The sequence below is a fragment of the Heteronotia binoei genome, chromosome 21 (assembly GCF_032191835.1).
Source record: "Heteronotia binoei isolate CCM8104 ecotype False Entrance Well chromosome 21, APGP_CSIRO_Hbin_v1, whole genome shotgun sequence".
Classification (NCBI taxonomy): Eukaryota; Metazoa; Chordata; class Lepidosauria; order Squamata; family Gekkonidae; genus Heteronotia; species Heteronotia binoei.
The window spans coordinates 50,680,700-50,824,878 of record NC_083243.1 but is presented as its reverse complement, the minus strand read 5'-3'; the positions used below and the strand labels follow the sequence as shown (position 1 = coordinate 50,824,878).

General features: G+C 43.1%; 3 protein-coding genes across 5 annotated transcripts; 1 reads left to right on the top strand and 2 right to left on the bottom strand.

Annotated features, from left to right (window-relative positions):
* Positions 1-37,496: 37,496 nt before the first annotated feature.
* POMT2 (protein O-mannosyltransferase 2) lies at positions 37,497-82,416 on the bottom strand. The gene is made up of 21 exons (XM_060262744.1): positions 82,144-82,416; positions 77,430-77,514; positions 76,519-76,623; positions 75,872-75,980; positions 73,580-73,688; positions 69,951-70,110; positions 66,414-66,520; positions 65,034-65,116; positions 58,664-58,773; positions 57,535-57,601; positions 55,562-55,631; positions 53,853-53,931; positions 53,441-53,592; positions 52,647-52,738; positions 52,190-52,266; positions 51,314-51,385; positions 50,270-50,329; positions 49,987-50,092; positions 48,678-48,818; positions 43,319-43,424; positions 37,497-41,633 (listed from the first exon to the last, which is right to left on the bottom strand). The coding sequence occupies exons 1-21, from the start codon at positions 82,338-82,340 to the stop codon at positions 41,528-41,530; spliced, it is 2,193 nt and encodes a 730-aa protein (XP_060118727.1). The 5' UTR covers positions 82,341-82,416; the 3' UTR covers positions 37,497-41,527.
* Positions 82,417-83,786: 1,370 nt separating this feature from the next.
* On the top strand, positions 83,787-98,047 carry GSTZ1 (glutathione S-transferase zeta 1). 2 transcript variants are annotated; one of them, XM_060262747.1, is made up of 9 exons: positions 83,787-83,937; positions 88,707-88,758; positions 89,898-89,965; positions 91,233-91,313; positions 91,713-91,838; positions 92,793-92,868; positions 93,937-93,989; positions 96,635-96,684; positions 97,369-98,047. In XM_060262747.1, exons 1-9 carry the CDS (start codon positions 83,917-83,919, stop codon positions 97,493-97,495), a joined length of 654 nt encoding a protein of 217 aa, XP_060118730.1. In that variant the 5' UTR covers positions 83,787-83,916; the 3' UTR covers positions 97,496-98,047. The 2 variants fall into 2 exon arrangements, with proteins under 2 accessions (XP_060118730.1, XP_060118731.1); XM_060262748.1 differs by lacking the exon at positions 83,787-83,937 and adding an exon at positions 88,093-88,292.
* Positions 98,048-98,315: 268 nt separating this feature from the next.
* LOC132589944 (uncharacterized) lies at positions 98,316-131,459 on the bottom strand. Of its 2 annotated transcripts, XM_060262745.1 has the most exons (13): positions 131,070-131,459; positions 129,368-129,544; positions 125,765-125,870; positions 124,394-124,504; positions 123,552-123,798; positions 110,212-110,235; positions 107,524-107,646; positions 106,923-107,110; positions 103,403-103,602; positions 100,992-101,083; positions 99,698-99,752; positions 99,179-99,276; positions 98,316-99,083 (listed from the first exon to the last, which is right to left on the bottom strand). In XM_060262745.1, exons 1-13 carry the CDS (start codon positions 131,249-131,251, stop codon positions 98,860-98,862), a joined length of 1,827 nt encoding a protein of 608 aa, XP_060118728.1. In that variant the 5' UTR covers positions 131,252-131,459; the 3' UTR covers positions 98,316-98,859. The 2 variants fall into 2 exon arrangements, with proteins under 2 accessions (XP_060118728.1, XP_060118729.1); XM_060262746.1 differs by lacking the exon at positions 110,212-110,235 and having other exon boundaries at positions 131,070-131,252.
* Between the last annotated feature and the right edge of the window lie 12,720 nt (positions 131,460-144,179).

The following is a 144,179-nucleotide window of genomic DNA, read 5'->3' as shown; positions in this document are numbered from 1 at the left end:
GACTTCAGGTTGTAAAGGTAAGTGAGTATTTGTAATGATAGCTATGTTATTAATTATTTGTTTCCAATAAATTTATATGCAACGCCACTGCAGCTGCAACGCCACTGAGGATGTTCTCCACAGCTGAGAACGAAACGTCTGGAAGGAAAACTTTCTCCAGTAGAACACAGCACTTGAGCCTGAAAGATTCTACAAACCCTAATGATGTTACCAGCCGTGAAAACCTGAAATCTTTGATAAATTTGTATGTGTTTGCACAACCACCAAGAATGAAGATAGTCACTCTTTTCTCCGCATTGTTTTATACAGGTTGTACTTATCTCCCTGTTGATATGGTGAAGCACATTAGAGGGTAAGTACCATCTCATAATCAATTTATAAGACTGTAGTCTAATTGGAAGACATTTAGAAATGTATGACGGGGAAGACCAGCTACCTTCCAGTCTCTGGTAGTAAAGTTTCTGTTGCAGTCCAATTGCCATTGAAGTTGATATTTCAATGGGGGCTTCTGCCCTGAGTTAGTTAAGACATTATATAGTCTAGATATAAGTTTGGAGTCTTTGGTGGTAAATCATGCAGAATTTTTTCAAATTCTGTTAAAGGTCTGAGTGAGACTTTCTGTATTTGGGTTGTTGAAAAAACCTTATTTGAAAGTAGTGAAGCCAAGACATTTTATAACTAATCTTTTGTTCCAGTTTGCCCTTTTCCAATAGTTTCCCTTTATGAAAGAAATCTACTATTCGGTGAGCCCTGTATTGTAACTCAAAGTTAATATCTTTGCAGTATCTTTGGGGGACCAGTCCTGATTCATATATGAGGATAGGAGTGAAAGATTCGGGGCAAAGTTCTCCCTGTATTTATTCCAGATCTTAAGGGTCGTATGCAAATAAATGTGTTTGGTGCTTTTTTTTTGGTATTACAGGCTTTCCTATTCCATAGAAAGTCAAATAAGCTTAAAGGTGCAGTAGTTTGTTGTTCCATCTGAACCCGTGGTAGGTCTGGTAAAATTAGGGCTCTTAATAGAGGCTAGGTTAGCTGCCTCATAGTAAAGAGGGAGATTAGATACACCTAGGCCTCCATCAGATGTTGTTCTGCTGAGAGTTCTATGGTTGATGCGTGGTCTCTTTTTGGCCCATAAGAATTGGGTAAGTTCTTTTTGCCATGCTTCTGTATATTTCCTAGGAATTTCAAGTGGTATGGTTCAAAATAGGTAGAGATATTTTGGGAGAATGAAATGTTTTATGAGCTCTAGCCTATCAGTCCATGTAAGTGCCATGGCATTCCAATTTTTTATAGAGTTCCTGATTTCCTTTTGTAGAGTTAAAAAGTTTACATTAAACAGCTGTGTGAAGTCTGCTGGGATAGTCACTCCTAGGTACTTCCATTTTTTTGATATCCAGTTGTATGGGGAAGATTGTTTGATAGTGCACACTTTTGATTTAGGCAAGTTAATCGGGTAGACATCTGATTTAGTTTGGCTAAAGGATAGTCCCGAGATCATGTTGAACTGTTGTAATACAGATTGTGTCTTAGTTAAGGAATCTGTTGGGTCGGTTAAGCAAATGACAATGTCGTCGGCAAATAACATAATTTTATGTGTAATTTGTTCTATAGTTATTCTATGAATCAACAGGTTTATACAAATAGCCTCAGCCAAAGGCTCAATGGCTAGAGCAAAGAGGAGTGGGGACAAAGGACAGCCCTGTCGCGTCCCTCTCTGTAGTGGTATTGATTCTGATGAATAGGCATTAATCAGTAGTTTGGCCAATGGGTTTTCGTATAAAGCGTGGATTGGTTTTTTAAATTTAGTGCCAAACCCCATATTATTTATTACCATTTTCAAATATGGGACCTCTACACTATCAAATGCCTTAATGGCATCTAAAGAAATAAGTAGGGCCTCCTGATGGTTAATATTGCAATGGGCTATAATGTTTAAAAGCCGCCGTATATTGTCAGCAATATTTATATATTTGGTCTGGCTTTATATAGTCCGGGAGAATGGTTTTTAGCCTGTTAGCCAATATCTTAGTGAAAATTTTGTTATCAACATTCAGCAATGATATCGATCTATAGGAGGCGGGGTTTTGGCAATCTTTATTCTGACCAGGTTTGAGGCATGGAACCAGATTCTAAAATGTGGTTACATAAGGTTGTCAAAGGGCCAGCCAGTTCGGTTTTAAACATTTTATAGTATTCAGGGGGAAGGCTGTCTCGACCAGGTGCAGTGTTAGGTTTTAGCTGTTGTATAGTTTCAAGTACCTTTGAAGTTGTGATAGCCTTCTCCATCAGTTGTTTGTAATAGTCAATCAGCTGGAGCAACAGGTCCTTTTTTTGGAAAATTCCTGCATTTTAAACAAGTCAGGCCCTGTAGTGGTATACAATTTGGTGTAAAAATCAGCCATGCCTTTAACAATTTTTTGCGTTTCTACCTGTTTCGAACCATAAGCATCCCTAAGTGAGTAGATAGGAGATGCTTGCCTCTTTTGTTTCACCCTCCATGCCAAAAATTTTATCACTCTAGGTGATTTTTTCCAATATCTTTGGCTTAACATACAGCAGTTGTTTATGGATTGCTTCAGTCTTCTTATCCTGTAAAATTTTTCATTTTTCATGGGCTGCCAGCTGTTTTGTGTAAGGATTCTAATTTTTTTATTTTCTCCTGTGTTTCGATTATTAATTGTCATCTTTCTTTTTTTGGGTGGATTGTGCAAGAAGAAACAATACCTCTAATTACTGCCTTAGAGGCGTCCCAAATTGTATTTATTGGGAACTCCTGTATGTTGTTTTCTTTAAAGTAATTTTGTATGCCTGAGGCAATTTGGTCTTTTATAGCTTCATCCAATAATTTTTTTTCCTCAAAATTCCATCCCTGTGTTGTGTTTGGTTTTGTGAATGGTTTCAGAGCACACACAATTGGTGTATGGTCCAACCATACTTTTATACCAATTTGTACATCCAGTAAGTATTGCATTAAAGTTTGAGATAAGAGAACATAATCAATACGTGTGTATACATCATGTCTTGCTGAATAAAATGTGCGATCTCTTTCATTTGGGTGTGAGTGACGCCATGCATCGTATAGCCCAAAACTCTCTAATATGGAGGCTAGACCTATGTCTGTATTATTTAATTTTCTACGGTATGGCTGCACATGGGTTCTGTCTAAGAACTTATCAGAAATAAAATTAAAGTCTCCATCCAGAATTACATTATTGGATTGCATGGATTGTAATTGTTGCAAAGATTCAAATTTGGAGCATAGAGTGCTGCCAATGTTAAGGGGAGCCTGTCTAAGCTGCCTTTTACAAACAAAAATCTGCCTTAAGGATCGATTAAAAAGTCTTGGACTTCAAACCTAAGGTGTTTCGCTATTAAGATGGCGACCCCTCTTGATTTTGAATTTCCAGGAGCTATAAATTGCGTTGGGAACCAGGAGGAGTTTAACACAGGGTGATCTTTGGATTTTAGATGAGTCTCCTGGAGAAACAAAATATCTGGTTTGTCCTTTATTATTTGCTTTAATATGCGCTTTTGTTTGATTTTGTTGTTCAAATCGCACACATTGTATGTCATAATTTTAAGGGAGTTCATCATGTAAGCTAAGTGATTCAAGATCTCTGTAGGCTGATCACTTACTTCCAAAGCTAGTTGAATTCACTAAATAAAATACTCTACTTGTAGTTCTATATTAACTTTGTAAACTTCAACTTCCAAATATCTATCTATTTTCTGTTATTTATTCTAATATCCTAATATTCTATTTTACTCTAATCTACAAATATATCTATAGCTAATCCAACAAGCAAAATTAAACATAGAAAAATGCACAATTCCTAATACTATATTGGAGATCTGAAAAGGAGAATGTAACCTCCCCCACCCTGCCCCTGCCCCCTTATACTCATATAACATATTTTCAGGAGATCCGCTTCAGGCGTTGGATCCAGCAATTTTCATCTTCTTCTTTCAGGAGTCTGCATTAGGTGGAAAGGATCAGAGTTTTAAGTCTTTAAGTCTTGTCCAGGACTGGAATCTTGCTCTGATTCTCTGGAGTAAGAGTTTTCATTTTGCAGTTTTCTTCATCGTATCAGTTGGAACTTCAAGGTTCAAAGCTTTGAGTAAAGTCATTCCTGTGACTAAGTCAGAAGCCATGTATTGTTTGCCCATATGTTTTACTTGCAGTTTATACAACGTTGTCCACCTATACTTGATATTGGCTTATTGCAGTTTGATGGTCACCAGTTTAAGTGCCTTCCTTAATGCCAGCACATCTTGAGGGAGGTCAGGGAAGATGGACACTCTGCAGTCTTGATATTGCAAATATCCCCTTTCTCTTGCAGTTTTTAACAGCAATACTTTTATATGAGGGTCAGGCAATGTTATTAAGATATCCCTAGGAAGCTTTCTGTTGGGGTTTCAAATGCGGTAGGCTTTATGAATAACCAAGGGGAAATCATCTGATAAATTTAACACTTGAGCCAACCATGTCAATAGTAGAGCAAATAAATCAGTCAAAGCTTCCACCTCTTCCGCTATACCCCAAAGTTTGGGATTATTTTGCCTTACCCCAGCTTCCAGCTGCAGTATGCGATCGTTTTGTTGTTGATTTTCCTCTTGCAATGCCATGCCAAGATTCAGGAATGTGTCTGCTGTCTGTTCCGTGTGAGAGAGGGATTTTGTAAGATCTTGAAGTTGCACATTGATAGGTTGCAAGAGTAGAGCCATCTGGGTAGACCGTTTGTCAAGCATAGACTCTTCCATTGCCTGCAAGGAAGTTTTAAGAGTAGCCCGGAAGAATTCCTCCATAGAGGCCTCAGAATAGGTGTCCCGCACTTCCTCCTCACCTAGCACATCCACCATGTTTGTTGTTGCCGTTTCCCCCCCTGCTAACGCTCCGCGCTCATTCTCTCCCTGGGGAAACGCTCGTGCCAATCGCTCCAGTTTTTGGTGGGAAGCAGCTTTGCCCCCCTCTGTTTTCTTCATTTTTCGCGGCAGTTTGAGGAGAACAGAGGCTTAAGAGGGCAGGAAACGGCCGCGAGGATTGGAGTTCTCCCTTCACGCGTCCGCCATTAATGCTGGCGATGCTCCACCCCCCTGGCCATCCAGAACACAGGGATTTGACCTTACACAAACAGTTATAATGGCAACTTGGCAAATTTCCACAATCAATTGGGGATATCCTCTTATTTCCTTCCTATAAAGAAAAACTTAAGCATACAAGGTTAAATGCTACCACCTTTTCCACGAATGAAAGAAGAGGGGCCTCCCTTTGACAACTGAAAAGGCTATGCTGGGGATAATAACACCTATATGGGAAAAGGCTAAGGTTGCCAGGTCTGTGTCAGAAAATTCCTGGAGATTTTGGGGGTGGATCCAGGAGAGGGCAGGGTTTGGGGGGGGAGGGGCCTCTGCATGGTTCAATGCCAGAGTGTCCATCCTTCAAAGCAGCCATTTTCTCCAGGGAAGCTGATCTCTGCCAACTGGATATCAGTTGTAAAAATGAGAGATCTCCAGGCCCCATTTAGAATTTGGCAACCCTAGAAGGCATGGGGGACAGGAGCTACAGAGAGAGAAAGAAACAGGTGAGACCAAGTAGGAAAGCTAGAAGGATCCAACCAAGAGTCCCCCCAACATACCAAACCTTATTTCCTCTTTGTCCAAAGATAACCTTCACACAAGTAGGATTGCCAATTCTGGCTTGGGAAATTCCTGGAGATTCAGGGACAGAGGCTGGAGAGGGCAGGGTTTGGTGAGGGAAGGAACCTCAGCAGCATATAATGCCATCAAGTTCATCCTCTAAAGCATACATTTTCTCTAGAGAAAATGATAGCTAAAGTCTGGAAATCAGTTGTAATTCTGTGAGATATCCAGGCCTCACCTGGAAATTGGCAATCCAACAAAGGAACAGCAACCTTGCATCTATCTGATGAAGATGACGTTAAATGATTTCAAAGTCATTATGGTTTTACCTTAGGTAGCTATATTGGTGCATTCAAAACTTCACAAACTAGTAGAATGTCTTTGTGGTAGCTGCTAAAACACCACAAGGCAAGCTTTCAAGGTGATCAGAATGCTTCATCAAGCTGCATGATAAGCAAAACAAATACCAGAGTGTGTGTGGAGGAGTGTTGTTGAGGTAAGGTTGCCAGCTCTGAGTTGGGAAATTTCTGAAGATTTTGCGGTGGAATCTAAAGGGATAGGGTTTGGGGAGGGGTCTCAGCCAGATATAATTCCATAGAGTCTACCCTTCAAAGCAGCCATTTTCTCCAGGAGAATAGGGGGGTTTTTTTGGAAATTAGTTGTAATTCCAAGATATCTCCAGGTCCAACCTGGAGCTGGCAGCCCCAGGAAAAGCACTCATAATGCTTTTGAGGAGGGGAGGGAGCTCAGCAGGGACATGATGCCACACAATCCACCCTCCAAAGCCACAGTTTCCTCCAGGAGAGCTGATCTGCACCATCCAGAGATCAGCTGTCATTCTGGCAGAACTCCAAGTCTCACCTGGAGGCTGCCAACCCTAGCAGAGGAGAGAACCTGTATGCCACCCAGAACTCCTTAGAAAAGGATAAGATAAAGGAAAGATTTAAAAATGCATTTAAGAACTATATTTTCCCTCCCCACAGACCCCATGGAAAATTCCAGGAACTCAAAAGTTTGCTCACTAATTCATGATTTTAAAAAAAAAATGGAAACTGTATGTTCTGCCATTTTACTTACCATAAACAAAGTAAATACATTATAAACAGCCACAGTTTAAAACATCACAAGTCAAACAGGACATTAAAATACTTTAAAACAGACTGGCTAAAAACAGTACAAGGCAGCAATTTGAAAAATGGCATATAAAATGGTGATGTATAAAGAAGCCTTCATGCAAAACTAAAATTTATATCCAGCCTGAGAAGCCCTCCAAAATCAACAATTTGTTCTCAAAATGACAATGGAAGGCCAGGAGGGAGGGGGCTGCTTAATCCTAAGGGAGGCAAAGATTTCCATAGCTGAGGGATCAGAAAAGATTGCTGGACATGCTCTCTCCTGCTTGATTAAAGTAAGGATTTGGGGTAATATGGGCACCTTAAACAGGGCACTAGATGCCAGATTTTGGGCAGCTGTATACAGGTAAACATGACCCAGTGAGCACTCCTGTCCTAAGTCTTTCAGGTCTTTAATTGAGCCTGGAGACAAGCTGGAAGCACAGTATTGGTAAACATTGAACTTCCATGCGTGTTATGACACACAGGCACCACTTGAAATGATAGCTGTTGGGTTTGGAACCAACGGGAATTCCTGGACTGTCTTCAAGGCAGCCTTGAGTAAAAAGTATAATAGTACTAGGCTCTCACTGACACCAGACCGGGGTTCAGGGTTTCCTCCGCCTCCCTGGTATTGAGTTGTATTGTCAGCACATGAATAACAAAGTACTCCAAATTCCCAGATTACCTAACAGAAGGCACTATAGTACTGTTGTTTTTAAAACAATGAGGGAAGGGTTCAGTGCCCAGCATAGTAACGTGTGGGATTCTCTTATTACAAAGTGCCTTTACATGAACAGAAATCTTATACTTCAACATGAAGGCATCTTGCGCAAGAGAAGTCAGCTCAGCTTGTAACGGAACAAAAACTTTATTGTTTGAGGTGAATCAATTAGAAACACAAAAGTACCTTGACAGTCCCGTAGGTCCAAATTTTAATGGCCCCATCACTGTAGAACTTCCTTTTGTTATACCAGTGTCACCAAAAAGAACAAAGTGGTGCGTGGTCTGAGAAATGAGGGTCTAATAGTGCCATTTTAAATCTCTTAGCACAGTCACTGTATGGGTACTCTAAATGCCTAGAAGGTATAAGTGGGAACATTACAACACATTTAATTTAAGGCAAACAGAACCCATTGTACAAGGCAAAGCAAGCATTTAATAAAAGCTTTTAAATGACATCAGATCCATTGAAAGCCCTCTGCTTACATCATTAAGATTAAGTAAAAGCCCTTACTTTAAAATGTTTCATTGCTTCAGGCATCAGAGGCAGCTTTTTAAAAAAGAAGTCATAATCAGACCAAAGCGAAAGGAGGAACCAGGAGACATTCCATAGAAATGTAATCATAATTGTAAAAGCTATTTTAAGCATTGCAAACTCTAGTAAATTACTCCAGAAAGTAAGCTGCTTTTTTGTTGGATCTGTGATTTTACTGGTACAAGTCAGACCAGGGTGGCCAAACTTGCTTAACGTAAGAGCCACTTAGAAAAAATGTCAAATGTTCAAGAGCCGTAAGACATGATCAGATGTTTGAGAGCTGACAGACAGGCAGGCAGGCAAATAGATGGAGGGGAGGAAGGAGGGAGAGAGAGAGAGGTAGAAAGAAAGCAACTTTAAATGCATTCTCCACGCCATTGGCTGGCTTGGCTTGGAGAAGTGATTTAAAGAGAGAAATGCCTTCTCCAAGCCAGCCAATAGGGTGATGGGGCTTCAAGAGCCACATAATCTGTGTGAATGAGCCATAGTTTGGCCACCCCTGAGTTAGACCAATGCACATCCAGTGTGACTAGCAGATTTTAGCAGTTGTATATTTTTAAAAGTAGTGCAAACCAAAAATTCTTTCTGTTTGCCCACATCCAATGGACAGAAGGGACACAATTACAAATGCCAAGAGGGTAGTGCTTGAACAAACCCATTCTCTATTATTTATTTACACTATTATACTGCCTTTCAGTCAGAAGAGTTGCAAATTAAAACTATTACACAGTAAAAACCCAGTACAATTTAGTAAAATCCTAATTAGAATGATCAAAATGCAAATTGCCCTGAACACGCTAGCCAAATGTTATCAGACGCTGGAAGCTAAGCAGGGTTAGCCCAGGTTACTACTCAAATGGGAAGCCATTAAGGAAGTCCAGGGTTGATATGCAGAGGCAAGTAATGGCAAACCACCTCTGTTCATCTCTTGCCTTGAAAATCCTATGGGATTGCCAGAAATTGGCTGCAACCCAATGGCACTTTCCACCACCAAAAGCAAATTATAATCTAAAAAGCTATCCTGTATCAAAGGTCTGGCAGAACAAAAATTTATCTTCACCTGCCTCCAAAAGGAGCAAAGTAAAGGAGACATAGGAGCCTATAAGGCAAGTTACAGTATAGGGTGGGGACTACAGGAAAAAGCCTTGCTACTACCAATTCTTGCCTCCACTGACCCTAAATCTCCAAGAATTTTCCAAGCCGGAGCTGGCAACCCTAGGTACACTTGACTAGGAAAGGAGTTTCATATCTGAGGAGCCACCATAGAAAATACCTCTTTCTGGTAATCACTTGTTAAACTGTAGAAGCTGGGGTTAAATTTAAAAAGGCCTCTAGTAAAGACCATTAACTGACAGACAACAGTCCTAAACCATTTAAAGCTTTTTAGTCAATTATATCTTTTTAATTCTGACTAGACTCTGGGGAAGTGTGTCTAGCTGTTGTATTCTGGACCAGCTGAAGTTTCCAGTTAGTCTCAAAAGATAAGTCCATGTGCAAGTGCAGTGAATTACAATAAACAGGTTTGGGTGTTACCTAAGTATGGATTGCCATGGCTTTATCTTTTTTGTCTAGTATAGACTGCTCTCAGTGGAAGGCACTTCACATAACAGATGCTGCATCTTTGGGATGTTCTGTGAAAAGATCATCCGGTCACAAAGTTGGATGGAATAGTACCCCTAAACCTTATTGTTTAGGAAACCACCATCATATTGGCTCCATATCAAGCCCGAACCATTTTCAATCCATTTTGAGCATTGGGACCAGCAGGGCTGGCTTGTCCACTAGGCAGTTGCCTAGGGCTTCGGGAAGGTGGGGGCGCCAAATTGGGCTCCCGCCTCCCCGTGTCCAAGACAAGTGCTTACTTTGCCTCCCCGCACAACCGCTGTTGCTGCCACCACAACCAGCCCTCTCCCTTCCTGCCGTGCTTCCCCCCTCCCTCACTGCTGCCACCACCACCGCTTGCTCCGTTCCATCCCCCTGTAGCCTGCCCGCCATCCTCTTCCTCCACCCATCTGGCCCTTCTCCTCTTCAGTAGCCCGCCTGGCCACCCCTTCCCCCCTCGCCCACTGTCCTCTTCCTCCACCTGCCTGGCCCTACTCCTCTTCAGTAGCCCACCCATCCCTTCCCCCCCTCACCTGCCGTCTTCTTCCTCCACCCGGCCCTTCCCCTCCTGCTTAGCTCGCCCGCCCCGCCTCCTCCCCATGAGCTTAGCTTCTCACCACCCCACCCTCGGTGCGCTCACAGGAGCAACACAATCCTCCTGCTTCCGCACTTTAAGAGAACAGACACCAAAGCATGATAGCAGAAAGATCATGTCGCTACTGTAAGCGGCGGGGGGGGGGGGACGGGACAGGGTGGGCCCATGCAGAGGGATCTCTGGGGGAATCATGGAGCGGCCTCTGGGCCTTTGTGTGCTGTTTCTATTTGAACTTTGCAAGCAGATGATTTAGGCCAGTGGTCCCCGACCTTTTTGGCATCAGGACCAGTTTTGTGGAAGACAATTTTTCCACAGACTGGGGTGGTGGTGGTTTCAGGATGATACAATTGTGCACTCTATTTCGATGTGGCGGTTAAGTATGCAGATTATTATTATTATTATTATTATTATTATTATTATTATTATTATTATTATTATTATTATTATTATTATCTGTTTATTTATATTCCCCCCATTCCCCATAGGGGCTCAAAGCGGAGCACAACATGAATAATAAAATCACAATAAAATCAACATAGCAATAAAACAGCATAACAGTAAAACCAGTTTCAATATACAGTGCAACAGAATAGTTCAGCAGGACCAGATGGCATAACAATATGATGCAGCAAAACAGCGCAGTAGGATTGTACAGCAGGGGAGGCCAACTGATCTAATGAACAGATGCCTGCTGCCTCACCCCAAAACCTGGCAGAACAGATCCATTTTATAGGCCCTACAAAAGGTTAGCAAGCCAGGTAGGGCCCGGATTTCCATAGGGAGCTGATTCCACCTGGTTGGGGCCAGGACTGAGAAAGACCTGGCTCTGGTAGAGACAAGACAGGCATCTCTTGGGCCAGGGACAGTCAGAAGATCTTGGGAGGTTGAACAAAGTGACCTCCGGGGCATATACGGGAAGAGATGGTCCCGCAGGTATGTTGGTCCCAGGCCACATAAGGCTTTAAAAGTCAGGACTAACACCTTGAAGCAAATCTGGTACTCTATAGGCATGCAGTGCAGGCCACAGAGCACCGGCCACATGCCCAGCCGTACAGGTGATGCAGTCAGCAGGCGAGCAGCTGCATTCTGCACTCACTGTAGTTTCCAGATTAGCTTCAAGGGCAAGCCAGCGTAGAGCGAGTTACAGTAATCTAGTCTGACCATTGCATGGGTCACCATAGCCAGGTCTTGAGGGGAAAGCTATGGTGCTAGCTGCCTGATCTGGTGTAGATGGAAAAAGGCAGATCCGGCAGCCACCATAACCTGGGCTGTCATGAGCCCTGATGAGGGGGAGCTGGAAGGGTTAACAGACCTGGAAGAGTTGCCAACCAGTTCCTCAGCTGAACAAACAGCAGCTGGCCCATCAATCACTCGCCAGGCACCAGTGTCAACTGTTGATGATCAATCTCCTCCAAGCTCTCCTCCTCCCATCTCAAGAGTTCGAAGCAGGCTCCGGAAAGAACTTTCAGAGCGAAGACATGACGCACGACGATGCTTCAGATCTCTCAGCCCTGAGTTCTAGCAGAGTCACTGCTACCTAGGGAGCAGGCTGATTGAGGCTCCTATATAGCTCCCACCCAGGACCTGGTAACTTTGTGGAAGCAACAAGTCTATTCTCTGGCTTGCATCCACACTCCTTCCTGATCGCTGATCCTGACCTGCTTGATTTCCTTAGCACCCTGACCTTTTGGCTTTTGGACATTGACTTCTGATTCTGGTTTGTGATTCTGCATTGGTGACTTGGCTCCTGCTTGACTTCCTGGACTTTGACCTTGGATGGGCTTTGGACTCCTGCCTGCCTGCACCCTGAGAACGTGACATGGGCCTCCATAGAAAGTGAGGCATCCAGGATTACTCCCAGACCATTCACCTGTTGGGTCGGCACTAACACAGCACCGTCCAGGGTTGGGAGCTGGGTGCACAAGCCCACCCCCCCCTTGATTCAGGCACAGGACCTCCGTCTTAGTTGGATTTAACTTCAGTCGGCTCTGCTGCAACCATCCCGCTGCTGCAACCATCCCGCCTCTAATGCCTTGGACAGATGTTCAGAGGCAGAAGACAGTCTGCCATCCATCAACAGATAGAGTTGGGTGTCATCAGCATACTGGTGACAACCTAGTCCAAAACCTCGGGCAATCTGGACAAGGGGGCACATATAGATGTTGAATAATATGGGCGAGAGAATAGCTCCCTGTGGCACTCCACATATAAGTGGGTGTCACAGGGAGGTCTGCTCGCCCAACATCACCCTTTGTCTCTGACCCTGGAGGAAGGAGGAAAACCACTGCAAGGCTCACCCCCATATTACATAGCGACAGCTATGTAAAAATGCAGACCTTACAGAAGATATGATAATTAGCAAAGGTACAAGACAAGGTTGTCCACTTTCCCCATTGTTGTTTATAATGACTCTTGAAATATTACTGATGCAGATCCAAGAAGATAAAGAAATAGAAGCATTAAAAATAAAAAGATTTACTTACAAATATAGAGCATTTGCAGATGATATAATGTTTATAAATGAAAACCCCATACAAGTCACACCTTTGTTGTTAGCCAAAATACAAGAATATGGGGAGTTGGGAGGACTTTGTATTAATAAAGAAAAATCAAAATTTCTATGTAAAAATATGCAAATAAATAAGCAACAAGAATTACAGAGACTAACGGGCTGTGAAGTCACCTCCAAGGTAAAATATTTGGGTGTGGAGATAACAATGAAGAATATTGATCTATTTAAAAATAATTATGAGAAGCTATGGCGTAAATTGGATGAAGATATGTTAAAATGGAACAAACTTAATTTGTCATTGCTGGGTAGAATAGCTGCAATTAAAATGAATATTCTACCAAGAATAATGTATTTGTTTCAAACTATTCCCATTGTGAAAAAAGTGAACAATTTGATAAATGGCGAAGAAAAATTTCAGAATTTGTGTGGGCTGGGAAGAAACCAAGGATCAAAATGAAAATTTTGACAGATGCAAAAGAGAGAGGTGGATTTCAACTACTGAATTTAAAATTATATCAGGAAGCAGTTTGTTTAGTGTGAATAAAAGAATGGATAACACTGTTAAACAAAAAACTTTTAGTGCTGGAAGGTCACGGAAATAAATTTGGCTGGCACGCGTATTTGTATTATGGAAAAAAGAAGATGGACGTTTTTTTCTCTCACCATTATATAAGAAATAATTTGCTAAATACATGGATGAAATATAAGAAATATGGGGATGAGAGAAAACCATTATGGATAGTGCCAGCTGAAGTAATAAAAATAACAGCTGAGATAGGTGAAGAAAAGTGGTTGTCATATAATCAATTATTAAAAATACAAAGTGGCAAAATAGAACTGAAAACTGCTGAAGAGTTGAATAATAAATATGATTGGTTCCAAATGCAACAAATAAAGAGTTTGGTGGATAATGATATCAAAACTAAAGGAATAAGAAAAGAACAAACAGAAATGGAAAAAGTTCTGCTTGGAGATAATGAAAATTTAATTTCAAAAATTTATAAATTACTGTCAAAATGGTCTATGGAGGATGAAGTAGTGAAATCTCAAATGATTAAATGGGCAATTAATGTAAATAAAGAAATACAGATGGAAACTTGGGAACACTTGTGGAAGAATTCTATGAACCTTTCGACGTGTCATAGTATTAAAGAGAACTGTTTCAAAATGATGTATAGATGGTATATGACTCCTAAAAAATTGGCAAAGATGAACAATAAGATGCCAGATAGATGTTGGAAATGTAAAAAACATGAAGGTTCTTTCTACCATATGTGGTAGACTTGTGAAAGGGCAAAAAAGTATTGGCAGATGATTCAGCAAGAAATTTCTAAGATTTTGGGATATGAATTTAAGAAAGTTGCAGAGATTTTTCTGTAGGGATTACAAATGGGAAAATTTCCAAAAGAAGATAGAACTATAATTTGGTACTTGCTTTTAGCTGCTAGGACATTATATGTGCAGTTGTGGAAGCAAGAAAAAATACCAGAGAAATGGGATTGGATTATAAAAGTTATGACATGGAGTGAAATGGACAAATTACCAAGAATATTAAGAGACTATGATTTAGAAGTTTTTAAGACAGAGTGGAAAAAGTTTAGAAGATATGTAGAAAAAGAGTGGAAAATAAAAGGACATTGGACAATTTTTGATAATGATTAAGTTTTTGAAAGAAGAAGAATATAAATTTTTGTTTTAATAGTTAGGGGTACCTTTAAATATTAGCACTTTAAGTAAATAACACCGGCGGGGATCAAGTAACAGGGGGAGGGGTGGGTAGAAAGTAATATATGGGATAGATAAAAGAAGTTATTAAGATGTAAGAAATAGATTTATTACCATATGTTACCAATAAAATTGTTTTAACCGAAGTTAGATAGCTATATGACATGAGGGGGGAACTCCATCTCCTGTAAGGCTATGTAAAAATGCACATACACAGAGTAAAGGCAACAGTGCAGACTTAAGCAAATACCAAATGGTAAGACTTTTTATATAATATAGTGTTTATTTATGGCTGGTATACTTATTTATACAGTTGACTGCTCAGAGCATGTGGCAACAACGGGTCCATTGGAAAGGGGTGGGGAATAGAACTCCCACTGGGCTATATGAAAATGTGCATGTGTAAAACATTACCCACTGTCTTTACCATAGTGTTTGAAAGGTGCCTGATGAGCAGGCTTGAACTGCTCACAAACAGCTGAACTCAACTCCCTGTCCATGACTAGTGAACAGATTGTGAACCAAACTGATGGGTGTTTAAGCATCGCTAGAGTGAATGTGGGAGGAGAGGAAATGAAGACTGCAGAAGAAAGAGTATGCAGAAAGAAATTGAATGCAGCCTGCAGTCTTTTAGTCAGACATCCCTGTTTGAGAACTAGAAGTCATTTATGAACTGCTCTTGTTCCCAAAGGATGGATGGGTAGCTATCAATCCAACTTACTTTGGGGCCTGGCATTCCAACTTAGTCTCTTGAAACTGCCTGTCATCTTAAAACTGACTCTACCTGGTTATCAACTGTAGTTTAAGATTTATTGGATTTATATCCCGCCCTCCTCACCGAAGCAGGCTCAGGGTGGCTCACAACCAGTAAAATCAAAACAATTCACTCACATTACTTACATCATCAATTAAAATTAAATGGTTAAAACAGTCTGGTGCTAATATCATTTGATATTGTTTCATTTCAGATGGCATTCAGTATATATTAGGTGTCATTCCCTACTGTCATATCAGTCATTCCAGTCAGTCATAGTTTAAGGTTAGTTCTTGGAACAATAAAAAATGCAGGAAGTTTTAGTCAATGTCTCCCATTTGACCCACCATGCAAAGCTCACCTAGGTGTCTTCATCTTATACAACTGTACCCTTTGAAACATGAAATTATGCTGAACTGCTGCATCCATCAGGAACTCATTAAATTCCTTTGCCCTGGTCAAACTAAAATTAGTTCTGCTTCGCTTCCATTAAAATCTGCTGATGTGTCCAACCGATTTTTAATAGACCTTAAACAGAAGTAATTGCAGTTGGATCACAAGTCAACATGATAACTAAGTAACTCAGATAAAAAGTACTTGTATCTCCTCATTCCCAGAGTCTTGCCAGACCTATAACAACTGCTTAGGATCAACTATCCTGCAATTTAATGTCAGCTTGCATGTTGGTGAGCCATTTAAGGTTCAAATGAGAAGCTTCAAAGAGTTTCAATACAGTCCAAGAGATGACCAGATTGCCTGTCATTTGGTTATCCAGTGTTAAAAATAGCAGGGTTATCTGTGGCAGGGGAGCATCGCTATTTTGAAGAGAAGCACAATGTCCTAAGTGACTCAAGAAAGGCAGGCAAAGTGGGTGACAGACAAAGGTTGCTCAGACAAAGTTTATCACAGGACAGCTACTTTGGCTGCATTTCTACATTATAGGATACTGCACTGTTATTGCATTAAAGCAACAGTTCACAACTGGATCTTCTGGTATGGGCAAGCCAACTGAGTTACATATAGTGAAACAACGATGTCGTATCCAACAATGTAATATCTACAATAGTAGGCTTGAAACACAACATCAAAAAAACTAAGATCATGGCATCCGGCCCCATCACACCTTGGCAAATAGAAGGGGAAGACGTGGACGTAGTGACAGACGTCACATTTCTGGGATCCAAGATCACTGCAGTTGGTGACTGTAGCCAAGAAATTAAAAGACATTTGCTCCTTGGGAGAACAGCTATGGCAAACCTGGGCAGTATAATAAAAAGTAGAGACATCACCCTGCTAACAAAAATCCATATAGTCAAAGTGATGGTATTCCCAGTAGTAATGTATTGCTGTGAGAGCTGGACCATAAGGAAGGCCGAGTGCAGAATAGATGCTTTTGAGCTGTGGTGCTGGAGAAGAATCTTGAGAGTCCCTTGGACTGCAAGAAGATCAAATCAAAGGGAAATCAAGTCCAAGATCAAGTCCAAAGGGAAATCAACCCAGACTGTTCCCTGGAAGCTCAGATGCTGAAGCTGAAACTCAAATACTTTGGCCACCAAATGAGAAGGGAGCACTCACTGGAGAAGATCCTGATGCTGGGAAAGACAGAAGGCAAAAGAAGAAGGGGACGGCAAAAGATGAGATGGCTGGACAGCATTACTGATGTAAGAAACACGAATTTGAGCAGACTTCGGAGGATGGTGGAAGACAGGAGGGCCTGGTGTGACTTTGTCCATGGGGTCGCAAAGAGTTGGACTCAACTGTGCAACTGAACAACAACAAAATATCCGACAATCTGAATTTTGCATTTCTTCCCCTTGCCTCTAGACATCTGGCCTACTAAGTGACATTCTCTTTTATTCTTCTGTGTTCTGTCTGCACAGCAACCAGACTTTTTATTTCCTCAGCAAGTTATATCCTCTGTCCATCTGCCAATCCAGGGCACAGATCTTCTTGGAATGATATTGGTGCAGGTGCATTGGTTCAACACCACAAACATAAGGAAGTGTTTGGCACAAAGGTGCTGTGCTGAAGGACATGCATGAAGAGCTCCATTTAATACCATCTATTCCCTCCCCCCCCTCCTCTTTGTTGGGAGGGAAGATTCTAAGATGCTGGGCACATGCATGAAAGCCCTTGTGCTAGGCATTATGTGCAGAATTGAGTGGGAAAGGGCAATCTGTTTCTCTGCTGCAGAATGATGAGTCTATTGGCAGAATAATTTACACAGCAAAGGTGCACAACCTAATTAAAGCGTAGATAAAAATGTATTCTTCCCCTCTTCTTGGGGATGTCTGCCATAAAACAAGGCACAATATGATATCACTTCATTGTTTAACCCTGCCAGCCAATCATGTGATAGGGATGCAGAGCACAGCACCAGCGACCTGATGTTAGGAATTGCCAGTAATAAGAGACGAACAACAGCAGCAACAGGCAGGTCTGTTTCTTCTTTAATGTTTTACCGTCACCCCATACTTGAATAAACAGCCCCCCCCCCAAAAAAAAAACTCTGGCTTCTAAATACTCCCAGATAATACTATAGCATTGTAACGGGTTTATTGGATCATGAAAGACCAGCCTTTCCTTGTGATGCGAGACCATAGCTAGTCAGTCACTTTTTAATTTTTTTATTTAGGGAATTTATAAGCCACATCTCTAGAATCCTGCTCAAGGCTTATTTCATGCATCCCCCAAGCAGTGGGAAATTCCAGGGGTAGCTATTCACTTGGGCTGATTCCCTTTGGAGGACAGACCACTGGAGACTTATGGCATGTTCATAATATTGGCTTTATAGTCAGAACAAAGGCAGAGACAAAGATAGAGTAAGATCCTGTTTCTCTCCAGCTTAGGCCAAGCTGTGAAGGTAGACTGAGTCACAGCCAAGCTCAAAACAGTATTAATCTTCATTTCCTTTTCATATTCAAAAGAGAAAGGAGGAAAATAACCTTTCTCCCCTTATGTACAAGTCTGCCAAGCTCCACATTTAAAAACAAACAAAACAGTCAGCCAAAAATAAACCCACACAGCAGGAAGGTCAAGGCTGAGTGCTGATCAGACCTTCAGGGCAGCCCGTAGCACAACCCTCTGGGAGATGACAGATGAGCAATGCTGCCAGGAGCAAGACTCCAGAGAAGGCTGACAGCCCTCACCTCTCTTCTCCTTTGCATACAGAGTAGCCCTGTTCACGGTTACTGGGGTGTCAGAGGAGTTTCCACGGCTGCCAATGCGCTGTCAGAAGGGAGGGTGACCTAAAGGGAATTGTCATAAACAAAACAAACCTCTCCCACATTGTCCCATCTTTTAGTGAGCATTCAAGCAAATGGTTCAGCTTGGAGATATCACGCAGGGGACTAAGAACTCCACAAGGTACACCTCTGAAAGCTTCAAGTGCCTTGATGCCTCCAAATTGCTTGTGCCATTTATTAAATAGCTTTGAAGCTTCATGTGAAAGAGTCTATACAAGCCTTCTCTTTACAGCAGGGGCCTCAACCACCAAACGCTTGAAGATTGGAATGAGCATCTCTGGTTACAGAATAGCAGATACCCAGCCTCAAATGTTTGTGGTGGGACTTGGAACACCATAATTCCATGCTGTAGCTGGGATGGTTTTTCATGGTGCATCCCAACTGACTGGAGATGATTCAATAACGTCACTGAATTACGAGTTGAGGGCTGTAGATAAGGATAAATTTAGGCAGGTAGCAATGCTGGTCTGAAACAGCAGGAAAAAAGTTTGAGTTCAGTGGCATCTTCAAGACCAGCCAAGTTTTAATCTGGGTATAAGCTTTCATGTGCATGCAGACTTCTTCAGATAGTAGGTTCATTTACCAGTGTTCTCCCCCACCCCACCCCATCTAGGACAGACCCATCACCATGGTTTATAGGTGGGTTAGGAGATGTGAACTAGATGTGTTAATCGTTATGAAAAACTCACTCAAGTACTACATGTCATAGAGACCTATAGAATGGAGATATTGGTAGTAATTCTTTTCCACCACCATTGTGTCTGCAGAATCTCATCCAGAGTAATTGTTAAAGGTGGTCTGTCAACTCCAAGGTCTCATTGCCTTATAGAGGATGATTGAGAAGCAGACAAGATGTCAGCAGTGTCAATTTTGTCACAACTTTATGGATAGTTTCAGACTGATCTCCCTAATAAATGTTGATAGGTCTTTCAGTCTTTAAAGGCTACCAAGTGTACATCAGATACTTTCCTTGCTAGTAAAATCATGTGGAGATAACTAAAGCAGGGGTGTTAACTCATTTGTTAGGAGGGCTGGATCTGACATAAATGGGGCTATGTGGGGCCAGGCCATGTGTGTCATAAAATGTAATGCCAGGTAGCAGAGATACAAACTTTATAAAGCATGCAGACAAACACAAAGATTTTTTTTTTTACTTAAAATACAAATATACTTCAAACTCTTGCAATATTTTGTAAAATGGAAAGGTGGGGAACAGTGGAATTGGCAATGCAATTTAAAAAATAAAACATTAAGAAAAAGCATAAAGATCATAGCAGAAACTAAAATATAAACTGCTCTGAGCCTAGGAAAACATGAAATGGCTGGGCATTGCAAGCTTCCCCCCCCCCAGGTCTACTCGGAGTGACAGTGACTGTCCAGGGTAATGTCCCCCTTTGGCTGCGGGCTCCCAGGTTAGACTACTCAGTCAGCCGTCCATTCAGCAGAGACAAGCTGGCTCAAACATCAGTCATTTATTTGCAAGGAAACAGTTTCAGTTAGCATACAATGAAAAGTGAAACTACTTCAGCTCCACTCCATTGAAATACATTGTAGCACTGACAAAGTTGCAAGGGAGATGCAGAATGGATTTTTCATTATGGTCCCAGAACACAGGTTGTGTTGCTAGGAACTGTCCCAGAGTACTCTATCTGAGCACAGAGACCTTAATATAAAATCTATTTCTCATTTTCTTTGCAACTCCAGAAGAGCTTAAAGGAGGCAAAGACAAGGGAACTGGGAACTTTGGCAAACTGGATCTTCAAAGGGTGAGGACAGGTGGGGGAGGGGCAAGAAAAGAGCCTCAGGACGGATTAAAGCCATGATGAGCCAGTTCTGGCCCACAAGCCAAACATTTGACATCCCTGAACTAAAGGATACTTTTGGTCAGAGTTATAAACTAGAAGCTTTATATATGATAAATGACCCTTCTGAGACCAGGACTTCATTACTATCAGCTAAACAGTTACTTCTACAAATTCTTACCATAATTACATCAACATCTCAACTGCTGCAAAACAAATGACCCAAAACTCCATGAGGACATTGATAGCCAAATCCTCTAAGTTAAAAAAAAAAGTTCATGCTGTTGTCTAAACAATAATGTATATTTAATTATGCAATATTTTAAACTGGATCATTGTATGGATCATAGTATGCTCCAGACATGTGTGGATCTCCTTACAGTAACATTTAAATTCCCAACACACATACAATGTGCATATTTTAAAAGCAATGCAAATTGTGGAAAGCAAAATTACAGACAGCACAATCTGGAAAAAGTGAAGCAGTTCAGAGAAAATATATACAAATGTATTCTAATATTTCACTAGTGTGCCTTTTCAAAGTATTTAGCATCTTACATTGTAGGATGCTTACATTCCTTATTTTAGGAGTAGTTTTTGTTTCACATCGTTTTACATCCCCTGAAGTTTATGAGAAAAATAGGTTAATATGCAGCATAATTTAACAAATAGCTCAGATAGATAGTCAATAAAATAAATTATTTTATTGGGCCAAAAGTTATGTAGTCCTTATCAACTTCACAATGCCATACTGCCTTTAAAAATCTAATTATTCTTGAGCACCGCCTCCTGCCCCCAGTACAGCACGTTACAAAGTTTTAATCCCAATTTTTCCTCCTAGGCGCTCAGAGTGACATACATGGTGTTTGGTGTAGTGGTTAAGTGTGAGCAGACTCTTATCTGGGAGATAGGCTTCCCAAACCCCTGCCCCGGGCAAGGGACCCCCTAATTTGGAGCCTCCTCCCCCGCTCGGCAAAAATCCGGAAGCGGGGGGAAAATGGTGGCCCTTCCCTTCCCACCCAGCCCTGATGGCAGCAGCTTCAACTCGCCCCTTCCCTTCTCACCCAGCCCCGATGGCAGCAGCTTCAACTCGCCCCTTCCCTTCCCACCCAGCCCCGATGGCAGCAGCTCCAACTCGCCCCTTCCCTTCTGTCCCAGCTCCCATGGCAGCAGCTTCAACTCGCCCTTCCCTTCCCACCCAGCCCCGATGGCAGCAGCTTCAACTCGCCCCTGCCCTTCCCACCCAGGCTCGATGGCAGCAGCTTCAACTCGCACCTTCCCTTCCGTCCCAGCCCCGATGGCAGCAGCTTCTCCTCGCCCCTTCCCTTCCCACCCAGCCCGATGGCAGCAGCTTCAACTCACCCCTTCCCTTCCCACCCAGCCCCCATGGCAGCAGCTTCAACTTGCCCCTTCCCTTCTCACCCAGCCCCGATGGCAGCAGCTTCAGCTCGCCCCTTCCCTTCCCACCCAGCCCCCATGGCAGCAGCTTCAACTCACCCCTTCCCTTCCCACCCAGCCCCGATGGCAGCAGCTTCAGCTCGCCCCTTCCCTTCCCTTCCCACCCAGCCCTGATGGCAGCAGCTTCAACTCGCCCCTTCTCTTCTCACCCAGCCCCGATGGCAGCAGCTTCAACTCGCCCCTTCCCTTCCCACCCAGCCCCGATGGCAGCAGCTCCAACTCGCCCCTTCCCTTCTGTCCCAGCTCCCATGGCAGCAGCTTCAACTCGCCCCTTCCCTTCCGTCCCAGCCCCGATGGCAGCAGCTTCTCCTCGCCCCTTCCCTTCCCACCCAGCCCGATGGCAGCAGCTTCAACTCACCCCTTCCCTTCCCACCCAGCCCCCATGGCAGCAGCTTCAACTCGCCCCTGCCCTTCCCACCCAGCCCCGATGGCAGCAGCTTCAACTCGCACCTTCCCTTCCGTCCCAGCCCCGATGGCAGCAGCTTCAACTCACCCCTTCCCTTCCCACCCAGCCCCGATGGCAGCAGCTTCTCCTCGCCCCTTCCCTTCCCACCCAGCCCGATGGCAGCAGCTTCAACTCACCCCTTCCCTTCCCACCCAGCCCCGATGGCAGCAGCTTCAACTCACCCCTTCCCTTCCCACCCAGCCCCCAAGGCAGCAGCTTCAACTTGCCCCTTCCCTTCTCACCCAGCCCCGATGGCAGCAGCTTCAGCTCGCCCCTTCCCTTCCCACCCAGCCCCCATGGCAGCAGCTTCAACTCACCCCTTCCCTTCCCACCCAGCCCCCATGGCAGCAGCTTCAACTCACCCCTTCCCTTCCCACCCAGCCCCGATGGCAGCAGCTTCAGCTCGCCCCTTCCCTTCCCTTCCCACCCAGCCCAATGGCAGCAGCTTCAACTCGCCCTTTCCCTTCTGTCCCAGCCCCCATGGCAGCAGCTTCAACTCACCCCTTCCCTTCCCTTCCCACCCAGCCCCGATGGCAGCAGCTTCAACTCGCCCCTTCCCTACCATCCCAGCCCCGATGGCAGCAGCTTCAACTCGCCCCTTCCCTACCATCCCAGCCCCCATGGCAGCAGCTTCAACTCACCTCTTCCCTTCCCTTCCCACCCAGTCCCGATGGCAGCAGCTTCAACTGGCCCCTTCCCTTCCATCCCAGCCCCCAGGGCAGCAGCTTCAACTCGCCCCTTCCCCTCCCACCCAGCCCTGATGGCAGCAGCTTCAACTCACCCCTTCCCTTCCCTTCCCACCCAGCCCCGATGGCAGCAGCTTCAACTCGCCCCTTCCCTTCCTTTCCCACCCAGCCCGATGGCAGCAGCTTCTCCTCGCCCCTTCCCTTCGCCTCCCACTCAGCCCCATCGCAGCAGCTTCTCTTTGCCCCTTCCCCTTAGGCTTCCCAATCCCCAGGTCCCAGCGGGGGATTCCTGGGCTTTACAGACTTTCCCCAGCCAGCTGGCTGGCTAGATCTTGGGCAGGACCTGCAAACAGGTACAGTTTTAAAATGTGTGTGTGCCTTTAATTGGAGCAGGAAGTACTTCATGGGGAAGGGTTCGCAACAGCGTGTGAGAGTGCAGCCCCTCTGTTTGTTTTGCTTTCATTTCGACAAGTGTGTGTGTGTGTGTAAAAAGCAGCGTAGCCCCTGTACTTTCCAGACCTGGTTGTGGAGGCACCAGAGACTCCTGCTTTGTTCTACTGCTTCAGACCAGCACGGCTGCACCAGAGACAGTTAAGCATGTGTGTGAGTGTGAGAGAGAAAATGGAGGGGAGGGGAGGGAACTCTATTATTCCCTATGGAGACTTATTCTCATAGGAAATAATGGAAAATTGATCCGTGGGTATCTGGGGCTCTGGGGGGGGGCTCTTTTTTGAGGTTAAGGCACCAGATTTGTAGCATAGCATCCTGTACCTCTCCCCAAAATACCCTCCAAGTTTCAAAAAGATTGGACCAGGGGGTCCAATTCTATGAGCCCCAAAAGAAGGTGCCCCTATCTTTCATTATTTCCGATGGAGGGAAGGTATTTAAAAGATGTATGGTCCCTTTAAATGTGATGGCCAGAACTCCCTTGAAGTTTCGCCTTTTTTCATCTTAGACGGGCAAGGCAGTTGGCCCCCTTCTTGAAGCGAGGTGACCTGGCAACAGTGATCCATGCAACGGTCACCTCGAGATTAGACTACTGTAATGCCCTCTACATGGGGCTGCCCTTGTACCGAACACGGAAACTACAGCTAGTGCAGAACGCAGCAGCCAGGCTGCTAGTGGGACTACCCCGGTGGGAACACGTGTGGCCTAGGCTGCGGGAACTGCACTGGCTGCCAATTGTATACCGGGTTCGTTACAAGGTGCTGGTTATCACCTATAAAGCCCTATATGGCCAAGGACCTGCCTACCTCACGGACCGCCTCTCTTCATATGTTCCCCAGAGAGCACTGCGTTCCAGTTCACAAAATCTTTTGGAAATCCCTGGGCCTAAGGAGGCCAAACTTAAAACAACTAGGGAGCTGGCCTTCTCTATAAAAGCGCCCCAATGGTGGAATCAGCTGCCAGAAGAGGTGCGGGCCCTGCGGGACCTAAACCAGTTCCGCAGGGCCTGCAAAACTGCCCTCTTCCAAGAAGCCTTCAAGACGTGACCAGACTGAATATTACGCTGCCTGGATAAATAGAGACTGTAGCACCACCGTATTGTTTTTTAGCTTTTTAACATTAATTTATATTTGTATTTGTATTTATACTGCGAATTGATTTTACCTGTATTGTTATATCATGATACCACATCATGTTTTTGTAAGCCGCCCTGAGCCTGCCCCGGCGGGGAGGGCGGGATATAAATAAAAACTTATTATTATTATTATTATTATTATTATTATTATTATTATTATTATTATTATTATTATTATTATTATTATTATTATTATGCTTGTTACACCCTTGCTCCTGGCTCCGTCCCAATGTCTCCTGGCTCCACCCGCAAAGTCTCCTGGCTCCACCCCCAAAGTCCCCAGATATTTCTTGAATTGGACTTGGCAACCCTACTAGGAGAACTGGGTTTGATTCCCCGCTCTTGCAAGAGTTGTCCTTGAAAGGGCAGCTTCTGGGAGAGCTCTCTCAGCCCCTACCTCACAGGGTATCTGTTCTGGGGGAAGAAGATAAAGGAGACTGTATGTAAACTGCTCTGAGACTCTGATTCCGAGAGAAGGGTAGGGTATAAATCTGCGATCTTCTCCAATTTATCTTCACAACTCTGTGAGGTAGGATAGGCTGAAATTTATTTACTTCATTTCCATTCTTCCTTTCTCACTGAAACTCAAGGTGGATTACAAAATGGAATAAAACAGTGTAATACAATAAACAGTGCAATAAATCTGCAGACATTAAAACGAAAACCCCATCTCCTTTATAAATGGGTTAAACTGCCCTAACAATTATTTCCCAAAATCACAGAGAATGTTCTATGGCTGAGGCGGGATTTGACCCTGGTTCTGCTGGATCCTAGTTTAGCTTGCATAAGAGCGTAAGAATTAGAGATGGGCATAAATTGGCTGACAAACTAAAATTTGTCATGAATTTTGGCCTTTGGGGGGTTTGCAAACTGAAGAACTGCAGTGAACTATCATAAATTTTGGCACAGTTTGTGGTGGCTTGTGATGGTTTGTGAAGAGCAGAAAGCAGGGGTATACACCTGCTTTATACTCTTTGTGAGAAACAACTAAGCAGCTGGGAGCTCCCTGGGACTCACCACTCAGCTGTTTGAACCCGTTTTCTGCTCCTCACCATTTTCTCATTTCTTAAATGGCTCAGAAGAAGTTAAGAAGATATTGGATTTATACTCCACCCTACACTCTGAATCTCAAGAGTCTCAGAGCAGTTTATAATCTCCTTTATTTTCCCACCCGCCACAAGAGATACCCTGTGAAGTAGGTGGGGCTGAGAGAGCTCTCCCAGAAGCTGCCCTTTCAAGGACAGCTCTGTGAGAGCTATGGTTGATCCAAGGCCATTCTAGCAGCTGCAAGTTTAGGAGTGGGGAATCAAACCCAGTTCTCCCGGATAAGAGTCCATGCTCTTAACTGCTGCTCCAAACTGGCTCTCATATGAACCAATACGAACAGTTCAGTTCACTGAATGATATATCCATTCATGTAGGTTCATGCTTCGGTTCACAGTTCAGTCACAAACCAAACCTGTCATGCCTATTCCCAGGGCTTTTTTTGAGCAGGAATGCACAGGAACGCAGTTCTGGCTGGCTTGGTGTCAGGGGGTATGGCCTAATATGCAAATGATCTCTTGCTGGGATTTTCCCACAAAACAGCCCTGTGTGAAACAATGGTGATGTCAGGGGTGTGGCCTGATATGCAAATGAGTTCCTGCTGGGCTTTTTCTACAAAAAAAGCCCTGCCTATCCCTAGTAAGAATAGTCCTGCTGCAGCAGACCAGTGGTCCATTTAGTCCAACATCCTATATGACCCAGTGGCCAATCAGCCCAACAACAGTGCATAGAGGCTGAGGCCCTCCTCTGATGTTGCCACCTGGCACTAGGATTCAGAGGTTTACTGCCTCTGAACATGGAGGCTTCCTTTAAACACTATGGCTAGAGCTATCCATCACTCTATATAATCTCCTTTTAAAGCTGCATGTGCCTGTGGACATCGCTACATCCTATGGCACCAAATTCTACATTTTAATCAGTCACGATGCAATAATGTATTTTTGATTATGCATTATTTTAAACTGGATCATAGTTTGCTCTGGACACGTGTGGATTTCCTTACAGTAACATTTAAATTCCCAATACACATACAATGTGCACATTTAAAAAGCAAAGCAAATTGTGGAAAGCAAAATTACAGTCAGTCTGTGCAATTTGGAAAAAGTGAAGCAGCTCAGAGAAAATGTGTACAATTATGCTCTAATCTTTCATTAGTGCATCCTGAATCTACTGTCTACTACATTATACATTATCCTGTGGCAGAGATGGAGAAGGCAAATGTCATATGTGGAAGAAACCACTTAACAAGGTCTTTTCCAGGGCTTTTTTTTTAAGCAGGAAAGCACAGGAATGCAGTTCCAGCTGGCTTAGTGTCAGGGGGTGTGGCCTAATTTGCAAATGAGTTCCTGCTGGGCTTTTCCTACCAAAAAAGCCCTTTCACATGGAGGTTTTCTTGCAATTTGATTGCCATAGTGAACTTCCTCGCAACCTTATTTTCTGTTTGTTTTCTTTCCATTGGTTTCCTCATCATTTATCTGTGTTTTCCCACCCCATCTTTTGTACAATTTGAGAAAGCACAAGGGAGGGGGGGGGAGAGAAACAACCATGAATAAAATAATAAATTGAAAACACTCTTTTAGATATGCTTGGAGGAAAACCCATTGCAGTTCAGCATTCAAACTGTGGGAAAAGCTACTGGTGAAAAGTCCCATATAATGTGGCCTGGCCTTTACAACAGTGGCTAAGTATTGGATCTGGGCCAAGCTTTCAGGTGAGGAAGAAAAGAGACTTCTCTTAGATCTCTAACTAAAGCAACTGGCTCCCTCCCCCCCTCCCCCATCAAGCTTACTGTTCTGTGGCCATTTCTGTTTTCATCTTTCAAACTGCACTTTCTGAGTAATTAAAACAAACCCCCTCCAGACTATTTTCTATTAGAAATTCAATTTCTGCAGGTCTTCATGAATAATGCGGTTATGATCATGCTCTCCCAGGCTTTTTCGCTCACCTCTGAGCCCATTCACAGGCTTGATTCACCCACGTGCTGCCCCCCCCCCCCCCGTCTCTCTCACTCTGCAGTAAGAGCTAGACACCATGACAGCTCTGCCCCCACACCTCAACCCCAGCCTCAAGAGGAAAAGGAAGTTTGTGAAACCTCTCTGCTTCTGCTCATCCCTACAGGCTATGACAAGGTAGCAGGGATGTGCAACAGAACTGTTGCATAAGAAGCAGGATAAATGCCTTGCTGTGGTTAAGACTCTTGTACATAAGTGATAAAGACAACAGCTGCACTATTTTCATCTTGACATCAGGTTAATGTGGGTGGCAGGAGACATGATAAAGACCTTGAAGAAGCCCAGCTATGCAAGAAGGAGATTGCAATCAGGAACCAGCAGACTTTAGACTTTTCCTTTGCAGCTAAATAAACAAGGGTGCATCAGATGTCTCGCAAAACCCTGGCAACGGGGGAGTGCTGGATAAAAAGTACAATCAAAGCGCAATGTTTAATTCAGCCAATGGGGATTCAAGAGGGACACAATGCAGCACTACAGTGTTTAAGAAGCCCCAAGAGCCCTACTGGATCTGCCCACGAGTCCATCCAGTCTGGCTTTGTATTTTCCACAGTTAAGAGAAGCTATGTTGGATCAGGCTAATGGCCCATCCAGTCGAACATTATGTGTCACACAGTGGCCAAAACCCAGGTGCTACCAGGTCTGCCAGCAGGGCCAGAACTCCAGAAGCCCTCTCACTGATGCCCCCCAAGCACCAAGAATACAAAGTATCACTGCCTCAGACAGAGTGTTACAATGTCTAATAACCGTTTATGGACCTCTGCTCCATATGTACATCCAATCCCCTCTTGAAGGTGTCTATGCTTGTAGTCACCAACACTTCCTGCGGCAGTAAATTCCACATGAAGAAGTACTTCCTTTCGGTGAAGAAGTACTTCCTTTTATCTGTTCTAGTAAGCCTACTGCTCATTAATTTCATTGATTGCCCATGAATTCTGGTATTGTGAGAAAGGGAGAAAAGTACTTCTTTCTCTACCTTCTCTATCCCATGCATAATTTTGTAAGTCTCTATCATGTCACCCTTCAGTTGACATTTCTCCAAGCTAAATGGCCCTAACCTTTCTTCATAAAGAAGGTGCTAAATTCCCTTAATCATCGTAGTTCCCTTTTCTGCTCCCTTTTCCAGCGCTATAACATCTTTTTGAGCTGTGGTGACCAGAACTTTACACAGTATTCCAAATGAGGCTGCACCATACATTTATGCTGGGCCGTTATGATACTGACTGTTTTGTTTTCAGTCCCCTTCCTAATAATCTTCAGCATAGCATTTGGCTTTTTCATTGCAGTCACACACTAACTTGACATCTTCACTGAGTCATTTACCATGACTCCAGGGCCTCTCTCTGGGTCAGTTACTGCAGTTTGGACCCCATCATCATATATTTTTAGGTAGGATTTTTTACTCCAATGTGCATTACTTTGCACTTGCCCACATTAAACCTCATTCACCATGTTGACACCCATTCACCCAGCCTCAGCAGTGGAGTGCCTCACAATCCTTCCTGGTTCTCACTGCTCTGAGCAACTGTCATCCACAAACTTAGCTACTTCACTGCTTACTCCCAACACCAAATCATTAATGAACAAGTTAAAAAGCACCAGAGTTAATACCTATTTGCGGTATCCCACTGCTTACCATCTTCCACTGTGAAAACTGCCCCATTTATACTCACTCTGTTTCCTGTTTATTAACCAATTTTTAATCTGCAAGAGGACTTGACCTCTTATCCTATGACTGCTAAGTTTACTTAGGAACATTTGATGAGGAACTTTATCAAAAGCTTTCTGGAAGTCTATGTAAACAACAGAAGGAGCCCTGTGGCACAGAGTATTAAGCTGCAAGACTACAGTCCAAACTCTGCTCACAACCTGAGTTCGATCCCGATGAAAGCTGGGTTCAGGTAGCCAACTCAAGATTGACTCAGCCTTCCATACTTCCAAGGTGGGTAAAATGAGTACCCAACTTGCTGGGGATAAAGGGTAGATGACTGGGGAAGGCAATGGCAAACCATCCCGTAAAAAAGTCTGCTGTGAAAACGTTGTAATACAACATTACCCCAGAGTCGGAAACAACTGCTGCTTGCACAGGGGACTTCCTTTTTTTACCTTTATGTAAACAACATCTACTAGGTCACCCTCGTCTACATGTTTGCTCACCTCTTCAAAGAACTCTGAAAGATTAGTGAGACACAATCTTCCTTTATTAAATTTATGCTGATTCTTCCTCAATAGCTTTTGTTCATCAATGTGCTTACTTATTCCATCTTTAATAACAGATTCCATTTCGTTAACTTACCTGGTATCTACATTACACTGATTGGCCTGTAATTTCCCAGATCTCTTCAGGAACCTTTTAAAAAGATGGGGATTACATTAGCTACCTTACATTAGCTACCAGCAGGTTTTGCTGATGGATTGCATATTTTTGTCAGGAGATCCACAAGTTCATATTTGAGTTCTTTCTGAACTCTAGGATATATTCCATCTGGGCCTAGTGATTTGTCAGTTTTTATTTTGTTCATCAGTTGTAGGACCTTCTCTCTCATCACCTCAATCCGACTCAGGTCTTTTGATACCCCTCCTGAAGCCAAAGGTTCTAGAGTGGGCAAGCATCTTCCATTTTCTACTGCGAGGACAGAGGCAAAAATGCATTCAGCTTTTCTGTCATTTCCCTATTATCCTTTATTAATCCTCCAACTTTTTGGTCATCCAAGGCCCCCATTGCCTCCATGGCTGGTTTTCTGTTTCTAATGTATTTGAAGATATTTTTCTTGGGTTTTTTTCCCCAATATATTCTTCCTAGTCCCTTTTTGCTTGTCCAGTCACCAGTTTGCATTTTATTTTCCAAAGCCTATGTTCCCTTTTATTTACCTCACAAGGACTTGCTTTCCACCACTTAAAGGAATCTTTCTTACCTCTTACTGCTTCCATTACTTTGTTCATTAACCATGCTGTATTAACGTGTGGAATACATTGTATCTGAGCTCTCAGAGTTGTACTTTTAGTCTCCAGGTTTCCTGAAGGGATTTGACCTTTCCTTTCGTTTTTTTCTCCACAAGCCCCCTCATCTGAGAGAAGTTACACCTTCTAAAGTTAAATGGGGTTGTGCTGGGGTTTTTTGGGGAACTCATGATTTCCATAAATGCTAAACTTAGCTGCTTTTAGTAATTCTTTTGCTGTTTTTAAATCATCCTCTGACTTCTTATCTGGTGGGCAATAACAAAATCCCAGAATTAAACTTTCTTTTGGGCCCAGTATTTCCACCCACAGCATTTCCATAGGTAAACCTATTTCTCTTAGAGCAGGGAGTCAAACATGTGGCCCAAGGGCAAGATCAGGCCCATGAGCAACTGGCTGTCATCTGCTTTCTTCTCCTTCTCTCCTGTTTCCTTCTGCACTACAGCTTGCTTTGCCAGGCTTTCTCAATCACACAGGAGCTTCGGAGCAAAGCTTCTGTTTTCTCTATTGGCTGAAGCTCCTCCCTTGGGGAAGAAGGGGTGGAGAGCTTGCTTTGCCAGGCTCTCTCAATCACACAGTAGAGCTACTGAGCCAAATCTCTCTTCTTTCTATTGGCTAAGGCTCATCAGAGCAAGAGTTGTTAGAATCCTAGAGTTGGAAAGGGCCATACAGACCACCTAGTCCAACCCCCCCTGCTTCACGCAGGATCAGCCTAAAGCATCTCTGGCAAATAATCATCCAGCCGTGTTTTGAAGACTGCCAGTGAAGGGGAGCTCACCACCTTCCTAGGCAGCTGGTTCTACCTCTGAACTACTCTGACTGTAATTTTTCCCCCCTAATATCCAGCTGGTACATTTTTGCTTGTAATTACACTGGTAAAATACACCCGTAGCTGCATGTGGAGGAGGAGTGGGGAATCCAACCCGGTTCTCCTATATTAGAGTCTGCGCTCTTAACCACTACACCAAACTGACTCTCTGTAAGCTGTAAATAAAGTCATTTCAGGAACCAAGTCAGAAGAGGCACAGAGTGGTGGTAATCACTTGGCTAGAAGGACACAGAAAAGAATCCTGCCTCCTGGAGAATAGCCACCTTGCCAGGTTCTGGCTGAGTTTGCTTTTGCTTTGCCTGATCAGTTGCCACGATGATCCATGTGGCCAAATATCCCCAGGACCAGAAAAAAAAAAAAGAATGCTGAACTAGATGGACCACTGGTCTGGCCCAATGTGACAAGCCTTCTGTGCTCACAGTTTACAGAACAAAGCTGTAATACGAGCTGACAACCTATTTGCCTAATAGTTAAGTCAACTGGTCAGTTATTTTTGAAGGCTGCCTTTGGGATAAACCCTTGAACTGAAAGGGACGATCCTTGGGTGGGGTGAAGGACTGACCAAAGTATACAGCACTCTCACTCAATGTTCCCTCAAATCTGCAGAGTCTTGTGAGCAAAAATTCTACTTTGTGAGCTACTGGCATTAAAGTGGTGAGCTATGGCATAAATTAGTGTGCTATGGGGTGAGACCCGGTGCCACACGCCCCTCAAGGTCCCTTTAGTTTTTTCTTTTGGCGCATGGCGAAATGTATTAAAAATGTATTAAAATGTATTAAAAATGTATGCTCCTCCATTTTACTTCAGTAACTTCTAGTATTTGCATATAACTGAAAGAAAAGGTAAGGAGGGTCAAATCTCTTCAGGAAACTTATGTTGTAACCTGCATTGAGCTCACTTCAGTAGGGAGGGAGAGATAGAAATTGAATAAACACACATCTATAATTCCCCAGACATGTTAGGCCTGCAACCTTCCTCCTGTGGCCTCTAGACCTTGTCAGGCAGTCAATATTGTTTGTCACCCTCTCAATGGCCAGTCGTAATCCACTTTCCTCTAAAATAGTAACAGCTACCCCTTCATTTCTTAGAGATGAGACTTATGGGGCTGTTGTAAGGATTACAGCATGAGGATCCCTGTGAAACGCTTTGAAGACTCTAAAGCACTTAATATGGTGGTGGAGAGTGCCATGATATCACAGCTGACTTATGGTGACCCCATGGACTTTTCAAGGCAAGGATGTTCAGAAGTGGTTTGCCTTTGTCTGCCTCTGCGTCATGACCCTGGTATTCCATGGAGGTCTCCCATCCATTTACTAGCCAGAGCTGACTCTGTTTAGCTTCTGAGATCTAAGGAGATCAGGCTAGCCTGGGCCATTCAGGTCAGGGCTAAAGCACTTAATACATGTGTATTATTATTATTAAAGCCACTAAAAGGCTTGATTCCTTTCTGTGCTTTGCTTAAGTGACTAGGAGGTCCCACTGTTAGTTTCTAAGCCTCATCAGTTCTGAGCCTGAAGCTATAATCTACGAGTGTGTGCATTAGACATTAAACTCACCACATGATTAATATCTTTATATTTCTACTTTCCATTTCACCTTAGTTCCTACAAGGCAAGAAAACAAGAGAAAAAGCTTTCAGCGCTTTTCTTTAAATGCTGTTTTTGGGCAGCCTTATGGGAGCTGTTGAGCAAGCAGCTGATTGCTGCTGATTTCCAGTGCTATTCAGACAGTCTCATCCAGAGCCTAGGTGAGATTTAATTTGTTTCACACAAACTATTAAATGCTAAAAAGCCCTTCATCTTTAGAAGCTAGTTATTTATCCTGCTAGCCACTTAAGGTAAAAGCAGCACCATTTTCTGCACTGCTGGACAATCCCACTCTATAAATCAACACAGATTCAGAGAGTCTAAGCAAAGAATTTTTCCTGCTAGGTAATCTTGCCAGCAGCATTGCTATTAGCTAACTAAAATGGCAGATATGGGGAATGGGGGGAGAGAAAAGCTACTGCTAGGCAGTGTGGTGTTTTTTTTAATGATCTCATCAGTTTCCCTCTGGGTAGACTGCTAAAATCTGAAATAAAGCCCTCTCAATATAATTTCAATATTGCATAAGACTTCTGTAGTACTATCATATATGAAATATTCACCAACTATGGCAGACTTTTAACTTGGTCCCTCTGCTGGATATACACAATCGGATAATTTTATCAGCATTCTTCTGATGCTTTTACCATTCTATTATTAACAGTGATAATAAAATATTCATATCCTGCCTACTAACTGTGGAAGCTTCTGAGGCGGCTTACAGTTTTGAAATACCATAAATACAAGGTAATTAAAATTTAAAATAATATCCAAAAATAGCAGTTGTGACAGTAAAGTCAAACAGAAGACAGGAGACAAACATCTGATTGCTAGTGAAGTCTTGAACAAAGCATTTATTTATTTAGGATATTTGAATTCCACCTATCCAGAGACCTACTCAAGGCAGCTAACAATAAAAAAAAATTAAAAAGACAAAACCAGTAACTCTATATAGTATTTCAGTAAAAGTAGCCCGATCTTCAATAAAGCCATCTACAGTGGATAGCCAATAAAATCTACAGTGGATAGCCAATAAAACTGCTAAAAGCTCAACCACAGAAAATGGTATTTAAATGGGCATGTCAGTTATCAAGATGCGACAGACAGAATACAAGCCAAATTATACAGCTAATAATCAACTAACCGATGGGCTAAAACTTCAACTAAACACCTGGGTAAACAGAAATAATTTATCCTGGAACCAAAATGCTAACAGAACAGGCACCAGGTGGGCCTTAAAGGACAGGGAATTCCAGTGAACCGCAATCACTAGTTGTCTCACCTTCTTGGGACAGTAGTGGGGATCCTAACTAGCAAGCTGAACAGCAGGGGTGGAAGCAGTTGTTCAGGCATCCTGGTCCCAAGGTAAGCATCAATACTTCAAATTATGTCCAGAAACAAGCAGCAAGTCAATGCAAATCTTACAGTACTGGGGTGTTAGTATCTGTATATACAGGCTACCTGGCTCCCATCTTTTGAATAAGGCACCAAATGAATGGGTCCAGGATAAAGTTCCATAAGGAACAGAGCATGCTCATCTCTGGTAGCCACCACATCTGAAGATGGTGACATACATCTGAGGAAAGTCTTAATTGTTGGGCAAGTTGAAATAAGAGTAGGCAGTTCTTCAGATATCTCAATCCTGTCAGGATCCATATTCTGTCTCCTGTCATGTTTTGCTTTGTGTCATTATCTTGCTACGCTTACTGTTATGCCTGTGTGCTAGTCAGGTGAAGGTTATTAGGCCTCCCCCCTTCCAAGTTCACCTGTGGAGATGTTACTGCCTGGGAATTCTGGGCCCTTCTTTGTACCATCCGGCTGAGAATGACTTTTGACTCTAAGGCTGGGACCTCTGTGAGTCTGTGTTATAAATAGTTAGACCTTCAAAGGTCTGAGGGCCAAGGGGAAGCCTGCAGTTTTTGGAATAACTTAATGCTGTCCATGCTTAGTGCACTCATGTCAGGCAAAGCCTCCCAAGAGAGAAGTATGCACTCGTAACATATCAATAAATCTTTCCTATGTCTTCATATACAAAGTCTTCCCTTGCAGAACCCATACTTCCTTTTATCTGTTCTAACCTGACTGCTCAGCAATTTCATTGAATGCCCATGAGTTCTTGTATTGTGAGAAAGGGAGAAAAGTACTTCTTTCTCTACTTTCTCCATCCCATGCATAATCTTGTAAACCTCTATCATGTCACCCCGCAGTCGACATTTCTCCAAGCTAAAGAGCCCCAAGCATTTTAACCTTTCTTCATTGGGAAAGCGTTCCAAACCTTTAATCATTCTAGTTGCCCTTTTCTGCACTTTTTCCAATGCTATAATATCCTTTTTGAGGTTCGGTGATCAGAATTGTACACAGTATTCCAAATGAGAACACACCTTTGATTTATACAGGGGCACTATGATACTGGCTGATTTGTTTTCAATTCCCTTCCTAATAATTCCCAGCATGGCGTTGGCCTTTAGTGCAATCGCACACTGTCTTGACATTTTCAGTGAGTTATCTACGACGACCCCAAGATCTCTCTCTTGGTCAGTCTCTGCCAGTTCACACCCCATCAACTTGCATTTGTAGCTGGGATTTTTGGCCCCAATGTGCATTACTTTGCACTTGGCCACATTGAACCTCATCTGCCATGTTGACGCCCACTCACCCAGCTTCAACAGATCCCTTTGGAGTGCCTCACAATCCTCTCTGGTTCTCACCACCCTGAACAATTTAGTGTCATCTGCAAACTTAGACACTTCACTGCTTACTCTCAACTCCAAATCATTAACAAACAAGTTAAAGAGCATGGGGCTCAGTACTGAGCTCTGCAGCACCCCACTGCTTACCGTCTTCCACTGCGAAGATTGCCCATTTATACTCACTCTGTTTCCTATTACTCAGCCAGTTTTTGATCCACAAGAGGACCTGTCCTTTTACTCCATGACTCTCGAGCTTACTAAGGAGCCTTTGATGAGGAACTTTATCAAAAGCTTCCTGGAAATCAAGGTAAACAACAGCTACTGGGTCCCCTTTGTCCACATGTTTGATCATCCCCTCAAGGAAATGTAACAGGTGAGGAAAGATCTTCCCTTACAGAACCCATGCTGAGTCTTCCTCAATAACCCGTGTTCATCAATGTGCCTACTCATTCTGTCCTTGATAATGGTTTCTACCAACTTTCCCAGTATTGAAGTCAGACTGACTGGCCTGTGATTTCCCAGATCTCCTCTGGAACCCTTTTTAAAGATGGGGGTGACATTTGCTACCTTCCAGTCCTCAGGAACAAAGGCAGATTTCAATGAAAGATTACATATTTTTGTCAGGAGAACCACAAGTTCACCTTTGAGTTCTTTCAGAACTTTTGGATGCTTGCCATCCAGACCTGGTGACTTATTAATTTTTAATTCATCTATCAGTTGTAGGACCTCCTCTCTTGTCACCTCAATCTTTCTCAGGTCTTTCAATACCCCTTCCAAAATTAGTGGTTCTGGGGTAGGCAAACACTTCGCATCTTGCACAGTGAAGATGGAAGCAAAAAGTGCATTCAACTTCTCAGCTATTTCCCTATCCTCCTTCAGTAATCCTTTTACCCCTTGGTCACCCAAGGTCCCCACTTCCTCCCTGGCTGGTTTCCTGCTTCTAACATATTTGAAGAAATTTTTATTGTTGGTCTTTGTTTTTTGCAATATGCTTCTCATGGTCTCTTTTTGCCTCCCTGATCAGTCTTGCATTTGTTTTGCCACAGCCTGTTCCCTTTTATTCATCTCACTTGGACTAGCTTTCCACCGCTTAAAGGAATCCTTCTTACCTTTTACCGCTTCCATAACTTTGTTTGTTAACCATGCAGGCCTTTTCTTATACCTCTTTGTGCCTTTCCTAACTTGTGGTATATATTTTATCTTAGCTTCTACGATTGTAGTTTTAAATAGCCTCCAAGCTTCCCCAAGGGATTTGACTGCATTTACCTTTCCTTTCAGTTTCCTCTTCACATGCCTCATCTCAGAGAATTTACCCCTTTTAAAGTTAAAAGTGTTTGTGCTGGTCTTTTGGGGCAACTCCATATTTATACAAATGGTGAAATCAATAACGTTATGGTCACTGCTCCCAAGTGGTGCAATCACTTTTACATCTCTCACCAGGTCTTAGGCATTACTTAGGACCAAATCCAGGATCGCCCCACCCCTGGTAGGTTCTGTTACCATCTGCTCCATAGCACAGTCACTGAGAGCATCTAGAAACTCAATCTCTTTCTCTTGACCAGAACACATATTGACCCAATCAATCTGTGGGTAGTTAAAATCACCTATTATGATCCCAGTCTGACAGCTGATGCTAACATTCAGATCACGAGAAACTAAAACTTCCATGTCAAACACTGGCCAGGGAAGAAAAGTCTAATAGGATTGAAGATTCAAGAGTTCCCTCAAAACTTTGATATGCTATTTGTCAACTTATTTTCTCTCACATCCATTTCCTTCCTGTGCTCACACTTTCCCTTGAGCCACAGTAAATTTTTGCTGGTAGAATTCAAAATCATAGGTGGCCATAGTATATGGTCATCATGTAACTAGCAGTTCTGCAGAGGACAGGTACACCTTTATCTTCATGCTGATTCTATGGGCCCCCTGAGGGCCACCCCCCCCCCAAGAATCAGAAACAGACATTTGAAAGAAAGTCTATTTATTACAAAAGTAAAATGTAAATTCTATCCAGTTTTCAGTTAATTTCTTTACAAAAAGCACTGCCAGTTCTTTTTCAGTACTGGGTACATTGCTGAGCAATGAAATATGTTCAGTTAAAAATACAGACAGTGGTCATGTACAAAACACACATGCACACTCATATATACACACACACACACACTCCAGCATTAGCAGCATTAGTACAAAAAGTTGTCTAGGGTCACCAGATAGACAGTCATCACACCATCTACAGACATATTACAATGTCTAAGGCAGAACTCAAACCACTTCCTTAAAGCAATAAAATCAGAGATGAACAACAAATTTAGAAGTTACATGGTATAGCTCTCCCTTCAGAAGAGAAGCAAGGGATGGCATCAGCAAAATAATGCTTCTCCACTTCACAAACTCTTTTCCTGTGAAAAGCTACCATGTCAGGATTCTAGCTCACCTGCTTGATATGCTAATTTAGTGTGCGCAAGACCTCAGTCTGAACAGGTACAGTTGAGAAACACAATTCACCTCACTCTGGACATGAAGTACTTTACCTGAACACAGCTCTTTTAGGATACAGTATTAATTAGACTGGGACAGAGGGAAAGGGCACAGCTATGAGACATGCCAGTCTTTTATTGCTGATTTTTCCCTATCATCTCCTAGAAAGGAGAATTATTGTCAGTCCCACCCTCCCCAGGGGAAAAGACTGCATGATTCTTTAAGGTTCTCAAAAAAAAAAAGGCATTTTTTTAGGCTCCAACAGCTAGCGAATGTTCCATCATATAGAACCATGTCTGGGATCAGGGAAGAACATTGGCAGGGTGTGAAGGGTGTTAAATCTCCAGTGCTGACTGCAGGATCCACAGCCTAGACCACGCAGATGTAGCCATTAGCAGGGAGGTTCATGATTCTTTACACCAGGGGTGGCCAACAGTAGCTCTCCAGATGTTTTTTGCCTACAACTCCCATCAGCCCCAGGCAGCATGGCAGCTGGAGAGCTACCATTGGCCATCCCTGCTATACACAATTGTTTGAAGAGGCAAGAGGAGCAGCACGGAGTGGAACAAACCACTAATCGTCCTTTAAATCTAATCAGTGCCATCTGCAGAGCCACAGAGGCTGGTATCCTACACAGAGACAGCGCAGTGAAGAAAACTAACCATTTGATCTGTATCCTATTCTACTAATACAGAAACTAATTTTTACATTCTTTGTAATAAAGACACTTCCTTTCTCTCTCCACTAATCCACATTTTACTTGGGATCATACCATCAATGGATTCAATTAACAGAAAACTACTCAGAAAGGATACAAATACCCAGGGCTGTAGTCAGAGGAGGGCACTGTGGGAGGCACCCCTTATAGAACCTGCAGGACCCCCACCCCATCTTCTGGGAAGATGAGGCGGGGATGTTACAGATTCTATAGGAGGCACCATCTTCAGTGCCCCCTGCTGGCTGTGGCCCTGCAAATACCTTAAGAATGGTGAAACAACAAAAAAAAGGTTTTAGCATACAGATTGGTGATGTTAATTAGTTCTATGTGGTGCAATACAGGTGCAACGCTAAGTTAAGAGTTCTAAATTATGTAAACCAAGATCAGAGGCACAAAAAAGTAGTGTGCTATAGACCTCAAAATCCATTAAAATCCTTATGCCAGGGGAATGCCATTTATTTGCCCCCCAGCTAAAGCACAAGCACAATCTCTCTCCAGCAAAGACGTCAAATTACAAAAAGCGGACTACAGCAGTTTCAGTGAATCTAGTCATTTGCTGTGTTAATGGTTTTGGAAGAGTAAGGGCCCCTCCAGTGGTTTCTATTAGCAGCTGTTTAGATGGACAGAAAATCAAGCCTGGTCTTTGTAGTGGTCTAAAGTTCAGCAGAGGTCTATGGGTGACAGCAAACAGGAACAGCAGCTGTTAGGTTACTGGAGAATTCCTAGAAGAAACGTACAGAAATTCTGTACATGTTGAATTTAAAAGGAAAATACTGCCTTGGTTTCCCTTCCCTAAAAACAGCTCTAAAAGATGCACTGTGTGCATATGCTACAGAAAGGTAGTGAACAAAACAGGGCCTGGAAATTATGGTTTTGATTTAGGTTAGTGACTGCTTGCTGGGTCATTAGTCCAGGAAAATCTATTCAAGAGTAACACTTGACCCCTTAGTGGAGGAGTAAAATAACCAAACTCCCTTAGCACAACTTGCCAATCATACTGTCCCCTCTTATAAGCAACTATACTGCTACTGCTTATGCCATGCTGTGCTTGCAGTCTGCTGCCTCTCCCCACAGCAAAGATGCAGAGGAACAGAACGCTTCACTTCCTTATTTTGTTTGTGTGATCTCTGAAGTTCTAGGTCTGCTAGAGCAGAGGTTTTTTGCCACAGAAAACTGTAAGAACATTGAAGCCATCAGTGCAACAATTCTCATCCATCAGGGAATAATGGTCAAAGGCTGAGACCCTTGAATAGTTGCACTATTCAGAGGATGAATATCTAAGCCCACTGCTGCTATCTAAAAAGGTGGATGTGACACTCATACACTAGTTGAACAAGCCAGCTACCTCTTGCATTTATCATCTTAATGTATCTGGCAGCCTGAGCCACAGACAGTCAAGATACAGCCATCCAAGCCTTTCTTGGGGACACTGACAGTCTCCATGCCAACAGTGATAGCCCTTTTCTTGGTGTGGGGGAGGGGGGGGATAGAAAGCAGCAAGCTTCAACTTGATGCTGAAATGAAATTCCTGGAAATGATGGCCTCAGATATATAAAGCTGTTGCTGGAGTAGAAACTAAATTTGCTTTGGAGAACTGTGATGTCGAGGAAGTGGCAGTGAACATTCTGCAAGAGGAAACAGTGACCCCCCCAACCCTATTTTCCCTCAGGGCTTCTATTGCACTTGCTCTTGGTGGCAGACTTTACATGAACTAGTTCAAGATCTTTTGTTCAGTCGTCCAGCTACAAACCCTTTTGCTGGACAACTTATCATAGCAAAGAAAGTAGTTTTCTTCTCAGAAGTAAATATACATCTAAAGAAACAATGCACCAATACATCAGCATTAACAGCATGTTCTGCATATTCTGAATTCTTTACAGTGATATCCACAGGCAGGAGAATTAGTGAGCAGTGAGAATGGTTGGATGAATGGCAGCTCTCTGCATCAGCTGTAGCCTATTATATATTCACATCTGCCTCTCCCAGAAGGTGCCACTTTTCTCCATCAAAGAAATTTAGGGCAAGAAACATACAACAGAAATTAAACAGCTTTCTCTACTTGGATGGTTCTCAAACAAAAGGGCAATGTGATGACAGTCTCATTCCTTTATGAGATCTTGTAGGTAGCCACAACATTATTTTAAGTGGTTATTTGTGCTCAGAGCAAAGGCGTTAGGCAAAGATATAAAGAAGTCTGAGGGCCACGCAAGGCACAGAATCTTGGAAGGTTTCAAGCTACTGTAATGTTTCCAAGTTCCTGAAGATCAAAGCAAAAACAATGCTCTCTCAGAAACATATGTGTGCACACAGGTATGCAAGTGTATATAATACACACACATCCCTTAAAAAGATCACCATGGCAGTTACTGGGTATGAACTGCATCCCAGTCTCAGAAGATCATTTCCCTTCCACATCCACATGATCGTTCCTGTGCTCATCTAAATGACACATGAACAGAGACAGGCAAGACACAAGATATATGCTTGCAAAAATGCATGCATCCTCTAACTTGCAAACAAATGACACTGCTATGAAGGTCACAGCTGTTTGATTAAGTGTATTGCTTGGATGGTTCAGACTTTTAAGCAGCAGCTGGTCCAAGGAAATGGATCCCAGGCGCCATGATGGCAGAGGTTATAGGCAGAGATTCCTCCTCATGGCTGCCTCCTTCTTTTCAGAACTGAAGAAGAACAGTGCATTATCTCAGCACAGAAATGCAGTTGGAAAACAGATTATTCACAGTTTTCATCAAGTGGTTTTTCAGCACCCTTCTGTTATTCTTTTGTTTCAGGCTGGATCTAAAACTCCCATGTTTCCAGCCACCTAAGTCCTGCCATTGGGCTGTTGGGATCAGAAGCCAGAGGTCCTATCATCCCATAAGAGAGAGGATGGAAGAGGTAGAAGCTGTGGACAAGAGCCAAACACAAAACAGATTTCAGCTAGCCTAATTCTCACAATAGCAGGACACAATGCAATTTCAGAACGCCTGAATCATCTGAGGGCAAGACTAAGGCATCTTTAAAAAAAATGCATTACGGCCAGTATGACAGAACTTTGCGAGGTAATTCAGAATCCATTCATTCATTCTAAGCCAAAAGTAGTGTATTATATGTCTGCTGCAGTTAGAGGGAATCCGTAATTGCAAAATAATAAAAATTTATTGCACCGTGGCAGAGGATAATAAGTGAGATATCCCTGAACTATTACAGCCATGCCAAGCACCTCAGGAGAAGCAGCTTCTGAAGCAGGAGAAGAATGAAAGTACTATATTAATATCAAATACATTAATTAGGTTTTTAGAAAGGGCCAGCACACAGGGCAAGGTGGCTTTTCCTCCACAGTGACTGAGATGGTCTTGTGAACACCCTCCCTCCCCCCCCCCCGGCTCCTGTCAAATGGGCCCTTCCAAAATGCCATTTTTTCAATGCTATTGAGACGGCCATAACACACTCTACATGAGACTGCTTTTGAACTACTGGTAGGGACAAGCTGCTGGGTGCATGCGATTCCTGCTTTGTTTCATCTATATTGGCTGCTAGTTACTCCCAGGCCTAACTCAAAGAGTGTTGATAGCGCTCTTAAAGCCCTATATCAAGGACTGCCTATTCCCACACAGTCCTGACCAAATGTAAGAACAGTCCTGCTGGATCAGACCAGTAGTCCACCTAGTCCTACAGGATGCTCTCCATAGAAGCAGAAATATACCCTTAGAAGAAACACGGAAACCAAGGCCTTTCCCTGCTGCTGCCTGCACCAGCACTAGCTTTATGTGATCCAATGGTAAGTATCCAAGCATTGACTGACTTGGCAAAGTGGGACTTTACGGCTTCTACCCAATGCAGAATTTGGTTCTGGGGTCAGCAGACCCACAACATAAGGGAAAGGTGGGGTTTTAGAGTAGGAGGGGGATCAACTGAAATAGCCACCCCTCTTTTGCAAATGGAAATGCCATTGTGTTGGAGGAACCGCATGGCTGGATACAGGCCGGTGTTCCAGGATCCAGAGGTCCCATTCATCCACCATTAAAAAGGTAAATGTGCAAACACCATTAAAGCCACCTAGATTAGGAGCCATCACGGCATCTGACAGGAACAAATTCTCCAAATTAACTATGCATTTCATGAAGAAGTACTGAGGTGAAATTCTGAAACCCTGTTCCATGTGCCCCTACCACCTGACATATGCTGGGTAGCTATAAGAAAGCTATGAATAATTCTGGAAGAAACTCCAAAGGGAAGTCACACTGGCCCCATCCTTATTTGGTCTTTTGCTCTGCATTTTTCTGGCATGAGTGATATTTTTAACTGGAATTTCTAGCTTTAAAAAAATCCTTTTAACTGGTTGCAATTTGTTTAAATATATTGATATGGGGTTGGGTGGCTGTATTGCATTTTGGGTATTTTATAATGATTCCATATTTATATCATTTTCAGTCTACTGTGACCATTACTGGGACTCAAAATTAGGATGGAAGGGCAAAATAGTGGGGTTTTTAATTAAATTAATAAGGAATCATGGTGGTTCTTCCACCTCAAAAATAGCTCTCAGACATGTGTTAGCAGCTTCACCGCTCAAGAGCCAACTCTCACCTGTACACAGCGAGAAGAATCAACAGCGCTATCCCACAGTTATAAACCTGGATGTTGGCTGACAGTGCCCCAGCGCAGAATTTCAGGAATACATCCCATGTAATCCCTGAAAAGACAAGAAAAAGACACATACATCTGAATATGGAAAGATTTGTGCAAACAAGTAATATCCAGGAGGAAAGACAAGACTTATTCTATTTTGCATTCTGAAGGAGCTTTCAATAGAGGGTTCTACAGCAAGCTTCCCCATGCCAGAAAGCCAGTACTTCTTACTTGACCAAACAACTAGGACATTCACATAATCCTTAGCACAAAACAGCATCAGGGGTTGTTTGCTTGTTCTTAAAATCACATTTCCAGAATTTCTCATTTCCATATAGCTACTACTGTCTTCTCATTTTCTATCCTTGAAGTCAATTTGAAGATTCCTTTTGAAGAGAAACACAAGATCAGAGGCATGCTTCACTAGTATTTTATTCCTGTTTCTCAAAGCAGTGGCAAGACACTGCACAAAGGCACTGTGATTTCTACAGATATGAAGGAAGGTGTTGGAGATCACACCAGGGCTTATCTCAGACTTCCTTTTCGCACCAATCATGGAGTTCAAAGCCCTCACTCCCTGAAAAGCTGGGAGGATAGAAGTACTCTTCCTCCTTCAAAAGGTCATAAGCAGCTCAGGTTCATAGAGGAAGGCTTTGGAGATTGTGGCAATGGCTTCTGACCTCTCACCAAACCATGTTTCTCCACAGACCAAGAGGCTTGAAGCCATCATGCTCAGAGAAAGAGTAGGTAGTGCTGGTTTGTCTGTCCCTCAAAGGTCAGCAGCAGCCAAGGACATGCCTCAGCAAGTGCATTTCTAAATCCACACCTGGCAATGCTCTTGGGAAGCTGGTGGAGGGGGGTAATCACACCTTACTTATATTTTCAGTCCTCTTAATGAGAGATCATGGCAAACTCTGCAAGATGACATAAGCTTCCTATGAGCTTGCAGTATGTTATTTCGCAATGATGTATTTAATACATTTTAACCCTGCCCTTTGTTTTCAATGGGGATCCAAAGCAACTTATATCGTTCTCCTCTCCTTTTTATCCCTTCAACAACTTTGTGAGGTAAGTTAGACTGAGAGAGTGTGACTGGTCCAAAGTCACCCAATTAGCTTCCATGGCATGAGAGAAGACTTGAACCCAGTTCTCCCCAATAGTAGTCCAATACTCTTAACCACTTCACTACATTGGCTCTATGGCCCTTTCCGTTCTAAGCGGTTTTATTCTGTGCCTCCAGGAGTGATTCTTCTGTTGCAGTCCCTGTACAAATGTCCAGGGCCAGACTGGACTGGCCCAGGAGAAGTCGCAACTCTCCAAGACCTGCCTCTCCAAAGCCCAGTCCACAGACATCCCCTTACTGAGCAAGCTGGTTGGGGGATCCCTGGGCTCATGAAGAATGTAGTGGCAAGGGAGAGGAGGCAGAGTCACCCACCGCTCCCTGCCCTAGTCAGAGGTAGTGGCAGAGCCGAGGCAGAGGCTGCAGAGCTGTCTGGAGCCCTGCAGCTGGAGGTGACACCCAGCTGAGGAGCATCATGGCAACTTCGGGGAGAGCTCAGAGTTGCCCCAGAGGGAGGGGGACAAGGCAGACAGGAGCCAGGGACATGAGTGGATGAGGTGGTGACTGCCTCTCTGGTCGACTGAGTGTGGTCATCTGGTCACGACAGGCTTCAGCATCTCAGGATATGTGGGGGAGGAGCTAGTCAGGAGGGTGGACACAGAGGGAAAAGAGAAGATAAAAGGAAGATTGAGAAGACTGTTGAAGAGGAGCGGACCTGAGACTCTGATGGAACAGAGAAAGGGTGGAGGGTCCAGGCAAAGGGTCCAAGGGGTAGTTATGCATCCTCTCTCTCCCTCTGGGTCTAAGATGGCTTCAAGCTTCCCAGGGCAGGGGTGGGATGTAGGAAGCTTGGGAAAGCTACAAGTGCAGCAGGGATAAGGTGGTGATCAGCAGGACATCCCAGGGGATGGCTGGGCTTCATGAGAACAAAAGTATTTTATCATTGCTTTTTCTCTGCACCTTGACCATGTGCAATATTCACTTGTTGTCAGAATAATTCCCTTTTTGGGATGGGACTTCAGTTCAATAATAAGTATTAGATGGCTGTTTTTCTTCATCTTCTGGGTTGTCTAGAACATCAGCTACAGAAAGTGATCTATCTATGAACATGTTTTGAATTCTGTGTAGTACCAACCACTAGGGACAGGCACAGACTGGGAAATCCTGAACCAGTTCACGAACCAAACCTGAACCAGTTCAAATAAAAACGCCCCCCCAGGGGCCGAGGCTCAAAGATCGCAGGGCTTCTCCAGCTAACTAACCTCTATGTGCCCACCGAGTTTGGTGATGACTGGACTTCAGTGGCCTGAGTCATGGACACCCAAACAAGGTGCTCTCACACTGCTTTTCAATGAGAGCTCACACGCTGGTTCAGGAGTGTACAAAAGGGATTCTTGATAAGCTAGATGCATCCACCTTGAAGTGTGCCTCCTGAAGATGACCCTCCATATGCCCAAAAAGTTATGTGTGCATTGGACTTGTGAGGTCTGAGTTACAGACCCCCAAGCAAAGAGGCCCCAGGAAGGTGCTTTTTGAAGAGATGTTGAGTGTGGAGTACGGAGTACGGAGTACGGAGAAAGTGGAAAGACAGTCCCTGGGGGTAGGAGATGTGTTCTGGGGCCTGTCATTCCAGTCCCAGAATACTTCTGCTACTTTCAGGGGTTGTCATTCCAGTCCCATAATAGTCAATTTGAGCCCAGACACCTTAATGGAAAATCCATTCTGCATTTTCTTTTCAGCTCTTCTTTTGCTGTAACGTATTTCAATGGAGCCCCTGCAAGTCAATTGGCATTCCTGGCTCCCATTATTTCCAAAGTACCTTCAAGCCTCTCCCATTGTTTCCAATGGGCAATCTTGTCATTCCTTTTAGTACAATGGAACAATGAGGATCTGAAACTGCATGTCCCAGATCCAAACATTATCCATTATTTTGGAGGGGTTCAATCCCCCCCCCTGTATTTTTTTCAAAATTTTCTGTAAACCTGGAGCTTTCCCCAGGTTTGCAGAGCAATCTCCCTTGTCCATTCATAGCTTCAGTCTGTAGATTTAAGTATCCACATATGAGAATATATATATATATCCACTAAAGAATACTTCATTTACCTGAGCATACAATATCATATTATTGGAAATTTAGTTTACTCAGAGAACTTGCAGAACTACTTAGAGGAAGCATTACTGTGCAGCAGCAATCCCCTTGAAGTCTGCCTGTTCTAGGAACTTAAGCTTATGTAATAAGTCCTGAAAGACTGAAGGTTATTTTTAAGACTCATGAAATACTGATTAGCGGAAAATTATGGCTAATTAGCCAAACAACTTGATAAAATACATTTTAATTGGATTTTTGTCATTTAGAGATCATAGCTTAATGAGAGGTAGACACAGTATTAATTTTTTAAAAAAGAAATCAATGTTAGATTTTGATCTTCTTGTGCAAAAACATGGCACAGTATAGAAGATAAAGTCAATGAATAATAGCAGAAGGTTATTTTTAGAAAAGTACATTCAAGAAACAGAACAAGAACAGAGCAGTTATTAAAGGGAAAAAGAAACAATAAACTTTATAGAGTATTTTATAGAGCAGAAAATCCGTACAGAGAATTCAGATATGTAAATAGAGAATTCAGATATGTAAAAAGAGAAAAATTCAAGACTTTTCTTAATGAAATGTATGTTAGATTAAGAGGGAAAGATGGATGTTGTTTGAGAAAAAAGACTGATAATGGTTTGCCATGGAAGAAAGACGGGAAGATCATTTTTGAGGACTGGAAGAAATGGGGAATGATTTTCTTGTGTCAAATAACAAGAAGCATTAACTAGTATAACTGAAGTTCATAAGCAGGAAACTGCTCACTTGTTAAAAAACAAGGAATTAGCTTTATCAACAAATAAATTGGTTGTTATCAGAATCAGACAACTATCATCTAAGGAAAAATAATTTAATACCATGGTCATTCCAAAGAAATACTGATGAGGATATGTACTGTTTTGATATTTTTAAGTATAAGAGGAACATAAAACCAAGTACCAATTATCCTAGTATCAGCATTCAGAACTAGTTCTTTCATGGGTTGGAAAATTAATATCAGTAGAATAAGGTAAAATTCACCCTCTTACCAGATGAAATCTTATACAATTAGAATATTTAGGAAAACTAATGAAAACATTCAAAAATATTAGCATTAACCAATCTTAATTCTAGAACACACACACACACAAAAGGATGATTTTAGTGTACTGGGCTAAAATGCAGGAGACCCAGGTTCCGATCTTTACTGAGTCATGAAAACTTGCTGGGTGACCTTGAGCCAGTTGCACACTTAGTCTAACCTACCTTATAGGATTGTCATGAAAAAACAGAGGGAAGGAGAAAGATATGAACTACTCTCTCCACTGGGGAGAAAGGCAGAGTAAATATGAAGTAAATATATAAATAACATCAACAGAACGCAGCAAAGTGGAGGTTAATCGTATATAGGGATTCCCATTTAAATTAATGTTCTGTTAGGAAGGGGAAAGCTATAGCTATAATGAAGAACAAAATGCAAGATCTTTGGTATGTTTGTCATATGACTCTACAATAAGGAATTGGGAGGAGGAACACAAGACAGATAAAGCTATCAAATGAATGGAAAAAATGAGATTAACATCTAGCAAGACAGGAAAGAGACACAATCGATTCAGACTGAAATTGAGAATAACAAAACAGCTGAAAAATAAAAGGAAATGAATAGGCAAGGAAATGAGGATAATCTGGTATTTGGTGATGACCTGAGAAGTCAAGAAGCATATTCTGTGAGACATTCTGGCATGGGAGGAACTGGGGAAGATCTTGCTAGTCAGCAGCAGCTGAATAATGTCTCAGTGAGTTTGCTGTTCTCTCTCCACACAGAAATTTAAGACCTAATGCCCAATGGAGAGAATCAAAAGGCTCTTTGGCTCTTAGGCTGAGTGTTGGAGCCTGGATCTAGGCAGCTGTTGGAAAGAGACGACCCACCTAACAATTGGAAGCTTCCCTTTCCTCCGTTTCTTTTTTGTTGCTATATTTCTCCCCCCAATCCCCAAAATGTTAGCAGGTTTGGGTGGAAGGGAAAAATGACCCACCAAGTAAAAGTACATCTGAGCTGGCTTTAAGCCTGGTCTAAATTTAGGTCACACTAGAAAAATTTTCAAAGCTAAAAAAGAATAAAGTAGTTCATATCTTTTAGATTCTTTAATCTAGCATGTTCTTGCCATATGATTATCCGGGAAACTTACCTGTCAGCATGGAGGAGAAGAGCATGGCAGGGAAGTAATGATGAAAATATAGTACTCTGCCCATCATGAAGAAAGGAAGATAATGGAGAAGCCATCCCAGCATGATCACCCCTCCACCATGCAACAGGACTTGAGAAAGCTCTACAACGCAACAGATAGAAACACAACACCTGAGAGCTCAAGCACTGATGCCATTTCTAGAACTGTTCCCATCTCAAAGCTGTATGATTTTTTTATATCACTTCTTGCCAAGAAATGGTTTAACGGAGTGTACAAAACATTGTTTATGTCAACATTTTGCCAATGCACAGCATGGAGGAAAAAGAACACTGCAGGTATATTCCACTGTAACATGTTCACACTACCACTACAAGTAACTAACTCCATTTCCAGTATGCATACTAGCAGTTACCGCAGCTCTAAGCCAGCACAAAGTAAACACTGGAACTGTACGGATCACTATGAAAAGCCACATATTTCAGTCCATGACATGATTCCATGAAGAGATCAAAAGGATCTAGTTAATAACTGGTCAAGTACCTCCCAACAAGGTTATAAAAAGTATTCAGGAACTGTTTGAGTTACTACTAGCAATTGCCATGTTAATTGTACTATTGTGCACAACTAAAATAGAACCAACGTGTACAATAAATGCCATAAGCAGCTGCTATCAACTGCTAAAAGATCATTACACGATTACAGTTCAGCAGATCAGGAAGGTAATAAAGGCTTTAAAAAGACCACCCAAGCATGAGCCAAATTCCAAGAATATGAACTCTGATAGGAAACTTTTTCCCCAAGGCATTTTCATCATCACAGGAATTCTCAATCAATAGAAAAAATAGCACCTGTTGTGGATGTGAGATTATTTTTTCCCCTTTTACATTTTTTTGCATTATTCTAGCTGGATTTTAACATCAGCACTTTTTCTAACCTTAAAACACTTAGACCATGTTCACTTCTTGCATAAAACTTCTTTTAATGATATTTATCTCCTTCAATTAGAAAGCTCTACAGACTCAATTAAATCTTGTGCTGAAAGAGAGCCCTGAGCAAGAACTTCCACAAATGTATACTTCAGTTTCCTGTTCTAACTGCATCTCCCAAGGCTATACTGGATTTTTTCCCAGGGTGTCTGTCAATTTTCTGGAGCATTTTTTTGGGGTGCCATGAACCTACCCATCACTATTGTGATCATTTCAATATTACATATAAGGTCCTCCCACCTCCCTCCCACCATTCAAACTGAGAATGTGTCTGCAGCAGGAAGCTGTTATTTCAACACAGCAGGCGGAAAGAATGGCTTTACCTTGGCGCTCAGCTGTCAGGTGAGCTCCTCTCTTGATGGCCACAGATATGAATGTTGTCAGTATAACATATAAGCCAAGAGTGACTAGATTCAGCCACCAGATCACCTGCCAGAGAAAGTCTAGTAAGTAGACAAATATATCCAAGAGGTACCATAAAACTACCAACAAAGTACTGACAGCAGAGTGGGAGGAAACTGAGAAAATGGAAGGGAAGCCACAAGTTACAGAGGCCAAGAGAAAGTCATTTCTCACCTCAAGGAACTAGAGCCATGTTCTGCTTACCGGGTTTCCCAGCAAATAAACCCTATAATCAGTCTCATTCACTCCAGAAAAACGCAGGCCCTATGGAGAAATTGAAGGCTGTAATCAGAAGCGATTAATGCAAACATTGTTGAGCCTACATTATTATCCTGAACCTCACTGAGGTTTCCATAGGGATCTGCTGCTGTGAGGGAGAGAAGGGCCTCCTGCACCCAGAAGAAATACATCTACTTTACTTAGGTATCTTCATGGTGGTGGAAAGTGCTATCAAGTCACAGATGACTTATGGCATAAGTTTTTGAAGGCAAGAGATGTTTGAAGGTGGTTTTTCATTGCCCACCTCCACATCATGACCCTGGTATCCCTTCGAGGTCCTCCCATCCAAATACTACCCAGGGCCAACCCTGCTTAGCTCTGAGATCAAACTGGATCAGGCTATCCCGGGCTATCTGGGTCAGGTCATACATAAACCTAACCTGCATAATCATCACAGGAGCTGTTTCTGCCACGTACAGTTTTGCTGTTTGATAGCATTAAACCAGCTGCCAACCAGGGTCCTGCTTAGCAGTATTGTAGAGGACACTGAGAGATTAACATGTACTAACCAACTAGCAAGAACTACATCCAGAAAAAGACAGAATTTGGGTTCACAGAATCATAGAGCTGGAAGGGGTCATACAGGCCATCTAGTCCAACCCCCTGCTCAATGCAGGATCAGTCCAGAGCATCCCTGACAAGTGTTTGCCCAGCTGCTACTTAAAGACTACCAGTGAGGGGGAGTTCACCACCTCCCTCGGTAGCTGATTCCACCACTGAACAACTCCTATGGTAAAAAAGTTTTTCCTAATATCCATCCAGTACCTTCCTGCCTTTAATTTAAATCCATTATTGTGAGTCCTTCCTCTTTCAGCAGTCATTCATAATGCATCCCACAAATAACTGAAGACAGCTGAAGAACAATTCTCTGCACTGTCAGCATGGTATAATTAACCATGGGAAGTGTAACATGAAAACTCAAAAAATTACAGATCACCTGTGCACATGCTGACAACTTTGTTCATTTACCTGGTAATTGATGGGCCAGTGCCAGGGCTTGGATGTTACTTCGTTCTCCTTTGGTTTGAGGCCACTGTTTCCCTGCAAGAACAATAAAGTGATAATAATCAGCAGACATTTATGCTATGAGCGTGTTTGTAACTGCTCATATTCTGCCTCCCCAGATGACTAAATGCCCTCTTCACATTCACAGGACAAATTCCATGCCACTCCTATTGTAATTGTCTCTCTCACTATTACCCTGTAGTGATGACAAAACATTTTCTGTATAAGCATATGCAAGCAATATACCCCGGAAAATGTCAAAACAGGCTAAGCTCAGGTATCCACTGTGCTATGGTTCTGGAAGACTTGGCTTCTTCTTTTGGTGAAACTCCCCTCTCCCCAACCCACACACAAACCTCTTCATTAACAGGTAATTTCTGCAGAATCCAAGACTTTATCTAATGCAACTGTATGCTTCCCATGCAACGTTGTTTTAGCATGTTTGTACTCTCACATCCTCTTAAATGCAGAGTTTCAGACACCCTTTACAAACAGATTTTGCTGAGAAATGCTATTTTGTTCTCCTACAGTGTTTATCTTGTTACTCTATCACAGTCTAAAAGGAACATTTAGCCATGTAAGAATGTCTTCCTTCAGTTACTATCATGAAAGGTTTTAAAAAAGGGTACCTAACTCACAAATACCAAGCAGTCTTTCCCAATAACACAAGTCATCTGAGGAAAGGCTTTCTATCTTTCCTTGCTACCTCCTCCACAAAACAGGTCTGGATCCCTTATTGTGCTGTTTCAAGTGTACAATTGGGCACAGTCACTAGTGAAATAACATTCAAACTAAAGAGGAAAAGTTACAACAAAATGGAATCCAACCCACTCTACCTACTCGGATCATAACCATATGAGACTCCAGCAGAATCTCGGGAAAGGAGGGTTTCAAAACATCCAGACTGATGTTGCGCACTAAAGGAAAGAGGACAATTTAAAACAGAATTCAAACATTGGTCACATGTACTGGCAAGCCCTCTTTATTATTAAATTAGGTACTGTAAGCATGGCACAGTGCAGACAGCAGAACAAAGCTAAGCACCATATAGCAACATGCTCTGACTGGCACTCATCCCTTCCCCACTCTTTCTATTGAGCATTAAGGTGCCAAAACCTGGCACTCAGGAAGCTCCGTTGTGCACAAGAGCAAGACTTAAGCCACATGCCCAAGAGAACTCCAGTTCCAAATCCATTTCCAATATAAAGCTTTGACTACTTTAAATTCTCTCTCTTTTTTCCAAAGTGGGAGGCAACCTACATATTTTTATAACAAAAAAGGAGATGCAATCACATACACCTGGGATTGATGTGGTCTTCAACATTCCAGAGGGAATTGGGAGACTCCTTTTGGTATGGTGTACAAGTGACTTCCACCTGCTCCCATCCCCTGTGAAACAGGAACGCTGTTAGCCTGCCATCAACAAAAATTCCAATCTTGATCATTCCAACTCATATGCCTTGACTTCCTGCAGTATACCTTTCCTTTTAGAAGTACTCCTTCCCCCCCCCCCAAGAAGAACTGAACAGAATTCAGACAGAAACAAGACACAATATGAAGCTATCAGAGGACCGAAGGTGCATAAAGCACACAAATATTTGTGTTCCTGTTGCTTAAACATCTATGTTTCTACAGAATAAACAGTGGCCTTATTCTCAAATGTGCCAGACATTGTTTTCAAATGCAGGTTTCTGTTTGGAATGGGCAGTGCACATCTGGCTCAAGAAGTCAAAGCTTAGCAACTGAGGGAGCCTGGCAGGAAGTCATAAACGCAGATCCCTTTTCAAACAAAAGGGTCATTCAGTTCCTTCCAAAGCCGTAAAATATAACTTCTCATCTGTAAACTGTGACAACTCTCATCAGTGGTAAACTGGAACAAAGCAAATGACTGAAGTGGGAAAACAGTTAAAGCCATATTCAGCAACAACTATGACTAGGAACTGCATCATTTACCATTCCACTCAGATAAAGGGGCATGTTCCATTGACACACTTCCCACTGACAGGAGATGTTCTTTTGCAAGCACTGGAGCTTCCACAAGTAGTAAAATTCACCTCTACAATTCCAAGACGATTACCTCTGAACACCTACCATTTTGGCAATGTCTTTCCAGTTGAACCCAAGATACAGCCTGTAGCCAGATGAATCAGTCGGATTTGACTACGTAGGACTTTGATATGTTTCCCAGCCTTTCTTCCTACAACCTCAATTCGCCAGAAATCATTGGAATCTCCAGTCCCATTCTAGGAAACAAATATACCAGAAAAAATGCAAGAAGAGAGAGATGTGGGCTTCCAAAGCTTCATATTAGGGGGATGTTAATATTAAAGAGTTTTCATAAAATATTATCTTTTTGTTCTCAACCACAAACTCCATTAAAACTATCATTTCCTGTTCTTGAATAGCACATTTGAGTGAGTTACAAGAAAAAAAATATATATAGCTCTTTGTTTAGATAATATGCTCCATGTGGCAGGATCAAGTATTGTCTTTGCTGACTTACTATGCCATACCCAGTGACCTGAAGGTGCTTTCTTGTCAACGGGGCCTCATGTTGGTGACTATGCAAGTTTCTAGAAGTCCTACAGTTAAAATATAATCATAGTGTTTGATTTTAAAGCTGGAGGAGTATGAGCAGAAAACATTCATGTCAATCAATACAGTTCTCAATACATATGTTCTTTCAAGTCACCTTTAATGTGGTAGACCAAGGGGCAGTATTACATTACCAATACAGGGCACTTCTACAAATGTACAGATTTCAAGCTGAGTATTTACAGTGAATTTTTTCTCCCATGAAGCTGAACAACTCAGCTCAGCTATCTGTGACAGGCCCATTTACTTCTTTAAACTAAAACCAACAATTTACATGGTCTAAACAAAATTGAACAGAAATACTGCTGATCTGACCTGAAACAGAAGAAAACAACTACAGTTATTTTTAAGATGACTTATCAGAGTATGATGTTATGAAAAGTGTGCAGTAAGTTGCCACAGGCAAACACGATGCCTGAAAGTGCCATTACTATACCAAAAAGGATTCCCAAACATAGTAGAATACTTCAATAGACTTAAGTCATGTTCAGGCTACAAACACTTATATTCCATGTTCCTGCACACTGTGGCAGAAATCATCTAGAGGTGACTCTAAAGAAGAAGGGCAACAAACAACAAAAGTAGAACCTGTGGAAGATAGACCCATCCTGCCAAGATTTCAAATTCAGTGGCATATAAATTCACCACCTTCCTGCACTCCTCGGTGTAGCACTGTAGCATTCAGTGGGGAAATTCCCAAAGAAAGCCTCACTGCCTCAGAATGCCTCATCTTGATAGTTGGAAGCCAGTAGCTTAAAGTTAAGCACAGTAATGAGGCAAGGGGCCAGCATGGGTTGAAGCTGATGGCATGTGTACACTTACGTGGGCACGCATGACACAAGTGCACATGGCATCAACATTAATTTCTACACTTACCATGTGTCTGATGAAACATGAATTTCAACATGGCAAAGCAAGACCACCTGATGCTTCCTATGTACCCCATTCAGCTTTTCTGGGGCCTTTTCTGTCGCAATCACAGCTAAGTGGCTGACCTACACATGGAGATGCTAATTTTGATGAATGAGTGTCAAGGGAAGATGGTTCTGAAGTTCAGAAGAAAAATAAACAATGCACTGTAAAATTAAGCACAGTCCATACCTGTTTTCTGCTGTATTGTCTAATAAGCCCGTGAATGAAAAGAATGAAAACCACTTTTCTGCTCCTAACTGGAGGCAGGTGACAGGTATAGATTATGTCAGGAAACACTGAGTTTATACCCCATTCTGTATTTCCTAAGCATGGAACTGTGGGTCATTTTACTCTTCTGGCATTGCTCCAATGCAAATAGGTAACAAAACAGAACTCCATATAACAGAAACTAAAGATATATAGGAAGATTGTGTTGCTTTGCTATGATGAGGTTTAAAGACCCTGTTTTGAAGGCACAGTCTAAGAAAGCTCAAGTTCAGAAATCTGAGGATATAATCAAAGAAAACATTCAAAAATATGTGGGGAAAGTACAGAGAAGGATCACCAGTATCTGGTTCAAGGCCTGCTCTAGCCAATGTAAGATATCAGTAGATCAGAACTCCTACTAACACTCACTCACAACTGCCTGCTCAAATCAAGTCTTTAACAGTCTTTAGCATTCCTCTGATTTCCTAAACAGCTTACTCTTTGTGTTCCAGACGGATGATATCTCCATGCTTCACAAACTCCACAGGTAAAGAAGGATCTAAATAATCTGAGGAAACAGAAGAATGGGTCACAATATGAGATCCAAAATGGATGGAGAAGATTCAAGCTTGTTGATAATAAATACACTAGGGAAACATTTTTAAAAATCATCTTCTAAATCTCTGAATTAGTACAACTGCAAAACAATTAAATAATTCTGGTAACTTCCTGATGTTGCCAGTAAGACCCACCAGAGAACACTACACTAATATCAACCAGATGTATTGCCACCTAGTAGAAAAGTTGCTATAACACTGAAGCACTGGGAAATACTAAACTAATGGTAGCTTTAAAAGTTGTAAGACAACAGAAGTTAAATTGGGACCTATTAAACATGTAAGACTCTATATGGTGGACCACATACCAGCAGAATGAATGTGGAACTGTGTTTGCTATTAATGGCAGATTTCACTTTGCAACCTTTGATTTTGATTCTATCTTTTTCTCAGACTAATTCAATGCTACTTATTGAGATCTGGTGTCTTTGCAGTCCACACCTTTACACAAAACAGATAAATACAAGCCAATTAACTCAGGGGTGTCAAACTCATTTGTTAGGAAGGCCAGATCTGACATAAATGGGACTTTGTGGGGCCGAGCCGTGCATGTCCTAAAATGTAATACCAAATAGCAGAGATAGAGACTTTACAGAGGACACAGGCCAATACAACTAATGATATAAGTTTTTAACTTAAAATACAAACATGCTTAAAACTCCTGCAATATTCTGTTTAAAACAGAAAGGGGGGATAGTGGTATTTTGCAATGCAATTTTAAAAATAAACATCAAAAAAAGCACAAGGATCACAGCAGAAACTTTTAAAAAAGTTCTCTGTCTGGGAAAACATTAAATGGCAAGGCATTGCAAGCTTCTCCCTCCCTCCCCAGTCTACTCAGATTAGCAATGGTTCTCAAGTGTAACATCCCTCTTTGGCTGTGGGTTCCCAAGTTAGAGTACTAATTAGGCACTAGTTCTCACTCCACTGAGAAGAGACAAAGCTGACTCAAAGCATCAACACTTAATTTACAAGGTCACAACCCCAGGAAGCTTCAGCTGGCCATAGGAATACTGGGAAATTAAACAGAATTCCTCTCCACTGAAACAGACAAAGTTGCAAGGAAAACATGGAGTGGATTTTCCGTTCACATCTGCTCTGCCCAGAAGCCTGAATGAAAATCCATTCCACATTTTCTTTGCAGCTTTGCTTTCTGCTTTAGCCTCTGCAAAGAGAAGGAAAAAGAAGCTGGGAACATGGGGGTGGGCAGGGAGAAGAAAGCCCCGCAGGCCTGATTGAAGCCCTGAGCGGGCCAGTTTGGCCCGTGGGCTGCATGTTTGACACCCATAAATTAACTGTTGAACTTTTATGTGATAGCTTTAAATTAACCATCACATTGATAAGATGACTCTTAAGAGAACTAAATTTTGACAAAGGTGGATATTTCCCAGAATATAAAGATACCATTAGACTAGATCAGGAAGGATCACAATTATTTTTATATTTTAGGATAAGGCACACATTTCTGAAACATCACCTCAAATGATTACTTAGATATTTCAATGCCACTGCCTGCACAAGCACCTCCCCCAAAGCAGAAAAAGACATACTTCCAAACCAAGATTGCAGGACGCACAGAAAAAGTGTCTCGGCTCTACAGCCTCTACAGTCCTAAAACTCAAGTGGATGGCATAATCCTAAATAAGCAAGGCAGAGGCATGGCTATAAATGAGCAGCCCTATCAATGATACAAATTCCATCCAATATAAGGATTACTCTGGATAAAAGCTGAGAAGTAAAGTGAGTCTACAAATCCGAGGGAAATTAGCCCTTGTGGCATGCCCCGTCCTTTTTCTTGGAGAAAAAATTAAAAATAAACAAAGGAATAATGCAGTAGGCTGGGCATCAATTTACCTGCATTCAAGTTGTATTTCTTTATAATCCACAAATTATTCAAGTCTTTGTGTAAATATGCAGTGACCTAGAAACATATAGAAGTCATTGTATTTCATCCCTTCCAGTATGTTAATGTCTGACCACCAACAATCACAGCCACACTTCATAAACCCACCACTGACGGAGTGCTGTCAACTTCTGAAGGAACAGCTTTGCAAAAAGTGCCTACAGAACTATTTAACTATTTTATAAAAACAGTTTGTGTGATTTACTGTAATAAATATTCAAAAGCAGAAAAATTTCTTTCCTTCTGTTTTCCAAAGACAAATGTAATAGAATGAATTCATTTTTTTTAGTATAGGTACCAACTAAAATGCATCATTAACTTTGTAGAAGTTATTTCACCCACATATGTAATAATTCATTAAGTCTTACAAAGTCAAGAAGCAGAATGCAACATAAATAATCCCTATTTATTGAAAATTGTAGCTACTCTTTAAACACAAACACATTAAACACAAGGACACCCTTGTTTTCATCTTTCTGTTGCAAAGACAGAACCACAAATATTAATACTAGTGGTTTGAGTGTTGGACCAGGATCTGGGATTCCCAACTTTGCCATGGACGTTTACTGGGTGACTTTGGCCAGTAACACACTCTCAGCCTAACCTACCTAAAATGAAGGAGAGCAGAACCACATAAGCCACTCTCTCAGTTCCCACTGGGGAGAAAGGTGGAGTATAAATTCAGTAAAGAATCAAACATACATTTCCTCAGCTGTTTCACATATTATAACATTGTAAGGAAATAACAGGAAAGGTATAGAGAAGGGGAGCTAAACAAATAAGTGATATTAATACACTGCAATTCTCAGTCTATAAAACACCTCCAACATCCACAAGCAGTAAAAAAGCAACAAATCAACAAGAGTGATTGTCCTTATCAGAGGACATCTGGGATGATTTGTAAACACTAAGATCGCTTCGGCAAAACATCCCCTACGTCTGAAAACATCAAATGGGAAGGGTGTATTATATAACTCAAGATTTCCAAATTAGATGCATAGATAAGTCCATCCCATATTTTGTCACAAGGGCAACTTGTGGAAACACCAAGAACATAGGATGCTACAAGAGCTCTCAGACCTGCTGTTGCCGTGCTCCCACTCCCTCAGGATACAGATGCCAGTGCGAGTGAAGGTAGCCACCAGCCATACGAAGGTTCTTCATTGTTACCACAGAACCATATGCTAAGTCTAAAGAAAGAGAACAAAGGTTTGGAACAGGTTCCTTGAAAACATTGCTACTGTTTAACAGTGTCACTACTTGAACATACATTCATATGCTACTCATACAAAACCAACCTTGCAGCCATGGGGTAACCAGTTATGGTCACAGACTGAGATTCCAGTGTTCTGCAGAAGTACTGTCCTGTGACTACCAGAGGGGTATGCTATGAATACAGCTGCTATTTCATTCCAACTCTGACCTTTCCAACTTCCCTGGCTTGCTTTAAAGAAACAAATTGCACAAAAAGAGTAGAGGTGAAGAATCTAGCAAAAATTGGGGAGGGACTGTGGATCAGTGGGAGAGAATCTGCTTGGCATGCAGAAGGCCCCAGGTTCAATCCCCAACATCTCCAGTAAAAAAGGACCCTATAGAAAGCGATGGAAAAGACCTCTGCCCAAGACCCTGCAGAACTGCTTCTACTCTGAGCAGATACTACAGACCTTGACAGACTTAATGGTCAGAATCAGTATAAGGCAGTATAAGACATGTCTTCATGTGATCATTAATTTGGATATTTCATAATAGCCCACTCTATTAGCATTTTAAAAATATACACCTCTTTATTAAATGTAATCATACAGGTAGTATTTTACAAATATGTACCGAAAGCGGAAAGCGAAAGGCAAAGGTGAAAAGGAAAGGTTCATCCAACTGAATGCAGATTTCCAGAGAACAGCAAGGAGAGATAAGGAGACCTTCCTGAAGGAACAATGCAAAGCAATAGAGGAAAATAATAGAATGGGAAGGGCAAGAGATCTCTTCAAGAAAATTGGGGAAATCAAGGGAACGTTTTGTGCAAAGATGGCCATGATAAAGGACAAAAATGGTAGGGACCTAACAGAAGCAGAAGAAATCAGGAAGAGGTGGCAAGAATACACAAAATAATTATACAAGAAGGATCGCAATGTCCTTGACAACCATGACAGCGAAATCGCTGACCTTGAGCCAGACATTCTGGAGTGTGAAGTCAAATGGGCCTTAGAAAGCATTACTAACAACAAAACAAGCGGAGATGACGGTATCCCAATTGAGCTATTCAAAGTCCTAAAAGATGATGCTGTTAAAGTGATACACACATTATGTCAACAAATCTGGAAAATGCAACAGTGGCCACAGGATTGGAAAAGATCAATTTATATTCCAATCCCAAAGAAGGATAATGTCAAGGAATGTTCAAACTATCGCACCATTGCACTCATTTCACATGCCAGCAAGATCATGTTAAAGATCCTATAAGCTATGCTTCAGCAGTATGTCAATTGGGAACTACCAGAAGTTCAAGCTGGGTTTCTGAGTGGTAGAGGAACTAGAGATCAAATTGCCAACTTCCAGGCTACATCGCCTTGATCTCAGCAGGGTCTGCCGGTTCTTCTGCCTGCGGCCCCTCTGAATCAGGCGGATGGAGGGGTGCCACTGATGTGACACCCCCAAAGAGGCCCTGAAGGGGTCTCCTTTCAGCATGGGGCTTTTACAGCAAGATGGGTGTGACGGCAATTGTTCCTGTTCTCCCTGTATGCCCCGAAGCTCCCCCCCGTTGTGATCACCATTACAGCAGCAAGAGGTGAATGCCCGATTGCTTGCTTCTCTTCTCTTTAATAAGCTTTTGATCTATCGCTTCTCTACCTCAAACATGACAATTCTATGTGGCAAGTAAGTGCTTTCAATACCAATGGCTAATAGGTCATTTTACATTTCAATAAACGGGCAGTTCAAAGGAAGGGAAAGAGGTCGATACCTCCAATTTCCCTGTGAATGAGGCCTCAAAAAGCTAAAGAACATCTCTAAGTACTGGAAATAATTTGAATTAACCTGAATATGGATACTTAAATTGACCCGGATTATAATTGGATATTTGTTAAAGAGACTATTATTTGGCTGCAATATGGTCTGAACAAAATGAGATACTTGTTAGAGGGATTTCTCCTTGTCTGATTGAAATTCATACACTAACACTTAAAACTCCAGTTGGAGAAGATTGGGAAGGACGGACTATCTGGGACTCTGAGCTACTTTTCAACTTGGATTAATGGACTGAGTTTGCTTACAGAGAAAAATGGCTTTGCTAAGCAAAATCTTCTACAAAAAAGATATTTTAAGCAGTTTGAATCTCTGAAGCAGAATCTTGGTTTATTGACAGAGTTGGTTAAGAAACAAATGGGAGCTTTTGTGCTGAAAGCTAGAGAAATCTCAAATCTACATGAGCAGAGTGCTAAAGAGAACCTGGTGACATCTGTGGAATTGAAATGGGAGAGCGACTCGTTGGGAAACGAACAAAAGAAAATCAAAATGGAACCTTATGGCGTAATTTAAAAAGAAGACCAGAAATGGAGACTGACTGAAGTTATGTTGAGAGGAACAAAGGCTGTGGAATTTTTCCTACTTTCTTCAAGAGGGATGACTGCATTAAGGAGTAAGAAGGTGCATTTTAACCAGAAAATCATGATGTGGAAATCTTTCAGAAAGAAGCGCTTCCTGAACTAGATCTCTCTGTGGATAGTTGGATATGGACTTTGCAAGAAAATCTGATATGTGATATTTGAAGGCTATGAGATTTTTTTTCTTTTTTTTTTGGCTATAATAAGTTGTCTTGTCTAGAATAATATGGACATAAAAGCTAAAGGACTAAAAAGTTTTTGAAAAGAATTTTATGTAAAAATAGTTAACCTAGATCAACTTTTAAGAAGGCAGACAGCATAATTATTTTATAAATTGGTAAACTTGTCTAACAGATAATGATATTAGCTTTTTATGTTTGCTATCGATATGGGTAATCCTACAAATTAGTCTGTAATTGTTAGGAAGGTAGACATCATAGTTATTTTGTAAATTAGTAGATCGCCTTCTAGTATGTTTGTTTGAAGAAATTGTCTATAAGATAGATAAATTATTGTCTTCAATTTTTAGCTTGTTAAGAATAAAGATACTGGTCTCAGACTGTATTAAGGAGAGAAAAGATGCATTTTAGTTATAAATCAGGAGATAGATTTCTTTTTAGGAAGAAGGGTCTCTTGAAATGTCTCTATCTTTGTGAACAGTTGGGTATGGAATTCTCAATAAGAACAGGTATGTGACTTTTATTTTTGGGTTATATTAAGTTGTTTTTTCTAGACTAATAGGGATATAAGAGTTGGATTAATTGTTAAAAAGGCAGACAGCACAGTTATTTTGTAATCTGGCAGATTTACTTTTAATACTCCTCCCTGGAGAAACTGTTTATATCGAGACAGACAAAAATACTATGTTGTATTTTTTTTAGCTTCCTAAGAATAAAGATATGAATGTTATGTGTTTATATTAATGAGGATAATGTTAAACTAACAAACCAGTTTGTGTTTTCAACATGGTTAAACTAAATCAGCCAGTTCCGTGTTGAGATTACTCTGACTTTTTTATACTTATTTGTGTTGAAGAAGAATTGTTTAGACTTGTATTGTAAGTAATAGTTCAGTAAAAATGTTTTATAATGAATGATAAAGATGGTAAAATACATGGAGAACTCTATACTTGCACATAGAACGAATTGGGTATTTTATTTGGAGGTAGAATTATAACTGATATATTTGTATTTTTCTCTTTTTCTGCTTTTCCCATCCTGTATATGCCCTTCCCCCCTTTTATGTATCTATGCTTATGCTTCTTCTTTTTGTAGTTAAAATCAATAAAAATTATAAAACACGTACAGATCAAATTGCCAACATTCGCTGGATTATGGAGAAAGTATGCGACTATCAGAAAAACGTCTATTTCTGTTTCATTGACTATGCTGAAGCCTTTTATTGTGTAGATCACAACAAACTGTGGCAAGTACTTAAAGAGATGGGAGTACCAGACCACCTCACGTCTCCTGAGAAACCTGTATAAGGATCAAGAAGCAGCTGGCAGAACGGGATATGGAACAACTGATTGGTTTAGAATAGAAGAAGAAGATGATGATATTGGATTTATATCCCACCCTCCACTCCGAAGAGTCTCAGAGCGGCTCACAATCTCCTTTACCTTCCTCCCCCACAACAGACACCCTGTGAGGTGGGTTGGGCTGGAGAGGGCTCTTGCAGCAGCTGCCCTTTCAAGGACAACCTCTGTCAGAGCTATGGCTGACCCAAGGCCATGCTAGCAGGTACAAGTGGAGGAGTGGGGAATCAAACCCGGTTCTCCCAGATAAGAGTCCGCACACTTAACCACTACACCAAACTGGCTCTCCTGAATTCGACAAGGATGTATATTGTCAGCCTGCTTATTTAATTTATATGCAGAATACATCATGTGGAATGCTGGCCTGGACGAAGCACAAGCCGGAATTAAGATTGCTGGGAAAAACATCAACAACCTCAGATATGCAGATGACACCATTCTAATGGCAGAAAGTGAGGAGGACCTAAAGAACCTCTTCTTGAAGGTGAAAGAGGAGAGCACAAAAGTAAGCTTGAAACTCAACATCAAAAAAACTAAGATCATGACATCTGGCCCCATCACACTTTGGCAAACAGAAGGGGAAAATATGGAAGTAGTGACAGACTTCACATTTCTGGGATCCAAGATCACTGCAGATGGCGACTGTAGCCATGAAATTAAAAGACTTCTGCTCCTTGGGAGAACAGCTATGGCGAACCTCGGCAGTATAATAAAAGGTAGAGACATCACCCTGCCAACAAAAGTCCGTATAGTCAAGGAGATGGTATTCCCAGTAGTAATGTATGGCTGTGAGAGCTGGACCATAAGGAAGGCTGAGCACAGAAGAATAGATGCTTTTGAGCTGTGGTGCTGGAGAAGAATCTTGAGAGTCCCTTGGACTGCAAGAAGATCAAATCAGTCAGTCCTAAGGGAAATCAACCCAGACTGTTCCCCGGAAAGTCAGATGCTGAAACTGAAGCTCAAATACTTTGGCCACCAAATGAGAAGGGAGCACTCCCTGGAGAAGATCCTGATGCTGGGAAAGACAGAAGGCAAAAGAAGAAGGGGACAGCAAAAGATGAGATGGCTGGACAGCGCTACTGCCGTAACAAATACAAATTTGAGCGGACTTCGGAGGATGGTGGAGGACAGGAGGGCCTGGCGTGACTTTGTCCATGGAGTCGCAAAGAGTCGGACTCGACTGTGCGACTGAACAACAACACACCTCTTTATTAAATGTAGCTAGATTCAATTCCAGTAGCACCTTAGAGACCAACAGGATTTTTTTTGGGGGGGCGGGGGGCATAAGCTTTCAAAAGGCACATGTTTTGAAGAGACCAAGGACTTTTCCTGAGAAAAATATCAGAAACTCTCATGCTGCAGATACCCCCAAATATCCCTATTGATTGCTACAGATGTCAAGTCACATGTTGTTTATTCTCGTTACAAGTTTTGCTTTTCCTTCCTGCTGTGACAGAGTCCAATAAACACAAAAGGAACATGCCGACCACACATCTGCAGGTCTCCAGCTGAAGCAGAGGAGAGGCAATGGCAGCAGGCTCTTCCCATGAACTACTGCTCCTTCCTTGCATGCTTATCCCAGCTGCCAGAGTATAACAGAGATCCCTGTTTTCCCAGCAGCTTAATTGCACTGTGAGATGGGAGCTCCACAATGCTGCCAGTTAAGTAATGCAACACCCCCGCAGATACCTCCAGATACTGAAGATCTGACATCAGAGACGAAACAGCTTGCAGGGAGAGCAGGGACGAAACAGCTTGCAGGGAGAGCTCAGGCAAAAAAAGCCTCTGACAAAGTATCTCAAACAAACTGAGGGTCTCCCAAATTGCACTCTTAGTATACAATTGCTAATCTGGGACACACACATCTAAACGGCACACAGCTCTGGACCTAATTTACTACTACAGAAGTCTGGGGTTTGTTCAGGGACAGTATCCAGCATTGGAACTACTTTTAAGCCACTACATAATAATGTAATTAGAACTTATCAGTTTTTTGCTTCTTGGGAATTTTGCAAATTTTTCTACCACTCCATTACCGTGGCAACAAAACAATGACTGCACTCCCTTCTTTAGCCCCTCATCCCAAACAACCAGTGAAAAGGTAAAAATGTCTGCCTATATTTCTGAGCTTCACCATTAACATTCAATTGAAATGAAGGGCAAAAAAGACAAATGACAAAAGCTTCTGTTTGTTTTCGTTTCCACTATCTCAGAAGTCCTTAAAGACACAGGAGAATTTTGTTCATTTAAAACACAGAGTTCCACTGACAGTGCTCAACAGAGTCTTTGTTCCCTCAAAGATTTAGATACTCACACTCCGGAACAGAGACATTATGAAGGTTGTTCCCAATCAGTCGGGACTGAAATCCGGAGCTGAAAAAGCCATCACCAGGCCCACTAGGAAAGAACAAAGTATACACAAATCATAACTATATGGAGACAAATGGGCAGAATTTTGGCCTGTAATTTAATAAGAAGGAAACATAACAGTGCTGGTCTATCAGAAGGCACACAGGAAGGAAGATTGCAATTTCCTTAGATGCATATGAAGATCTACATCAGCTGGCAAATAAACAAGCAACCTTCATCAACCTCTGGGCTTGTATTTACTCAGTTTATAAACTAAATGGGAAACTATGCTCAAAGTATAGTACAAGTAAACAGTTCTGGGGAAGATACTATTCCAATCCTTTGTATGGACTCTCCCTACAATTTTTTTTGTAGTCCTGCATGCACCAGTGACTCTGACAGAAGGAAAACCTCACTATAAAACTGTAGGGGAGTCTCCTTTCTTCATTAATGGTCTAGAGGGCTTAATCCTGGCATAACTGGTCTCAAGTAGCAAATATAATAATACTGCATGTATATTTTGTTCAAATTCAGTGCATATTGATATTTACTAGTAATTCCTCAAACATGACTAGTAAATCTCAAACCTAACCAGAGGCTAAGGTAACAGTCAAATTTTATCTTCATTTCCATTATTTATAAGTAAAGGACAATGTATCATAATGGACTGATAAACATTTGCAATAAACTCATGCCACAATCATATTTAATATTTACTGCTAAATAACCCTGCCAGTCAGCTATCTTTGATGAGATAAGACTGGTAGGAAAGACTGCCATGTGTGAATACAGAACTTAATGAATATACTTATCAGCTTATTTATTCTGAATAGACAGAGCTGGGAACAGCAACTAGAAATAGTACAGGGGAGTCAGCTACTACAGAACTTTGAATAGACACACAACTCTACTAGAACTATAGCCTGTTTCGGTCATTATACCAAATTATTACCTGAGCATCCAAATATACATGAAAGCCATGGTTTAAGTCTCCTTGTCTGCTTTCATGTTCTGCCTGCTCAGCTCCTCCATGCTCTAGATCTAGGGGCTTTCTACAGCTGTAACTACAGTTTGTCAATTCAAACATTACAATAGACTATGCTTAGGACAATCACACATCGCAAATTCGCAACCCCACCTCAAACTAGATTACCAGTCAACATTGTCATGTTAATGATAATCTAGAGTATGACAGTTTCCAAATCTTTGACAAGAAAAAATAAAAAAGAAATTATATATATTGACTCTGTTATAACAACACTGACATATAACAATTATATATACTGACACAGTTATAACAACACTGTTTACTTTCTGAAACGAGAGGAAAGGAAGGAAAAAATACCTCCTGTTTAACACCGCAAAATGAACAGCAAACTGAGCCGTGTAGAGGGCAAGAGGCAGCATAATGAGGCAGAGTACTCGAGCCAAGAAGTGCTTCCCCAGAGTGACCTGCAGCAAACAATTTTGGAACAGCTGGAGGAACTTTGAAGCTGGATCCCCATCTCATCAAGGTCTTTGTACACATCATCATAGCACACACAAACCAGCCCACCACAATGTTACATGTTTACATACTTTATGCAAGGTTAAAGAGGAACAAATCAAGCAAACTCTTCCTTTATCAAGAAGTCAGAAACAATGCCCAAGTCCTCCCAAACAATCAGCTTCATGGTATTTCCCTCAGTGTTTCATTCAGTGAACATGCATTCTAGTGCCAAAGTGTTTAACTAATTAAAGCTGTAAGCTAAGAACACAATACTTGGAAGTAAATTCCATTGAAATTTATGTGCAGAGTAACTGTATTACAAAGGAACTGTAGAGATGCAATAAAGTCTGTGGAGGAGAACTGAAATAGTCTCAAAACATGTTCAAGCTCTTGCCCATACTTTGAACAGGATCAGCTATCCTCAGGACTTCAGCAAAATCCCAAGAAAAAGGGATTCTGAAATATTACCAGCTGCTAGTTCCTTTCATCACCCTACTCACACAACCACAGTGCAATCCTAAAAACACTATCCTAGGAGTAAGCTCTACTGAATAAGCCTGAGTAGAATTCAGAGTAGACCTGATTAGGATTGCTCTCTCAGTCCAGCCAAGATTAAAGCATAAAAAACAGATGCAACCCAATCCCATTCTAATTTACAGTCAATTTAATGCCATTAGAGGCAAGTATAGGCAATGAGCTCTCTGTTTGTAGGAATGTGGAATATATTTAATCTCTAAATGTCTGTTTTATGTATTTTATATTTTTATTTGATAGTTTGTGACACATGGAGAGCTCATTGCCTATACTTGCAATTTACACTCCCATGGTTCCTCTGTTTTGGGTTTAATGCCATTAGAGGGTCAGACTAGGATCTAGGAGACCAGGGTTCAAATCACCACTCTGCCATGGGGATAGTTAAATAGCTTAATTTGGAAGCAAGTCTAGTTGTTTGGCAGGGCTTAAAATGTGCAAAAGACTGCCCAGGCCCAAGTTGTCTGCTGAACTCACTGCTCAGCCTTTGACTGCAATACTGAAATATTACTATACTGTTAGCATTTAACTGTAGCTCTACAGTCAAAACACAATTTAAATAAAGAATCATAGCATAGCCCTAAATTATACTGAACAACAATCTAGTATAAACTATCTCTTATAGAAAAAATATGCAAAACTGTAATATTCTGGTTTAAGCTTTTGTGTTTAGTGCTTTTTTGATCATATTTGAGGAAGGGTTAGCAATCAATAAATTATTTCACCAGTTCCTCTTCTGGAATTGGTATCACTGTTTTGCAAAGCCTAATATTTATAGAGTTTTGCTGGCATGGAGGGAAATTACTTCACAGCCATCTGCAAGCAGGAGGTTTAAGGATGATGGATTTGTCCCATTTCAAATGCAATTACCTGAGCTGACATTAGAAAATCCTTTTCAGAAGTTGGACTGCTGCATCTTTGAACCACACACTGACTTAAATTAATCAGGAATAACAAATCATACAGAATAAAGAAAACCATGATTACTAAATATAAAAGCAGTATGTGAAATAAATTGGATTTTGAAACTTCAAAAGCAGTCTGAGAAGGCAGCTACAGAAGAATTTATAACACCACTGTGAAGATGAACTTGAATATACAGCACTGTGACAGGCTGCAAAGCCCATTTCTTTGGTATTAATGGGGTACAGATTTAATAACATCTATCCCTTAGGTCAGCATATGTCATATTTGATGTGTCCAAAAAAGTGCCTTGGAATAATTTAAGCCCCTTCTCAAAAGGCAAGTGCTACTCAGGCAAATTATTTGAAGGCAGGGTGTGTGTGCGTGGAATCCTTCTTTGTGCAAAACTGAACAGATCTGCAGGGTTTTTTTTATCTTCAGAAAAGCAGCTCAGCCTGCAGAAGCTGCAGCATCCATCATCCACACCTCTAAGCCAGTAACTGGTCATGATGCATTGTGTGCCAAAATATATCTGATGCCTATGAACCGTATCACTGCACTGGAGGTCAAAAAAACAGCTTCAGCCTTTTGTATCACAGCAAATTAGAAGCATCATCAAAGGCTTCTAACAAACAGCATTTTCTCATTGTAGGAATCATGCCCTGAGAAGCTGCTTGGTTCTCAGGTCTCACAAAGACCACAGACAGGAACGTGGGTGCGACCATGTGTCTGGCATACCAGCCTGGAGCTCCCATATTCCCCATTGTGTCTGAAGAGTCAAAAGGGCACAGGCATCTCACATCCTGTTCACTCACATTCTCACTCTTTATGCTGACCCTTGCAGTATTGACAAATTGATGACTGTATTGAATCCTATAAAAATCCTGGTCTCCCTCGAACAGATGTTTCCTCTTGTTTGTTTAAACACTATGTACTAAGCAAATATGTAGCTTCAAGAAAGAATGTATAAATAAAGTAAGGGTTGGCTGAGGAAGTCAGACCTCTCTTCTTCCTGAACCTACATGTGTCGACTGATGATTCCTTCATCTCACAGCAAAACCATCTACAGAACTCTACAGTGTAGGCTTAAACTAATCAGTGGCAACAGTAGATAACAGAAGATACCGCCTACCAGTAGATACAGACATACAACTCACAACCAAAATTAACATATGCACCTCTTTGACATACGGTCAGATGGAAGCCTTCCATGCTTCAAAAACTGGTGTTCAAAAACACATTAGGACTGATCTACACCACAGATATCATTTAGGCCCAGTCCAGCAACCACTGGCTGAAGCAGTAGCAATGCTATAACAACCTTGTTCCCTGCTGTTCCATAACTCAAAACAGCCAAAACCCACCAATTATCTCCCTAACACAGGAGAGACTTTAGCTTGGTGAAAGAGTGCAACCATTGTGTTGTGAATGTTATAGAGGCTGCTTGGCTTCATGAAAAGAGGCACTGAAAATAAAAAAAATTATTAGTACTGGATACAAAGCCAAGAAAATTTTAATGTAAAAAATCTGAGTTGTTTACATGTGCATCTCTTGAAAAAGATACTTGATTAAAACGGGAAGCGTAACAATCAAAATTCTGTTGAGAACTCATTGTTATGCACATTTGGAAAATTGTATGTTGTACATTGCCAATGTTATTTCCTTGTAAGCCTGGACCTGTAACATCACTTTGTTATTGAGTATACAGATACCTTTTGTTATTTATTGAACTAGCATTTATATTGTAGTATAAAGCTTTTCTTGTGATATAGTACCTTTATATAAATGTTCTGTATACTCGTGGGTGATGTTTTCATTGAGCAAGGGAGATAATGGGTGTTTTCATTGAGTTAGGGAGATAACTGCTGGTTTTTGGCTGCTTTGCTTTTTCTCCCTGTCCTTGTATTTTCCATAACACAAAACAAGTAAACATTAGGATGTTAAGTTTCAGACACTCACCAGAGAGAGACTGAGATCTCCTAACAGCTCCCAAAGGTCATATATTGTGTTCAATCCAACCAGGAGAACCACAAAAAGGCCAACAAATTTCACTCCCATTGCACCTGCAAGGTTTATCCCAGTCAAGCACAGCCAGAACCACCAAGGGGCAGAAAAGGGTCTGAAAGACACAAGTGTTTCAAAAACCTTGTAGACAATAAACTTTAGGAAGGGGTATACACCCCTCTAAGTCAGGGGTGTTGAACTCATTTGTTATGAGGGCTGGATCTGGCATAAATGAGACCTTGTTGGGCCAGACCGGGCCATGTCGGGCCAGACCATGTGTGTACCTATTTAAAATTAGGTGGCAGAGATATAAACTTTTTAAAGGACAGACAAACACAACTAAAGATTTTTTTTATTTGTTTAAATAAAACAGACAAAACATTAGCAATTGTTGCTCTTAAAGGTGTTTTTTTTGTATTTCTCCCATGGGATCTAGAGAAGTGGGCAAAGGAAGCTCTGGCTCTTTTCCTCCTGCCCCAGGGGACCAGGAGGGGGACGATCCTCAACCAGTGAAGAAAATGGAAGTTTTGCTCTGTAGCTCCTGTGCGATTAAGCAAGCCTTGCAAGGCAAGCTGTTATGCAGAAGGAAGCAAGAGAGAGGGAGAAGGAAGCAGGTGACAGCCAGTTGCTTGGGGGCCTGATAGACACCCTTGCTCTAAGTCAAGAGGTACTTTAGCCATACTTTAACAGGGGTCGCTTAGGTGGTGGAGCTCATCCAGGGACTGTTATGCAGCTGCACCTCCTATTCAATGGACAAGGTGGGGAGGAGGAGGGGGAACCCTCAGAAAGGTTCAGGAGCTGTGCTCCTGTGAGCTCCTGCTGAATCCGAGGCCTGCTCTTCAGGTATAAAATATACTCGTTAGGTATAAAGTATCACTGAAAGAGAAAGTAAAATGCCTTTGGCAGTTGCCACACTTTCACATAACGCATTTAAGAATATGAAATTTGGGATCAGTCCAAGAAATGTTGAGCAGAGAAATCTTAACACCGAAAGCAGGAGATGGTTGCATCAGACAGTGCAGCTGATTTGGAGATAATATTTGAACCGCCAAGGGAAATTACTGTCAAGGAAGTAGACTTTCCTCTAAATATAAGGAAGGAAAACCATTCCACATACAAAATGCTTTCAGGATTCCTTCACCTTGTGTCATACCTGGGGGTCCATCCCCCTGTATACAGAGATGTACAGATCCCATAAAGGAAAACCATAGCCATTTGGGTTGCGGGACTCATGTCACATTTTAATTACACTTCCCTATGTGGTAGCTCTCACCCTACTTTCCTCCTAGCAATCTCTAATGAACCTTTTGGCTTCTTCCAGCCTTCCCTGAGCCTATATCCAAGTAAACGCATTTATGACTGCAGGCTTTCATGCCAATTATGTTAATTTGCAATGACACCAGTAGTAAGAAACATTGTGTGCCTCTGTAGCATCTTGTGCCTTGCAAAGGAGGCACAGCTAGCCACCATCCTGGCAAACTAAGTTCACAGTCTTTACTGCATCCGTAAATAAAGCATAGCAACAACACAATGATCTCATCAAAATAAAACAAGGTTTCTGCCATTTTACATATAAGAAATTAAAATACATAATAATCATTTAAAATATCTTAAGATAAACTGTAACACCTTACAGATTTAAGCAGCTTATTCATCCAGAGCAAAGCAATTAACCTGCAGGTCAACTCTGTTTACAGCAATATAGAATTACAGAATCACAGAGTTGGAAGGAGCCATACAGACCATCTAGTCCAACCCCCTGCTCAATACTGGATCAGCCTAGAGCATCCCTGACAAGTGTTTGTCCAGCCACTGCTTAAGACTGCCAGTGAGGGGGAGCTCACTACCTCCCTAAGTAGCTGATTCCACTGTTGAATAACTCTTACTATAAAAAAGTTTTTCCTAATATCCAGCCAGTACCTTCTCACCATTAATTTAAACCCATTATTACGAGTCCTCTCCTCTTCTGCCAACATGAACAGCTCCCTGCCCTCCTCTAAGTGACAGCCCTTCAAATACTTAAAGAGAGCTATCATGTTCCCCCTCAACCTCCTCGTCTTCAGACTGAACATTCCCAGGTCCCTCAATCTTTCCTCATAGGGGCTGATCTTCAGGACCCTGATCATCCTCATCGCTCTCCTCTGCACCTACTCCATTCTGTCCACATTCTTTTTAAAATGAGGCTTCCAGAACTGCACACAGTACTCCAGGTGCTGCCTGACCAATGCAGCCTGACCAATACCAACATGTTGCAAACCATCCTATCCAAAAACCGAAAAGGCCCACACAATGCTGCACCATTCAGCCTGGCTCTTTACAAAGCACATGTTGTTTTCTTCTTTTTGTTTAGTACATTTAGATTCAGCCCTTCCTCCAGGCTCAAGATGGTACATTTCTTTCTTCCATCCTCTCTTTTATCTTCCCAACAACACTGAGAGGTCTGTTAGGCAGAGAGATGGGTCCTACCACTCCACTTTGAAACCTTCATCCATCCTAAGGATCTTTGCTCCAACTTAAATGGTTCTTCCAAAGCTTCTGAATGAAGCTCTCTAACTAGTTATCTTGCATTAAGGAAATAACATTTTCTTATAGAGAGACATTTGCTTCTATATTATATTTTTTCTTTAAGATCAAGCTATGTACTGAAGCATCATTTAAGTTGGAGGAATGCTTCAAGTTTTACTTAGTGGAGTCATAGGATAGAATAGGCACTGACCCTAGGTCACCTGGCAAACTATGTATCTTGGGAGATGCACTGTATCTATGCTAATATCTGGTATATTTTTACTCTAGATTTAGCTTTATATGTTATGTATTTATGCTTTTATACTGTGTTTTTAATTATTGATTTTATTGCTGTTTTAGTTGTTTTTAGGATCAGCTTCAGGGGTTCTTCTTTGGGTGCCCTTGCTACCTGAGGCAAGATGGGTGGCAACCCAAGAAAGCACCTTCTTGATCATGGCACCAAGGTTACAGAATTCCATTCCTTGGGAGATCTATCTGTTGCCCTCTATCAGAGTCTTCTGCCAGCAGGTGAGACGTATCTGTTTTCTCTGATGTTCCCTCACTGACCCTTCTTCCTGTGTATGTATTCTAACTATGGCCATGTTTTGCTTAATTGTCGTATTACATATTTTGTCACCTTGGAAAACCTAAGCTGGATGGAAAGGTGGTATAGAAATGTTTCAAATAAATTGTGGTATAGACATATTTTAAATAAATTGGTTTAAAAAAAAAACAGCTCCCCCAGGCTCTTAAGCCACATTGTTAGGATAAACATGCCAATCTAAACAAACAAACAAAAATAAATCTTCCCTAAAGTAAAAGGTACTGACTCTTGAGTACATGAAGCTGCCTTATACTGGCTCAGACTATTGGTCTAGCAAGGTCAGACTGCCAACAGCTCTCTAGGGGCTTAGTTAATAGTCTCCTGTATCACCTACCTAGCACCTGGTCCTTTTAGCCAGAGATGCCTGGGACTGAACCTGGGATTTTTTGCACTCAAAGTAGATGCTCTGCTACTGAAGTACAGTCCTTCCCTAATTACCTGTCCAAATAATGAGGATCAATCATTGCCAACTTACCTGTTTGCACAAGAATTATACTTGACCATACTGAATACAGCTCCCATGAGGAAGAACATCAGAATGGGATCAAGCAAAATGTACTGTGAAAGAGTAATACACCCTGTATCTGAAAAAGTAAGAGAGCACAGCATTAGCTGTTGTGCCTACTCAGTATGTAAAGTAATGTTGTTAAACACTCAGTCCAGCAATATTATATTGAACTGCAAAAATAAGAGCAAAACAAAACTATTCAGTCCATAAGCAGAGAACTTGAAGGTGCTTCTTTACAATGGGTAATTGCTAAAATCTCTGGACACATGGGATGTGGAAACGCGACCAACAGATTTTAGAGAACCCACTGTGATTATAAAGAAGCAGTCCAGTGTGAACGGCTGTATTCACACAACCTGGACAAAGCCCAATTCATCAATCTGATTTGCCATATTCCGATTTCATGTGTGTGTAGTGTCAAATGCTCCCAAAACTGCTCCCCAGTAATGTTTTGGATATGCAGGTGGTTTATTGAGCATTGCTGTCACAATACATAATCACAATATACCACACTAGCTGTATTTCAGTAATAACTGACCTTCCAAGTACTTAAACCTTATGCAATGTCTTTCAAATATCCTTCAGAGACAAGTGCCCTTTTAAAATTAAAGTTAAACATATCAGGATATTCTGCCAGTGGCAACAACACTATCTCCTGTGACAGCAACATGAGGCCAGTACCTCCACCATACCCTCCCTCCTCCCAAAGACAAGCCACTACCATTTCTTCCCTCTAGTTCAGCTTCTCTAAAACCTTCCCCCTCCTTCCTGCAGTTAAACTCTTGCCCATACTTCTTCAGTCATCTCAAAACTACTTATTGCATGTCTTTTATCCCACTATCTCTGCTTTTGAGATTATTCAGAAAACCTCTGATAAATACTTCTTTACTTTATTTATACACCACCTTGTCTCCAACATGAAAATGAAATGACTCACAACACTTTCACCTTCTCAAATACATTACCACAACAACCCTGTGAGGTAGGCTAGATTGAGAGTATGTGACTGGCCCAAGATCACTCAGCAATGGCAGAGTGAGGATGTAAACCTGGTTTTCCCAGATCCTATACAAGACAAGGAGATTACCTAGGCTGGTTTTGGGTTTTGGAGGAAGATGCAGTCAGGTGGACCCTCCTCCTGCCCCTCTCAATAGGCATGCAGCAACTGTCACTACATGGAGCAGCCAATGCTACTTGTTCATTTGCCCTTCTCCCTTAGGGCAGCACTAGTGGTAGGAGTTCTCTCACTACTCCCACAAAGGTAGGTTAGACTGAAAGAGAGAATGATTAGCCCAAGATCACCCAGCAAGTGGAGTGGGGACATGAGCACAGGTCTCCCTCGCCCAGCACTGTAACTACTATGTCATGCTTTGCCCACTAAATTATTTCCCTTGGGGGACAGAAGCAGCTTCCCCCTCCCTTTTGGAGGGCTTACTCCCACCACCCAAAGGGAGAGGGACAGGCTAAAGGAGGCATAACTGCGCACGGCTTTGCCTTCTAGAAAGGAAAAGGCAACATGTGCCACTGCCACCAGGACTGACAGCAGCACACACCCACCAGAAGATGAGAGAGGGGAGGAAGGTGGGCCTAAGCCTAATGGAGGCCAATCAGAGCATTGTGACTGCTCCCTAAAGAAGGATGGCAAGTATTTTTTTAATGTATTTATTTATCTTTGAGACTTATATTCTGCCCTACCCTGCAAGCAGGCTCAGGGCGGCTTACAACATATAAGTCAATAAAATCATGCCATAATTGCTAAAACAATTCTTTAAAATACAATAATTTAGTCAACTAATTTCAGTAATTACTAACAGCACAGCGAGTGGACGTTCTTCTTCAAAGTCTGCTGGACTCAAGCTAGGAATGGCGGAGTGCATTCTGCATAAGCAACGCTGTGAGAATGATGGGCAACCAGCTGCCCAATGAGACCAGCCCTAAACCTGGCAAAGCCAAACACTAGCTCAACCTTCAATTCTCAGATAAAGTACTTATATGTTAGGAGCAAATTCTGATGCGCTTTAAGAGTTCTGTGAAAACAAAAAGCCATAAATAATGTACAACCTTGGGAGATTCATCCCCACAACTCCTCTCAGAGTTCATTACTAAACATAGCCTCAAAGCAAAAAAAAAAAAATTAAAAAATGAGAATAAGAGACTTAACACTTCAGGAGCCTATTCCATTTTCCCCCTGAAGTCCAATTCCTTCCCCTCCAGGACAAATTAGTGAGCTGATTCTTGACATATTAAGAAGACACTTACCAAAAATCAGGATGGCAGCTGTAAGCATCGCTGCAGGCAGTGATTTGGACAACTCCAGCACCGTGAGGTAAGAAAAGGGAATCAGGCATGAACCCAGAAATGCACAGAACTGAATTAAAATAGGAGAAACATTCTTCACCTAAAGGACCTTCTGCTAAGCCAGTAACCACCCATCCCATTATTACCTACAGATCACCTGTATAAATGAAATGGGGCTTACCCTTGTTATGAATAACTCTTCTAAAACCCAGATAGACATGATTTAACAAGAAGCAACAAGGAAAGAAGCCTCTATCCCAGGGGTCGCCAACGTGGTGCCTGTAGGTGCCATGGCACTTGACGAAACCTTTCCTAGTGCCTGCCAACAGGTTTTAGATTGAAGGTGGGGCTCCTGCCCAGTAGGACTTCTGGCTAGCCCCTGTGAGCTGATGGGCTGCGCAGACTGAAATAACTTGGTTTTGGTGGCACCTGTCACCACAGTATCGGTTTTATTCTCTTTCACATTTCTTTTTCATTGAATTTTTTAAAAATTACTACTCATGTCCCCCTGCACTTGGGCATCCTCTGTGTTTGTCCTCCCAGCACACCCCTGTTCCTGCCTCCTTAGAGAAGGCTGTAGTTGCTTAAGAAGGCCTGTATAGTCTCACCCCTCTCATTCCTATATAATTGTGTTCTTCATATTTGTCCCCTGGCTTCTGGAAAGGAAATGTCCCATTGTAGCCACTCAGGTAGCCAGCCAGTCCTATTAGCATCTAGTAAGGGAAAAGAGAAATAATTAGTCAAGCTAGCTCAGTAAGTGCAGAAAGTTATATCAAATTAATGCCCCTCATTATAAAAAGATGTTATCTATATTTAGAAGTAGGGATGGGCATGAACCAGCTCATGAATGTAAGTTCATGAATGATTGTGGATGGTTCGTGACCTGAAGTTTGCTTCCTGGAGAGCCACCATGAACTTCCATGAATGTTAAGGCAGTTCATGAAGAGCAGAAATCAGCGGTTTATATGGTTCCAATCCATTTAACCCCCCGCTTTCTGCTCTTCACAAAAAACAGCTGAGAAGCAGGGAGCTGTGAGTAGGCGTTTCCATGGCTCTGAGCTATTTAAACCTCTGCTTTCTGCTCCCCACCGCTTTTTGCAGGGAGAACCCCTGCTTTCTGCTTCTAAAAAAAGCAGTAGGGAGTCATTTGCTGGTTAATAGACTCAAATGTATGCAACAATCATCCCAGCATATATGGAAAACTATCTATTTATTATGGAATTAATAAGGTCTCCCTGTCTAATTAGGGCCAAATATTTTTTCCATGTGGTATTTTCATACAAAGTTACCTGCATTTAACCATGACAAAAATATTATTTAAAAGATATTAGATAGGTTCATAGTGCAAAGGTCAGTCTGGCACTATCATCTTGACTTCACCTCTAGAAACACAAAGCAAAACAACCATGGGCACATTTAGAATATTTCCTGGAGATGAAATTATAGATCAGCATAAAGGGATCCCATAAGAGATTTTACCAGATTCCAAAACATGTAGGAACTGAAGATAGTTGCTTACCTTCCCCAGAGGTGGATGGACATCAAAGAAAAAGGTCCGATTAATATAATAGCTTCCCATCTTCCCAAAATGTGTTTCATCCCAACTGTAAAAAAGGGCAAAAGTCACTATTATTAGTGACTAGGAGAACTAGCACTAGCACCCTATATCTTTGCCACCTCTAGTTGACTCAGTGTGATGAATTCTAATCAGATCTGTTAAAAGCAGGCCCACAAAACAGAATTCTTCTTTGTCCATAAATATAACACTATAGATAGGGATGTGAGACTGGCTAGCTAGAGACTTCTCTAAGTGAATATACAATAGATGGTAGTCTATACAATTCTTAGACATCTAGATCCTCAATCCTGAATACACCAAAATGCAACTTCAGCTTTTCTTCCAAGAACGCTATAAACTTAGATGTGATTATTATTATCACCCGAGTGATATTATGCAAGGAAGAAAAATAAGTGTTCAGAAGATGTCACCTTCTTCTCACTGCTGGTACTGTAAAAAATCACATATTACTCTTTGTCCCATATAACTATAATACATAATCAGTAACACACTTAGGAAAGGCTATGGAAACTGTAGGCAGAGACTTTTTACTGTTCAACCCTATCCACGTTCAAGAGCAGAACAGGACAGCAGTTGAGGAGCCTTGCACCACTTGATAGTTTCCACCTTGAACTAGAGGAGGAAGAGAAAGAAGAGGAGAAGGAGGAGGAAGAAAAAGAAAAGGAAAAGAAGAATAAAAAGAAAAGGGGGAGATGGGATTTATACCCCGCCCTTCACTCAGAGTCTCAGAGAAGTTTACAATCTCCTTTTCCTCCCCCCCACAAAAAGAGACACCCTGTGAAGTAGGTGGGGCTTTGAGAGCTCTCTGAGAACTGCTGTTGAACAGAACAGTTCTGAGAGAGTTATGACTGACCCAAGGTCATACCAGCAGGTGCAGGCGGAAGAGTGGAGAATCAAACTTGGTTCTCCCAGATTAGAATCTGCACAGTTAACCACTTCACCAAACTGACTTTCTCACCCTTACCTTAGTGCAAAGAATTTAGGCAGTGCAACCAACAAGCCCACAAATCTAACAGCTCAAATTCATGAAGAAGCAGACATACAATCTGCATAGGTTTAGCTTATTTGCTTCTCAGAAAGGACTGTTCAGAATAGGCTCCTCCTGAGCAGAGGTGATCTGGGTTCAGATAGTAACAGTACTAGAAGGAACAGGAATTTGGTAAACAAATAAATGTAAAGATGCACTTTGAAAATTTAAGCATTAATTCAAAACACGAGTCTACTTTTGATTCACAGCTCACTAGTACCAGCTGTACCACAGGCTGGCACTGTTGCTAAAAAGCCTTCTATCAGTTGTTCATCAGCTATCATTCCTTTCTTGATGTAGCCAGTGACACTCACTTCAAGGCTGATTGTCAGCCACATTTGCAATCACCATCACAATCACCATCAACTACATGACCACCCTATGACCTGTGGGCCAAAAACATACATCTGTTGTGACCTACCTTGAGCCCACTTGTGGGGGAGGGTGGGACAGAAATTCCATAAATAAATACAATAAAGTATAATATTACTTTTAATATTAAATAATAATGAATAATATTTACCTTTTATGTTAACAAACAGTACCTCTGTGCAAGAAGAGATTTGGGGCACCAATCTGCAGTGGCTTTGGTTTCAGAAAGTGATGCTGGAGGACTGCTGTTCAGCCCTTTGGTCTTTGGAGTTCCACAAAGTTCAATCTTGTCCCCTGACCTCTTTAACATCTACACAAAACTGCTGGATGCAGTTATCCAGAAATTTGGACTGGGCTGTCACCAATAAACGGATGACACTCAACTCTATTTTGCACATTCAGCTGATCCCAGGGAAGCTGTAGAAACCCTGAACTAGTGACTGGAAATCATTTTGGAATGGATGCAGACTAATAAACTGAATCCTGACAAGATGCAAGTGTTACTGATGACCAGAAAGTCTGATCCAGGACTTAAGGTTTCACCCATTCTGGAGGGCTTGCACTCCCCTTGGCTGTGGCCATGAGTGCCCTTTACCAGCTTTGACTGGTTAGCCAGCTGCAGCCTTTCCTGGATAGAAAACATCTGGTCATTGTAGTGTATGGCCTGGTTACATCTAGATTAGACTGTTGCAATCCATTCTACATGGGGCTTACCCTTGAAAAGTGTTCAGAACCTTCCATTGGTACAGAATGCCACAGCCAAGATGTTGACTGGAGTGAGCTGCAGGGACCATACCAGTCCAGCCTTGGCTCACCTACCCTGGTTTCCAATTTGTTTCCAGGCATAATTCAAGGTGTTAGTTCGACCTTCAAGCCATATATGGCTTGGGGCCAACATACCTGAAGAATGACCTAATCCCTTATGAACCAGCCTGACCATTACGGTCTGCTTTGGGTGCCTCCACCTTCTGAGATTAGGCAGGTGGCAACCCAGGAGAGGGTCTTTTCAGTCATGGCACCAAAGCTCTGGAACTCCTTCCACAGGGAGATTCATCTGTCACCATCTTCCACCAGAGAGTGAAGGCATTTTTATTCTGTTTGGCATTCCCTCAATGATCCCTCCTTCCTAACCAATGTTCTTTCGTTTTGTATATATTTAAACAGTTTTATATGTATTTTAACTCTGTTTTTAAACTCTTTTTGGAAGTTGTTTAATGAGGTATGTTTGGGAATGGGATTTATTTTAACGGTTGTATAATGTATTGTATCATGTATGTTTTCAAGTGTTAGCTCCCTTGATGGACCTTGTAGGGGCAGAAAGGTGGGATCAAAATTTTGGAAATAAATACATAATAAATAGTTGCTACCCACCACTGCTGAACCATAACAAACCCTTGTGTATCTGGAGTGAGGGGTTCCCACTCAACTCATCAGCATGAAGCACACCAATTCAGACTGCCAGAAAAGAGCAAGTTGGCCATGCTGAAAGCGGAGTAAAACCACAACTGGCCACTATGGTCAGCTTGCTCTTTTCCTGGGAAGCTGCCTTGGTGCTGGTGGTTTTACTTTGCCTTCTCTGTGGCTAGCTTGCTGTCTACCCAGGTGCTGGAATAAATGTGAAGAGCCTGCAGAGAAGGCTGTGACAGTTTAGGGGAGAAGATGGGCCCTTTACTTCCATCTCTTGAGTGAAGCTTACTATCAGGATGGCTCACAATTTACCAGCCACCCAACCATTTGACAGCAGCTGTTTCAAGGTGCAAACCAACTACCATCCACAAACCCCACCGGACAATGGCCTTACCCCATTCCCTGGCATATGAAGTGGGTGCTACAGAAGAGCCAAAGAGTCAAATGTGACTCCTCAGCAACTGAATGAGTAGCATTGGCTTAGCCAATCTGACCACACTGATCCATGCTCATTGCCATCGATACATGGAACTACCTTTAAAAAGAAATTTCAGTTAGGACAAAATGTAGCTACTTATTTATTGTCTGAGGTCAGCCATTAACAGTGCACTACACCAGTTCTAAAGCAAATTCATTTGTTGCCTGTTTGTTCCTAGGCTCAACTGAAGGTGCTTGTTCTTTTCTTTAAAGGTCCTTCATGCCCTGGCCTAGACCCATGTGTCTGAATGGCTGTCTCTTCTGGGCAAACTGCATTGTGAACCAGCTTCAGTTTACAGTCCTCCCCCATCTCCCTTAGTTCAAACCTGCACTTTCTAAGCTGTGGCACCAACACTGCACAACTACATCTAGAGGTGGTAAGGAGAGCAATCTTGTTACACCTCTTCCTAAAACTCACCAAAGTTGCTTTTCTTTGGTAGAGTTCTTTTATTTACATATTGATGGAGAGACTATGGTTTTATAATCTGGGGTTGGTCAATCAATGTTTATATTATTTGTCTGAAGATATGTTGCTGCTTCCTATGGATGATATAAGCCTTTTAGGAGAAAAGTATAAATGTGTTTAAATAAACAATTTTTCACCCCACAACATAGTCTCCCAGATGCTGTTACTTTTAAGTAGCCCACGATGCATCCTGCATTACCACAAAAGGATCACCTGTAAAGCAAATGACAGGGTGGCACCTAAGCAGGCTGGAGGCTATGAAAAAAGCATCTGCTTTGTATGTGGTAAGTCTCAAAATCAATCTCCAGTTAATGAGATCGATGACAGTAATTGATGTCAAAGATCTCTAGCTGAACCCTTAAAAGCCACTGCCAAGACAGAATAGATAATGCTGATCTTGACAGACCAGCTGCTTGAGTCAGTGAAAAACAACTTCTTGCGTTCTATGTGAGTCAGGATCAAGCAAAAACTATACAGCTGTTTGCCTCCCTATCCACCCTCAGAACTTCACAACTTAGCACTCTAGAACTGTACTCTTCGCATGCAAAGCCAACATTTGCCCATTAGCTAAGCATACCAATTTGATTAAAGTCCGACGAAGTAATTTGCTTTCAACTAAGTGGATGAAAGAAAAGGGAAGGGGGAACTTTTTCATTTCCTCATGCCATAAACATGCTGAGAAAGTAGTCAAAGTGGGACAGCCATGCAATATTTGGGCAGAGCCAAAGAGCACTTTGCTAACAAGGACGGCTGCTGCGCTGGACAAAAGTTTCAATCCTCCCGTGCGCCCGCAGTGCCACGTCCCTTCCTTGTGAACCACCTCAACGGGTACCAAGGTCCACAACCAAGGCCCGCCCCCTCCAACCAAGCTCCGCCCCCGTCGCCATGGTACCACGGCCCCTCACCAGACGTGCGGCGGCTCCTGCAGGCGATAGAACCGGGTAGTGAAGCTTAGAAAAGTGACCAGGCCCAGCGGGGTCCAGAACCACCCAAAACTCCGCGGGGCGGAGGAAGCCGGCGCGGGGTTACTCGCCAGCCTGAGGGTTCTTCGTTGCCGCAGGCCCAGCACGGCCTGGCAGGTTTTGTTCACCGCCAGCGGCATTCGCGCCCTGACAGAAGGCGCCTCCTGCCGGCACCCCTTAGTTTGCGCCCAAAGCACTATGGGAGGTAGAGTCCTCGTCCCGGCGGCATGATGGGAAAAAGAGTTCGGCGTTTCGGAGCACGTGAGCTACCAAGAGAGGGGCGAATTCAGGGGCTTTCATGGTATTGTGGGTAGTGTAGTTTTCACGCTGTCGTCCTCTCCTGAAAGGAATGGAATACTGAAGGGGCATCTCTCTTGTCATTGCTGCAGGCGGGGAAAGCTGTTGCAGTATCTCTGCACGCTCCTGTGTGCATTAAGGGGGATATGTAACATTCCCTTGCGTGGTGCTGTATCTTTATTTAGACCACAAGCACTTAAATAGAGCTTTTTGGACCACTCCGTCTATTCCAACGTACAGCGACCAATCAGTTTCCCTGGAGGGCCAACAAGCAGGACATAGAGTCGAGACCAATCTCCCTCCCCCCCTTGCTGCTGCTTCCCAGGACTGGTGTTCGGAGTTTATCTGTCTCGGTATAATGGAGGCTGTCTTTAGTCACCGTGCGTACCGTAGTAGCCATTAATAGACTTCTGCGTCTCCTCCCGAATCTTTCTAACGCCCTTTTTAAAGCTATATATGTTTGTAGCCATGATGGCCTCACTGGCAGTGAATTCCACAATTGAACTACTTGTTGAGTAAAGAAATATTTCCTTTTGTCTGTCTTGAACCTTTCCCCCAATAATTTGGCCTCCAAGTTCTAATATTATGGGAAAGAAAGACAAACCTACCTCTACCCTTTTTACTCAGAAGTCTTTGATGAGGTAACTTGTCAAAAGCTGCTCAAATAACGGCAAGAGGTTTTGCGAGGCAGGATTTCCCTTTACAGAAGCCATCCTGATTTTCCCTCAGTAGGCTTTGTTCCTTGATATGCTTAATAATTTCTGTCTCTCTGAGAGACTGATCAGCTTCTTCCCTTTTCCTTTCATTGTGGCACTTTGAATCTCATCATCTGATGTGATTAAAGTCAGAAGAGGCCATGGCTGTCTTCTTGGCTGCTCTGAAGTGAGGTGACTGGCCCCATAGAGGATGCACACAGATCACCTATTGTGACTTTACAAGTGACTTCATAATGCTGGCTTTTGAATGCCAGGTTTCAAAATGATGACCAGTGGCAGTAACCACTGAGATGCCTTCATTAGCATTACTTTGTAAAAAAGAAAGAAAAGGATAACATTTTATAAACTTTGTTAAAAGACCATGCTCCTTTGTTAAAAGGCTCATGCCCAAACAAATTATAAAATTATTTTAGTCATTAAAAAATTTCAAGTAGACACACACTAGCAGTCAGCAAAGCTTGCTTGCTTGCTTTGGGAGCCTGATCTGGATAGTAAACTTTCTTGATCCCGTCACCACTTGAGAAATGTTTTAAGAGCTGAGCTAGAACTACAACTCCCAGAATCCCGTCAACTTTTATGAAAGACGCCTTCTGTCAATACGACCATGTCTCTGTTCAAGACCGGCCCCATTAAAAAGATCAGAATAGAGCAAAAGATGTTGCGGCTCGTTTAGGAAGAGACTGAACAAAAGAAAGAACGCAAGATGTGTGCCGCCTTAGCGAAGGTATTTGCTTTGACTGCCCTGCAGAGATTTAAAGCTTTCTCCGGTGTATATACAAAAGTAACTCGCGATTTCGTTTTTCTTATCTTTGTAAAAACTTTGCTCTCTATGTAAAGTAAAGATAGTACCACCGAATCGTTACCGACCCATTTTTATTGTTGTTGTTCAGTTGCACAGTCGAGTCCAACTCTTTGCGACCCCATGGACAAAGTCCTGTCTTCCACCATCCTCTGAAGTCTGCTCAAATTTGTGTTTGTTACATCAGTAACACTGTCCAGCCATCTCATCTTTTGCCATCCCCTTCTTTTGCCTTCTGGCTTTCCTAGCATCAGGATCTTCTCCAGGGAGTTCTCCCTTCTCATTTAGTGGCCAAAGTATTTGAGCTTCAGCTTCAGCATCTGACCTTCCAGGGAACAGTCTGGGTTGATTTCCCTTAGGAATGACTGATTGGATCTTCTTGTAGTCCAAGGGACTCTCAAGAGTCTTCTCCAGCACCACATCTCAGAAGCATCTATTCTTCTGCACTCGGCCTTCCTTATGGTCCAGCTGTCACAGCCATACATTACTACTGGGAATACCATTGCTTTGACTATATGGACTTTCGTTGGCAGGGTGATATCTCTTTTTATTATACTGCCCAGGTTTGCCATAGCTGTTCTCCCAAGGAGCAGACGTCTTAATTTCATGGCTACAGTCACCATCTGCAGTGATCTTGGATCCCAGAAATGTAAAGTCTGTCACTACTTCCATGTCTTCCCCTTCTCTATTTGCCAAGGTGTGATGCGGCCAGATGCCATGATCTTAGTTTATTTGATGTTGAGAGTTTCAAGCCTACTTTTGTGCTCTCCTCTTTCACCCTCAACAAGAGGTTCTTTAGGTCCTCCTCACTTTCTGCCATTAGAGTGGTGTCATCTGCATATCTGAGGTTGTTGATGTTTTTCCTGGCAATCTTAATTCCGGTTTGTGCTTCATCCAGGCCAGCATTCCGCATGATGTACTCTGCATATAAATTAAATAAGCATGGTGACAACATACATCCTTGTCGAACTCCTTTTCCTATTCTAAACCAATCAGTTGTTCCATATCCCATTCTAACAGTTGCTTCTTGACCCTTATACAGATTTCTCAAGAGACATGTGAGGTGGTCTGGTACTCCATCTCTTTAAGGACTTGCCACAGTTTGTTGTGATCCACACAATCAAAGGCTTTAGCATAGTCAATGAAGCAGAAATAGATGTTTTTCTGATACTCCTGTGCTTTCTCCATAATCCATCAAATGTTGGCAATTTGATCTCTAGTTTTCTACCTCTCCAAAACCCAGCTTGAACTTCTGGTAGTTCCCGATCTACATACTGCTGAAGCCTAGCTTGTAGGATCTTTAACATGACCTTGCCTTTTGCTTTCCTTCTTTCCTCAGCTATTTGTAAAGCCTCATCAGACAACCACTTTGCTTTCTTGCATTTCTTTTTCTTTGGGATGGTGCTGATTGCTGCCTTCTGTACAATGTCATGAACCTCCATCCATAGTTCTTCAGGCACTCTATCAACTCTAGTTCCTTAAACCTATTTTTCACCTCCAGTGTATATTCATAAGGGATGTGATCAAGGTCATACCTGAATGGCCTAATGGCTTTCCCAGTTTTCTTTAGTTTAAGCCTGAATTTTGCGATGAGTGGTTCATGATCTGAGCCACAGTCAGCTCCAGGTCTTGTTTTTGCTGACTGTATGTACCGACCCATAGCTGGTGGCTAATATGAGTAGTTAAGCTTCACGAATCAGACAGTGTCCCACTGCAAACGATGTTGGAGGGATAGTGCCGGGAAAACCCATTTTTACACTCTTATGTGGCTTGGTGCCATATAAAATATGATATATGATATTATTACACTCTTATTTTATACCAGTGAAATAAATAACCTCCCAACTTCCTTGCACTTCATCACTGACAAAAGGGGCACTTTCCAAGCAAACCAATTTGAAGTAAATCCCACTGAGTATGGTGGAGCTTACTCCTAGGCAGGCAGTCGTGCAGAAGAATGCAGCCACAGATTGGAACTTTGTTATTACAAGGTGTGTAACTATCACAATTGTATTACACTAGTCTGCTAATGGAGATAATAAAGGTAATGGAGATGGAGCCCCGTGGCACATAGTGGTAAAGCTACAGTACTGCAGTCTGAGTTCTCTCCTCACAACCTGAGTTCGATCCCAGTGGAAGCTGGGTTCAGGTAGCCGGCTCAAGGTTGACTCAGCCTTCCATCCTTCTGAGGTCGGTAAAATGAGTTCCCAGCTTCCTGATGGTAAAGTGTAAATGACTGGGGAAGGCAATGGCAAACCACCCCGTAAAAAGTCTGCTGTGAAAACATTGTGATGCAATATCACCCCAGAGTCAGAAACCACTGGTGTTTGCACTGGGAACTACCTTTACCTTTTTAAGTCTGCAAATATAGGCTTTTTAAAAAAGTTATTTTACCACTGCAATATGCAGCAGGTCTACTCAGAAATAAGTACTTGTCATTCAGTATGACCTACTTCCAGAAAAGTTATTTAGGAGTGCAGCCAGAATAGACAAAAATGTGTTTTCGAAAAGTAACATAGCAATTGTGCAATGATGCTACGAAGAGGCACACATGGCTCCCTAGCTACTGCCGATCACTAGGAGAGATCCAGGTTTGAATCCCCACTCTGCTGTAGAAGCTTAGCTTGCTGGATAACCTTGGCCCAGTTGCATACGCTCTTCTTCACCTACCTCACAAGGTTGCTGTGAGATAAAATGGAGAGGATATTGTAAGCTCCTTTGGGTTCCTGTGCAGGAGAAAGGGGATGTATAAATAAAGTAAAGAAAAAGGTTTCTGACTTGGGCTGCTGGAAGTGATTGTGTATGTAAAGTGCAGTTAAGTGACATCTGATTTTTGGCACGCCTGTAGTGTTTTTCAGACAAGAGACAAACAGAGGTGGCCTGTCATTGCCTGCCCCTGTGCAGCAACCCAGGACTTCCTTGGTGGTCTCTCATCCAAGTACTACCTAGGGCTGACCCTATTGAGCTTCCAAGATCAGGCTAGCTATCCAGATCAGGGTAGGGATTAAGGGACAAAAGTACAGGGTCTCTTGCCCTGCTAATGGTGTAGGGAGCTGGACATGTGATTTGCTTGGGCAGCATGGTAGGTGGACTCAAAGGGAATCTTTGGTGGCCCAGTGGTGCTCTCTGGAGCCCTTCTGGATTTTTAAAAGTCTGACAGTCATCTCTGGCCTTTCTCCCCCTTGTGGTGCCACTAGATGGCATTTTTAGGTTTTTTTTTTTTAAAAAAAATTGGTAATTGCTATGGCAATGCTCAAAAGCTTACAAGAAAGAATGTTACTGTATGGAATGAGAAATGCCGGATGTTCAAGCTGGATTCAGAAAAGGAAGAAGCACTAGAGATCATATTGCAAATATGTATAAGTTCCTGGGACATTCAAAAGAAAATCAAGGTGGGCAGCCGTGTTGGTCTGAAGCAGTTGAACAAAGCAGGAGTCAAGGTGCACCTTTAAGACCAATAAAGTTTTATTCAGAACGTAAGCTTTCGTGTGCTAAAAGCACACTTCTTCAGACGAGGGAATAAAGTACAGTGGGCTTATTCCCTCGTCTGAAAAAGTGTACTTTTAGCACACGAAAGCTTATGTTCTGAATAAAACTTTGTTGCTCTTAAAGGTGTGATTTGATTCCTGCTTTGTTCAGAAGAAAATCAGTTTGTGTTTCATAGATTACAGAAAAGCTTTTGACTGGATCATGAAAAGGTATGGTTGGTTTTAAAACAAACTGTTGATTGGGAGTCATGTGGAATACACATTTTAAAAAATATGTTCTGGATGGCACAGGACCTAGAAAAGACTGTTGCTTGTTGACAGTTTCCTCAAGCATTGTGAGCAGGAGTTGTGATATACATTTTGCAAATAGTTAAATAAACTGGGCAGAGTGTCTGCCTGGTGAGAAGGTTCTTGACCCTTGCAGTCCCATTTTCCGCTGTCTCTTCTGATTCCCGGGTCTCTGCTTGGTCTCTATCCTGTCAAAATATCCTTAGTCTAGCAGTAACTGAACTAAACTCTGTATGTGAGTTTAGTAATACTGGCACAGTTTGCTGATTTCGCAGTACAAAGTTCTGCATTTATTTTGTACACAATTCACTTGGCTGTTGCCTTTTTCAGCATCTGGGCTTGAAAATGTCATAGTTCTCTTGCTTTTCTCTGCCAGTTGACAGCTAAGGGGGGTGGGGCTTTTGCAACTACTTGGCTGCAGAAGTTTCTCCCCACTTCCCCAGTTTGAGCTGAGTTTCACAAGAGGATACTATATGAACACACGGGATGGAAGCTTCTAAAAAGGTGAGAGAAAGAAGATTGAGGGTGTCTGGGGAGCTGTCTTATCTCATTGCGGAGTATTTCTTCCTATTTACTTCCCATTCTGGAACATTTGCTCCAGTTCTTATAGGAAGCATGTTTTTTCTTTTTCATAACCTGGCATTTCAAAGAGGAACTCCCCACCTATTTCAGTGAAAGCTGAAAATTTAAAAAGTGGGGACACTTTTTCTAGGCCTGTTGACAGCCCCCCATTGCATAAAATGGGGTTTACTTCTGAGTAGACCTGCTTAGAATTGCCCTGTTAAGCTTTCATGGGATATGATCAACTTCATTGGTTGTAAACTAAGATAACTGCATTGCCTCTATTCTTCTATATTAATTAAGCTTCAACAGTTGCAAATTAATGTATATTATCCCCCTCCCCCTATATTCCTGCAGCCTGTTCTTTATAGTTATTTCAGAAGTTCCTGCTCCTGGAGAGTACGCATTGGTAAGAACAGTTATTAAATCCTATTCCATGCTTATCACATTTGCTTGCCAAAACTGAGTTAATCAGTGACTCATTAAGTCAGAGATCAGCAAAATACACAACAGAAAGATTAGGCACTTTGGGGGATTGAAGTGTTTTCCGTTTACTCGCTAGACTGAGAAAAAAACACTAGAGTTAGTTTGAGAGGGAGGAAGAAATCTGCTGGTTATGGCTATTTCACACATTACCAAATGGGAGTATAATAGAAGTTGTGTTTAGGATATCACATGTGGTAGTCACACTCTTCATGTGCATGTAAGAGAGATTGGCTGCAGCCTATGTATGCCATACATAAAACCATACACAATAGCTATATGTCAGTTCCAGTGCAGAAGTGATCTCCAGGCATGATGTAAAAAAAAATTGCGGGAAACTTTCATAATACAGACCAAGCTCACCCCCATATTGGATATTCTGAAATCATTCTGCATTCTTAAGAGCTTTTATGTGGCTATTCGCTTTTTGTATTTGGCTGTTCTCTGTATTCCAGATCTGGAATTAATTGAGAGATACAGAAATAGCACAATCCAAATGTCTGCCTTCACTGCATTCTTTAAAGGCATTGTAAAAATGCATTAGAAGGAAATAGGTATTAGAAGCAAACTTGTATAACTCAACAAGGGGAGGCTTGCCCTTAGTGCCTAAGAAACAGGATCAGACCAGTGGTCCATGTAGTTCAGCATTCTGTTTCTCACACAGTGGTCAAACAGTTTCCCTGGATGGTCACTAACAAAGCAGAGGCTGATGCCTTCTACTGATTTTGCTTCCTGGTGCCAGTATTCAGAAGTTTTAACGTGGAGGTTCCTTATAGTCACTATGGTTAGTAGTCATTGATTGACTTCTCCATGAATCTAACTCCCTTCTAAAGCTGTCTATGCTCATGGCTATCAGTAAGTCCACTGAGAGTGAATGCTACAATTTAATTCCTCATTGGGTAAACAAATACTTCCCTTGTCTGTTGTGAATCTATTTCTCATCAGCTTCAGTGGGTATCCATTATAGGACTGGTGGTGAGAGGGAAAAAGTTCTATCCAGTTGTAAAATATGGATCCCAGTACGTAACTTAACAGAATTTGTATCATCTGTTTTTGTTTTTGCAGCATTGGCTTTGAAAGGAATTGCCTATGATCACGCACCAGTAAATCTTGTGAAGGATGGAGGGCAGCAGGTAAGGAGAGAGCTGTGTTCAGTCTGCACACCGTGCATGATCAGAAGCCATAACAACAAAAATTAACAGTGTTCTCTTTCAAGACAGATCCCATTTCTCTATGAACATTCTATCTGTAATAACAAATACCTTTAAAATAGTCAGATTCAGGGCTTTTTTTGAGCAGGAACACAGTTTTGGCTGGCTTGGTGTCAGGGGTGTGGCCTAATATGCAAATGAGTTCCTGATAGGCTTTTCTACCAAAAAAGCCCTGTGTGAAACAATTGTGGCATCAGGGATGTGGCCTAATATGCAAATGAGTTCCTGCTGGGCTTTTTCTACAAAAATAGCCCTGGTCAAACTCAAAGCCAAATTCTATCTGACTTCTGTAAGGTTTCCAGTTCTTAAAAGGAATATAGTTGCTTCAATGCAGCCTAACTTTCCCAACCTTTACAGGAACTGAGTTTTTGTCCCACTCTGAATGTCAATGTAGTAGAAAAGAGTAAGAGTGCAGTAGCACCATAAGGACTAACAACATTTGTGGTAGTGTGTGAGATTTTGAGAGTCACTGCTTACTTCAGATACCCATCTGAATCTATCTGAATGTTAACGGTTAGTGCTGGAAATTAAAGGAACTTCTCTCTCTAGTACCTTAAAGTGTGCTGGAGCACCACACAGTCTGTGCCTTCCTCTTTTTTTTTCTTTTTCTTTCTGTATTTCTCCTCACTTTGAAAACAAGAATGAGCCTTGCCTTTATGCTGCACTGAGAATGTTTGGATAATGGTTGCTTTGACTTGAGCAGGCTTGCTCCTTTAGACAAAGGCTGAGAAACTGTATTCTTAACCAAGGAAAGGTATACCAAAGTTTGATGAGTTGCCAGGAATTAACAGAAAGTGAAGGAAGCTGTTGCTAGAGTCAGTTCTTTCTCATTCTCTGTCTTGGTGTTGGGGGCAAAGACTGCTAGAGAGACTATGCTGGACTTAAATCAAGAGGCTGCAGGGCAAACATTCTTCCCAGATCCTCTGCATGTGGAGAGTATTTTTCAGAAGGTGGCTATTATCACCCTTGGTTCTGCAGCTCAGACAAAAGAGTTTCTTTCTGAGGATCATAAGCAGGATATAATTTCTAATTAAGTAAATGTGGGGGGTATTCAGGAAAATTCTGGAACTGCAGTGCAATCCTAAGCAGAAGTACACATTTTATGCCCGCTGAAATCAATGAGTTTAGAATGGAGAAATTCCTCTGTTTAGGATTGCAGTGCGTGTAAGAAACTGTCCTGTTTCCACAGCTGTCACCTGAATTCTGTTCTGTGAATCCAATGCAACAAGTCCCGGCACTCAGAATTGATGGCATCACTCTCTCTCAGTCAGTGAGTACAAAGTCTGTACTGATTATTTACTTGATGCTATTGTCCAGATCAAGTACATTGTACCTTCTTTAAGGGTATAGCTTTTTCAGTATCAGTTGGGATCTGCTGAAAGGAAAACCCGTAGCATAAGATCTTCCAGGAACACTTAAGAATTGTATTGTGTTGTGATCCCACCCTGATTCAGTTTAAAAATTTAATAGTTTGTCATTTTAAGATCCTACCAAGGTTTTCCATAGTGACATACCATTAGTTGATGCACAGAACCCGAACACCATTAACATTTGTTCAGCTTATACCATGATCTGGAATATTCAGCCTTAATTCTTTGCTATACCCCAGATAATCACTTTCCCCTCTTTATCAAGTCAAGTCTTACCCAATTTTCTCTGTTTATTTCAGCTGGCCATAATAGAGTATCTGGAGGAGACACAGCCAAACCCTAGGATCCTACCTCAGGATCCTAAGAAGAGAGCTCAAGTCCGGATGATCTCTGATCTCATTGCTTCTGGAATTCAACCATTACAGGTATTGTCTCTTGTCAGGGTATCCACCACAGCATTGTCTGATCTAAGGTCACTGCTGACACCAAGTCCAAGTGAATGTCGGGAAGATGGAAGTTCCTTTCCAGGGTAGAAAGAGTTACTTTATAACCCCATCCCGTTATTATTATTATTTGAATACTGCTACCCTGTACCACCAGACCTCTATGTCCTTATTTGTTATAGAGCTTTAGAAAATGAAGAGTGTAGGATCTTGGAGGAAACTGAAGCTAAGAATGGCTTCAAGAAAAGACTTTGTCAGCTACTCCTGTTCAAAGTCTTGTCTCTGTCCTCCATTCCCTAGTGCTGTAGAGTTATCTGACATGCTAAAGGGTACTAGTCCAAGAGGACCTAGGAAATGCTAATTGTTAGGTTGCCCCATATGCAAAAAAATAGAATTATAGAAGGATGACCTAGATTGTCTAATCCCGGGTATAGGACCACATGTGACTGGGCATGTTTTAGGTTATATCATTGCTCCAGATGTGCATACATCCCATGATCTCTGGACAACAAAAACATGCAGGCTTTGCAACATTTCATATCCCTGTTAGACTAAGTAGTGCAGGGCTAGGCAACTCAGAGTGCAAGAGCCAAATACTTCTCCCCGCAGTGTTTCAGTCTAGCCCAAGCATAGTCCCTGAATCCAAAGGCCCCATCTGCATGTTCCTGCCGCTGTGCACCTAAGCCACTTTCTGTCTAGAAGGCAAAGCACCTTATGCCACGGGTCATATGAGCCAGTGCTGCTGTCCAATCAGACACTGCTGTATTCAAAATCTGGCTACCATTGAAAAGCTAGCTATAATAGCAACAAAGATAACAATGGCTCTCCCTCCTACCTTCTCAAACTCTTTTAAAAACAGTATTGCCTATGTGTAGCCATAGTTAACTTCTAAGCTGCGAGGCAACCTAACCGTAAGACTCTTTTTGTATTTTTCAGAACCTGACTGTCCTGCAGCAATTTGGGGAGAAGAAGCTGGAATGGGCCCAGCAGTGTATTTCTCATGGCTTTAAAGGTGGGATCCATAGGGAATTATAGCTAGATTTAGCTCTCCCAGTAAAGTAGGAGGTTACAGGGATGATCTGTCTTGTACTAGAAGAAATCAATGAAACAGCTACAAGATCCTTCAAGCATCTTGGAAGTTCTTTAAGACCTCCCTAAGAGGGAAAAAGCAGGAAAGAAATATTTTAAACAAAAATAGAGAGGTCATTTGGCAAAGACACACAACCAGTGGAAATCAGTCTTCAGCAAGTTCTCAGACAATAACCTTAAAAGTACAACTAACCTTTAATGCATAAGAACATAAAGAATGGCCCTTAACAAAGCTGGACCAATCCATGCTTCTGCAGATACGGCCTCAGTAACCACTAAGAGCAGACCAAAGGAATTATGTTGGAATTTACTGCCTTCATATTCACATTGGACTGTTGGAATGGAGCTGAGACATCCAGCAAACATAAGATTCCTAATCCCACATACAAACTGTAGGACTTTGACAAGGGATAGGGGAGGGGGAGAATGGCAGAAACGGAGCTCTTCCCTCACCTGCTTGTATGAGATGTGTAAATTGTGGGGAAAAGGTGAAGGGACATGGAAAATTGTTCAGCTCACCCCCTACCACTGCCTTCTGTGAAATTCCCCACACCACATGGCTTTGCCACCACCAGTATGTTACCCCTTTCTGTATCTTAATGTCCATAGTGATGGTTTTCTCTAGAGGTGTCTCTTCCAGCCCACTTGCCATTTTTATTTCTAACACTGACAAATTCAAAAGCTTCCAGGTATTATTTCATATTTCCTTGTTCGTTTTTATTAGCAGAAAAGCAGTGGAAAAGAGGAAGACCTAGCATGAGACAGATTGACTAAATAAAAGTAGCCACAACCATCAACTGACAAAACCTGAGCAAGACTCTCAATGACAGAATGTTTTGGAAGTCATTAATTCATAGAGTCACCATTAGTTGGAAGCAACCTGATCACACTTCACATACACAAGGACACACCATTCATTAACCTACACAAAACTCTATGCTGACAGGAGGAGCTGCTGATTTTTAACAATTGTACAACTTTGTTCCTCCAGCTTTGGAGCAGGTCCTGCAGGAAACATCTGGACGCTACTGTGTTGGAGATGAGGTAAGACAACCTGAGCTCACTGACACCTCTGATCACTAGTAGAACTGCAGACCCAGAACTGGTCACGTTTCTGTAACTAGACTATCACCAGGGATCTACCCTGATTTTCACAGGTAAGGAACTTTTCTGTGCAGTATATTCAGTGCAGAGGTCCAGTAGGCTGAGATGTATGCTTATGCGCACAAGGATTTAAATACATAGAGAACATAGGGATAATGTAGTTATTCTTTTCCAGTAGTCTACATTGAAAACAATGGTATTCACCACCCATTAACATCCACAGTGTTAAATTCACCAATGTTATTTAGTTATGTTGTGTGACCTACCTGTAAAGCCAGCAAAATCAGAATACTAACTCTACCACTGTAACCATCTATTTGCAACCATTTTCAGAACCTCCAGCCAGGGTCTCTCGTAGCTTACCAAGTATTAGATACAGCAAGTACAAGAATCAGTAGCACCGCCTACTGCTAATAATTGCACAGTGTATTTTAGTGCACCCTGAACTGGATGGTCCAGGTTGGCCTGCTCTCATCAGATAGCAGAAGCAAAGCAGGGTCAGCCCTGGCTATTATTTGGATGAGAGACCTCCAAGGAATACCAGAATCATGATGCAGAGGCAGGCAATGGCAAATCACCTCTGAATGTCTCGTGCCTTGAAAACCTTATGGATCACCATCATTTGCTGGCACTTTCCACCACCGCGTTTCAGTGCACCTTTTTTTTCTGTACAAAGAGGTTGCCCCTGAAGATGCTGAGGGATGCAGTTGAAATATTAGTGGGTCCTGAAGGAGGCATGGATGCTTTTTAAAGAGGCCTTAAAGCAGGGGTGTCAAGCATTTGTCCATCCTGTGCAGGGCTCAAATCCACCCTCCCAAGCAACCTCCTTCTCCTGCTACTTCAGCTGTGCCTTGCCTTGCTTTTCCCAGCTCCCTCCATGGCTCTTTGCTTCTTACTTCCTGCCTCTTGCCTCCTTCCCCCCTCCTTTGCTCTCTCTCTCACACACACACACATACACAGAGGCACATGGAGATTTTCATGTGGGAGAGATAAAAAGACCAGCCTGTCTCTGCCTCTCTCACCCCCACCCCCTTCTGCTTGATTCTCTGGACCTGCTTCTCCTCCTTTGGGGACAAAGGGAGAGGAAAGAAAGTGAGAGTAATGTTGCACTCCTGTGGCAGACTTAAGACCAACATTTTATTCCAGATATAAGCTTTTATGGTCAAGTACCCTTCTTCTTTGGAGGGCAGGAGGCAGGGTGAAAGGATGGATTCTTCTGACAAGAACAATGTCCACTGAGAATTATTTTGGCTTATTCGGAAAAGTTTTTTTTTAAATTGATTTCTTGTTCCTATCTGGATTTATTTTCTTTCAAAAAAGACCCTGATAAGGAATTAGAACACTTGGATTGGTCTTATATCTTGGAGAGTGGAGTGATTTCAGATGCCAAATGATAGCAGCATGCATTGGTAATAAGACAGGAAAGCTAGCTCTCAGTTCACTCCAGGAGGAACTTCATTATCATAATCTCCCTTTGAAATTCCTTTGTAAGAGCACTGCTGCTTTAGGCCAGCAACTGAATAGTGTGGTTTCTAATGTCAGACTTATGTCCATTTATTCTTTGCATCCTTCTGTATGGAACTAAGACTTAGGTTTCCTATCTCATTACCAACGCTGGTATCTCCATGCCTACTACCCCTCTGCATATCACACATAATCAAATCAAGCCTGCTATTGCCATTCAACATATGAAATCACCTTTATAAAATTAATATCTCTGTACCTTGTATTAGATTTTATGGCATGCATGGTCCAGTCCAACAAAGTGACATTTATGTCAGATCCATCCCTCATAACAAATGAGTTTGACACCTCTGCCTTAAAGGCTTGAGTAGGCCTCAACTCCATTTCCAGCAGCTCACTAAACAGCAGCAGGGCAACATTTTGAAAACAAGCACACATTCATACATGTGTTTGATAAGTATATTTTAATATGATATTTTGTATTACATGGCCTACCATCTACTGCAAGTCTTCCCCTCATCTTCTGTATCATAAAGTCTTATCTTAAACATTAAAAGGGCTCAGCGCTTTGACTTCCACGGGAAAACTACCACTGGGTAGTGTAAGGCATTTGGTAAGGGGCAAACAGCCAAAGCAAAAACCTGATGAGCCCAAGAACCAAAGTATGAAAAGAGGGCTTTTCTGCACAAGTAATATGTTTAAACTTTACAAAATGTTTCACAAACTTGATTGAATAAATTATTAGGGACTGTGACCTATACTACCATTTACAGCTTACTGTGAGTAGGATCCTATTATGAATTGTAGTGTGTCACGTTAATATTTATGCTATGCTTCAGTTTTTTGTTTCCAGACTTCTACAGTCTTAATGCTTTGTTTACTAAATGTCCAAATTGGTTGATTGTATTGACTCTACGTAACCTGCCTTGAGTCCCTATGAGAAAGATAGGCTATAAATCGTGCAAATAAATGAATAGTGGTCCCCTTCACTTAACAACAAAATTATACAATAATGGTCCAACACTCTAGCCAGCAGCCCACATTGGAGAGAAAGGTGTTAACAGGAAGTCTCTGGCTCCAGAAGAAGGGCGCGTGAATTACTTGTTCCTTCTTCATTGTAGGTGTCCATGGCTGACCTTTGCTTGGTCCCTCAGGTGTACAATGCAGAGAGGTAAGCAACAACAAGCTACTTGGTCAGGTGGGGTTCCATTAGTTGCCCTAAAGGAATGGCTGGCAGTTTGCACTGAGGCAGATTCCCAATTTTTCAGATGGTCATATTATAAATGTTCTTCTATTAGGATTTTATTTCCAGAGCCCTGCTCCAAAGGTCATAAGCATTGCTCTCTTTTACACAGAGAGACAAACACTGAGACATCTGTAGTCCCAGACCACTGATGTCAGTTATCCTCTTACATATGCTACCCAGAGTTGGGGAACTGTGTCTGCAACCCAATGTTAGGATCCATTGACCAATGGAAAGAGAGGCTTGAGAGTTTGATACATCTGTGTCCTTCATGTCCCATCTGTACACCTTCAATTGCACCACTTCCTGTGGCTACTTAACCTTTCATGAACCACTCTGGATGGTTAATTTTCACCTGGCATGGAGCCACTTGATGCTTTACTGTCCTGTCACCATTCAACAATCTCCACATAATCTAAATTGTGGCCCCTCTGGATAAGGACACTCAGTTATGTGTTCATCACTCTGCTAATAAGTGAAAGCTGATAAAGGTTGTTCCCCCAAAGCAGGTGAGAGACTCTCCTCTGTAAAGGAGGTCTTTGTACAAGCACTTGACTTTACTTATTTTCAGAGCATGCTGCTACAGTAGCTACTAAACTGTGTTTCCCCTAGATTTAAAGTGGACCTTACTCCGTACCCCACACTAAGAAGAATCAACAAAGCTCTTCTGGAGTTAGAGGAATTCCAGACAAGCCACCCATCCCGGCAGCCAGATACTCCTCCAGAACTAAGAGGCTAAAAGCTGTTTTCGTTTCGTACTGCCAGGGTTGCTGACTTCTCTGTACCTTTGCTGTGTTCTTGGACGTGGGAGTCCCCCTTTGGGGGCAGATTCAGCAAAGACCAATGCTGAATGCTTTTCAGCCAGCTTTTGGAAAATCAAAGGGGATGAGGTCATGGTATGCAAATATGTCTACTGTGGAGCACCTTGTGTACATGTCAGCATGAAGCTGATTTATAAGAAAAGAGGTTGCAAACTTCCTGCCTGAGTTCCAGTTGCTGCCAGCTTGGGTAAATCACTGTGGCTGGCAAAAGTGGCTGTAGCTTGACGGCATAGACATTTGCACACTAGGGGAAGGTACTATCATACTGAAGTAATTAAACAGACTTTTGCTAGGTCTTGAGGGGGAAGATGATGAACAAAACAAAGTGTGTGAGTGGAATGTCATTTAGGGTCTGAAGATTAAGGTCAAAGAGTCTCTGGGGAATAAGTCTCCCCCCTCCCCAAAAAAATTACATTCTTAAGTAATGATGATTGTGGGAACAGAAGCAATAAACTGGCAGTAACAAGGAAGTTGTTTATACCTCCTACAGATCGCAAGTTTTCTTAGCAGTATCAGGCACACATTTCCTCATACCATCAGTTCCACAAAGAACATTCTACACTTTTAAAAAGTCACCAAAAAAGGATGGATTCTGGGACTTATACAGATGTGCAGAATTTCTAAAGTGACACAATTGTCATTGCTTCAATTCACAGCTTTTTCAAGGGTTCAGGAAGTGGATCAGTAGATAATCTAGTCCAGACAGAAACAAGTGATCTTTCATAAACAAAACTCCTGTGCATGCGTGAAATAGTTTATTACACAGTGATAAAGAGAGGGAAAGGATGTTTGCAAAATACACAGAATTGTCAAATTAAGTGGCTGAGTAGAAAAGATAGCTGGGTGGAGAAAGAACCCAGAAGATGCATAGTTAAGCCATTGTTTCTACATGCTTTACAGTACCTGTCCAAGCATTTTTGAGACATCCCTTCCAGCAACAGTACGGGCTAAAAAAAAAGCTCACAGTTTATCATACTTTGGCTCAGGAATTACCACATAGCAAGTTCCACAGCAGGATCATAACCCCATGGCTTTTTTAGTGCTTAATTAGGCAAAATCCTAAATCAAATAAGCAGTTAAGGAGTTCAGGAGCAGCAACTGATTCAATTAAGACAATAAAAAGTCTACATGAAAAAGTACTTCATACAAAAAAGGGGGGGGGGCTGACTTGTACTCCTTGTTTCTTTTGCTTTTATTTTATTGGCATCTACTGCCTTTCTGTTCCTGCCTCTGCTTGGCACAGCCTAGAACTTCCAGTGACTCAGACTGGATTCTAGGAGGTTCATTTCACCTCCTCAAGGTCCAGTTGAATTTTGCTGGTACTACTGTAGAACTTTCCAGCACGGTCGGAACCCCCGAAGACCAACACCGTGCACAGGTTGCACTTGCCTCTGTTTTCCTTATCCATGTCTGTTAAGTGGACAGAAGCCAAGTTCAATAGTGTGTGGCCTGCCCGGGGTATCGAGCAAAGTTCACTGTGCACCACTGCACTCCATGTCAACGTATCTGCAAAGGAAAGAGGGGATAGGTCCTGGAAAACCTGGTCCTGGCCTGAAGGAGAGTGTGCAGGAAGAAGTGGCAACAGCTCTTCAGTGACTTACCAAGGTGGAAGGTGAATGCATCCTGAAAGGCTCCCTTGGCATTACAGCCCCCACTTATCAGCATTTTCTGATCAGATACTGGCATGGCAGCATGGAAACTGGAATCAGAAGACAGTACCTTTGGTCACTATAAAGTCTACAAGACAGAAAGCTGCATGGGTAATTGTAGCAAAAGGCAAATATGAAAAGGGAGTGCTCTTGAAACTCTGAATATATGCAAGAACAAACAGAGCAGACGACTCCCTCTGGATTCTCTCCAGCTCTACTCAAGACTTGCATCACAGTCTTTATCACTTCCCCAGGAATGTACTCATTTATCTGTCCATAAACCACAATACATAAACATCAGCTACCATCACCCAAAAAAAAGCACATCCAATTTATAACAACCTGTCCCCTGATCCAGGTCTCAGGGATGTCCACCTCATCAACAGTAGCATGCAATCACTGACATGAACCAGGGGTGGCTTTCCCTTCTAGGCACTAGTATTGCTGCTAATACCAATAACCAACTCTTACCTGCGAGCAGATGGCTGACCAGAATGAAAAGGAACTGACGTGTATTCCATGAAACCTGCGATGTCAAGGAAGAATAGGCATGTTTCCAGGGCAAGGATGCCATAATAGCATATTGTTACAACCAAGGCCCCAAACATTTATTTGGCCCAATATTACCGTGCTCCCCTTAGACCAGTAAAATTACTGCAAATTTGGAAGTCAGTGGAAGGGGGTATTTTCTCTCGCTTGCCCCCTGCCTCAAAAGAAATGATGAGAAAGTTATATGCTACATTTTCTTTCTAATCAAACTTGAATCAAAAATTTTTAACAACATAAAAGGCATTATTTATCACTGCATATAAAAATTGTTTAGGTGAGTAGTTGTGTTGAGTCAAGGTTCGAGTCCAGTGACACCTTAAATACCAACAAGAATTCCAGGGTATGAACTTCTAAGAGCCCTTCATCAGATACCTGATGAAGGGAGCTTTGACTCTTGAAAGTTTAAACTCATTTAAAATTCCACTCAGGCTTATTTATGACATTATCAAGCACAAATGCCTTCTGCTTCTACAAGCAAAATTGCAGATATACTCATAAGAACATAAGAGAAGCCATGTTAGATCAGGCCAATGGCCCATCCAGTCCAACAATCTGTATCACACAGTGGCCAATATATATATATATATACACACACACTCACACACACAGTGGCTAATAGCCACTGATGGACCTCTGCTCCATATTTTTATCAAATCCCCTCTTGAAGCTGGCTATGCTTGTAGCCTCCACCACCTCCCGTGGCAGTGAATTCCATATGTTAATCACCCTTGGGGTGAAGAAGTACTTCCTTTTATCCATTTTAACCTGACTGCTCAGCAATTTCATTTAATGCCTACGAGTTCTTGTATTGTGAGAAAGGGAGAAAAGGACTTCTTTCTCCATCCCATGCATAGTACTCAGAGAGCTATGAACTTCTAGCCTTATGGCACTTAAGTGCATAAAGCTTTATTTTAGAGGTCAGAGGTTCCCACTCAAGTGAACAGATTCCTGCTGCTCCACTACTCAGACGGTCACTGCAAACCAAAGTTGCATTCTCTATAGCTGCAAGTTCTGTTGCAGGACTAATTATCCTGCAACAGCCCACCATGTACTTTGAAAACTTCTGGAAATTCAAAGCCATTTCCCAGGTCCCTTCACCAAGGTAATCTCCTATGCTCAGGCGTCTCTCTTCCTCTCACTAGGCCTATCGGAAGATAGCTGCCTAAAAGGGATTCTGACCTGACCCAGAAGAAGGTAAGCCCTGTCCAGCTCTTACCTAGATCCAGGATGTGGGTATCATTCAGATGTGTAGAATTCATTTGGCCCCCAAATATGATCAACTTGTTCCTCAACAGGGTGCTTGAATGGCTATGAGACAAGAAAGAGATCACAAAGAAAATACATAATATCATGCAATCTTCATAGCCAGAGATCTTGTCCACAAATTAATATTAATTCACACCCCTCAATCTTAGTGCAGTCGGGGCTTCCACCATGGAAGGGGGTGGGGGTTCAAAGAAGCCTCCAGTACAAGGGGACCATATCAAAGCTAGGGATATCTTTAGAAGAAAAATTGCCTAGCACCCATGGGGCCCTGTGAAAATAATGATAACATATAGGTTGCATAGGAAACTCCCAGGTTCCAATTTGTAAGGTACAAGATTCCTGTATGTAAGGACATAATCTCAAAACACAAAATATCTATCACAAATACAATGAGCAATGCAACCCCCCCCAAAAAATTTATTATGAGGAATACACAAAAAAAATTTTACACTGTCTACTGCAAAAAAAGTATGAAAGATTTCATTTTCTTCTAAACATTAAAAGTAAGAAGAGCTGGATTAATACCCAGCTCGTCATTCAGGGTGACTTACGATCTCCTTCCCTTCTCTCCACAACAGACACCCTGTGAGGTAGGTGGGGCTGAGAGAGCTCTTTCAAGAACTGCTCAAGAGGACTGTGACTGACCCAAGGTCACCGCAGCTGGCTGCATGTAGAGGATTGAGGAATCAAATCTGGTTCTCCGCAGTAGAGTCTGCCATTCTTAATCACTGCATCAAACTGGCTCTCAAAGCCTCTCACAAGAAATGTATTAGTAGAGAAAAACATTGATCAAAATGCTGGCCTAGGCCCCAAGAGATCTGGTTCAAGTTCCCATTCTGCCATAAAACTCAAATCTAACCAACATCAGTCTAACCTACCTCACAGGCTGTTGCAAGGACAAAGGCAGTGGTGGGGAGAAGATAAGAGACAATGTACCACGCTGGGCTCCTTGGAAGCAAAACAAGAAGCAATACCATTTAGTTTAGCAGGACTTTTGTCAATAGGAGAAGTTTCAGCTAAAGTCACAATTTGGGTGCTATGATGAGAGAGGCTTCATTAGAATTACAGGGTGACAAGCCAACCTTACTATACAGAAGTATGAGTTTCGGTGTAGAGTCCTAGCACAAAAGGAAACATGTAGCAGGAAGAGGAGGAGAGACACTAGGAAAACTCAATGTTCAAACTATTTCCCTATCCCTAAAAAGAAAGGAAGAAGAAGATGAAGAAGATATTGGATTTATATCCCGCCCTCCACTCCGAAGAGTCTCAGAGCGGCTCACAATCTCCTTTACCTTCCTCCCCCACAACAGACACCCTGTGAGGTGGGTGGGGCTGGAGAGGGCTCTCACAGCAGCTGCCCTTTCAAGGACAACCTCTGCCAGAGCTATGGCTGACCCAAGGCCATTCCAGCAGCTGCAAGTGGAGGAGTGGGGAATCAAACCCGGTTCTCCCAGATAAGAGTCCGCACACTTAACCACTACACCAAACTGGCTCTCCAGTTTTTGAGAGAGCATCAGGTCAACTGAAGGAGCAGTGTTTCCACTGGGCTGTCTTCCTATGGGTCATCTGACATCACAGCACCACCAGAAGGAGATCCAAGAGTCCAAAAAAGAATCACTTATTTTCAAATTGGGCAAGGGGAGAAGAGACCTAACAATGCAATTTGACTTCCAAGGGATATGCAACAGGATCTACTAAAGTCAGAAATGTCCTCAATAAAGGAAGCCACAGCTTTCAATTTGCAAGACCTAAGCAAGGCTGTAAATGATAGAGTATTCTGGAGGTCACTAATTCATAGAGTCACCATAGGTCAGAAGCAACTTGATAGCGCATAACACACACCTCATATATTCTAACTGGTTGCAGCTCTCCAAGGCCCTAGGCAGAGGTCTTCCGCATCACCTACTACTTGATCCTTTTTAAGTGGTGATGCTAGTGACTGCAATAAGCACTTTCTGCATGCAAGGCAAATGCTCCTGCTGGAGCTGTTCCTGTTGGCAGCAGAGGACTGGACTTGCAATAATGAGTTTAAATTAAAAGCAGGAAGGTACTAGTTGAATATCGGGGAGGGGACTGGGGGGTAAGAGTTGTTCAACAGTGAAATCAGCTACCTAGGGAGGTGGTGAGCTCCCCCTCACTGGCAGCCTTTAAGTAGTGGCTGGACAAACACTTGTCAGGGATGCTCTAGGCTGATTCTGCATTGAGCAAGGAGGTTGGACTAGATGGCCTGTATGGCCCCTTCCAACTCTTGTGATTCTATGATTCTCTACTACCAAGCCACGGCCTTTTTCCCAAACTGAAAGACAAAAAGTATTTTCCTTTTCAAATTTCTCTGAGATATGAAGCTAAAAGGTGCCTTACCCAAGTCTAGGCAAAGGCTTCTCTCCCTCCACAATGGGTTGGTACCAGATCTCATACTCGGGGTTGAAAATGAAAAGTGAATTACTGCAGGCTCCAGTCTCCAGGGATGAGATTTTGGGGAACACACCTCCAAAGACAAACAGCTCCTTACGATAGATAGTGGCAGTGTGATAAGCCAGCGTTGGCACCTTCCCCTTGGCCTGAGGAGGAAATTTATAGTCACAACAGAGTCTTTGAATATTAGGGGGCCTGCACATCAAAATGTGTGTGGGAGGGGGTGGGTTTCCAGCTATTGACATGATTGGATTACTCCCCTCAAGTTCCTAATGCACTTAGTCTCATAAAACACCTGCTCACTCATCTGTGATCTGAATGAGGCATTAGTTCACTCTGTTACTTGAAGACATGCTTACAAAACAAGTTAGATGAGCTGTAGGGTTAGAAAGAGAGGAATGGACATATAGAGAAACTTAAAGGACCTATTCTGTTGCTGACCAATGCTTTCTTTAAAGGCCAAACTATCCTTTGCAGTTGTCTACTAATTCTGTCTGGATTTCCAGACCTGACTTTCAGTCATACGTCAGCTGCAAATTTGCAGCTTTGAACTCAGTTCTTGACCATGCAAGAGACCAATTCAGACTGTGGTTGCCACCCAAAGAGGCCATTTTGCATCACGAAAATTACATGGAGAGAGGCTGCCCATGGTTGCCCCATGCATTTGGGAATTAAATTCCCAGTAGGGAATTCACAGATGATGCCTGACAGGCTGGCATAAAGTCAGGTAGGGGAATCCACAGAACTGAGTCAGCTGGGCTGGGAAACAGAACCCAGGAGAGAACTGCTGGGAGAGTGAGTGCCTAAACTACTAAAGCCTGCATGGTTAACAACACAAGTCAAGGAAGATATAAAAAGTAAGAGGTTTCTTTTATGGTAAGTCTGCCCTAATAAATTAAACAGGAGTGACCACAAGCTCTGGCAAAACAAATACAAGTCAATAATTAGTTATGCAAAAAGAAAAAGAAAAGGGAAGCGGGTTGCTAAAAGCATCAAGATAAACAAGCAGAGGGTTTTTTGGAGTTTTTTTTAAAATCCAGAGTAGGATAGGAAAACAGCCAGAGAAGCAGTGAGGCCTTTGGATAGTGAAGGAATAGACTGTTAAAGGGAGATGGGGAGATGGCAGAGAAGCTCAGTGACATTTTTGCTTCTGTGTTCACTGTGGAAAGTGCGGGCATGTACCATGCCACAGCCCCTAGTTTCAGGAAGGGAGTCTGAAAAACTGAGGTGACTGAAAAACTAAGCCAAATTGAGGTGACTAGAGATGAAATTCTAGACCTTCAGAGTTTAGAAAAGACTTACCAAATTCTTCCATCTTTCAGCCTCCCTTACTAGTTGCCCTGGCCAGCATCACTGGCACCACTCATGGCATACCAAGGTAGTGTCTTATGCTGGTCTTATCAATATTGTTTTAACTTCTAATCTTAACTAATGTGATAATTATGATATTCTATTGTTTTATGTCATGGCTTATGTGTCCTGTAACCTGCTGTAAGCCTGCTTGTGGGAAAGGTGCGATGTAAATTGAATATATACGTACATACTGGGGAAATTAAAAACCGGTAAATCTCCAGGTCTTTATGGCAATCTTAAGGAACTCAGTTGTGAGATCGTTGCTCTATGAACCTGTATATGTAACCTATCACTAAATTCAGCTGCAGTACTAGAAGACTGAAGAGTAGCAAATGTGACACCAATTTTGAAAAAGGGATCCAGAAGGGAACCAGGAAATTACAGGGCAGTCAGCCTAATGTCTCTCTCAGGAAAATTAGTAGAAACTGCAATCCAAGATAGAATTCTCAGGCAATTAGAGGGACAAAGCCTGCAGAGGGAAAATCAGCACAGCTTCTGGAAAAGGGAGTCCTGCCTCACCAAACTTTTTGAGTTGTCTGAGAAAGTGAACAAGTGTGTAGACAATAGTGACCTGGTAGACATTATATACCTAGACTTTCAAAAGGCTTTTAACATGATACCTCACCAAAGACACTTGAGTCATGGCATAAGAGGACAGGTTCGCTTATGGGTTAAAAACTGGTTAAATTAACAGGAAGCAAAGAGCAGGAATTAATTGACAGTTCTCACAGTGAAGGGAAGTAAACAGTGGGGTCCCACAAGGATCAGTATTGGGGCCAGTACTGTTTAATTTATTCATCAATGATCTGGCACTAGGGGTGAGTAGTGAAGTGGCCAAGTTTGCAGATGACACAAAATTATTCAGGATGATGAAAACCAAGGCTGACTGTGAAGAGAGCAAGAGGACCTCCACAAACTAGATAAGTGGGTGACAATGTGACAAATGACATTCAGTGCTGGTAAGTAGAACAAAATAAGAGTCGATTGCACCTTTAAGACCAACTTAGTTTTGTTCAGAACGTAAGCTTTCGTGTGCATGCATACTTCAGACAAGGAAAGCTTACGTTTCAGACATGAAAGCTTACATTCTGAATAAAACTAAGTTGGTCTTAAAAGTGCAATTGACTCCTATTTTGTTCTACTACTTCAGACCAACAGGGCTGCCTACTTAGTGCTGGTAAGTGTAAGGTGTTACAAAATGGGACAAAAAAATCCCAACTTCAAGTATAGGCTAATAGGGTCTGAACTTGCTGAGACTAAGAAGGAAAAAAATCTTGAGGTCCTAGTGGATAGCTCAATTAAAGTGTCAACGTAGTGTGCTGCAGCAGTGAAAAAGGCAAACGCTACATTAGCAATTATTAGAAAAGTGATTGAGAATAAAACAGTCAACATTGTAATGCCCCTGTATAGATCTATGCTGTGGCCTAATTTGGAATACTGTGTATAGGTCTGGTCCCTGTATCTCAAAAAGGACACTGCAGAGCTGGGAAAGGTACAAAGGAGGGCAAGCAATATGATTAGGGGGTTGGAGCACCTTCCCTATGAGGAAAAGCTGAAGAGTCTGGGACTTTTCAGTTTATAAAAGAGACATCTAAGGGGGGAAGATGATAGAGGTTTATAAAATTAGGCATGGATTGGAGAGAATTGACAAAGAAATTTTTCTCCTTCTTCCAAAATGCCAGAACTTGAGGATATCCAACGAAGCTGATGGGCAGTATGTTCAGAACAGACAAAAGGAAATACTACTTTACACAGAGGGTGATTAAAATGTGGAATTTTCTGCCAGAGAATATAGTTCTGTTGACAAGAATAAACAGCTTTAGCAGGGGTTTAGATAGACTCGTGGAAGATAAGTCTATCAATGGCTACTAGCCATGGTGACTAAGAGAAACCTCCAAATCCAGAGGCACTAAGCCTCTGAATCCCAGAGACAAGAGGCAACATCAGAGGAAGGCTTCACCCTCTATGCCCTGTTATTGGCCATCCAGAGGAACTGGTTGGCCACTGTGTGAGACAGGATGGTGGACTAGATGCACCATTGGTCTGATCCAGCAGGGCTCTTCATATGTTCAGCCAGTGGAAAGTGGTAACATGTAATTCAACCCTCACTCACAGATATGCAAAGCCACTTCCAAGATGCTGTGTCCAGGACATGGATGTTGCTATAGCGTTTCCCTTCCCTTAGGCCGCCAAAGATGTAGATACGCTTGGTGTCTGGGTCATAGGTGGCAGTGTGACCCCGTGAACATTGTGGCATGAAATTTTGTCCTGGGAAATCCATGGGGAACCAGAAGTCATTTTCTGCAAAGTCAACAGCAAAAGACAAGGAGCAAAATCAGAAGCCCCAGTAGCTATAAACATGTTAACGTCTAAAGCCAGCTTCTTGACCCCCAGGGCTCAAATATCAAGAAACAGTAGCTTATTCTATTTCACTATCCATCATGGATTTTGAGGGATGCATACAGAGGGTTGCCTATCCAGGTCTCCTATCCAGGCACTGATCAGACTTAAGCCTGTACAGCTTTCACAGAGTTATCTGCCTTCAACCATACCCAAGGACCTCTGAATCTTTTTTAGATTTCCTCCAAACAACTTTCATCCAGAATGCCAGGTAACAGCACTGAATGGTCCTTTCTTATCTTAAGTCCCATCAGCTCTCCCCCATTCTCCCACTCTCCCCCCCATTCACTAATACAATCAGAGAAGATGTTCACCAATTTCCAGTTTCCAAAAAGCATCCTTGCAAAACTGCTGATTGGCTCCTTCACCGCCCATCAAAACAGCTGTTTCAGGGTCACTGAGGCACATGGCATGGCACCATCGAGGGCTTGGACATGCTGCAGAGTAGAACTTCATATAGTCAGCAGATCAACATTACAGACCCCACCTCACTTTGAGATGGTAGGACAGGAGACCCCTGTCCTCAAGACATGTATAATTAACAGAGTTCAAGATAGCTCACATCTATAAATGCAAGGGGGTGAAAAAGAAATGAGTTCAGCTCCTCCCCCCCACACAAAATCAGAGCAATAACTGATTGATTTACTCTTCAGGAATTAGTGGCATGGGCAAAATCTTTATTGGACCAGTGGTATTTTAAAACTAGTTTTTAAATGAAACTAGATGCAGAGATCAGAGATCAAGCTATCTAATGAAATAAGATGTTATTTACCAGAGTATGTATGGTTCCTATATTATATATATATATATATATATATATATATATATATATATATATATATATATATATATATATATATATATATATATATATATATATATATATATATATATATATATATTTTAATCACTCAGTTACTTAGTATATCCTGCATTTCTTCTGTCAGAGTTCAGGGTGATGAACACAGATTTCAAAGGCAGTCTCCCATCCAGAAACTGACCAGATCCAAATTTGCTAAGCTTCAGCAAGGTTGCTCTATTAGGTGCCAGTACCCTCAGACTTTGAGGGTCAACATATGAACAGCCTCTGTTGAGACAGACTACATTTAAGTTTATAGGCAGCAATTTCTCAAAACTCACTTTGAGGCTTTTGATCTGCCACAGCTATTTTACACTTATCACCACTTCCTGTTGTGGCTTTTGAACAACTCACCATGAGTGTTTGTATGTCCATGTTTTAGCTGTTAATACCCAAGGTTCAATTAGAAATTGAAAGAGTATTTTCTGCCTGATCCAGCAACGTGGATTCTTTGGGAAAATACAAATCTGAAAATCTGCCAACTCAAATTTATTTAAATTATGTTAGCAAAAAAAGGCAAATACACCATGTATTAGAGTTGCCGATCCCCAGATGAGGGCAGGGGATCCCGGCTTGGAGGTCCTCCCCCCACTTCAGGGTTATCAGAAAGCAGTGGGGAGGGGAGGAAATGCCTGCTGGGCATTCCATTATACTCAATGGAGATCAATTCCCATAGGGTATAATGGAGAAATGATCTGCAGGTATCTGGGGCTGTCTTTTGAGGTAGAGGCAGCAAATTTTCAGCATAGCATCCAGTGCCTCTCCTCAAGGCACCCTCCAAGTTTCAACAAGATTGGACCACAGGGTCCAATTCAATGAGCCCCAAAAGAAGGTGCCCCTATCCTTCATTATTTCCAAATAGAGGGAAGACATTTAAAATGTGTGCAGTTCCTTTAAGTGTGATTGCCAGAACTCCCTTCAGAGTTCAGTTGTGCTTGTCAGTGTCACAACCTCGCTCCTGGATCCACCCCCAAAGTCCCCAGATATTTCTTGAGTGGGAGCAGGCAACCCTATATCCCATTTACCCCATCTAACTTGACATAACAGCCCTGACAACTATTAGATAGTCTAATTTTCATATGCAGGGCAGAAAATTTTCCATGGAAAAATATAGCACCAGGAAACATTCTGTCCCACATCACTGTGGACAGAAATAAACGTATATTTTTGCTCTGCATCACTGTACCCAAGATGACTACCTTCAGCCAGGAACCCTCCAACTCTTTGAAACAATTACGGGCATGATCAAAAACATGGGAAGGAATTCTCTTTCTTTGCTTAGAAAGGTGATATAAATGGGTGCCAATTTATTTTACTTTTTTATGAGGAGTTTCTGCACCTGTCTGAGAAGATTAGGATACTTGCTCTCAAACTGCCCCAGAGATTCATTTATAAAAATGGAGGCAACACGACAACAGGTACCCACAGATTTCTCTTTACAATACTCCCACAAGTCTTTCTGCAGTTGTTTCTCAGCCTCACATTACTGGAAGAAAGGTATACCATATGAGTGTGGGGAATATGCAGTGTTCTCGGAACAGAATATTTCCTTGAGAAAATATTTCATTCCTAGGAAAGAGATTAATTCAATCTCACATTTCCAACAAGTAACCAAGTATCCATATGAAGTATCTAATCTAACTCAATAATGGAATGACTCACTCACAACTGCATGATTGTAGTTGCCTGTATCTATCATCAGTAGAGTGGGAGGAAGAATACAATTTAAAGAGTCAAAAGGGTGAACAGGAAGCTACCAGATCCCATCTTTAACCACAGCTCTTGGCCTTGTACTCCACATACACACCCCACTTTTTCCCAGACAGATCTGGACACAAGTAGAAAGCATGGCAGAAGCTTTGAAAGAAGCTTGGGAGGGGGGATAGTACCCCCCACACATCCCCGCTCCCTTAGCATTACACACAAAAGGAACATATCTGACTTTGAAAATATGGGTTCTGCCATTGATATCTACAGCTTGAGCTTCAAAGGAAGCAGTTATTGGGGGCATTGTTCCTTCTGGGGGTTTAATTTCTGTTCTTTACACTGGAGAATGCTAGGAAAACCAAACCAAATCAAACTTAAAAGAATCTGCTCACAGAATAAGAGACTCAAGAAAAATCTGTAGGATAGAGGTGCTTACCTTGCAACTCTTTCATCTCTAAATCTGCAAAGAGAACACGCATAAATCATTTTGGTGTACAATGGTGTTTTCATACTTCTTTTAAAAAGCTACCCATCTCTACCCAAAAACAGAGTGATCAGCTTATAGGATGACTGATCCTACAACCAATTCCTCTCCTCTTTTTTAGTACACCTATGTCCACTCATAGCAATTAATGCTGGGAGTATGTCCAACTGAAGAAAACAAATCAGAAACCAGAGAAAAGGATCTAAGCCCACAAGTGTTTTACGTAGATACAAGCAGGAACATGAAAGGACTTGCAGGGGGCATCTCATTTTCCCCTCCCCCACTATTTCCTCTTTCCTCCCTTTCCTGAAAGCCCCCATAGCCTCTCTCCTTTTTCTGTTTCCTTCTCCTAGAGTTTCTTCCTTCTCTTTCTCTCCTCCCATGACTTAGCCATGATGATCCATGCAATGGTCACCTCCAAGTTGGACTACTGTGACTCGTTCCATGCAGGACTGCCCTTGACCCTGCTCCAGAAACTTCAGCTGGTTCAAAATGCAGCCACTCACCTGCTGACTGGGTCATCTTTGCAGACACACATGCAGCCAGTGCTTTGCCAACTGCATTGGTTGCCAGCTGAGTACTAGTTCAGGTTCAAGGTTCTGCTACTTACCTTCAAAGCCCTATGCAGTCTGGAACATCATATCTGCAAGACTCTCCCCATATGTTCCCAAGAGAGCCTTGTGCTCTTTTGAACAACTCCTGGTTGTCCCTAGCCCAAAAGACATCTGGTTAGCCTCGACCAAGGCCAGGGCCTTTTTGGCCATGGTTCCAGCCTGGTTAAACTCTCTACCAAGTGAAATCAGGGCTCTGTGGGACTTGCTACAGTTCTGCAGGGCCTGCAAAACAGAGTTGTTCTGCCAGGTCTTTAATTGATGTGGCAGGTGCCTGGGTATGGCCTCCCCCTGCTTCACCCTGTCCTCCATTTCAGAGAGCTCTGAGAGAAAGCAGATAAGAAGTGCTATAAGGGTGAGGTTTGGCTTTCTAAACAGCTGGAGGAGTTGCTGAGAATTTCTGAGTTTGTGTGTCTGTGATTGCTGAAAATTCTGAGTTTGTGGTTGCTGGGGAACTGCTGTTTGTTTGGTTTGAGTGGGCTGAAGGTGATTGTTGCTGATTGATTAGGAGTGGCTGTGTTCCTGGGGTAGACTGAGGCCCCACCCTCTTTGCATTATTAAGCTGCGCCTTCCCAGAGGCGCGAGCCGAAGGGTGAGAGCTAAAGAGCTCTTGGCCTGTGGCTCTTAGCCTGGGGGCTGTGTAAGGACCAGGAACCCAGATCCCTATTTTTCTTGTGTTCCCAATAAGGTAAGTAGACCCTCCAGAAAGAGAGCCACATAAACAGGATTTAAAAGGGGACTGTATATTTTTAAAAAACCTATCATGAAGGTAGAATGCCAGCAGGGGGGTGGGGGGGTTTCCACTGTTTTGCACTGAGTGTCACATGTATGACTATCTGCCCACAGGACAGAAGGCTTGGGTGTGTGCTCAATGCAAGGAGCTCCTGGTACTCAGGGAACGAGTTCGTACCCTTGAGGCCGAGGTGACTGACCTGGAGAAGCAGAGACAGTCAGTTAGGCACTTGAAGAAGACTCTCGGGGACATATTAGATGAGCCCCACTCTGAACGTGGCAGCCCCATTGCTGCCAGGGAGCATGAGGGTCGAGAGGGAACAGGGCACTAGGCTGAAGATAAGGGGAATGCGCCCTCAGAAGGGACCTCTTCTTCAGTTGCTGAGCGGGTATCCTTTTGCGCCAAAGAACCATCCCTGGGCAGGGAGAGAGGGAGGGTCTTAGTAGTTGGTGATTCAATCTTTAGGCAAGTAGACAGCTGGGTGGCAAAACCGCAGACTGACCCCATTGTGAGAAAATGACCCCTCTGTCACACACATGGTTGCCAGGGCGCCTGGAGAAGTGAGCTTGCACCCGCCTGGCCAGTGGGTGCGAGTAGAACTATCCAGGAGTTACATAGGACTCACGTGTACCAACCACCAATTATACAAGTGCTTGAGACAGGCACAGAGTGTCTGCAGACGCACACGGACGTTTCCCCGCTACCGCGTGGAGTCCGCCGTGGCGAGGAGGAGGCTACGCCGCCACGGAGCTGTCCAGGCGAACAGTGTTGAAGCGCTAAGCACGGAAGCCACTGTGTTTCGCTAACACCACATGTAGCCATCTTCCTGCCTGGTTGGGCTTCATTCCTTCTTAGTGGGAACCTCACGTACACATCTTGAGTCATTCCTAGCCCGCAAGCAACCTATCTAGTCTATGAATGGATTAATGGCTCAACTATTGATCCTGATTGCTAAGTAATATCCTGAACAGCAGCCCTCACCCAGGAGATGATGAGAAAGAGGAAGGATCTCTCCTGCTACCTCCAAGCCCTTTTGTCTACACCGGAATACCTAGGTCCATATCTGATTCCCTATTGTCACCTTCCCAGTTAATCCCATCTCATCCCAATCACCCAACCATTTCCATACTGATATCATTGGAGCCGCCCCAGGCCCTGTCGCAACCTGGAAGTTTCCAGGATGCCCAGGATGAAGGCGATGTTCATTGGTTGAAGCATACACCCAATCAGGTGTCGCCATGGACTCACCATTGGTCCAGCCGATGTCCAGCCTTCTTGGTCATCAGCGGAACCTCCCATTACCACTCCCAGTCGCCTCCCATCCCCTCCGGACTGAGGTGACCCTATATAACCTGTGGACTAGCTACCCACAGGTGTGCTCTCTATTCAGCAACCCCCTTATCCCGCTGTATAGATCCATCCCTGATTCCTGATCAGTTTCGGGTCCATTCCCCCATTCCCTCATTCGTCGCCATCGGAGTCTTCCTTGGAGTCTGCGAGAGGTAGTATCACCCTGTATGTCCATCCTTTTATGTTCCCCTATCGATCTCTCTATATTTCTTTAGACCTGTATGAATGTGTGATTGCTTTTGTACCTTGTGTGAAAGAACTATTGTTTCAAATAAATTACAATTGATTTTACTAAATTAGAGTCCAGTTTATTGAGCATTGACTATCTGAATGGTTGAGCCTGGTATACACAGATAACAAAGATTCCTATTGGGCTAGCTGTCTCTCAATCTAATTCCCCAATCTCATTTTGAGAGCAGTTTCCCTAACACCATGGTGACTTGCCTGCCTGGTGCGAAGGTAGCGGACATTATGTGTGTTGTAGATTGGCTAATAGACAGTGCTGGGGAGGAGCCAGTGGTCGTGGTGCATGTTGGAACCAACGATGCGGGGAAATGCAGTCGTGAGGTCCTGGAGGAAAAATTTAGGCTGCTAGGCAGGAGACTTAAGGCCAGGACCTCCAAGGTAGCCTTCTCAGAAGTGCTACCTGTTCCACGTGCAGGGCTGGAGAGACAGGCACAAACTAGAAGTCTCAATGTGTGGATGAGACAATGGTGTAGGAGGAAGGGTTTAAGTTTGTTAGGCACTGGGATGCTTTCTGGAACAAGCGGGAGCTGTACAAAAGAGACTGTCTCCACTTGTCCCTGGATGGAACCAAGCTGCTGGCGCTTAAAATCAAAAAGGTGACAGAACAGTTTTTAAACTAAATCTTGGGGGAAAGCCGACAGGAGATGAAATGTCTCTGGTTTGGGAGGACTCATTTCAAAGAGATGAAGGCTTAGCTGTTACTTTTCTACCGGGTAATGGATTAGAGTTGTCCACTGAGATGGTGACAAACAGTATGGAGTGTCTGCCAAGTCTCGAGGCAGCAGGAGGAAGGTTGTGGGCCAAACTTGCCTGGATGTTTGTATATAAATGCTAGAAGATGTTTGTATATAAATGCTAGAAGTGTTCAAAGTAAAATTGGTGAGTTGGAATGTTTAGTGTTGGGGGAAAACATAGACATTGTGGGAATTTCAGAAACCTGGTGGAATGAGGAGAATCAGTGGGACACAGTGATTCCTGGATATGTTATATCAGAAGGATAGGGAGGGAAGGGTTGGAGGTGGGGTGCCTCTGTATGTCAGAGAGGGTATACAGTCCAGTAAGACTGAGGTCAAAGAATTAGATTCCCTTCTAGAAATGCTCTGCGTTGAAATAGAACGCCTAAAAGGAAATTTAACTATGGGAGTTTGTTATCGCCCACCAAATCAAAAGATAGAGGAAGATTATAATATGATGGAAGGATTAAAGATAGCAGCAAAACGTAAAAACTGTGTCGTAATAGGTGATTTTAACTACCTGCAGTTTGATTGGGTCAATGTGTGTTCAGGTCGAGAGAAAGAGTGAGTTTCTAGATGCTCTCAATGACTGTGCTATGGAGCAGATGGTCACAGAACCTACCAGGGGTGGGGTGATCCTGGATTTGGTCCTAAGTAATGCCCAAGACTTGTTGAGAGATGTAAAAGTGATCGCACCGCTTGGGAGCAGTGACCATAACGTTACTGATTTCGCCATTTGTATAAATAGGAAGTTTCCCCAAAAGACCAGCACAACCACGTTTAACTTTAAAAGGGGTAAATTCTCTGAGATGAGGGGGCATGTGAAGCGGAAACTGAAAGGAAAGGTAAATACAGTCAAAACCCTTGGGGAAGTTTGGAGGCTATTTAAAACTACAATCCTAGAAGCTCAGATAAAATAAATACCACAAGTTAGGAAATGCACAAACAGGTATAAGAGAAGGCCTGCATGGTTAACAAACAAAGTAATGGAAGCTGTAAAAGGTAAGAAGGACTCCTTTAAGCGGTGGAAAGCTAGTCCAAGTGAAATTAATAGAAGGGAACACAGGCTGTAGCAAATCAAATGCAAGACTGTGATCAGGCAGGCAAAAAGGGACTATGAGGAGCATATTGCAAAAAACATAAAGACCAACAATAAAAATTTCTTCAAATATATTAGAAGCAGGAAACCAGCCAGGGAGGCAGTGGGGCCCTTGGATGACCAAGGGGTAAAAGGATTACTGAAGAAGGATAGGGAAATGGCTGAGAAGCTGAATGAATTTTTCGCCTCAGTCTTCACTGTGGAAGATGAGAACTGTTTGCCCGCTCCAGAACAACTAATTTTGAAAGGGGTGTTGAAAGACCTGAGTCAAATTGAGGTGACAAGAGAGGAGGTCCTACAAGTGATTGACGAATTAAAAACTAATAAGTCACCAGGTCCGGATGGCATACATCCGAGAGTTCTGAAAGAACTCAAAGTTGAACTTGTGCATCTCCTGACAAAAATATGTAATCTTTCAGTGAAATCTGCCTCCGTTCCTGAGGACTGAAAGGTAGCAAATCTTTAAAAAAGGTTCCAGAGGAGATCTGGGAAATTACAGGTCAGTCAGTCTGACTTCAATACCGGGAAAGTTGGTAGAAAGCATTATCAAGGACAGAATGAGTAGGCACATTGATGAACACAAGTTATTGAGGAAGACTCAGCATGGGTTCTGTAAGGGAAGATCTTGCCTCACTAACCTGTTACAGTTCTTTGAGGGGGTGAACAAACATGTGGACAAAGGGGACCCAATAGATGTTTACCTTGACTTCCAGAAAGCTTTTGATAAAGTTCCTCATCAAAGGCTCCTTAGTAAGCTCGAGAGTCATGGAGTAAAAGGACAGGTCCTCTTGTGGATGAAAAACTGGCTAATTAATAGGAAGCCAAGAGTGAGTATAAATGGGCAGTCTTCACAGTGGAGGACGGTAAGCAGTGAGGTGCCGCAGGGCTCAGTACTGGATCCCATGCTCTTTAACTTCTTCATTAATGATCTGGAGTTGGGAGTAAGCAGTGAAGTGGCCAAGTTTGCAGATGGCACTAAATTGTTCAGGGTGGTGAGAACCAAAGAGGATTGTGAGGCACTCCAAAGGGATCTGTTAAGGTTGGGTGAGTGGGCGTCAACGTGGCAGATGAGGTTCAATATGGCCAAGTGCAAAGTAATGCACAGTGGGGCCAAGAATCCCAGCTACAAATACAAGTTGATTTGTTGTGAACTGGCAGAGACTGACCAAGAGAGAGATCTTGGGGTCATGGTAGATAACTCACTGAAAATGTCAAGATAGTGTGCGATTGCAATAAAGAAGGCCAACGCCATGCTGGGAATTATTAGGAAGGGAACTGAAAACAAATCAGCCAGTATCATAATGCCCCTGTATAAATCGGTGGTGCGGTCTCATTTGGAATACTTTGTATAATTCTGGTCACTGCACCTCAAAAAGGATATTATACCATTGGAAAAAGTGCAGAAAAGGGCAGCTAGAATGATTACAGGTTTGGAACACTTTCCCTATGAAGAAAGGTTAAAACGCTTGGGGCTCTTTAGCTTGGAGAAACGTCGACTGCGGGGTGACTTGATAGATGTTTACAAGATTATGCATGGGATGGAGAAAGTAGAAAAAGAAGTACTTTTCTCCCTTTCTCACAATACAACAACTCGTGGGCATCCAATGAAATTGCTAAGCACTCAGGTTAAAACAGATAAAAGGAAGTACTTCTTCACCCAAAGGGTGATTAACATGTGGAATTCACTGCCACAGGAGGTGGCGGCGGCTACAAGCATAGCCAGCTTTAAAAGGAGATTGGATAAAAATATGGAGCAGAGGTCCATCAGTGGCTATTAGCCACAGTATATATATGTGTGTGCATATATGTATGTGTGCGTGTGTGTATGTGTGTGTGTGTGCGTATATATATATATATATATATATATATATATATATATATATATATATATATATATATATATATATATATCTGTGTGTGTGTGTGTGTGTGTGTATGTATGTATACACACGGGGGGGAGGGGGGCTCCCTCTTGGGTATCCTGCCCCCCCCCAGGGAAAGTGTATGCGCAAAAAATAGCCTCTCCTTTCCCGGTGTAGTGAATGCCGCGTGGTCACTGTCCGGCTATGCCTGGCAGATGGTCACTGCAATGGCCTCTCCTGCATTACTGCATCCGTGGCAACACCTTCCCGCTGCCCCCCCCCCCCGTTTCTCACAGAGTTTGCCACGTCATGGTGCGACCGAATGTCCAGCGGTATAACCGGATGGGCAGGCTGGGCTCACCAACCTCGCCAGCCAAGAGAAGGAAAACTAACATCAAACCCGGGCAGATAGAGCTCGTTAATGTAACACCTACCACGCTGCCGGCGTCCCAGCTTACTGAGCCATGGCAGATGACCCCAAGGTGAAAGGGTGGAGCCAGTACCACGCACACTGTGCTTCACCTAAAAATTCCTCTGCGCAGGCCTGAAGGGCATATCCACATCCACAACCCACAACACACCAAGTCCTGCAGCGATGGGCAAGGGGCGAAACGGCAGGTGGAAGATGCCACTGGAAGCCGCAGTCCCGATCCTGCATGTAGGCGGTTCAGGGTATTGGTCGCCTGATGTTGACCTGGAGACGAAAGCATTTTTTGGCAGCACCCTGAACGACCAAGCAGCCTTATCTAGGGACAGCACTGCTTGCTCCACACGGAGAGGGGCCTAAAAAAGGTGGCCTAAACAAAGCTCGTCTCCCCCACCCCAGTTGGCTAGCCGTGGTCAACAGGCATCCTTACTTGCGGTCAAAAAATAACAAAGAAAAGGCATGCACCTGCCTCACAAAGTGTGCAAAGACTAAAGCTTGCGTTTTGGAACATCAGAACCATGCTTGACACAGTAGACAGTGGTTGCCCTGAACGACGCTCTGCTCTAGTTGCCCACGAACTTCTCAGGTTGAATATTGACATAGCAGCTCTCAGTGAGGTCCGCTTCCCTGAGGAAGGTAGTCTTCAAGAACATGGTGCTGGCTATACCCTCTACTGGTCGGGTAAGTCAAAGGCTGAGAGCCGCCTTTCTGGCGTTCGCTTCATGGTCAGGAACTCCATTGCCTCCAAACTCGAAAACCTGCCAACAGGTCACTCAGATCGCATCATGTCCATGCGCCTCCCACTTCAAAACAAGCAGCATGCAACACTCTTCAGTGTGTATGCCCCAACCCTTCAAGCAGATCCTGCAGAAAAGAACAAGTTCTATGCTGATCTATGCAACCTCGTACGGAAGACCCCTACAGAGAACAAGGTGATCATCCTTGGTGACTTCAATGCCAGAGTAGGTAAAGACTCAGAAGCCTGGAAAGGAGTACTTGGCAAACACGGCATTGGCAACTGCAATGATAACGGGCGCCTCCTGCTAGAATTCTGCATGGAGCACCAGCTCACCATCACCAACACTATATTTCAGCAGAAGAACAGCCTGAAGACAACCTGGATGCACCCACGGTCCAAGCACTGGCACCTTATCGACTACATTCTGGTGCGCCAGAGAGACCTTCGAGATGTCTTACACACCCGAGTAATGCCCAGTGCGGAATGTCATACGGATCATCGTCTTGTATGCTGCAATCTCCGTCTTCACTTTAAACCCACACCCAGGAGAGGAGGTATCCCTCAGAGGAAGCTTCAAGTTGGCAGCCTTCAGTCAGCCGAAGTTAAAGCTGCCTTCCAGGCAAAACTCCAGTCAAGAATTGATGACCCCAGTTGCCCCACAGACGCTTCTCCAGAAGCACTCTGGGAACACCTAAAAACTACCATCCTGTTGATCTCTGAAGAAGTCCTCGGGTTCTCCACAAGGAAGAACAAGGACTGGTTTGACGAGAACAATCAAGAGATCCAAGAATTACTAGCGAAAAAGAGATCTGCCTACCAAGCACATCTTGCTCAGCCCTCCTGTCCCAGGAAAAAAGCAATCTTTTGCGCTCCATGTAGCAACCTCCAGCGCAAGCTTCGAGACATTCAGAACGAGTGGTCGACCAAGCTTGCAGAGAGAACCCAGCTGTGTGCAGACACTGGTGATTTAAGAGGGTTCTACGAAGCCCTGAAGGCAGTATATGGTCCATCATATCAGGCTCAGAGTCCCTTGCGTAGTGCAGACGGCCAAGTGCTCCTCACAGACAAGGCATCCATACTGAACCGGTGGTCGGAGTATTTTCAGGTTCTCTTCAGTGCCAACCGCGTAGTTCAAGATTCAGCAATCCACCTCACCCCACTTCAACCAGTGGAAACAGAGTTGGATGAGATCCCCACCCTAGAAGAGACTGTTAAAGCCATCAAGCAACTGAAAAGTGGCAAGGCAGCGGGAGTTGATGGAATCCCACCAGAGATCTGGAAGCATGGGGGCACAGTACTACATAGCACACTTCACAAAGTACTTGTCACCTGCTGGGAACAAGGCAAACTACCACAGGACTTTCGCGATGCAATCATCATCACTCTACACAAGAACAAAGGGGAAAAGTCAGACTGCTCCAACTACCGGGGGATAACCCTGCTCTCCATCACAGGCAAAATCCTTGCCAGAATACTCCTGAACAGACTGGTGCCCACCATTGCAGAAGAACTCCTCCCAGAGAGCCAGTGCGGCTTCAGAGCTAACAGGAGCACCACCGACATTGTATTTGTTCTCAGGCAGCTCCAAGAGAAATGCAGGGAACAGAACAAGGGTCTATATGTGACTTTTGTCGACCTTACCAAAGCTTTTGATACCGTTAGCAGGAAAGGCCTGTGGCAAATCTTGGAACATTAGGATGTCCCAAGGTTCCTCAGCATGATCATCCAGCTACATGAAGACCAGCGAGGCCAAGTCAGACACTGCAACAACCTCTCAGAGCCCTTCCCAATAGGCACAGGTGTAAAGCAAGGCTGCGTTCTCACGCCAACTCTCTTTACGATCTTCTTTAGCATGATGCTTCAAAGAGCCGCAGTAGATCTAGATGACGACGATGGTGTCTACATCCGCTATTGCACTGATGGCAGCCTGTTCAACCTGAGGCGACTAAAGGCTCACTCCAAAACAATGGAAAAACTTGTCTGAGAGCTACTGTTTGCTGATGATGCTGCACTTGTCTCCCACTCGGTATCAGCTCTGCAGCATATGACGTCCTGCTTTGCAGAGGCTGCCAAGCTATTCGGCCTAGAAGTTAGTCTGAAGAAGACAGAAGTTCTCCACCAGCCTGCACCCCAGGAAGATTATCACCCTCCCTGCATCACTGTGGGTGAATCAGTTCTGGGTGAATCACTTTGCATCTACTACTCCGTATTCTATATACAGCAGCACTCTACTTCCCGAGCTACTGTTACCATCAGTCGACGAACTGGTGCCCACCACAGAGGATGACTGGTCTGGGGATTCCGGTACTCCTGGGGAGGGGAAGGTATGACGGTGGGAGCAGGCAGACTTATAAGTGAAGGAGGCTGAGACATGAGAGTGCTTGACCATCTTCCAGCCTGCGTCCCATCCCGATGGTGACAGGTAGTGGGACCAGACGAATTTACCCGCCTCCGACACTGGTGTTATGCAACGCCAGGTCCATCAACAATAAGACCGTTGTCCTTCGGGATTTCCTGCGGGAGCAGGATGCGGACCTGGCTTGCGTGACCGAGACCTGGGTGCGAGATGGAGAGACCGTGGCTCTCTCCCAGATGACCCCCCCAGGTTACTTGGTCTTCCACCAGTCCCAGACTAGCGGGCGGAGGGGAGGAGTGGCACTACTCATACGAGAGGCTTACTCCTTTAGGGCTCTCCCGGCCCCGGAGATCCCGGGCATTGAATGTGCCGGCCTGATGTGGGACGTTGGGGAGGGGTTGGCGATTTGGCTGGTGTACCGACCGCCTAACGCACCAGCCGCCGCCTTACCATCCCCGATGGAGGCCGTGGCGGGCTGGGCGTTGGAGTGCCCAAGGCTATTGGTCTTGGGTGACTTCAATGTTCATGCCGACGACGCGGCCTCCAGCCAGGCGATGGATCCTGTGTCATCCATGGCAACACTAGGACTCTCCCAGGTTGTTACAACGCCCACTCATCAGGCGGGACACATGTTAGACCTGGTCTTCGCGGCGGGAGTACAAGTGAACGATATTGCAATGGAAGCAGTGCCATGGTCGGATTACTTTGCCCTCAAGTCTCGTATGGATATGTCACCCCAAACCTGTTTAGGCGGAGAGCGTATTTTAGCTCGCCCGCGGAGCTTGATGGACCCGGAACGGTTCCTGACGGCCCTGTGGGATACCTGGCCCACTGGCGACTCCCTGGATGATCTGGTAGAGTCCTGGAATGATGGACTCTCCAGGGCCATCGAGGAGATCGCACCTAGGCGTCCTCTGCGCCCCCGCCTTAAGCCGTCTCCCTGGTTTAACCAGGAATTGCGGCATTTGAAGCGGGACCTCAGATGACTAGAGAGGCAATGGCGGCGTACTCGAGACGAAGCGACCTGAACATCTTATAGAGAGAGTTTGAAGACCTATGAGATGGCAATCAAATCCGCAAAGAAGACATACTTTGCGGCTAAGATTGCGTCCGCAACTTCGCGCCTGGCACAATTGTTTGATATAATTCGAGATCTTACTACGCCGCCCCAGGGCAGACCAAATTCTGTTGAATTGGAGATGGGCTGTGAGGCTTTTGTGAACTATTTTGCGGATAAAATCGCATCACTCCGCCTCGACCTCCCCATCAATTTTGAGACAGTTAATGCAACCGAGGCCCCGAGCATGTCTTCGGACCATATTCTGGACGGTTTCAGCCCCCTCATCCTGGATGAAGTCGACAGGATTCTCTTATCTGCCCGCCCAACAACTCGTAAATTGGACCCATGCCCTTCCTGGCTTATTAAATCTTGCCAGAGGGATCTCAGATATCCTGTACGGGATATCATAAACAGATCCCTGTCGGAAGGGCTTTTTCCAGCGCCGCTTAAAGAGGCTGTGGTCCGTCCCCCCCTAAAAAAACCATCTTTAGACCCGGCCCAATTGGCACACTATAGGCCGGTCTCAAATTTGCCCTTTCTGGGCAAACTTATTGAGAGGGCAGTGGCGAGGCAGCTACAGACTTTCCTGGAGGACGCTTCCATCCTTGACCCACTTCAGTCCGGCTTTCGCCCGGGCCATGGGACGGAGACGGTGTTGGTTGCCCTGGTAGATGACCTTCAACGGCATCTGGATCGGGGTGGCTCGGCAGTGCTGATGTTGTTGGACCTATCGGCGGCGTTCAATACGGTCGACCATCGGCTACTGACTCGCCGCCTCACCGACGCGGGGATTCAGGGGCTGGCCTTGCAGTGGCTTTCCTCTTTCCTTGAAGGTCGGGGACAAAGGGTCGCGATTGGGGGGGAGGCGCACACTTAATTGTGGAGTGCCCCAGGGAGCGGTTCTCTCCCCGATGTTATTTAACATCTATATGCGACCTCTTGCCCAGATTGCCCGAAGGTATGGGCTGGGGTGTCACCAGTATGCTGATGACACCCAGCTCTATCTACTTATGGATGGCCGACCGGTCTGCGCCCCAGAAAATCTGGATCGGGCACTACAGGCCGTGGCTGAGTGGCTCAGACTGAGTGGACTGAGACTGAATCCTGCGAAGACAGGGGTCCTTTGTTTGGGTTGTCAAGGACCGGGGGGGAAATCCCCCTGCCAGCTTTTGACGGTGCGCCGCTGACGGCGGCGGACAGGGTCAAGAGCCTGGGGGTGCTACTGGAGCCGTCCCTAAAGATGGAGGCTCAAATAGCAACCACTGCCAAGTCCACGTTTTTTCATCTTAGACGGGCAAGGCAGTTGGCACCCTTCCTGGACCGCGACGACCTAGCAACAGTGATCCATGCTACGGTCACCTCGAGGTTGGATTAATGCAATGCCCTCTACATGGGGCTGCCCCTGTGCCGGACCCGGAAATTGCAGCTGGTGCAGAATGCCGCGGCCCGGCTGTTATTGGGCCTCCCAAGGTGGGGGCACATTCGGCCGGGTCTCCGGGCTCTGCACTGGCTTCCAATAACATACCGGGTCCGGTACAAGGTGCTGGTCATTACCTTTAAAGCCCTATATGGCCTGGGACCTGCCTACCTGAAGGACCGTCTCTCCCCACACGTTCCCCAGAGAGTACTGAGGTCTGGGACTCAAAACCTTCTCACCATCCCCGGGCCTAAGGAAGTCCGTCTCAAGACAACCAGAGACAGGGCCTTTTCCACAATGGCCCCTACATGGTGGAACCAGCTGCCGGAAGAGGTGAGGGCCCTGCGGGACCTTGCTCAGTTCCGCAGGGCCTGTAAGACAGCCCTCTTCCGGTTAGCCTACACCTGACTGGGAAATAAATGTAGCTTATTAGACTTCTGTGACTCATACGGTATAGATTTAATGTTAAAATTTTAAGGTTTTTAGGTTTTTAAATGTTTTAACTTTTAAATGTAATAATTCTGAACTCTGTTTTATTGTTTGCTGTGAGCCGCCCTGAGCCATTTTGTGGGAAGGGCGGGATATAAGTTATAGAATAAATAAATAAATAAACAAACAAACAATTGGCCCTCACTCTTTTATTAAGAACCTATTTTACCTTCCACTTCCTCCTGCCCTTTGATTGCTGAAGACTCAAAGAGAACCCTTCTGGTCTTTCGTAGAGGAACTGGGCTAGGCTGGCATGTTATCTGTTTGGCCTCCTCACATTCTTTGTCCTCCTCACATTTCTGTTGTATAGCGGTTATTTCTGAAGCTGGAAGCATCAGTGTCTCCAATGATGAAGAAAATTCCTTCTTCTTGGGCACAATTTCCTTAACAGGCACTGCTGATCTCTGATCTTCAGCCTGTGCGACACAGTAGAATTAGATCAAAAGCAGGAGATTAGTTGTGAAGAGTGAAAGGGGTAGTCATGGAGGGTGCAACCCTTGGCTGCAAAGAATCCTGCAACTTTCAAAGAGAACTGCAACATCTGGGCAACTGTTCTGCAGCTGGCACACAGTGTCTGAGCTGGAGCCATCCTACATATTACAAAGGAAGAGACCTGGACTGTACTCATTACTTATGGAGAATCCAAAGGCCATTGCTGTCAACCCATTTGTTCAGACAGCCAATGTGAAGTTATACTTCACAATATTCTTCCATTCAAAAAATCCAAAAACCGAAAATAAGCCTGTCAAGAAGAAAGACTTAGTGTAGCACATATTATATACAGGGAATTTTAACTTGGGGGGGGGGGGGAGCAAAATCAGTACAGTCCCTCAACACACACACAATCTAAAAAAGCCCAATTCAGGATTCTGCCATTTCAGTATGCTTTGAATTACTGCTGCTCTGGCCACATTCTTGAGCTTCACAACTATTCATGCACACTATACAAAGAAATAACACAGATGAACAAACAAGGTTGCTAACAGGAGAAAGCTCAACAGCTAAACATACCTCAGGAGGCTCATCTGGTCCCTTGACGTCAGAAACAATCTCTTCAGGAAGAACAGGTGACTGACCCAGTTCTGGGGCCTGAAATGGGCGAGTGGGGGTGCTGTTGAGCAGCTAAGAAGATAACAGATATGAGTACAGCTGAATTCACTTGACCCAAGTTCAATACAAACAGTCAGCAGCTGCCTTTGGCTCTTTCAAACAGCCAGTCAAGGTTTAGGATATGGTTGCTTACATGCTAGGTACTTAGTCTGAAGTAGGCATCTTTCTTTTACACCCTGTTTATAGAGAATCCAAGCTGTGCTGTCATGGGCTTTTTGAATCTCAGTGTTATCTGTGCTGTTTCCTCTTTAAAAGACCTTATTTGTGGAGATTTTTCCTCACATAAAATGCATCTGCACCACTGGCTGCCAATGTCCACACTAATAAAGCACCATTAAGGCTTTCCACTAAGGCTACTTTTTAAAATACCTCCTTTTTTCTCAGCTTATTTAATTACGCCCTGTTCATTCCTGCAGCATTCCTGAATGGGTCCACAATCAATTCTTAGTCCAGGCAATGGGGGGGGTAGGGGTGGGGAGACAGGGGAAGTGTCAGTTGCTGCCGTTCTTGTCTTTGCAGCAAAATAATTACATCCATTAGTTTTATTTCTGCAATCATATCATTATGAAATTGTGTCCATGAAAAATAATGTTTTTAAAAATTCAGTTTCAAAGGGAAAAGCAATAATTAAAGCCTTCTGTTGTGTGGGGGACTCATTAGAGATCTAGTCAGGAATTCTACAGCCACTCTGAGTTTGCAAGCATTAATTAATCAAGGAGAAGCAGAAGCACTCTCAGCCATGTTGTGAAACAAGAAGGAAATAACAGAATTTAAAAGAACTTTTCTTGAATGGGCACTGCGGGATTTTTGTAATGCTGTTTGGAATCAGAATTTCAGATGCACATTAAACCAGCTGAGGAAAAGGGACTCTCCATCAGTGAAAAAGGGATTACAATGTGGAAGCAACTAGTGGGGTTGTTGTACCTAAATCCTACTTCGCATTACAGAAAGATGGTCAAATCAAGACTCAAGCCATGAGAATGATTTGAATAGTTTATAGCATAACTGATGGGAATTAGGAGAACTAACCCAGTAATCAGTAAAACTTACTTGTACTCAAGACAAGAGCCATCAAACATGGTCTAGAAATTATGCAGGCAAACACTTTTTAAAGTTATTAGATAACACTCAACAGCAAAATGTTCCCATCCCCAAAGAGATATTACAGAGACGGATACTGTTTTCAAAACGTCCACTTTGTAGCTTGGGTCTAAGTTAAATGAATCCAGATGGCTCAAGTCCTGGGCTCAGAAATGATATCTGTTCTCTTACCTTTTCCTTGACAGTCAAGAGCAACTTAATAGGGTTACCACTCTCTGCCTGCTTCAACGAAGCCATCAGAATGTCCACCCTCCATTCACCATCCCACACAAAGCACCTGCCCAAGCAAAAACACAGGTCACTGTTGACATTCCTCTGGGATAATTTCATTTTTACTTTGATAGCTGTTTATGGAGCATCTCAAAGACTACCCCAACAGGTCTTGATGGGTAACAAGCGCAGAACATTCAGGGTGCGCCTCATAACAAATAGTGCAAAGTATCCTTCAAGCCTGAATTTAAATACAGACTGCAATGATATCTACCTGGGGGTAGGCTTGTGTGGTTTCCCCATTGCTAGCATGGTGACTGATACAGAGCAGCAACAACAACACTTTTACATGGCAGGTTTCTTGCAGTTAACGTGGCCCAGTCTCCCAACAGTAGCCATCCCTCTCCCCAGGGCCACTGTTGTTTTGAAATTTTAAAAAATGATAATTGAATTATTGTTAAGCTACCGCTATGATATTATACCAATATATGTAACTAGTTCTCTGACTCCTCAAGCTTTCATTTTTAAAAGGAAATCTCTAGCATCTTCCACTGTGGAGATATGCCTTTGCCCTTATATGCAACAGAAAAGGCTGAAGACTTAACAAAAGAGAAAGATGAGAAATTAAGAGAGCCTGTTACACATATTGTTATAATATTATATAGACACTGGGAATAAGGCCCATTGTGAGAATAAATACAACGGACTCTAAAAAGAGGCTCTGGGCAAGTACCCCAGCCTTGGGCACTCAGCATCAATTTGCTGTGGCATCATAGCATGATGATGATCACGTAGATGCTGAAGCTCAGTATTCCTTTCATCTGCAGTGTGTTGTTGTTGCGTTTTCCTGTCATATTCAGCCTTGCAGCATTTAGTATCAGCATGTGCTTGTGGCATGATCTGGGGGGTTTTTTTGGCCTGGTATGGTTGTGTTATGGTATAGAGTATGCACCTTAAGGCAGCCAATTTCTGTCGGGGAATTGATCTGGCTTCAGTTTTCCATTTCCTCCCTCCTTCCCTGCAGCCTCTACCTAGGAAAAGGACAGTCTTTCTCCATATTGTGGACCAAAGCAGGAGGGAAGCAACCTCAGCAGGGTATAATGACACAGAGTCCACCCTGCAAAGCAGCCATTTTCTCCAGTGGAAGTGATCTCTGCCATCTGGAAAGCAGTTGTAATTCTGAGTGATCTCTAGCCCTCACCTGGAGATTAGCAAAACAAATGAGACACACGGACAAAAGTAACTGATGTAGAGCTCAAGCCTCTGTTGAACCAGCCTCTACAACAGGGGTGGCCAACGGTAGCTTTTCAGATTTTTTTTTGCCTACAACTCCCATCAGCCCCAGCCAGCATGGCCAATGGCTGGGGCTGATGGGAGTTGTAGGAAAAAAACATCTGGAGAGCTACCGTTGGTCACCCCCGCTCTACAATAAAAACTCATACACCTTTAAATGCATATGTGACAAATTTAACAATAAAATTTTGTCAGACCAACAATGTGACTCATCTTATTGTAAGTACTCCAGAATAGAACATGTAACAAAAGCCTATGGCCAGAGACTCCAATTTTGTAAAATTCAAAAAAAAGTATTTAGTCCTTTAGAAGGGAAACCCCAGCCCACACGTCAGAAGGCAATATATCCACATCTTTCATTAATCCAGCCTTCATAGCAGCAACAAGTTGGTAGTTCTTTTCCTCATTTCACAAAATTGCTTTTTTCCAAGCTTTTCACTTCAAGGCAGAATCTTTTGGCAAGAATGCTTACTCACACACTATTGTCATGTGCTCTGTTCTGGAATACTTACAATAAGATGAGTCACGTTGTTGACTTGATAAAATGTTATTGTTAAATTTGTCATGTAAGTATTTAAAGGTGTATGAGTTTTTTTTTTGTAGAGGCTGGCTCCACTGAGGTTTGAGCTCCACTTCTCTCAACTGGAGACTGGCAACAATGGTTCTCCAGGAGGACGGGGCTGACCCTGCTACTAGGTGAACCAGGTGATTGCCTAGGGGGCACTGAATTGGGTGCTCCCATGTGACTCCGTGATGTTATCAGTGCAGGGGAGGGGTACCAGAAGTTAGCCTTGCCTAGGGTGTCAAACAGTCTAGGGGCAGCCCTGAGAAGGAAATGGCTGGTTTGAAGGGTGGAATCTATGGCATTGTCCCAGTCTGAGGTCCCACCCTCCTCATACACCACCCTTTCCAGGCTCCACCCCTTAAATCTCCAGGAATTTCTCAACCTGAAGTTGGCAACCCGATTTCTTTCCCCGCCAACCATCAACCCACCTTTATCTGCACCTCTGATTTCAGCTTTCCATCTCCTCCTCCCTCCCTGCAGCCTCTACTGAGGGAAAGGATAGTCCTTCTTCACAGTGGGGACTAAAGCAGCTGACATCATGCTCCTCTCCCCCTTTTGATCTGCACAACAACCCTGTGAGGTAGGTTAGGCTGAAAGTCTGTGACTGGTCTAAAATCACCCAGTCAGCTTCCACAGCAAGAACCTGGGTCTGGCAGATCCTGCTCTGAAATGCTAACTGCTATGCCACTGGGGTGGGGGTGGGGGGGCTGCTGCTGAACAGGAGGAAGCAGCCAGGCCTAGTTAAGTCATGCCAGTCAGGTGGCATCTAGTCACCCAGAGGGTGTAGCCAAGCCTAGGGTAGCCAACCTCCAGAGCCCGAAGATCTCCTGGTATCACAACTGAACTCCCAACAAAAGACATCTCTTCCCCTGGAGAAAATAACTTATTTGGAAGGTGGACTCTATGGCATTATATTCAGCTGAGGCCTTTCTCCTCCCTAAACTCTGACTGCATTAGACTCCACAAAATCTCCAGAAATTTCCCACCAACCTGGAGCTGGCAGCCCTAGTCTCCCTCAGGGCCAAAATAGGCCTGGAAAAAGCCTCCTTTCACCCATCTTGTACTGACAGAACCAAGGCTGGAATACTATAGTTGTCTAGCAACAGCCACTGGAGGACCCTGTGGGCTGGGCCAATAGGACATGAAGGCAGCTTCCCCAGTGGCACAATCCTTGTCTGTCCTGAGGCTGGAGGGTGGGGTTGCTCTCCGTTGAGATTGAGCAACATGTGGTTCTGCCAATGGAAGGTGAGGTGAGTCATCGGGAACACAGCTTGCCTTTTATAGAGAAAGAGATAATGATGTTAAATTGACAATTTTTCAAAAATAAAAACTGTCCCCTTGGGTGGAAGAAGTAGCTGCCACAAGGACAATGCCAGTGAAAATAGCATACAGGTGGGAAAATCCAAACTTTCACACCCATGTGGCAGCCATCCAAGCTGATCTTTCCCAACTCTTCATAGCAAAACAGGTTTGAGTAAGACTGGCAAAAAGCTGAGGACACCCTAGGTGTACAGTGCACCAGAATGCTGTAAGGAAGCAGAGGAAAAAACCACTTGACTGTGAGGCAGATAACTCATGTGGAAATGGCCTGGGTTAACATACTGGAAGGTCTTCTTTTAATTCCTTGCCTTTATAATGATCATTTTAAAAAACTATCCTATAGCCACAACATAGGCAGCATGTTCCATTTGGCATCAAGAATTTACCTGGTTTCAGGTCCCAGTTTTCCAATCCTTTGTGGCTTAACATCTGGATTCACTAGTATCTCCACAGTGATGCTCATCTTCTGAGAACAGCAGCTCCAGTCACCCAAACCAAAAATCACTAACTGTTTTGGCAGCGGAAGTGGTAAGAGAGTCTGGTAACACTTCCGACCGCATTTGCTTGGGCAAAAAAATGGAAAGAAATCAGGGTCATTATATATCAAAAAGGGTGGGGCAGGGCAGAATTCCAGTTTTTTCTTTTTTAAAAATGCCCCTTTTGCTGGGTAAACATGGTGTGTTCCAACAGGAGAAAGCAGACAAAAAATGTATACAGGAAATTAGAACTAAGACAGAATAGGCAATGTTTCTTTAGGTCTACCACTTGTTACAGGGACCAGATGAACTTGTGAAGAGTTGAAGCAGCATAGGTTTTTATATGCCCTGTTTTTCTCTACCTTAAGGAGTCTCAAAGCAGCCTACAATCACGTTCCTTTCCCCTCCCCACAGCAGGCAATGCTCACTCTAAGCTGTGGAGTCTTGTGAGCAAAAAATTCTATTTTGTGAGTTTCTGGCATTAAAGTTGTAAGCTACTGCATAAATTAATTTGATCTGCGGCCATTTTTTCTGAGCTAAGACAAAAATGTTTGAGCCAGAGACTAAAAAACTGTGAGCTAGCTCACACTAACTCAGCATAGAGGGAACACTGCTTGTGAAGTACGTGGGGCTGAGAGTTGAGAGAACTGAGACTGGACCAAGGTCACCCAGGCTTCAAGAAGATAAGTAGGGAATCAAACCTGCTTGTCCAGAGTAGAGCCCTTCACTCTCATGGAGAATTCTATGCAAGCCTACAGTTCATTACCACTGTCCTTGAGCTACTGTTTACACCATGATCCACACTGCAGGATCTGGACTTTTTAGCATGAGACTTCTGTCCACTCCTTCACTTGTTTGCTTTGAAAATATGGCACCAGCAGGAAACCAACCAATCCATTAGAAAGATACACCCCTCTGTGAGCCAGAGCAGAATGTATCCGTCTTCACATTTGATTTTAAAATCTAATGTCTTCTCTTTTGCTCAGTGTGTATATGTGTAGAGATAGGTATATATTATACACACACAGGACAGTAGGAGAATGCAGCAAGAATGAGGTGCAGAATTATATCAGCCTGAACATCATATGCTCACCTAGGCTAAAAACTCTACAGAGAGAAGGTCCGCCCAAGCAAAGAGAATATCCTTGCGATGCTACTGTCAGTTCACATAGAGAGTTTTCTTTTTAATGTAAACATTCAAAGGTAGAACCTACGACGTGCCATCCGAAGTCGCACAACGCAAGCCATTTTATCGCCTAAGAGCTCTTATTTATTTTTTATTTTTATTTATTTATGATTTATATCCCACCCTTCCCACCAAGGTGGCTCAGGGCTCTGCCACCTCATTCTTCTCCGCGTGTGAACCAGGCTTGCTTACACTTGCATAATGGCCAAGGATCGCAAATTTTGCTTTTAGCCACATTCGACAAGCCAAGATAGAGGAGACAGAAAGCAACTACAAGGAGGGAACAAACAGGCGACGCCTTAGGAATCGGATAGCATTTACAGTAAGGTCGCTCCGCTTAGTAGCAACTTTTGACGGCTTCTTTCTTAGTCATTGCGGCCACAGAAATGGACCTGGCTATGTGAAACCAACTCCGGGACGTCTCACCTGCTGAACTGGCGGGGCGGCTCCTGCAGAGACCAAAGAACGTAGAATTCTAGCTTAGCTCCCCCCTGGGCAAAGGCAGCAACTCGGGCCTTCCGGGAGGCTACTGCAGCACCCTCTCGCCGCCAGAGGCCTCCGGGCAGAGGCCGCGCACCGTCTATAGTTAGGACGCTTGCCGAGAGCATGGCTGGCAAAACAGCCCTCCTGGGAACCTGGATTTAACTGACGCAGGCCCCTGCAATTGGGGATGCGCCGGCCAATTAACTCAAGGCAATGCGAACGCGGAAACCTCTTCGGCAGGAGAAAAAAAGATCTTCTGGACCGGCTGGGTGCTTTCTCCAAAAAAAGAAGCTCTGCTCTCTATACTCAGATGACTGCTCTGGGGACAAAGTTAGGCGCTTTTGCTTTTGGTACTAATAAAATAGGCTTCTAAAGCTTGCGCGCGCGCACGCGCACCCCCGGAATCATTTTTTTTTTAAGCGCAAGTTCCACAGGGAGAGGAGAGAGGAAAGCTTTCACCTCCTTACTTGGACCAATTTTGTAATCCTGGTCTAGCCCTGTTCCCAAGGTGACATTCTACACTAAAATAGAATCATAGAGTTGGTTTCTGATTCTAATACAGAATGGTAGTTTGGGGACAGAGTTGAACCAGGATTAAAGGTCTAGTGCGAAATTAGTCTCGGAGTTTTAACGACAACTCCGTCGTAGATGCGCGCCTCTTCCAGGGGTCTGATACTCCAGCTGTTAACTAGAAAACTGAGTTGCCACAGCGGTCAAAGCCAGGCTGCTTCTAAGTAGAAATATTTGCTGGACTGTCAATGCTATCCTGTACATTTTTATTCAGAAGCTTGTTTGTTTTATAATTCTCACTTTGTTCAGTGAGGCTGCAGCCGAAAGCTCTGTGTGTGCCTGCTGAAGCCAAGCAGTACTGGCAAGAAGTCTAGGTTCTCCGAGGCTCCTACCCTAAATGCTTTAGCTCCCCCCACCCATGACAGTCTCCACCCCCACCCCTATCATTTGGGAGGGTCGTTTTTGAAAGTTCCAGATATGATACACCCTTTTGACATTAGCACTGTGCACAATATTTCACATACAGATGTTCTGTGGCTCTGTAATATAAAGACAGTACAGTATTGGCTATTTTATTTTCAGTCCTCTTTCAAGACATTTCTGTTTAGGATTTGGCTTTTTCACCAGTCCTCTGCAGCAAGTTAACATTTTCATCGAGATGCTCAAAAGCCCAAGATATCTTTTCTGTTCAGTCACCATCAGTTCAGATCACATCAGTTTAGATGTATTTAGGATTTTTAAACCTCACTTTACACATACATTGTTTTTAATTTGCCAAGTTACTATCAGGGTAGGCCCTAGACTGTCTGTCACCCTAGGAAAGGCTGCCTCCCCACTCATAATGTCACCAAGTCACATTGGGGGCACCCAATTTGGAACCCCCAGAAGGTGAGAGCCCTAGGCAATAGCCTAGTTTGGTTAGTGGCAGGGCCAGCCCTGGTTACTACCCCCACCCAGCTGTGGAAAATATTGGGGCCCTTCACAATTCATTTCTGCTTTCACCATTCTGAGTAATTTGGTATAATTTGCAAATTTGGCTAACTCTGGTCCTGATTGTTCTTTTTTTTTTAAATTTAAAGGGTTTTTATTGGAAAAAAAAGAGTTTACACACAAAGAGTAAAAACAAATTAACATACTAGAAATAAAAATAAAACAAACACAAATACCACCAACACTATCAAAAATACAAACACAAAACATTCAATGCGCAGTACATTGAAAAACACAGAGCATTCATACCACTTCAATGCGCAGTACATTCAAAACACAATAAACACAATAACACAATAATAAATCTAACAACTATACAACTACCCACTCAAACACACTAGGAGATGGAGAGGATTAGAAAAACAAGGAAAAAATATTATTACTCCATGCCAAAACCTTTACTTTTAACCCATTTATATATAGGGTCCCATTCCTCCTGACATTTTTGAACATTACCATCTCTTAATCTTGTGGACCTGATTGTTTATGAATATCAATACCTCACTTGTCCCTTTTCTGCTTCCAGCTGTTTAACTAATTACCAATTGATGCACAAGAGGTCCCTATCTTCTAATCTCAAAACTGTTTACTGAGAAGCAGGCCTTTGTCAAAAGGTTTTTGAAAATACACATATGTAATGCCTGCCAGCTCACCCTTATTCATTTGCTTGTTAACACTTTAAATTAACTCCAAAGGGTAGACTTCTCTTTGTAGAAGCCATGCCAGTTCTTCATCATTAAGCCTTGTCCCTCTCTATATTAACTTTAAACATGATACCCCTTATTTATCCAGAACAGCGAGCAAACTCACTGGTGTACAATTTCCAGGATTTCTTTCCCCTCCCCAGTCTCTTTTTAGGCTGAGAGGTTATATATTTAATTTTATTTGTATGTCTTAGTTTCACAGTGTTATAAAGAGTTTGCTCATCCTCTTAGAGTGACAAGTGGAGTGCCTCAAGGATCTGTCCTCTTTTGTTTAACATCTGTATAAATGATTTGGATGAAGGAATAGAGCAGAGGTGGCCAATGGTAGCTCTCCAGATGTTTTTTGCCTACAACTCCCATCAGCCCCAGCCAGCATGGCCAATGGCTGGGGCTGATGTGAGTTGTAGGCAAAAAACATCTGGAGAGCTACCGTTGGCCACCACTGGAATAGAGGGAATGCTTATTAAATCTGAAGGGATAGCAAATATGCTTATTAAATTGGAAGGGATAGCAAATATGATAGAAGATAGTGTCAGGATACAGGATGATCTTGACAGGCTGGAAAACTGGGCTAAAACAAAAAAAATGAATTTTAACAGGGATAAATGTAAAGTTCTGCATTTAGGTAAGAAAAAATTAAATCCATCATTATAGGATGGGGGAGACTTTTCTTGGCAGTAGGATGTGTGAAAAAGATCTAGGGGCTTAGTGTACCATACACTGAACTTGAGTCAGCAATGTGATGGGGTAGCTAAAAAGGCAAATGTGAAGTATAGTATTAGATCACACAAAGTGATGGTATTGCTTTACTCTGCTCTGATTAGACTTCACCTAGAGCATTGTGTTCAGTTTTGGACAACACAATTTAAGAAAGATATAGATGTTGGAATGTATCCAGAGGGCAATGGTGAGGGGTTTGGAAACCAAGTCCTAAGAGGAAAGGCTGAAGGAGCTGGGTATGTTTAGCCTGAAGAGGAGATGCCTGAGAGGTGATACAATCACCATCTTCAAGTACTTGAAGGGCTGTCAGAGGATGGTGCAGAGCAGAAGATGATGATGATACTGGATTTATATCCCGCCCTCCACTCCAAAGAGTCTCAGAGCGGTTCACAATCTGCTTTACCTTCCTCCCCCACAACAGACACCCTGTGAGGTGGGTGGGGCTGGAGGGCTCTCACAACAGCTGCCCTTTCAAGGACAACCTCTGCCAGAGCTATGGCTGATCCAAGGCCATACTACCAGGTGCAAGTGGAGGAGTGGGGAATCAAACCCGGTTCTCCCAGATAAGAGTCCATACACTTAATCACTACACCAAACTGGTGTAGTTTTCTGTTGCCCCAGAAGGTCATACCAGAACCAACAGGTTGAAATTAAATCAAAAGAGTTTTCAGTTAAACATTAGGAAGAATGTCCTGGCAGTTAGAGAGGTTCCTCAGTGGAACAGGCTTCTTCGGTGGGCTCTCCTTTAAACAGAGGCTAGATGGCCATCTGACAGCAATGCTGATTCTGTGAATTAGGCAGATCATAAAAGGGAGGGCAGGAAGGGTTTCCTTAGTGCTTAATTCTCATGACCCTTCCTTCATACTTTGGGGGCAGGCAGCAATTTTCTCCAGGCTACTTTGGCCAGGGAACCTGGAGGTTTTGCCATCTTCTGGACATGGAACCGGGGTCACTGTGGATGTGGGGGAGGTATTTGTGAATTTCCTGCATTGTGCATGGGATTGGATTAGATGACCCTGAAGGTCACTTCCAACTTTTATGATTCTATGAGTTATCTGTGGATCTAAGTATCTAGATTTAAGGGTCACTAATTATAACTATGTAGAACAAAGTATGTCCAGTAGCACCTGTAAGATGAAAAAAGTTTTATTCACTGTATGAATTTTCGTGTGCATGCACACTTCCTTGGATACAATGAAATAGAATTTACCAGTCCATACATATAGGCAGAGGCTGAGTAGTAAATTAGTAGTAAATTTCTCACAATACAAGAACTCGCGGGCATTCAATTAAATTGCTGAGCAGTCGAGTTAGAACGGATAAAAGGAAGTACTTCTTCATCCAAAGGGTGAATAACGTGTGGAATTCACTGCCACAAGAGGTGGCGGCGGCGGCTACAAGCATAGCCAGCTTCAAGAGGGGATTGGATAAAAATATGGAGCAGAGGTCCATCAGTGGCTATTAGCCACAGCATTTTATTGGAACTGTCTGGGGCAGTGATGCTCTGTATTCTTGGTGTTTGAGGGAGGGGGGGGGGGCAAAGTGGAAGGGCTTCTAGCCTCACTTGTGAACCTGATGGCACTTGGGGGTTTTTTGGCCACTCTGACACAGAGTATTGGACTGGATGGGCCATTGGCCTGATCCAACATGGCTTCTCTTATGTTCTTAAACTTGGTTTGAATGGCTACCAATTAACATAATGAAGATATTTTAACAGACGCAAAGACCAGAGATAACAAGTCCACATGGTCACCATTTGTTTGGATTCAATTCCATGGGAAAACACAGAGAGGCAAAGAAATATGGCAGACTTGATGTGTAAATATACCATTCTTAATTGTGAACTGCTAAAAATAAATTATTTATTTGCCTCTCTGTTTACTCATGGAATTTAATCCAAATGGTGACCATGTAGACTTAAACTGAACAGTAAATAAAACTTTAGTGGTCTCATACAATGAATAAAACTTGGTTGGTCTTAAAGGTACCACAGGACCCATCCTTTGTTCTGCTTCTTCAGACCAACACAGCTACCCACCTGAATCTAGAATTATGCAGTTAAACATAAATTAGACATTAGAATATTGTATTATTTTTGTTATATTGCTTTGTTGTAATGTTTATTTAACATTTTTGTCTGTATGATTTAGATTTAGATTTTGTAATAGTAATACATTGTGTATTGAAATATCTTCCATGTATGCCGTAAAGATCTGAACCTTGGGCAGCCCAATCCAGAGAACCGCCATGTAGCTGCACTCGAGTGCAGAACTAGCATCAGCAGCCACAGTCGGTTCCCAAAGGGGAGAAGGCACGCCACGCTTGGAGGGGGAAGAGCGGCTCGACAAGCGAGAACCGATTGCCATGGTGATTCCACCAAGGTACACGCCATTGGCCCGCTGCTGAGACAGGGGTGGGGGAGGCACAGGCTTGCGCGGGACCACGGGATTGGCCAGCCCATTGTACTTGACCGTGCGAGGGGGCGGAAAGTCCCACTCCCTCCCGCTCTCAGAGATTCTGCCAATGGCAGGCAGGCGGGCAGAGGCATGAGCAGACAAGCAGGAAGTCCCAAGTACAGGAGTTCACTGTCCTAGACAGCAGCTGGAATGGGTGGTCTGGGAGCGGCCAGACCAAGTCCAAAAGACACCACCACCACCCGGAGCCCCCCCCCCCCGGCGTTGCCCTGCTGCTGCCCCCTGCTATGTGCAAGGAACACCTCCCATGGGAGCCATAGAACTCAGAGTGTGAGCCACTGGGCATGCATCCACTTCAGCAGCCCCCCCCCCCCGTAGTGCCCTGCGCACAACAGCCCTGTGCAGTCAGGAAGGCCGTCAGCCCAGGCAGGCCGAGGGGCAGCACCCCCCCTCCCCTGTCCAGCCATGCAGGGGGCAGCATGGCGGCTCATAGCCCATTCCACCCCCCAAGAAACAAGTCTGCCCACCCTCCCAGGCATTCCCTCGGAGAGGCCACTGGCAGGGGGGAGGGGTTGCCCTGGGAACGTGCAGCAGATGCCAAGCAGGAGAGACAACAGAGGGCACAGCTCAGATTTTATTTTTCCAGAACAGACTGCAACAGTTTCCCTAGTGTGCGCTGGGCAGTTTCGCCATGGACGGGGCTCCATTCCGAGTGGCAGGCAGAAACAGCTGAGGGAGTGGGGGGGGGGGGCGATGGAGCAACACACGCAGAAACCTCTGTGTTTGAGTCCCACCTGCAAAACAGAGACAGAGATCAAGAGCACCTGCAGGGGCGGCAGCTGAAAGAGCCGGCTGCGTTTTAGCTGGGCGTTCTCTTAAAGGGACAGTCTGACCCACCTCTCCGCATCAGGGCAGCTGCCGCACGCACGCACACACACACCCGCCCGTGCCCTTCCAGGGGTTGGTAGTGCGGCAGAGGGCAGACCAAGGGAAGAGGGCAGGCAGCAGCACAGGGGAGTGGACTCAGCAAATGCCCCCTGCCGGAGCCAACTCCCTGATTCAAGTGCCAGGGACGCTCGCACGCCAAGCAGCCAAGAGCAAGGGGAAGGGGGGGATAGTGGGGTACACAGTGAAATTTACCCAGCTATGGGCGACAGTCCCTGCTCGCACGCAGAGCCTTCACGAGTCCAGAACCTGTGGAGTCTTGGAAACAAGAGCAGTTAGCCCCAGGGGAGAGACCTTGCTCTCCCCTGCACAAGTCAAAGATACTGTCAAAGCTACGGCGCAGTGCAAAACCTGTCACCAATGTGCCTGTTTGTCGCTTGCTCTAAGTCCTTATGGCCGGGAGCTCGCCAGCAGAGCTTCCCGCCATGCGCTCCTCTCCCTAACAGCTGAGTTGTGCAAGGCAGAGCGGAAGTATTTCTAGGAGGGGAGACCACAATTGGACGCCAGGGAGGGGGTTCGCCAGGCCGAGGCGCGAGGGGATTGGTGAGGCAATCACGCCACTCCCTAAGGGATTTGCGAGCTTCCACAGCGGCAGAGGTGACCTTTGTTTTTGGTTTCAACGAGTGTTTATGGAACATGCCACTGTTTTGAAGGCGTGACGTTGTGCCTCTTGGGCGAGGCATGTCATGGCCCAAACTGCTCAGGAAGCCGCCTAAGCCTGGCCATGCCCCCAACTCCACCCCCTCCTCTGCCTGAGCACCCCGCTCCGCCTCACTTCTGCCCATGCTCGGGCACAGCCTTCAGGTGCTGCTGCTCTCAGGTGGAGCGGTGCTGGGGCGGCTCCCTGTCCACATAACTTGAATTTTAACAGGGATAAATGTAAAGTACTGCATTTAGGTAGGAAAAATCCAATGCATGGTTATAGAATGGGGGGAGATTTGTCTTAGCAGTAGTATGTGCGAAAAGGATCTAGGGGTCTTAGTGGATTATACACTGAACATGAGTCAACAGTGTGATGCGGTAGCTAAAAAGGCAAATGCAATTTTGGGCTGTATCAACAGAAGTATGGTGTCCAGATCACGTGAAGTAATGGTATTGCTTTACTTTGCCCTGGTAAGACCTCACCTGGAGTACTGTGTTCAGTTTTGGGCACCACATTTTAAGGATATAGACAAGCTGGAACGGGTCCAGAGGAGGGCGACGAAGATGGTGAGGGTCTGGAGACCAAGTCCTATGAAGAAAGGTTGAGGGAGCTGGGGATATTTAGCCTGGAGGCGGCTGAGAGGTGATATGATCACCATCTTCAAGTACTTGAAGGGCTGTCATATAGAGGACAGTGTGGAATTGTTTTCTGTGGCCCCAGAAGGTAGGACCAGAACCAATGGGTTGAAATTAAATCAAAAGAATTTCCAGCTCAACATTAGGAAGAATTTCCTGACCATTAGAGCGATTCTTCAGTGGAACAGGCTTCCTCGTGAGGTGGTGGGCTCTCCTTCCTTGGAGGTTTTTAAACAGAGGCTAGATGGCCATCTGATAGCAATGAAGATCCTGTGAATTTAGGGGAAGGTATTTGTGAGTTTCCTGCATTATGCGGGGGGGGGGGCTGATGACCCTGGAGGTCCCTTCCAACTCTATGGCCGTTTTCCCACTAGCGTTTGCTCCGGCGTAGCGCCCCATTTACCTCCGGATCTTCTCTTGGATTTCGCACATGTTGCTCCGGCGCTGCGCTTTGCTCCGGCGCTTCAGGGATTTTACGCCGGAGTATGTTTTTCAGCAAGTTGCCGGAGTTTCCGAAAACCTCCGGATCCACTCCGGATCCACTCAGCGGAGTTTCCTGTGCGAAATCCATCCACGCCGGATCGACTGCTTTGGGGGCGTCACCCTCTCCCTTTCCGTCCTCCCACTCCATCCACCCGCTTGGCCAATCATCAGCATTTCGCGGCGCTTCCCCAAAGTGCCGGCACGGCCATTTTTTTTTTTTAAACTTCACAGTTTTGCGTAATAGCGATATTTCGAAATTAACAAATAGAAAAAAAAAAAACCCTCCTGGAATAGCCTCAATTGGCACTTCAATTGGTTTCGTTAGAATTTTTTTTTATTATTGACTTTAGTTGCGTTATTCCGCTGTTGCGTTATCTCGATAATGCGAAAACGACCATTGCTGGGGGGGGGGGGGAATGTAGTGCCGGTGCGGGCCACAGCGTCCATGTGTGTGTGTTTTAAGAAGGGAATGCCTCCCTCAGCTGTGCCACCAGGATTTCTGGACCTGCACAAAATCGCCATGTATAAAATGGGAAGTTGGAGTCCTGCATTCTTCTCCCTGGCTACATTCCGCTCGGTTAGAAAGTAGACGCGACCGAGCTCCTCACACGCGCCACAGAAGGGGAAGGAGAGAATGGAGCGGGGGGGGGGAGCTCTGGCAGCAGGAATCAGTCAGGTCCCCGTTGCAAGCGCCAGCCGGGGAGGGGAAAGAGAGCGGAGGAAATTTGGGGGGGGGGGGATCTAGTGCTTCAGAATTTGGGGGGGGGAATCTAGTGCTAGGATTCTCCACTGTGAATGCTTCCGTTAATACATAAAGGGCTGTGGAGGATTCTACAGCTGCAGCCAATCCATAAGCAGCAGCAGCACACGTGATGCGGTTTGTCCAAGAAATGAAGGGGAGGCAGCAGCTCGATGTTACGTTAGTACGTTAGTACGTCATTACGCGACCAGACTTGCGCTTAAAAAAAAAATGATTGACAGGGCATCGGACTCAAGCCGATGCCAGTGGGAAAACGATTTGAGCCGGGGCTTCAGGGAAGGCGACGCCGCAAAGAGTCACTAGTGGGAAAACGAGAAAAATGCTCTGGACATAATTGCGCCGCGGAAAAAGGGGAGCAAACGCTAAGTGCGAAAACGGCCTATGATTCTATAATCCTAATTAGTCTCCTCATTTTTTAAAAATTTAGTCAGATTTCATTGTAAAACCTGAATGCAATCAGAATCTCTGTAATTTTCCCTCACAGTAGTTCACTAGTTACAGCACAAAAAGATGGAAAAACCTAGTGTGGTGAAAATATTTATTGAAATAGTTTTTCAAAGTCACACACACAATCACAAAAACAACTTCATACAAAAGTAACAGACTGATTTCTAAAATGGACGGATTCGACTTCATCTAGCTAGTACCAGAACATGTGATTCAGTGCTACAGCTTAGACAAATACCCTAAGTTTAAGCAAAAAATTGCTTGGGAGGACACCAGCAGATTTGTGCACATATATTCTGATTTAGAAGAGATACCATCAAACATCCCAGTGGAAGTCTTCATAAAGGACATGTCGTAGCTTCATAAAAGACAGTCTTGTGCTTTTCTTCTCAAGTCACAATGCCCAAGCTTCTGTACTATCACGAAGATCTCTTACAGCCCAATTCTGTGCATCCATACTCAGAAGTAGACCCTATTATGAAGTTTACCTCTCTGGGCCTGGATTCAACCATCAATTGCCATCCCAGTGCTAAACCTCGTTGTCTTTAAACTTTAAACAGAGCAAATTAGGCAACACCTGAACAGTGATATCAATCAGTATTTAAAACGTAGGTAATAAATTTGTAGTTACACAGAAGTTCTCTACAGATGCAAGTGTGCATTGCAAAAACAAAGCTACCAAAACTATAACTGAGTTCCTACCTACTTTTGTTTCAAAGACTACTTGACATTTATTTTTTAATTGAACTACTATTCTGGAAAAAGTCTGGTGCAACTCAAAAGCTCACTTCTCACATTTTGAATTTGAATTGATCCAAAGCATCTGATCACTTATCTACCACAGCATGATGGTCTGTTAAAACATTGCTGTAAACCTGTAGCATTCAGCACATCCTACAGCACAGCCTTATATATGTTTACCGAGAAGCCAGCTCCAAGTTCAGTGAAAGACTGCATCTTAAAAATATTGGTGTATATCTTACCTTGAGATCAAGCCAAGTTAATAGATTATTAGTTGAGCTGTTTCTTTGAATATTGTCATCATTAAAGAGAACAACCTCCTTGATCCATAAAAATTATAACCACATATTTTACAAATCTTTAACACTGCACTTTGTTATCTACTTCACAGATTACCTTTCATCAAGAGTACTAGTAAACTTCACCATGCTGAGTCTCTTCCAGACAAGACATTTAAAGCCTGCATTGTGTAGTTTTAAAAATGCACAGTTTGCTTGGCCTAAGTTACTTTTATTCACAGGGCAGGGAGCCAGCATAGCACAGAGCATGCTTGAAGGTCAGAAAGACTGGCCCACTCATCTCCCAAATGATCAACAGATGATGCAGGACAAATTATCTCTTACATTTCATGGGTTTGGATCTTGGTGGTGGGGCAAAACACTCTAAGATGGCACTGTGAAACAAAACATATAGGAAGGGGATGAGCTGGCATCACAGTAGATCCTTCCCTCTGGGCCCTCCTAAATTAGGGAATCATCACCTTCAAGAACACCAAGCTTTCTGCCTTGCTCTATCTCATCTGTCTGCAGTATTACAGCAATCTGCAGCTAACCTCCAGAGGATGCTGTTACCCATCAGGTGCTTTCAGGAGTACATGAAGTGATCATAAAATGTAATTTGTCCTCACTGTCCATCAACAGAATATTAATGGAGCAATTGACCTGGCAGATCTCCCTAGAGTGTGAAAATAGCATGCATCCATATGTAAAAGTGATGCTATCTGAACAAAATCCTTTCAAGTGGTTCAGAATTTGTATACATTAAAATGAAGGATGCATCTAGTCTTTTGAAGTCCTTTTCAAATAATAGTGTCATCGCATATTCAGACCAAACACAGAATAGATTGAGAACTATGTCAAGATGTAGGAATGCCTTTTGTGATCAGGTTTTGATTCATGGAGTATCTTGAACATTTATCACTGAGTAAAGGGTACTAGAAGTACCAAAGCAATTTACTTGGTCAAGCATTGTTCCTGAATTGTGTGACCATGTAGGACTTCCTTACTTTAACTTAAAGAAGGAACTTAAAAGATGCAACTCAGCAATCAGTCCTACCTCAAGATATCTGCTGTTTTTATTTCTTATGATCTTATCAAACTGATACAACCAGCAACATCAGGAAGCTACACCTAACTTATACCGCTTCAGTTAAATGGTGCAACATCTTCAGCTGAAGAGATCCAGGCAAAGAGTAAGCACACTGAGTTTGTGTGTAGTTTGATTAGCTACATTTTTGTTAATTATTCTACTTTGGGTATCAATTCTCAGTGGGTCTTTAAAGGAATAAAATGCCATAAATGTTGCTTAGCTCTGATGACAGTTTTGACCAAATGACCTTTGATTTCTCAGCATGTGGAAAGCTTTAGCTTCTGTTTCATTTTTTGTTCAGTAATATAACAGAAAAGCATATGCGTTTTTAATAAATGTTTTCTGGAATAAAAAAAATTAGGGCCTGAAAGTCAGGTAACACGAGTATGAGCTGAAGACAGAAGCTATTAGCCACAGTGTATGTGTGTATATAACATTTTTTGCCACTGTGTGACACAGAGTGTTGGACTTGATGGGCCGCTGGCCTGATCCAACATGGCTTCTCTTATGTTCTTATGTTCTTATATTTGGTTATTAAGAAGGTTAATGCACTTTTCTAGAAAGTCCATCCTGTTATTCATGCACTGCAGCTTTGATTTTCCCAAGTAGCCTGAATACAACTAGTACAATCAATCAGCCACAATTTACCTCTCTAGCATGCTTTTCTAGCACAAGAGAGAAAGACATAATTGCAGAGACCTTGCCAAATGGCATGATTAACTCTGTTTTGGTTGGTTCTGTAAAGCACATATAGGTATTGAATATGCTTTCCCCACTAACTTCAGTACTGTCAGAACCAGGCTTTTTTGTAAGAGGAAGGGGGAAACAAATTAAGTAAGGGCAAACAAGATATCCAATTTACCAATCAGGCTACACATTGGGGGTCAGATATAACAAGGCTCTGTACCTGTAACTGCTACACATTTTTCTTTAATTCAGTCTTGCTAATTCTGTACAGTATCCTATGAACATGGCTGAGGTAATGTTTCTTTACCTACATCATTCACAAAAAATGTGGGGGGCAGCGTTTAAAAACTGGCTTCAAGCCACTGTTCCCACATATAATAATTAAAGCAACTGGAGCCAGTTTAAATGGACAAATCTGCAAAAAACCACTGGAACTGTTCTCACATATGTCTGAAACAAAGTCAAGTCTCTCCAGCTACCTGAAAGTGCTCTTCTGTCCCATTTTCAACAATATAAAGGTACAGCTGAAAGAATTATTTTGTTCAATTTTAGAAAAAAAAATGTTTCCTGCCTAAGATATTCTTGCATAATTCTTTAACCTTAAAACAACTGTCTACCACAGATTTGGATGTTGTCATATAAGAAACATGCAGAACTCTGTTGCTCTCACACCCTCACAGGATGAAAAGAGACAATGACACACAATGGCCTGGTTTCATCCCCAAGCAGAACAAGGTCTTGACGGGAGATCACCTGTCCTCCATTCCCTTGTATGATTCTTGGAGGAAGGAATGCCTGCACAGTAATTTGCCATTAGATGCAGTCATGAGCTATGCTCAAGGAAAAGTCCTATATATTCATTTCCCCTTAAACTGATATATTTGTATATTAATACCAAAATATATTATGCATCACATTTATGGTGTGGGCAACTTATGCTTGCCAAAAAAAGGGTCAGTTTAAAACTGATTATGAGAAGAGGTTTGAAACCAGGATGTCACTAGGC

Coding starts and splice junctions, on each gene's coding strand:
- POMT2 (XM_060262744.1), bottom strand. CDS start 82,340: ATGCCGCTGGCGGTGAACAAAACCTGCCAGGCCGTGCTGGGCCTGCGG. Junction 57,602..58,663: donor TGGGAGCACGGCAACAGCAG/GTCTGAGAGCTC, acceptor ATATGTTTCTAG/GTCACTGCATATTTACACAA. Junction 50,093..50,269: donor TTTATTTGCTGGGAAACCCG/GTAAGCAGAACA, acceptor TTTCTCTGGCAG/GTGATCTGGTGGCTGAATCT.
- GSTZ1 (XM_060262747.1), top strand. CDS start 83,917: ATGTGTGCCGCCTTAGCGAAG. Junction 83,938..88,706: donor TGTGTGCCGCCTTAGCGAAG/GTATTTGCTTTG, acceptor ATATTCCTGCAG/CCTGTTCTTTATAGTTATTT. Junction 93,990..96,634: donor GCTACTGTGTTGGAGATGAG/GTAAGACAACCT, acceptor TCTTCATTGTAG/GTGTCCATGGCTGACCTTTG.
- LOC132589944 (XM_060262745.1), bottom strand. CDS start 131,251: ATGCTCTCGGCAAGCGTCCTAACTATAGACGGTGCGCGGCCTCTGCCC. Junction 99,753..100,991: donor TACCCACATCCTGGATCTAG/GTAAGAGCTGGA, acceptor TTGACATCGCAG/GTTTCATGGAATACACGTCA. Junction 99,277..99,697: donor GGTCAGCCATCTGCTCGCAG/GTAAGAGTTGGT, acceptor TTCTGATTCCAG/TTTCCATGCTGCCATGCCAG.